This window comes from Oncorhynchus masou, chromosome 22 (genome assembly GCF_036934945.1).
Source record: "Oncorhynchus masou masou isolate Uvic2021 chromosome 22, UVic_Omas_1.1, whole genome shotgun sequence".
In the NCBI taxonomy this organism is placed as follows: domain Eukaryota; kingdom Metazoa; phylum Chordata; class Actinopteri; order Salmoniformes; family Salmonidae; genus Oncorhynchus; species Oncorhynchus masou.
The window spans coordinates 56723347-56867525 of NC_088233.1; the positions used below are offsets into that span (position 1 = coordinate 56723347).

The window sequence follows — 144179 nt, forward strand, 5'->3', positions numbered from 1 at the left end:
GGCAGTCTCTATGGGGGTGCCACAGTGTTCAATTCTCGGGCCGACTCTTTTCTCTGTATATATCAATGATGTTGCTCTTGCTGCGGGCGATTCCCTGATCCACCTCTACGCAGGCGACACCATTCTATATACTTCTGGCCCGTCCTTGGACACTGTGCTATCTAACCTCCAAACGAGCTTCAATGCCATACAACACTCCTTCCGCGGCCTCCAACTGCTCTTAAACGCTAGTAAAACCAAATGCATGCTTTTCAACAGATCGCTGCCTGCACCCGCATGCCCGACTAGCATCCCCACCCTGGATGGTTCCGACCTTGAATATGTGGACATCTATAAGTACCTAGGTGTCTGGCTAGACTGTAAACTCTCCTTCCAGACTCATATCAAATCAAGAGTCGGCTTTCTATTCTGCAACAAAGCCTCCTTCACTCACGCCGCCAAACTTACCCTAGTAAAACTGACTATCCTACCGATCCTCGACTTCGGCGATGTCATCTACAAAATTGCTTCCAACACTCTACTCAGCAAACTGGATGCAGTTTATCACAATGCCATCCGTTTTGTCACTAAAGCACCTTATACCACCCACCGCTGCGACTTGTATGCTCTAGTCGGCTGGCCCTCGCTACATATTCGTCGCCAGACCCACTGGCTCCAGGTCATCTACACGTCCATGCTAGGTAAAGCTCCGCCTTATCTCAGTTCACTGGTCACGATGGCAACACCCATCCGTAGCACACGCTCCAGCAGGTGTATCTCACTGATCATCCCTAAAGCCAACACCTCATTTGGCCGCCTTTCGTTCCAATACTCTGCTTCCTGTGACTGGAACGAATTGCAAAAATCCCTGAAGTTGGAGAATTTTTACTCCCTCACCAACTTCAAACATCTGCTATCTGAGCAGCTAACCGATCGCTGCAGCTGTCCCATTTTCACCTACCTCATCCCCATACTGTTTTTATTTATTTACTTTTCTGCTCTTTTGCACACCAATATCTCTACCTGTATATGACCATCTGATCATTTATCACTCCAGTGTTAATCTGCAAAATTGTAATTATTCGCCTACCTCATGCCTTTTGCACACAATGTATATAGACTCCCCTTTTTTTCTACTGTGTTATTGACTTGTTAATTGTTTACTCCATGTGTAACTCTGTGTTGTCTGTTCACACTGCTATGCTTTCTCTTGGCCAGGTCGCAGTTGCAAATGAGAACTTGTTCTCAACTAGCCTACCTGGTTAAATAAAGGTGAAATTAAAAAATGAAAAAAGAGCTTTGGGTGTCTAGAGATGTAAGTTCAATCAATTATTACCATTACATGTTTTGCCATCGTCCAGACCATGCCTTTGTAGAGACGGAAACTGGTACTAAATTCCAAAAAGGTATCAAATAAAAAAGGAAGTGGTTAAAGTGTTTCCGAAATAATTTGCTGGTGAAACTTGCATCCAGAGAAGCAAGGCGACACAACGTCCGCATTCTTGAAAGTCAGGACAATCCTTGTTCTGCAGACACATTCTTTTTGTAGTTGACATTGTTTATTTAGCAAGCAGTAGGCATTTATCATTCAATTAAGTGGAGTTTTATAGTTATGTGATGACATCAAGGGACCGGCGTACCTTAAATTATTCGCCAATCATTTATTTAAAAAAACATTTTCCATCATCATTTGTCGGATAAACCTGGGTCTATGGAAACCTGCCTAGTGTCTACTAGCTAGGCTGTAGGACTTTCCTTACGACACTTATAACCAGACGTGACTTTCAGCACTGACCATTTTGTGGAGAAACTCAATCAAAAGAGCAAGAATGGGTGTCCAGTCAAAATGTCAATGTTTACTGTAGTGATACAGTATGCAACAGGTATCATTTTTTTTTTTTAGCAAAATCATGTTCTTTCATTCTCATATGACAAAAAGATCTGTGTACATGACAGTAGAGTGCAAAACAAAAGAACAAACCGTGAATCAAAGCATTCAAAGTCAAATTTCTACTTCCTTCATCTCATTTTCCCCATTGGGTGCCTGGACAAGGGCAAGTTTACACCAACTAAAGAGGTTGGTTTTTCAATTTTGACCCTAATGTTTGACTCCAACTTGCCTGACTGTCCGTACGTACGAGTAACATCCCAAGGCTAGATCACAGACCTGGTTCCCCTGGTACACCTGGGTCATGTTCAATAGGGTACAACCCCTTTTTAAAACAGAACAGAAATTACTGTCAAGTCCAGTGTCCCGCCCTGTTTCAGTCCATTTTCCTGTTTGGTGCCTAATGAACAAGGGAGAACAAACTTACTCGCGATTGTCACCACTTGCATCCATCTTCCAAGCGGAGTATGATCCGTAAATCAAGGTGAATCACACAAATACATTCTGAATCTCATTGGTAACACAGTGCTTGTGTGTGTGTGTGTGTGTGTGTGCTCCAGACAAATATATACATATGGGTATATTGACCCCCAGTAATTACATTGAGAACAGTTCTTCCAAACAGTGCCGTCTGAAGTACATTACACACCCGACCCATCAACATCCTCATTATCCTATACATTATCCTATACATTATCCTATACCCTTAACAGTCTTTCGTTGTTTCCTTTCTTCTCTTCCCCTGTTCATTCTCTCTACACCGCCAATCATCTGTCCTCTATGGCTGATTGTCTACACCAGAGCAGTGATTCCCTGATGGCGCTACAGACATACACCGACAGACCCACATCCCCTTTACCTTTCTAACCTGCCTCTCTCTGCCTTCGTTTATATATGTCAATATAAACACACACACACACACACACACAAACCTGTAAACAAGTACTCTTTACCTTTCAGGTTATAAATACTGTTTTGGTAAAATCATCATCATCATCATCATTATTAAAGATGCACTACGCAGAAAACATTTCCCGGTTGCAAAAATTCTAATTTGCCAAATTTCAGTTTATGTGACAAAACAAGCAAGTATAGTGTAGAGTATAATTGTACCATCTAAACCGCTGGCAAATATATTTAGTATTTTCAGCTGTTTGAAGCTAGTGTACAAAACCGAAAGCAAAAAGACACAAAAACAAAACTTAATGGGAAGCATAGAAATACAGCACATAGAACATATCTACGGCTTGCTTTCAATCAGTGACAGATCTATAGCACATATTTCTATGTGAATTTGGTCCGATCGCCCAAAAAGTGACATATTATAGATCTACACAAAAAGACAATTGCTTTATTGGAAGTTTCTTTTTCTTATCTCGAGTTCACTTTGTTTTGTCGATGTCACATTGTTTTCTCTTCTTTTTGGCTTCAGCGTTAAGGCCCAAAGTCTGTAGTGAAGGTGGACTATTAAGGACTCCAAGCCGTAGTCCATCAATGCCCATAGGGCCTACTGTACGTACACACAACACACACACACACACACGCACACAATAGTATTGCAAGGGGAGTATAAAAAGTACACATCCATTAATAAAAGACAGGTGGAACATCCTCTTCTGTAAAACAATAATTCCTTCTCATTCCTATTAAAAAAAGCTAATTCAGTCCTTATTCTCACATTCATCTTTAAAAAAAGACACCCCCAGTCAGTCCACTCTTTCTTTTTTGATCTCTTTCTGTCGTGGTCTTCTCAGTCCAAAGTGCTTGGGTGCCGTGCTGTCTGGCTACACTGGAGTGCGCTCTGCTCCGCTCTGGTTGGCAGGTGAGTGGTGGCTGTGGGTGGCTGTGTTTATTGCTATGGCACCTGTGGCCCTCCCGTATCAGGAGAACAGGACGAAGCTGCCCCTCCATCTAATAGTTAAGGTCAGGGTTAATAGGGAGTGTCGAGCTGATCCTAGATCCGTGCCTGGGGGGGGGAGGGTAACTTCTGTTGTAGGGTAGTTCAGGTGAAAATGTAGTTGAGGAAGAGTTGTGAGAGCAGGAGGACACACAGGATGAAACAGTGGCGTCCAGTTGGTGTCACATTGTCCTCAGTCTCTTGACGACGGCCCAGTTGACGACCCAACGCTATCAGGTTCCTACGGAAGGACAGGCGGGAGAGTTTCAGTCATCTATCGAACTTCTAAAATCTGTCCTTTCCCAGCATTGGTATGAACTACAACAACTTGAAATCCTGCTAAAACTGAAGGTGCCCGAGTTGACCAGGAGGGGGGCAGAGTTGCTCTGTCATCTCCATCTTGCAGCGTCCTGTTTATTTTGTGCACAGTGCATTCAGAAATAATTCAGACCCCATGACTTTTTCCACATTTTGTTAGGTTACAGCCTTTATTCTAATTGATTAAATTGTTTTTTCCCCCTCATCAATCTATACACACAATACCCCCATAACGACAAAGCCAAAACAGGTTTTTAGAAAAATTGAAATATCACATTTACATTAGTATTCAGACCCTATACTCAGTACTTTGTTGAAGCACCTTTGGCAGCGATTACAGCCTTCTTGGGTATGACGCTACAAGCTTGGCATACCTTAATTTGGGGAGTTTCTCCCATGGTCACCTCCCTGACCAAGGCCCTTCTCCTCTTATTGCTCAGTTTGGCCGGGCGGTCAGCTCTAGGAAGAAACTTGGTGGTTCCAAACTTCTTCCATTTAAGAATGATGGAGGCCACTGTGTTCTTAGGGACCTTCAATGCTGCAGGAATGTTTTGGTACCCTTCCCCAGATCTGTGCCTTGACACAATCCTGTCTCGGAGCTCTAAAGACAGTTCCTTTGACCTCATGGCTTGGTTTTGCTCTGACATGCACTGTCAACTTTGGGAACTTATATAGACAGGTGTGTGCCTTTCCAAATCATGTCCAATCAATTGAATTTACCACAGGTGGACTCCAATCAAGTTGTAGAAACATCAAGGATGATCAATGGAAACAGGATACGCCTGAGATCAATTTCGAGTCTCATAGTAAAAGGTCTGAATACTTATGTAGATAAGGTATTACTGTTTTTATTTGCAAACATTTTCTAAAAATCTGTTTTCGTTCGATCATAATGGGGTATTGTGTAGATTGCTGAATATGATTTTTAAATTTAACCTATTTCAGATTAAGGCTGTAATGTCACAAAATGTCAAAAGCCGAGGGGTCTGAATTCTTTCCGAAGGTACGGTACGTCGTTGTGCCCTTGAGCAAGGCACTTTACCCTACTTGCTCCTGTAAGTCCCTCTGGATACGAGTGTCTGCTAAATTATCTTTTATGTTTAAAAAATGTGTGTGCTCTCTTACCTCTGGATGTCTTGCTGTGTCTTCTGTATGGATGCGATGGAGGCCTCTATGAGGGCAATGTCCTTCACTTCCTTGTTGCACCGTGTACACTGGCTCAGGTACCCTAGTAATGTGACAAGGGAGAGAAAATCTATGTTTGGTTTACTGATAGTCTGAGGATATGTATGGGCATCATGGGTTGTGTGTGTATGTACATGCATGCATGTGAGAAAGTGTGTGTTTTTGACTTACCTTCATTGTCAGAGGACTCATGTGTAGGTTCTGACGTGGTGAATGTGTGCGTCTTACCTTCATTATCAGAGGACTCGTGTGTAGGTTCTGGTGTAGTGCTGCTGCTCTCAGTGTTCTGGCTGCAGCTAGACGGCTGGCTGCTGCCTTTCCTGTGTTTCCCATTCACCTGGGCCTGAGACACGGGCACGCACGCATGACCACACCAAACACACACACACACACACACACACACACACACACACACACACACACACACACACACACACACACACACACACACACACACACACACACACACACACACACACACACACACACACACACACACACACACACACACACACACACACACACAGACACGCACACCTGTAATGTCCAATTATCACAAAATTGAAGCCAGACTATTGGTATACCCAATATGGTAACTGGTCCACAAACACCAGAAGACTGCATTGAGTGTCCAGTCTAATTGACATTCTATGGTTAGAACTAGTCAGTTTGGCAAAGAAACCAAGATTGAAAGAGGGAACATCTGTGTGTCTCTCCCGTTTACCTTCTGCTGGCTAGCCCAGGCTGAGGCGCGGCTGTACGCCAGTCCTTTATGTCGCCTCTGTGATTTCTCCTTGGTCTGGATCACCCCGTGCTTCTCAAACTGCACCAGACAGCGCTCAGGGTCCCATGGCCGTGTGCTGGAGAGGAGGGAGGGAGGAAGGGAGGGTTCACATACATACCAGATCTTCAGGTGGGGAAATGTATTCTGGGGTTTGTGTGCCAGTGTGGATGCAATGTCTGTATTAGTCCTGTTATATTTGTAATGCCATTTAGTGTGTGTGTATGCACTCTATCTATCTGTGTGTGTATGACCACTTGGTGGTGTGCTGTGTCCATACTCTATGTGTGTGTATGTCCATTCGTTGGTGACAGAGTCCAAGTTGAAGAGTCTGGGGCGCCAAGGTTGGTCTCCACGGTCTTTGGCCTGATTCCTCTGAGCCTCCTCCAGTACGAACTTCTCCTGGGTTGCCTGGTTCTGGTCACGGTCCACTATAGCACTGGTCACATGCTGCCACAGCCTGCAAGGCACACATACACAGATAAAGGTCTTAGGAGAGCTTCCATCCAATGTATGTAAAAGCCTGCAGACAGAACACTGTGGTGTGTGTGTGTGTCCTTACCTCTCCGACTCAAACTGCCCTTGCTGGTCCAGTTGTACCACCTGCCTCTTCAGTCTGGTGCTGCGGACCTCTGGAGTAGGGTTCCACAGGTGCTCCTGCTGCCCTGACTTCTCCTGTAGGAACACCTCACCATCCTGATCACACACACACACACACACACACACACACACACACACACACACACACACACACACACACACACACACACACACACACACACACACACACACACACACACACACAAGTTTTGTGCTATTTACACATATGCCTTATTTTTGTACATTGCCAATGCTATTGTATGTTGTCCGTCCATCCATCCATCCATCCATCCATCCATCCATCCATCCATCCATCCATCCATCCATCCATCCATCCATATATCAACACGTCACATCAGAACACCTCTTGCTGACCTCCCCTCCTGGAGAAACACCTTTCAATCCTGACAACAACACACAGACACTTTCAATAACAAACAGGGGAGATGGGGATATAGTGTGTGTGTGTGTGAGAGAGAGAGAGAAAGAAAGAGAGGGATATTGTGATAGCACATAAGAGAGAGTGAGAGAGGGTGAGGGAGGGGAGAGAGAGGGAGATGCATGCATGTACTCTTACCCAGTGTCCGTCCACAGTGGCCAGCAGCTCGTCTCCCTGCTGGATCTTTCCCGAGATCACGTTCACACTGCTGGAGCCTCCCAGGAAGGGCTACAATACAGAGAGAGAAGACCGTCCCCTACAGGTGACTAGAGCAAGACAGAACAACCCTGATCCTAGACCTTATGAGCCAACTTGATCTGAATCTACCGCATGTAATGATATAGTGCCATGTGTCACAGTTAGACCGGGATTTCATCTGATTGCCTTTACAAGCACATTGTCTCCATGCATGGATCGAATCCTACCGGGTCATTTTATACATTACACATCCTTTAAAGGAACATTTAAAAATAATAAAACATTTTAAAAAGTACCTTTTGGATGAAACTCAACAAACTCAGTTATAATAACCGACCGTCACCCCAGTTTTTATCTTGCCCCTTTACTGTTTTGTCTTTCTATTTGCTTTCACGCAATGGCTAGTTAATTTAATTCATAAAAAATTACTTTTGGGTTTTCTTGGGTCTGATAGCGATTCCGAATTTTTGGGGACAAAACGTTATCTGCTGATATACTGTTTTACAGCGGGGAAATTAAAAAGTACAATTGTCCACATAAATTGCTATCCAAAAGAGCAATTGTCCAATAAATATGTTTCAAATGGTGATTTCTTACATTGTGACAATAATGACATCATGGCCACAAGTGTTCAGATAACCAGTATTTAAAAAATAAAAGGTTATCGGTGAAATTTTCAGATGATATCGAAATATCATTTAAAAGGACAATATCAGCCTATAAAGTCGGTGAAACGATACAGTTGAAGTCAGAAGTTTACATACACCATAGCCAAATACATTTCAAGTCAGTTTTTCACAATTCCTGACATTTAATCCATGTTAAAATTCCCTGTTTTAGGTCAGTTAGGATCACCACTTTACATAAGAATGTGAAATGTCAGAATAATAGTAGAGAGGATTTATTTCAGCTTTATTTTCTTTCATCACATTCCCAGTGGGTCAGAAGTTTACATACACTCAATTAGTATTTGGTAGCATTGCCTTTAAATTGCCCATTCTTACTGACAGAGCTGGTGTAACTGAGTCAGGTTTGTAGGCCTCCTTGCTGCACATGCTTTTTCAGTTCTGCCTACAAATGTTCTGTAGGATTGAGGTCAGGGCTTTGTGATGGCCACTCCAATACCTTGACTTTGTTGTGCCACTTTGCCACAACTTTGGAAGTATGCATGGGGTCATTGTGCATTTGGAAGACCCATTTGCGACCAAGCTTTAACTTCCTGACTGATGTCTTGAGATGTTGCTTCAATATATCCACACATTTTCTACCTCATGATGCCATGATTTTCTGTCCCTCCTGCCGCAAAGCATCACCACAACATGACGCTGCCAGCCCCGTGCTTCACGGTTGGGATGGTGTTCTTCGCCTTGCAAGCCTCCCCCTTTTTCCTCCAAACATAACGATGGTCATTATGGCCAAACAGTTCTATTTTTGTTTCATCAGACCAGAGGACATTTCTCCAAAAAGTATGATCTTTGTCCCCATGTGCAGTTGCAAACCGTAGTCTGGCTTTTTTATGGCGGTTTTGGCGAATTGGCTTTTTCCTTGCTGAGCGACCTTTCAGGTTATGTCGATATAGGACTCATTTTACTGTGGATATAGTTACTTTTGTACCTTTTCCTCCAGCATCTTCACAAGGTCCTTTGCTGTTGTTCTGGGATTGATTTGCACTTTCCGCACCAAAGTGTGTTAATCTCTGGCAGACAGAACACATCTCCTTCCTGAGTGGTATGACAGCTGCCTGGTCTCATATACTTGCGTACTATTGTTTGTACAGATGAACGTGGTACCTTCGGGCTTTTGGAAATTGCTCCCAAGGAAGAACCAGACTTGTGGAGGTCTACATATTTTTTTTTCTGGGGTCTTGGCAGATTTCTTTTGATTTTCCCACATGATATCAAGCAAAGAGGCACTGAGTTTGAAGGTAGCCCTTGAAATACATCCACAGGTACACCTCCAATTGACTCAAATTATGTCAATTAGCCTATCAGAAGCTTCCCGAAGCCATGTCATCATTTTCTGGAATTTTCCAAGCTGGTTAAAGGCACAGTCAACTTAGCTTATGTCACCTTCTGACCCACTGGAATTGTGATACAGTGAATTATAAGTGAAATAATCTGTCTGTAAACAATTGTTGGAAAAATGACTTGTGTCATGTACAAAGTAGATGTCCTAGCCGACTTGTCTAAACTATAGTTTGTTAACAAGAAATTTGTGAAGTGATTGAAAAACGAGTTTTAATGACTCCAACCTAAGTGTATGCAAACTTCCAACTTCAACTGTATATGGGTCTGCCTCTAGTTCTTTTCCCTCTCATTGCGCTTCATTGTTTCACCAAAGTATGTTTTTATGTATTTTGTATTTATGTTTCTGTACAACATGGAAAAGATGCGAACTTAGGAAGTACACACACAAACACACACATACCTTCAACTTGAACTCCAGTTCTGCCACATATTTGGTTTTCTCACACTCAATAGTGATCTTCCCTCCCAGCTCCAGTGTCATGGTGCCATACAGAATACCTAATATAGAAACAAAAGCAACATTTACACACACACACACACACACACACACACACACACACACACACACACACACACACACACACACACACACACACACACACACACACACACACACACACACACACACACACACACACACACACACACACACACACACACACACACTCTCCTATCATGAACAATATAAAAGGTCAGTGAATGCAACAGAGCCAGAACAACAGTGTAAATACAGGAGCTACAGGCAAGCCACTTCAGACAGAAGTAAGCAGTCAGTAAATGGGCCATGCTCAGTTAACATGCTCAGTTACCATGCTCAGTTACCATGCTCAGTTACCATGCTCAGTTACCATGCTCAGTTACCATGCTCGATTACCCATCTAAATAGTAGGCATTTTGGTTATGCAAAATAAAAATGCTGGTTAATTGGTGCTTTTCATCTATTTTGAATTCGTTGCACATTGAGGAGGAGAATCTTTTCAGACCCAGCTGATAATCAGATAAGGGGACTGGGTGTTTAAGCAATAAGGTTATTGTGCTATAACTCCTGACTAAGGGCTGTTCTTTGGCCCAAGGCAAAGCCGAGGCCCGGGAACAGCCCTTCGGAGGGAGTCATCACACGATAATCCCCGGGTACTCAAGCAATATTGCTTTTAGTAAATGGTTGCCAACATAGTTATATAAATATTAATAAAAAAGTTCTCATTAACATTCTAACGAGTAAAATTGTTTTTGCATTCTGAATGTGCAAGTCAAGCGGGTTGGTAATTTGTTAATTCTATTAATTTGACATTGCTATGCTAAACAAAATCACTGGAATCTAGCTGGCAGAGATTTAATGATGATGAGACAAGAACTTCCATAAATATTGATTTAATAAATATCTAATAGGCCTACATAGGCAACAACTAGTATGGTTGGCGAGTCCAAGCTAACAAAGCTAGTTGGTGATGTTAATATGGTGACGTTTCCGTTGATGGCACACGACGGGAAGAACTGTCCATGGTCTGGTGCTGCCAATAACTTGAGTGAGCTCTCACACTGGCCACTCACTGCCATTATTTCCCCTTGCCTTCAGGCCCGCATCGCACAACTTTTGCATTCTTAAGTTGCTATCCAAGCAGGCTGATCGTTATTTTCTCATATTTTGACCCAGGTGTTAATTCAAATAAATATATTAATTTGACATTGCTTTGCTAAACAAATCACTGGCTTGAAGCTAGCTAGCAAAGCTTCAATGCTGATAAGAGACAAGAACTTCAATAAATAATGATTTAATACACTGAACAAAAATATAAATGCAACATAGTAAAATCTTTGAAATTGTTGTGAGTTACACTTCATAAGGAAATCAGTCAATTGAAAAATTAATTAGGCCCTAACCAATGGATTTCACGACTGGGAATACAGATACGCATCTGTTGGTCACAGATACCTTAAAAACAAGGTATGGGAGTGGATCAGAAAACCAGTCAAGTATCTGGTACCACCATTTGCACCATGCAGCGCAACACATCTCCTTTGCATGGAGTTGATCAGGCTGTTGATTGTGGCCTGTGGAATGTTGTCCCATTCCTCTTCAACGGGTATGCAAAGTGGCTGAACATTGGCAGGAACTGGAACACGCTGTTGAAAACGTCGATTCAGAGCATCCCAAACATGTCTGAGTATGCAGGCCATGGAAGAACTGGGACATTTTCAGTTTCCAGAAATTTTGTACAGATCCTTGTGACGTGGGGCCGTGCATTATCATGCTGAAACATGAGGTGATGGCGCCGGATGAATGGCACGACAATGGCCTCAGGATCTCATCACGATATACAGTGGGGCAAAAAAGTATTTAGTCAGCCACCAATTGTGCAAGTTCTCCCACTTAAAAAGATGAGAGAGGCCTGTAATTTTCATCATAGGTACACTTCAACTATGACAGACAAAATGAAAAAAAAAATTCCAGAAAATCACATTCATCTTTAGGAGACAGAACGCGTCTCCTCCTTGAGCGGTATGACGGCTGCGTGGTCCCATGGTGTTTAAACTTGCGTACTATTGTTTGTACAGATGAACGTGGTACCTTCAGGCGTTTGGAAATTGCTCCCAAGTTTGAACCAGACTTGTGGAGGTCTACAATTTTTTTTGATTTCCCCATGATGTCAAGCAAAGAGGCACTGCGTTTGAAGGTAGGCCTTGAAATACATCCACAGGTACACCTCCAATTGACTCAAATTATGTCAATTAGCCTATCAGAAGCTTCCGAAGCCATGTCATCATTTTCTGGAATTTTCCAAGCCGTTTAAAGGCACAGTCAACTTAGCTTATGTCACCTTCTGACCCACTGGAATTGTGATACAGTGAATTATAAGTGAAATAATCTGTCTAAACAATTATTGGGCAAATTACTTGTGTCATGCACAAAGTAGATGTCCTAACCGACTTGCCAAAACTATAGCTTGTTAACAAGAAATTTGGGAAGTGGTTGAAAAACTAGTTTTAATTACTCCAACCTAAGTATGTAAACTTCCGACTTCAACTGTATTATGAAAGTACGACAAAGACCATTACGCAGGCACTGGAATAAGCAGATCAGAAATGCTAGTTGCTAGCTAGCATTAAACTTATCTTATGAAAAACAATCAATCAATCATAATCATTAGTTAACTACACATGGTTGATGATATTACTAGTTTATCTGGCGTGTCCTGCGCTGCATAGAATCGATGCGGTGCATATTCGCAAAAAAAGGACTGTCCTTGCTCCAATGTGTACCTTTTGCTTTTTCATTATGGGTTATTATGTGTAGATTGATTAAATAAAATATGTGTTTTGATCAATTTTAGAATAGGGCTGTAACGTAACAAAATGTGGAAAAAGTTAAGGGGTCTGAATACTTTCTGAATGCACTGTGTTTTTCAAATGACTGAAACCAAATCGACACTGTGTAGAAATGATAACGGACCTACAGTCTTATAGTTTCTTGAATGTGTCCAGCTCGCTAAATAAATCAAAGAAATGTAAAGCTAGACAGTCAGGGAGTATTGACAATTCCAAAAACGATGAATAGAGGACTATCCTTTGCAAATATTTACGCACAGGAAATGTTGTAGACTGAATTAGCCCCCGGTGCAAAATTTGTTTTGTTTAGATTTACTTGTATTGGGTTCTGATGGGGTATGAATGTTGAACTAAGCTCATGTTCATTTTTTTAATTTTTTATTAATGATATGAATATACATAAGCCCAAAAATGGATGCAGCAATTAAGGATTCAATGTTAGAGTTGCTCAGAAAACCAGAGATATTTAGATTCCAGAAAGACCGTTTATGGATTTTTTAAAAGTAGTACCTTTACAGTGGGCGTAAGGCATGGTGATGACGTACTCCTCATCCCTGCCCAGCAGCATCAATCTGGCCCTGCCATCCAGTATGGCAGACAGAGAGTTACCTGGAATAGGACATTAGAATTTACACCGATCAACCTGGTCTCAGATCTGTTCATGCTATAAAGATCTGTTTCATAGACATAGGCATAGAGTAGACAGAAACACCATGAAGCTCAATTTAATTCCCGACATAACAGATAAGCCAGCGTACCGTAAAACTTGGACTTGGCCAAGATGCTGCCGCTGATATAGAAGCCGTCCTTCTTGTTGCAGACGTAGAAGGCAGAGATCGGTGGGTGGTGGGAGATCTGAGATAGAAAGATAGGGAGTGTGTTATTTAGGGCAGTGATTCTCAACTGGGGAAGTCGTGACCCCCATGGGGGCCGCTGGAGGATTTTAAGGGGTCGCCCAACTTGTATAAAATAATATCTAAAACACGTGCACCGCTTATTGTTGTTCACTTTACACGTGCAGCGAGTCCGCAGTAGTAAAATGGCTAGTTATGTTCGAACTCTGAGGGTTCTTGCGCTGCACACACTCAATGACCAATAAATAACATTCTCACCCCCCCCCCCCCACACACACACACACACTGATCCAATGAACTGACATTTCTCGACATACACACTGATCCAATAAAAATGTAATTCTGCAACATTTTGTTTTAAATGTGACACATCCAATCAGATAATACAGATATTTTTCTGACAGCTACAGTTGCAAGAAAAAGTTTGTGAACCCTTTGGAATTACCTGGATTTCTGCATTGATTACTCATAAAATGTGATCTGATCTTCATCTAAGTCACAATAATAGACAAACACAATCTGACTAAACTAATAACACCCAAAGAGTTTTCACATTTTTATTGAAGACGTTGAGTAATCATTCACAGTGCAGGCTGGTAAAAGTAAGTCAACCCTTGAATTTAGTAACTTCTAGATCCTCCGTTAGCAGCAACAACCTCCACCAAACGTTTCCTGTAGCTGCTTATAAAACTTGCACAACATTTTGAACCATTCCTCCCTACAAATCTGTTTCAGTTCATCAATATTTCTGGTTTGTCTTGATTGCACAGCCCTCTTCAGGACATGCCACAGCATTACAATTGGGTTAACTTCTTGCGTCGAGCAATCCCGGATCCTATTTATAGCCTCAAGCTCATTAGCATAACGCAACGTTAACTATTCATGAAAATCACAAATGAAATGAAATAAATATATTTGCTCTCAAGCTTAGACTTTTGTTAACAACACTGTCATCTCAGATTTTCAAAATATGCTTTTCAACCATAGCTAAACAAGCATTTGTGTAAGAGTATTGATAGCTAGCATAGCTATAAGCCTAGAATTCAGCCAGCAACATTTTCACAAAAACAAGAAAACCATTCAAATAAAATCATTTACCTTTGAAGAACTTCAGATGTTTTCAATGAGGAGACTCTCAGTTACATAGCAAAATGTTCAGTTTTTCCTGAAAGATTCTTTGTGTAGGAGAAATCGCTCCGTTTTGTTCACGTTTGGCTATGAAAAAAACCTGTATCCAGTCATAGCCTCAAGCTCATTAGCACAACGTAATGTTAACTATTTATGAAAATCGCAAATGAAATGAATGTGCTAGCTCTCAAGCTTAGCCTTTTCTTAACAACACTGTCATCTCAGATTTTCAAAATATGCTTTTGAACCATAGCAAAACAAGCATTTGTGTAAGAGTATTGATAGCTAGCATAGCATTTAGCGGGCAACATTTGCACAAAAACCAGAAAAGGATTCAAATAAAATCATTTACCTTTGAAGAACTTCGGATGTTTTCAATGAGGAGACTCTCAGTTACATAGCAAAATGTTCAGTTTTTCCTGAAAGATTCTTTGTGTAGGAGAAATCGCTCCGTTGTGTTCATCACGTTTGGGTACCAAAAGAAACACGAAAATTCAGTCATCAAAACGGCAAACTGTTTTCCAAATTAACTCCATAATATCGACTGAAACACGGCAAACGCTGTTTAGAATCAATCCTCAAGGTGTTTTTCACATATCTCGTCATTGATATATCGTTCGTGGATGTCTACTTTCTCCTCTGAATCGCTTGGAAAAAGACGTGCAGCCGAAGATGACGCACCAATTTCGACGGAGGACACCGGGCGGACACCTGGCAAATGTAGTCTCTTATGGTCAATCTTCCAATGATATGCCTACAAATACGTCACAATGCTGCAGACACCTTGGGGAAACGATAGATCGGGCAGGCTCATTCCTTGCGCATTCACAGCCATATAAGGAGACAATGAAAAACAGAGCCTCAAAAATCCTGCTCATTTCCTGTTTGAAGTTTCATCTTGGTTTCGCCTGTAGCATCAGTTCTGGGGCACTCACAGACAATATCTTTGCAGTTTTGGAAACGTCAGAGTGTTTTCTTTCCAAAGCTGTCAATTATATGCATAGTCGAGCATATTTTTGTGACAAAATATTGAGCTTAAAACGGGCATCCAATAATCCAATAATGAAATTAGCGCCCCCATAGATGTAAGAGGTTAAGGTCAGGACTATGACTTGGCCATTCCAAAACACAAATCTTTCTTTTCAGCCATTCTTTAGTTGATTTACTTGTGTGCTTTGGGTCATTGTCTTGTCGCATCACCCAACCTCTCTTAAGCTTGAGGTCATGAACTGCTGCCCTGATATTCTCCTGTAAAATTTCTTGATACACTTTTGAATTCATTGTTCCCTCAATGATTGCAAGGCGTCCAGGCCCTGAGGCAGCAAAGCAGCCCCAAACCATGATGCTCCCTCCACCATGCTTCACAGTTAGGATGAGGTTTTGGTGTTGTGTGCAGTACCCCTTTTCCTCTACACATAGCGTTGTGCATTTTTCCCAAAAAGTTCCCAAAAACTTTTGTCTCATCTGTCCACAGCACATTTTCCCAGAAGCGTTGTGGAACATCCTGGTGGTCTTGGGCAAACCTGAGACATGCCGCAATGTTTTTTTTAGATGGCAGTGGTTTCCTTCCATGAACACCATAGTTGTTCAGTGTTTTTCTGATAGTGGACACATGAACACAGACTTTCTTTGCCCTTTGTGCTCTTGGAGTGATCTTCGCAGGACACCCACTCCAAGGGAGAGTGGCAACAGTCCTGAATCTTCTCCATTTGTAGACCGTTTGTCTTACCGTGGATGAACACCAAGGTCTTTAGCAATGCTTTTGTAACCTTTTCCAGCTACGTGCATCTCTATAATGTGTCTTCTAAGGTCTTGTGAAAGTTGTTGGGATTGAGGCATGGTTCACACTAACCAATCTTTCTGGAGAAGAACATACAGTATTTGTAACCAGGATTTGTTTCCCTTTATAGGGCAGGGCGCCTGTGCAACCCACACCTCCAATCTCATCTCCTTAATGGAAACACTTGACTCCAAATAGCTTTTGGAGAAGTCGTTAACATAGGATCACTTACTTTTCCCAGCCTGCACTGTGAATGTCTTCAATAAATGTCACTCAATGTCTTCAATAAACGTGTGAAAAGTACAACTGTGTGTTATTAGTTTAGTCAGATTGTGTTTGTCTATTATTGTGACTTCGATGAAGATCAGACCCGGATTTTATGAGTAATCAATGCAGAAATCCAGGTAATTCCAAAGGGTTCACAAACTTTTTCTTGCAACTGTAGCTTGATTGACAGCTAACTATGTTCTGCAGTCATTGCACATGTGGATAGTTAGCTTTCACTTAAGTCATGTAGGCTAGCTGTCAGAGTAAAATCATGGACACGTTTATAAAACGTGCAGCTCCCTCTTCATCTACGGCTGCTTTCAATGTCAACATCAAGGCAGACAACCTGGTCCCTGTCAAGAAGAGAAAATATGACCCCGACTTAATCAAAGATGGTTTTACATATATAGAAAAGGCAGGGTGGGTGTAGACCCTCCAAAATGAAAAGGCACCTGGACATCAAGCATCCAAGAAACAAAGACAGCTGACTTTTTTCTTCTTCAAGAAAATATCAAAATCTGGAGGCCTCACAAGATTCACTGAAGAACGTATGCACGGTACAAGAAAAGGCACTTTGCGCATCACCTTGTGGCCCAGTGCATTGGTAAGTGCAAAAAAGCCCACACCAGCACAGAGGATCTCATTCTCTCTGCTGTGATTGATATGTGCACTGAAATCTTGGGAGAGTAAGCCGCCAACAAACTTAACCCCTATCCAATGACACCATTAGGAGGAGAATCCAGGACATGTCTGAAGACATAACGCACCAGACAGAGCGCATCAGTGCAAATGGCCATTACGTACGGCAGCTTGATGAAACCACAGATGTGGCTAACCACGTCAAGGTCAGACACGTCTGGGAAAATAACATTGAGGAGTTGATTTGCCCACCACCACCACAGAGTATGTCTTTAACACAATGGATATGTACCTGAGCTCCGTGGGGTTGGCCTGAGATGGGTGCGTTGGTGTGACCACTGATGGGGCAGCTGCCATGACGGGAATGCACTACGGTGTAGTAAAGTGGATCCTGGAGAGAGCACCGAGTGCGATGTGGAACCATTTACATTTTAGTCATTTAGCAGTCACTCTTACATAGAGTGACTTACAGTAGTGAGTGAGGGTGGGCAGTATACCGGTATGAACGTGAATACCGCTATGACGGTGTGCCATGATATGGATTTTTGCATTGGTCTTGCTTTAAGATATCCGACCTCGACCATCAAACAGGTACTGTGTAAGTTGTGTCGATGCATTGTGTTAGTCAAATGTGGAAACACCAGCAAACTGTTTCACCACCTGAAAACCCTGCATCTGCGTGAATGTGAAGTATCTACCAGAATGCGTGCAGCAAACCCCTGGAGCAAGACATCTCCAAGCCAGACCCGCACTCAGCTATCATTCAAGGAATCATTCGTTAGTGGTACTGCCTATGACAAGAAGAGCAAGTGGAATGAGATAACGAGTGCAATTATGCATCACATAGCGAAAGACGTAGAACCAATCCAAACTGTGGAGAAAGACGGTTTCACAAAGTTGATGCGAACTCTAGAACCAAGATATGAGATCCCGAGCCGTAAATACTTCAGCAAAACATGTCTGACAGAACTCTACACAGAATGTCGTGACAGAGTTACCAAGGACATCCGTAACGCTGCATTCTTCTCTACCACTGAAGACTTACGGTCAAGACGGACCACAGAGCCTCATGATTCATTACATTGACGGACAACTGGAAGTTGCAAAGCAAATGCCTTTCGACCTCTTATTTCCCAGACGACCACACCGGAAAAATAATTGCAGCTGGGCTGAGAAAGGCACTTTCACTTCTTTTAAAAAGTACAGTATATCGTTATCATCCGGAAAGTGGAAAACATGCTGCAGGGTAACAAATCATGTTAGCCTTCAGCACTACATATTAGTGTGAAAATTGTTTCTCTGCTATGGCCATGCTGAAAACTAAAAGCAGAAACAAACTGGACAGGCAGCGTGACCTCAGAGTTGCCCTGTCAACCATCACCCCAAACTTCAACAAACTTACCAAACTGAAGAAACACCCCCAGCTTTCCCACTGATAGACCGCACTACCATGAATAAACAGGTTCATTAATTATTGTTCAATTGTGATTGTTAAATAATTCTGACATTAATATTACATTATTTAACATTTTATTTTACCTTTATTTAACTAGGCAAGTCAGTTAAGAACAAATTCTTATTTACAATGACGCCTAGGAACAGTGGGTTAACTGCCTTATTCAGGGGCAGAATGACAGATTTAAACCATGTCAACTCAGGGATTTGATCTTGCAACCTTTCAGTTACAAGTCCAACGGACTAACCACAAGTCTACCTGCCGCTTGAACTGATTAAAAACTTACACCTTTATTAAAACTTTAAGGTTGAGAAATTATTCACATGGTAACTGATGTGGTATCTGATGATGAAGAATTCTTAATTATTGTTTTTTCTATTTTAAACAATGGAATGTGTGTGTTCCTGTTCATTAACGTTATTGGACTGGTGTGTGTTGCTGTTCATTAACATCATTGGACTGGTGTGTGTTCCTGTTCATTAACGTTATTGGGCTGGTGTGTGTTACTGTTCATTAACATTATTGGACTGGTGTGTGTTACTGTTCATTAACATTATTAGACTGGTGTGTGTTACTGTTCCTTAACATTATTGGACTGGTGTGTGTTACTGTTAACATTATTGGACTAGAGTGTGTTTTACTGTTCATTTTTTAAATATCATAATAGTGGCCAATTGAGACAGAGTCTATTTGCATGTGAAGCCTGCCCAACAAGGCAGCTGCAATACGACATTACAAAATGTAATCATCAATTGTCATTGTCAAATTTGGGTCCCCAGGCAAAACCAGTTGAGAACCAGCAGAAAACAGTGTGACACGGAGACGTAGGACTACTACTTGGACTTGTCCAATACTGGTATTTCAGATACACAACAGTAATATTAAGCAGTAGGGATGTCAATGCGTTTGGTTAGGAGGCAGCTGAAGTCCGGGAACGCAGCATGTAGATCTGCCACTAACATGGCCTCAGGTCTGAGGCAGTCATTTGCACAATAGCTAGGGTTTAGCTAGCTTCTAGACAAAAGACCTGCAGAGGTATGACAGAGACAGCGGTAGACATTTGCTGTGTGTGTGTAAGAAGTATATGGGTTGTCTCACCTGCTCTGCGATGTAAAAGGTGCAGCTGTCTGTCTGAGGGTGGAGCCAGCAACAGCGAAACGTCTCTCCTAGGATGGGGTTATAGGGCTTCTTCAGTCCCTGTAACACGCACACCCATCCACTACTGTTAAAATCTATCACATGCATGCACACAGCCATACTTCATTTAAATCATCAAATCAAACACAAATAATCATAGCTGCATGGACACAATGATGAATAGACACACCCAAGCACAGACACACATACATACTGTTAATATCTATCACATGAATGCACTCATTCCAAACTGTGTATCATACAAAATAGTAGGGCTGTCCCAGACTAAACAAAAAATATTAGATGACAGAAAGTTGCCTGTTCTTTCGACCAATCGATTGGTCAACATTTTTTAAAGGTGTATTTTTCCATATATAGACATACTGTGTTTTAATAAAATCAACTACATGCACTGAGCTTGTCTGATGCTTTAAGCTTATGACAAATGCCTCAAGAGGGCTTCAGAAAAAAAAAAAAAAACTTAACCTGACCCAACTATTCTCCTCCCGCTCCTGTTGGCTTTAGCAGATTCTGCCATTACTCTCCTGAAGTTGCCGGTAATAGATTACACGAGGAGTCTCATGTTGAATACCAATTTATCATACCATTTCTCCTGATCTGCTGCGTGCCAGTTATGGTTTTCATATGCACATTTTCATGAAACAGTTTCATTTCATTTATAATAACGTCTTCATAGCTCAAAATCATTGTCATGTGGTTAATCAAAATTCTATCCAAATCTAAATGAAAATGATACGAACCTAAAAAGTAACTTCTATTGCCAACTATGTAAAAATCGCCAACAAATAAACTACCTGCAGGTATAAAATATCCTGATAAAAATAAATATTCTATAAATCACATTGGCCTGTTTGCAAAGAACTTGAAACATTGTATCAACTATTAACTTGGGTCTGGCCCGAAGCTAGCGAACTTACTGATCCTCCTATAGACTATTATCTATTATTGTGGCGCTCCTGCACCTAAATATAAACACTGCCAGCACCCAAAATGAGTACCAGAACCTATTTCAGTCCAAGTCCAGCACTGATAAGAAGTAATCAGGTAGGCCTATTTTATGACGTTTCAACTGGATCAGAGCATGACATTTTTCCCTTTCATGCTGTGTGGTTGTCGAAAGGGAGAGACCTGAAAATATATTTTTTAAATACATTGAGGAACTATTGTAATTCTCAATGGATGTAAAAACAGACTTTGTTTGCTTACTGTTTGAAGTGAAGAAAACATTACCTTGAAAAGCTCCACAGGTTATTAGTGGTGGTGCGTTCAGCCAATCAAAAATACTGTCAGATCCCCCAAATGGGCACATTTACTATGTGTGTGTGTGTGTATATATTTTTGTGTGTGTAGAAGGCCAGCATCCCAGAGTCACCTCTTCACTGTTGACATTGGTGTTTTGCAGGTACTATTTAATGAAGCTGCCAGTTGAGGACTTGTGAGGCGTCTGTTTCTCAAACTAAACACTCTAATGTACTTGTCCTCTTGGTAAGTTGTGCACCGGGGCCTCCCACTCCTCCTTCTATTCTGGTTTGAGACAGTTTGTGCTGTTCAGTGAAGGTAATAGTTCACAGCATTGTACGAGATCTTCAGTTTCTTGGCAATTTCTAGCATGGAATAGCCTTCATTTCTCAGAACAAGAATAGACTGAAAAAAAGTTATTTGTTTCTAGCCATTGGGCCTGTAATTGAACCCACAAATGTTGGTGCTCCTGATACTCAACTAGTCTGAAGAAGGCCAGTTTTGTTGCTTTTTTAATCAGAAACAACAGTTTTCAGCTGTTCTAACATAATTGCAAAAGGGTTTTCGAATGATCAATTAGCCCTTTAAAATGATAAACTTGGTTAGCTAACACAACGTGCCATTGGAACACAGGAGTGATGGTTGCTGATAATGGGCCTCTTTACGCCTATGTAGATATTCCATTAAAAATCAGCCGTTTCCAGCTACAATGTCTACACTGTATTTCTGATTAATTTGATGTTATTTCCGATTAAATTAATGTGCTTTTCTTTCAAAAACAAGGACATTTCTATGTGACCCAAAACTTTTGAACGTTAGTGTCTGTATGTATATATGCGTTACTGCTCAACTAAAACAAATCTCGGTCGACCAACAGCCTAACGACCAAACAATCGACCAGTCAACTAATTGGGGTCAGCACTACAAAATAGATTAACAGGCAAATACAAAATGAATGAATAAAAGAGTGACATTAAAATGAAGCGTTGCTCTACCTCTGTCACACCCCATCACGTGTCTGTGTTGCTGTGTGTATCAGGTATACCTGGCTTGGAAACCAGCTGAACCTGTAATTCTGGGAGTCCCTGTGGCAGTTACACCAGAGACACTCTAACCTCGTCCCCAGGCTAGCGTATATAAGATAGAGTATATCAGCCTGAAAGAACAATGACTCAAATCTAGCCTATATGGGAGTGAAGTAGATTTTTTTTATTTGAACATCTATGGTACAAATTCTTTACTAAGACCCAACAGAAATGAAATAACTAACCTAACTCTGCAATCTCCCATTCCACAACCCACAGAGTTAACACTACGGAATTTTTGTTTTTCAAATTTTGGCTTGAATATTGGTTGTATGTTCATACAGTGGTACAATCGTAGAATGGAAGTCAGACCAGTCACTCAGAACTACAATGACTCTTCCAGCCAACCCCAGAAATAGGGGAGTGTCACTTTGTATTATTACCGTTAAAGAACAGACGAGTTTACCTTGGGCTTCTTGTAGAAGCCAGACAGGTACCAGCGCACGACCTGCTTTATTCTGCCATATGGACTCTCCTCCCTCGCAGCCCTGGGACCAGAGAGAGAGCAAGAGCGAGAGAGGACATAGAAGAAAAAAACAGAGAGTGCGAGAGAGAGAGAGGAGGGAAAGGGAGAGATGGACACAGAGCTTGTGTTCAGTTAGAGTGTATCTACTATCTCATACAGTAGATTGGTATAGTGGTAGTGACATAGTAGAGATAAAGTAATGGCGGTAATAGTTGAGCTACAAGTGTACTACTAGTCTAGTATTGTCATACTCCGACAGCAGATTAGCGTGGTAGTAGTAGTCCGATAGTTTGTCCAGGAAAGAGCGTGGCTCCAGGATGAAGGTGGGCAAGACCACTTTAGACAGGTCCATGCCAGGCCGCAGCTGCTTTAGCAGGGTCCAGATCAGACCCTTGTTCTCCTCAGACACCGTCTCCACCTGGGACGCCTCACCAGCCTGGGAGAAAGGGACACACAGAAGCAAGGTTGGAAAATTTAAGTTTTGATTCATTCGAATAGACTCCTTTCAGTAGAGGAAAACGTATTTCCCATTCCCACGATAAATAGTCATCATGTCTCTTTTTGTCTTTACCCTAGTCCTGATAATCACGTAGCTGCCCGGCGGTCAAAGCCGGCCCCACGTCACATTTCATGTGGCCCCTGATGTTCACCAATAAATTTGATAGATTTAGAATAAATGATCACTGGCTAGCTACAGGCTTTGTAACGTGCTGAACCCCTAATAACCTGTCAGTGTATGTTAGCAGTCTGTGAGTGATGTCCTGTCGTGTTTCACCTCGGCCATCTCCTCCTGGCTCTGCTCGACGTAGGATGTGGCCTGCAGCCCCGGAGACAGCTCGTCCGATTGGTCCATGTCGCTCTCCTCCGTCAGCCGACCTCCGTTCTCATTGGCCCCGTTGTCCCAATCCTCCTGGGCATCGTGCTCTGATTTCTCAGAGTAGCCGTCATTCTCCATCTGTTGGTTGGCCAACCTTAATGAGGAGAAACACGCAGATATGGTTTAATTAGCAGGAGCACACATTAATAAAGTTTGTGTCTGTTACAGATATGTGATGGTACAACGCTGTTATTTATTAACGTCATGTCCATCTGCACATTGGTAAACTATTGGGTTTGCATATGTCATTAATAAAACTTGATTTGAATAACTTCCAGTTACCAGTTTCAGGGGCGTACCTCTGCCTCAGCACAAAGTCAAGAAAGATGAATAAAACTGAATTTTGCACCGGTGTTGAAAACAACAGCCTCAGCTCCCGACACTTCAGTTTTAATACCTGTTCAATTAATGGTCACTTGCAGCACACGCAAGCTTAGCTTGAAAGCAGGCCAAGTGACATGATTCTCTGGGAGAATTGGATAAAAAGGCATTGAGCAGGTCATCCTGCTCTGAACTCTAATTCACATATTCTCACTCCTAAAGTGTTTTTCCTTCTCCATATTGTGAGAGAGCTGGATATGATTACACAGAGACCAGCAGACAGAGACTAGATCACAGTCCTCCACCTTAACTGTGGAGGACGGGCTCATACTAATGGCTGGAATGGAATGGCATTGACACATCAAACATGGTTTCCTTGTGTTTGATACCAGTCACTTCATTCCAGTCATCATTATGAGCCACCCTCTCTTCACCTGGGTACGAGATAGAGGGGTAGGGCCTAATGTCAAAGGACAGGACGCATGTCCAACATCTGTCAGCATTTCACTGTAAGGTCTACTCCTGTTGTATTCGGCACATGTGACAAAAAACATTTGATTTCATTTGTACAACATGGCTGCCTAAGCAACCACATCCCCCATCGCACCCCTCACTTTCAGTGGCACGAATGTCACTGTCAATAATGATGTCACTCAGAGGATGACACGCACATGCACAGTAGCACAGACACAGGACACAGAGCCCAAGAACGATAGAGCCCTGGATATAAGAAATACATATCCCACAATATTCACAGCGTGCCCCAGCTATGTGTGGTACTGAATGAGAACCATATCCACGTACATCCTGCCATTCAAAAGAACACATTTTGTGAACAACCACCAGACTTAACCTTAAGACAACCAGTGAGTAGAAAAGCATCAGTCCATAAAAGAGAAAAAGCCGGAGAGAAAAAGGCATCCGGCTAAGGAGGACCTTAATGGCTGTTAGATTGGAGCCATTAACAGCAGACCTTTGTGTGTGGCTCTCCAGTGGACAGATGGACGGAAACACACACAGCCTCCTCACAGGCACACGCCGGTTTTCCACACAGTACACACTGAAACTGTAAGGCCACAAAGGCCACGCATGTCAAAAGTCATATGTTCTACCTCACCAGCCAATTGGAAATATTCCACAAATACATTACAACGTAGGCCATAAACTTGGGACGCATGGCCTTTCTTACCTTGTAACAAACAGCAATTGTCCTCCAGATTCCACTTAAGCACAACAAGCGATTTATATAAAATACATCCACAGGCACAAAAAGCCCTTCCCCTCTCCTCTCTAAGTAAAAAGGCACATGTCTGTTATTTTCACAAATCAGCGACTAAAGCGTAGGGATTTGTTTTCCTGTCTTCTCTGCCACGCCTGCTTCCTGGATATGTGTGAGAATGTATGTGTGTGTGTGTGTGTACAGAAAGGAAGAGGTGAAGCAAGAGGATTCACTCTCACCAAAATCCGTCCACATTAAGCACAATGCATTTTGGACCTAAGCTTGTCGCCTGCCTGCCTTTCCCCTTTGGAACAACGACTCCCATTGTTAGGGCGGAAACATGAGTATCTGGTCATTATATACAGGATCTCTGGTGTGTAACAGTGTGTGTGCGGGGGGGGGTCTGCTTCACTGGTTGGTAAAATATTTATTCCTGAGTATCTGCCTCCTGTCACATGACCCACAGGGTCTGTTGTGATTGGCTGAAAGGAGAGAGGGGCACAAACAGGGAGGGGCTAGAGAGTGCAGTCGAAATGGAGGATTCCAGAAAACGCACACAAACATACACCATGACTCTCAATTACTTAGCGAAATCAATGAACATTTTGCCCTGACATTATTTGGCATGACAACTCCATTGAAACCCAATGAAATTGTGAACACTATTTAGGCACACCTTATTGAATATGTCACTGCTCAGGTGCCCTATTTAATGACCATACTTATCTTTGAATCAGCAGGTGTGCCCTCTCTTTGCTATAACTCCTGACAAAGAAATTCAAGTAGATTTTTTATACTCTGAGTTTTATGCTAAATGGTATTGTGTATTTTACTGCGAGCTGACTAAGGGATAGTATTCCCCCAATCTTAACTTCTTTTTGAGGTCAGCAAACGATTGTCAACTTCCCAAAATAGGCTATACATACTTGAATCCACAGAGATCCTATTAAATGACGAGTTATAACATGTCATTATATACTTCAATCTAATTTAGACAATAATGCGACAAAATCACAGTAGATCTGTTTCAACTTTGAATTTAAGACTTTGGAAGATAGCTTTTTTTTTAGCTCCCAATTATAATGCTTTTGCTTGGGGAGGGTTGAGTCTTTTTTCCTTCAGGTTTACATTCATTCTTTTGCAGCGTTTACTATATCATTTATTCCACGTGCCTCCCCTATGTCAAGGTGGTATTTCCTTTCTGCACCATCTTTTATTATTAACCTGGTGGTTCGAGCCCTGAATGCTGATTGGCTGAAAGCCATGGTATATCAGACCGTATACCAAGGTATTTATTGTCATAATTAGATTTGTAACAAGTTTATAATGGCAATAAGGCACATCGGGGGTTTGTGGTATATGGCCAATATACCACAACTAAGGGCTGTATCAAGGCACTCTGCGTTGCGCCTCAGAACAGCCCTTAGCCGTGGTATATTGGCCATATACCACAACCTCTCGTGCCTTATTGCTTAATCATACCACAGGTCAATATAACTCTGCGTTGCGTCGTGCCTAAGAACAGCCCTAGCCATATGATATAGGCCATATACCACAAACCCCCGATGTGGCTTATTGTTCAACTATACCTCAGGTCAATATAACTCTGCGTTGCGTCGTGCATAAGAACAGCCCTTAGCCATATTATATTAGCCATATACCACACCCCCCCCGTGCCTTATTGCTTAATCATACCACACACAAACGCATTCAAAGCTGCATACACATTTTCTATATGAATCCACAAGAACAAATAGAAATAGCTGATAGGCAGCGGAGAGGCCAGGTGCATCACTGCACATGAAGGAACAGTGAAGACACGCAGCTGAAAAAAGATCCCCTGTTGATATTGTTTAGGGACAATACAAGTATCCTTCCTAGACTAGCCTTGTAGTGGCATATTGTCTCTATTCCATCCAATAAATAGGACCACTGCCCTAGCGAGAGAGGGGCTATTTCAGACACACACTCACCGCAGGCTTTACTGCACATAGAGTTGATGGCAGTGTGGCACTTCGGATTACAAGTTACAAACAAAAGGATGCTTCTTTGTTCAGGCATATAAAACCTAGACTTTCTAATATAAAGATGGGGAAATGAAAATGATCCTTATAATTCCTCTAATTCTAATAACTTATAAATGCAATAAATGAAGACTATTGTCTGCAGTAAATTCAAAGATATCATGCGAGTAAGTGCGAGCAACACCACCATGCAATGAATAATTGCATTATTGTTTTCAAATGCTACTCCTGGCTGCAGTGAAAATGTAATATGAATAATGGCACAAAAGCCCTGTGAGTTCAATGTTTCATTCCAATTGGATCAGTTGTGGGTCTGTCAACTCTTTACAGTTTATAAGGTCTAGAAAGGCACAGTAGCAGGCCAGTCTGGCTGTATTTTTACTTCTGATAGTGAGATACGCTGTCTGTTGCGGATCATGATTCTCCCAAGTCATCCTGTACCTAACAAAAATATAAAACGCAACATGCAACAGTTTCAGCCCTAATCTATGGATTTCATGTGAATGGGCAGGGGCACAGCCATGGGTGAGCCTGGGAGGGTATAGGCCCACCTACTTGGGAGCCAGGACCACCCACTGGGGAGCCAAGCCTAGCCAATCAGAGTTAGTTTTTCCCCCCAAAAGGCTTTAATACAGACAGAAATAATCCTCAGTTTCATCAGCTGGCGGGGTTGCTGGTCTCAGATGATCCCGCAGGTGAAGAAGCCGGATGTGGAGGTCCTGGGCTGGCGTGGTTACGCGTGGTCTGCGGTCATGAGGCTGGTTGAACATACAGCCAAATTCTCTAAAACGACATTGGCGGAGCTTATGGTAAAGAAATTAACATTCAATTCTCTGGCAACATCTGTGGCATTGTGCTGTGTGACAAAGCTGCAGATTTTAGTGGCATTTTATGTGTAATGATCATGCTGTTTAATCAGATTCTTGATAATCCATCCACCTTAAAGATGTGGTCTATCTTGGCAAAGGAGAAATGCTCACTAACAGGGATGTAAACAAATCTGAGCACAACATTTGAGAGAAATAAGCTTTCTATTCATATGAAACATTTCTGGGATCTTTTATTTCAGCTCATGAAACATGGGACCAACACTTTACATGTTGCGTTTATATTTTTGTTCAGTATATAATAATGTGGCCACATATGTTTCTGGTAGGCCTAGCTATTCAGGAAAACTTAACAGGCCCTCTGCCTCTTCTCCAGTCCGACCAGCTATTCTTCACAGAGATGCTCTGCTTTTTTGACACCACACTCCAAAAAGCAAGTTCTGCAAGCTCTAGTTTTATCTCATCTTGATTATTGTCCAGTCATGTGGTCCAGTGATGCAAGGAAAGACCTAGTTAAGCCCAGGACAGAGTGACATGTTTTGCTCTTAATTGTAATCAGAGGGCTAATATTAATGCTATGCATGCCAGTCTCTCTTGGCTAAGAGACGAAGAGAGACTGACTGCATCACTTCTTTTTATAAGAAACAGTCATGTGTTGAAAATCCCAAATTGTTTGCATAGTCAACTTACACAGAGCTCTGGCACACACGCATCCCACCAAACATGCCACCAGGGGTCTTTTCACAGTACCTAAATCCAGAACCAATTCAAGAAAGCTTACAGTATTATATAGAGCCCTTATCGCGTTGAACTTCCTTTCATCTCATATTGCTCAAAAAAACAGCAAACCTGGTTTCAAAAAACAGAAAAAGCAACACCTTGCGGCACAACGCCTCTCCCCTATTTGAACTAGATAGTTTGTGTGTATGCATTGATATGTAGGCTACGTGTACCTTTAAAAAAAATGTATTGTCTATTGATGTTTTGCATTATGTAATTCTGTATTATGTTTCATGTTTTGTGTGGACCCCAGGAAGAGTAGCTGCTGCTTTTGCAACAGCTAATGGGGATCCTAATAAAATATCAGAAAGTATTCAGATCACCTTGACTTTTGATACATTTTCTTACATTAGTCTTATTTTAAAATTGATAAATACATGTTTTACTCATCAATCGACACACAATACCACATAATGACAAAGCGAAAACTTATTTTTTATGCTTAATTTTTGCAAATATTATTTACACAAGTATTCAGACCCAACTTGATTGGAATCCACCTGTGGTAAATTCAATTTAATGGACATGACTTGGAAAAGCACCTGTCTATATAAGGTCCCACAGTTGACAGTGCATGTCAGAGCAAAAACAAAGCCATGAGGTCGAAGGAACTGTCTGTAGAGCTCCAAGGCAGGATTGTGTCGAGGCACATATCTGGGGAAGGGTACAAAAACATTTCTGCAGCATTGAAGGTCCCCAAGAACACAGTGACCTCCATTAATCTAAAATGGAAGAAGATTGGAACCACCAAAACTCTTCCTAGAGCTGGCCTCCCAGCCAAACTGAGCAATCTGGGGAGAAGGGCCTTGGTCATGGAGGTGACCAAGAACTTGATGGTAACTCTGACAGAGCTCCAGAGTTCCTCTGTGGAGATGGAAGAACCTTCCAGAAGTAACAACCATCTCTGCAGCACTCCACCAATCAGGCCTTTATGGTAGTACTGCCAGACGGAAGCCACTCCTCAGTAAAAGGCACAGGACAGACCGCTTGGACTTTGCCACAAGGCACCAAAAGAAGATTCTCTGGTCTGATGAAACCAAGATTGAACTTTGGCCTGAATGCCAAGCGTCACGTTTGGAGAAAACCTGGCAACATCCCTACGGTGTAGCATGGTGGCAGCATCATGTTGGTTGATGTTTTCAGTGGCAGGGACTGGGAGACTAGTCAGGATTGAGGGAAAGATGAATGGAGCAAAGTACAGAGAGATCCTTGATGAAAACCTGCTCCAGGACAATTGCCCAGGACAAAACCTTCTAACAGGACAATGGCCCTAAGCGCACAGCCAAGACAACGCAGGAGTGGTTTCGGGACAAGACCTAAAAAAAAGCTGTGCAGCGATGCTCCCCATCCAACCTGACAGAGCTTGAGAAGATCTGCAGAGATTTTTTGAGAAACTCCAAATACGGGTGTGCCCAGCTTTTAGCAAGATGACTCGAGGATGTAAAATCACTACCAAAGGTGCTTCAACTAAGTACTGAGTAAAGGGTCTGAAAACATATGTAAATGTGTTTTTTTTTTGTGTGTGCAAAATTTCATACAATTGTTTTTGCTTTATCATTATGGGGTATTGTGTGTCAATTGATGAGGGAAAAACTACTATTTAATACATTTTAGAATAAGACTGTAACGTAACTAAATGTGGAAAAAGTAAAGGGGTCTAAATACTTTACGAATATACTGTATAATACTTGACTAAAGCATCATTTCAAACCTTGATTACATTTGTATGCGATCAAACGTCTCTCGATTATAAGTGGGAATACTTGGGAACAGATTAAAATAAATTGGAGCGGATTTCTTGGTGTTTTTAGTCATGTTCAACAAGCAAAATAAATGTTTTTCTTTTTGTAAAAAATATTTACATTTGCTCAGAAAACATAGTGGGCCAAATAAAAGCACCTGCGCACCAAATTCTGCCAGTTGGGGAACCCTGTCCTGAAGACCCTGGCAACTGTGATAGTCCAGCGTCACTTTGATTTTGCCTGCACATCATGGTTCACCAAACATCTAAAGAATAAGCTACAGACCAGCCAAAACAAGCTTGTAAGAACTGCACTTAAACTTCCCCCTCATACTCATCTGGAGGTTGAGCATTTTAAGCAGCTAGGCTGGCTATCTGTGGAAAAATGTATTCAACTTGGTCTGGTCCACAGAATTATCACTGACTCAGCCTCAAGGTACCAATCAAGCATAATACCAGAGCCAGAGACTCTAATATTCACTTTTAAATATAAGAGTCTATCTGCTAAGGACACATTGTTATATACCAGCACTGTTGAGTGAAACAAACTACCACAGCAATTCAAAGCATACCAATCATAACCACTTTTTAAAATAGTGTCAAAAGCTGGCTAATGTGTGAATAGTATAACCTCTTTTTGCCTCTATGTAAATATTGACAGAGTGCACCGTTTTGAGAGTGTCAAGAACTGCAACGCTGCTGGGGTTTTCACGCTCAACAGTTCCCTGTGTGTATCAAGAATGTTCCATCAACCAAAGGACATACAGCCAACGGCAAGCCAGTGGTCAAAAACAGGTAATTGATGAAAGAAAACAAAGGAGGATGACTAATTGTGCAGAGCAACAGACAGGCTACAGTTAGTCAACTGACAGTCCTGTACAACATTGATACCTAAAATCAAATGAAAGAATGCACAACTCATCGTACCTTGACACGAATGGGGTATGGCAGTAAATGACCTTACAGAGTTCCACTTTCAGCAAAAAACAAACTACGGTTGCAGTGGGCTAATGTACAAAAACACTGGACACCGGAGATTTGGAAAAACATTGCCTGATCTGATGAATCCCGGTTCCTGCTGTTTGGCACACATGGCACATATTGGGCCCCTTGATAAAAGTGGAGCAACGTTTGAATGCCACAAGGTATCTTAAGATCATTGCCAATGAGGTGTATCCCTTCATAGCAGCAGTATATCCATCTGCAAATAGACCATGCAACAAGGCTAGGATTGTCCAGGAATGGTTCCACGAAAACAACAGTGAATTCAGCTTACTGCAGTGGCCTGCCCAGTCACCAGATCGTAATTCAATTGAGCATCTGTGGGATGAGACGGAACGAGCTATTCAGAGTAGAGATCCACCACAAGCCATCTTGACACACCTGTGGGAAGCATTGGCGTCAGAATGGGCCAGCATCCCTGTGGAATGCTTTCAAAACCGTGTAGAGTCCATGGCCGAGAAATTGAGGCTACTCTGAGGATAAAAGTAGGTGCAACTCAATATTAGGAAGGTGTTCCTAATGTTTTGTACACTCAGTGTATGTTTTTCTGTATAAAATAGGGACCACAATGGAAATAAGTCCCCGACTTTATTGTGCAATCCCTGTCACTTTAAAAAATATTTGTACTTTGTGTATATGTATATATTTTTGGACACGTTTGTGGACCCTGAACCCTCTAGCCCTGCGTGGCATCCGACTGTGCCTAAAAAAGCATGCTGATGTGGAAAAGTCGATATCCATGTTTATAAACACAGGGCAGCTACAGTTGTTATTTGTGGTCGCAAACATTATTTAGAGTACATTTTTTGAGGTGGGAGGGTGTGCATTTTTTTTTTGCAGTACAATAAATTTTTACAGTACATTGAGTTGGACCAGTGTTTTTAGCCTGCTAGCTACGTTAGCTGCTAACCTTAGCTAGCGTGTTCAGTGTCCAAGCTAACACAGCTACTTAGTTATCAATACAATAACTGTATTCAGACTGTTTTGTGCTCAAAGGAATCTAAATTATAGCACAATGTAGCTAGCTACATTGCATAAACCCCACAACATGCCCAATGCCTTCATTTAAACTAGCGAACGTTAGCTGGCTAAAGCTAGATATGCAGATTGTTGACATGATAGTGCTTTGTTTGTAGATGACAATGCTAGCGAGCTAGGTGGTCGAAAGCATTTTCAGCCCAGTTCCACAAAAAAAATGCATTTAGCTATACACAATAGTAATATCACAAACATATATTTCTCAGGGAGATACTGGTGGATACTGATTTCGAGGTTACCCGAGGCTGTACAAGATGTGGTTGTGCAAACCCCAACAGTGAAAAATAGGTAAGAAATGCTGTATGCATTTTATGCTATGCTGGGATTAATATATTTTTTTTATGGTGATGCCTGTTCAGCACACTGCCTGTATACAGCATTGATTCCTACCCACCAGAACGACTGAATGAATACCCAGCATAATCAGTCGTAAGTTGCTCTGGATAAGAGCGTCTGCTAAATGACTTAAATGTAAATGTAAGAACACAACCCATGACATATAGGTAGATTATGGTCATAGGATGATTTCATTAGCATGGCACATGTTACACGGGTTATAACACCATATCCTACAGTGCCTTCAGAATATATTCACATGCCTGGACTTTTTCCACATGTTGATGTGTTAGTCTGAACTAAAAATACCTTAAATCGACATTTTTGGTCACAGACCTACACACAATACTCCATATCTTCAAAGTGGAATAATGTTTTTTAATTATTTTTAATTATTATTATTATTATTTTTAACAAATGAATCAAATGAAAAGATTAAATGTCGAGTCAAATAGTATTCAACCCCTTTGTTATGGCAAGCCTAAATAAGACCAAGAGTAAAAAAATATGCTTAATAAGTAACAATCAGTTCCATGGACTCACTGTGTGCAATAGGTGTTTCACGTGATTTTTGAATGAGTACCTCATCTCTGTACCCCACACATACAATTATCTGTAAGGTTCCTCGGTCAAGCAGTGAATTTCAAACAAAGACCAGGGAGGTTTTCCAATGCCCCAAAAAGGGCTCCTACTGATTGAAGAGTAAAAAAAAAACTAAAGACATTGAATAGCTCTTTGAGCATGTTGAAGTTATTAATTACACTTTTGATGGTATCAGTACACCCAGTCACTACAAAGACACAGGCGTCCTTCCTAACTCAGTTGCCAGAGAGGGAGGATACCATTCAGATATTTCACAATGATGCCAATGGTGACTTTAAAACAGTTGCAGAGTTTAATGGCTGTGATAGGAGAACACTGAGGATGGATTAACATTGTAGTTACACCTTTCAAATAACCTAAAGCACAAGGCCAAATCCACACTGGAGTTGCTTACCAAGAAGACAGTGAATGTTCTTGTGTGGCCAAGTTACGGCTTCGACTTGTATCTGCTTGAAACTCTATGCAAGACTTGAAAACGTGTGCCTAGCAATGATCAACAACCAATATGATAGAGCTTGAAAATAATAAAAATTGGCAAATATTGTACAACCAAGGAGTGCAAAGCTCTTAGAAACTTACCCAGAAAGACCCAAATCTGTCAATAGCTGCCAATAGTGATTCTTACATGTATTGACTCAGGGGAGTGAATACTTAGGAAAATTAGATATTTCTAAATGTACTTTTCAATACATAAGCAAAAATGTCTAAAACCTGTTTTCAGTTGTCATTATGGGGTATTGTATATAGATGTACTAGCATTCCATCAATGTGATGTTATCAAATCAAAATAAGCAGCGTCCATGTGACGTTCTACCTGTTCAACCAACTAAACCAACTCTATTTCTCATTATTTCAATTCACCAGACAGAATGAACGCGAGTGTCAGCCAGAGAGAACTGAACCTCTGTAGCAGGGTCGTAAGGCTGCCTTGCCGTCATACTGGCTCTGATGACCTCTAGCAGGGGGTGAAAGGTGTAAACCAGGAGCAGCACAACAGTTTGTGGCCTGGAGGTGTGGGACCTCGTCATTTCAAGCTGCTGTGTTCGGTGAGTACTGGCCTCCCATAATTCACTGCGACATCATGTAGGCTTTTATTCTGGTATCTAGGTGTAAACAGTACCAGCCAAAAGTTTGGACATACCTACTCATTCGTTTTTTTCCTTTATTTTTACTATTTTCTACATTGTGCAGCAATACGCCATCCCATCTGGTTTTAGCTTGGTGGGACACCTATTGAGATGGTTTGGGATGAGTTGGACTGCAGAGTGAAGGAAAAGCAGCCAACAAGTGCTCAGCATATATGGGAACTCCTTCAAGACTGTTGGAAAAGCATTCCAGGTGAAGCTGGCTGAGAGAATGCTAAGACTGCCTTGATGACTGCTTTGCACAAAGGGGGGCTACTTTTGAAAAATCTAAAATATAGCATATGTTTTAATTTGTTTAACACTTTTTGGGTAACTACATAATTCCATGTGTTATTTCATAGTTTTGATGTCTCACTATTACTCTACAAGGTAGGGGGGGGGGAGTATGAGTCCAAACTTGACTGGTACTCTATGTCCTGCCTTTAATGTTTGTTTTATTTAAGTTCTACAAGTTTTCAGTTGTCATTGTCAATTCATTATTTCTCAAACAGTCACTTTTACCTTGTACTTTTTATTGTGAAGTATGTGGATTTTGTTTGTTAATTATGTTGGCAGTTTTTATCTTGCAGCAAGTAGTGAAAGTCATCCATGGTCCTATTACTCAGTCAGTGTTGATGCTGATGGGAGAAAAACATTTTCACTGAAATCACTTATTAGGACAATTGTCAACGGCCTTTCCTATGGCGTCAATTCCGTCTCATATATCATATTTACATAAGTATTCAGACCCTTTACTCAGTACTTTGTTGGAGCACCTTTGGCAGCGATTACAGCCTCAAGTCTTCTTGGGTATGACGCTACAAGCTTGGCACACCTGGGCTCCCGAGTGGCGCAGTGTTCTAAGGGACTTCATCTCAGTGCAAAAGGCATCACCACAGTCCCTGGTTCGAATCCAGGCCATATCACATACGGCCGTGATTGGGAGTCCCATAGGGTGGCGCACAATTGGCCCAGCGTCATCCGGGGTAGGCCTTCATTGTACTTTTTTTATTTTTATTGAACCTTTATTTAACAAGTCATTGTTAAAAAAAAAGGTTAAATATATTTTAAAGTTTCTCCCATTCTTCTCTGCAGATCCTCTCAAGCTCCATCAGGTTGGATGGGGAGCGTCGCTGCACAGGTATTTTCAGGTCTCTCCAGAGATGTTCGATCGGCTTCAAGTCCGGGCTCTGGCTGGGCTATTCAAGGACATTCAGAGACTTGTCCCGAAGCCACTCATACGTTGTCTTGGCTGTGTGCTTAGGATCATTGTCCTGTTAGAAGGTGAACCTTTGCCCCAGTCTGAGATTCAGAGCACTCTGGAGTAGGTTTTCATCAAGGATCTCTCTGTATTTCACGCCGTTCATCTTTCCCCCAATCCTGACTAGTCTCTCAGTCCCTGCCGCTGAAAAACATCCCCACAGCATGACGTTGCCACCAGCATGCTTCACCATAGGGATGGTGCCAGGTTTTCTCCAGATGTGACGCTTGGCATTCAGGCCAAAGTGTTCAATCTTGGTTTCATCAGACCAGAGAATAAGACTAACTGTGTATAAAGTTTAGGGGTCTGAATACTTTCCGAATGCACTGTAGCTAATGTCGCCTAAATAACTACTAATGTCACACATTGATTAAAGTATATTGAAAGCAGTAGCTTCTACACAGGTGTGGTTTCGGAGTTAATTAAGCAATTAACATACCATCATGCTTAGAGTCATGTATAAAAATGCTGGGCAGGACATTATTTTGCCTACAATGGCAATGCCCCCATAGGATGACAATGCCCCCATCCACAGGGCACAAGTGCCTGAATTGTTTGATGAGCATGAAAACGATGTAAACTCTATGCCATGGGCATCTCAGTCACCAGATTAAAAAAATGGCCCAAATTAAGTGTTTGGTGTTTAAACAATAAATTATTTATTACAGAATTCATGCAAAATTGTTACTTCGGGAGCTCGGTCTATAATACAAATGTGGGTGATTTCTGTCTCAGGTACAGTGGGGCAAAAAAGTATTTAGTCAGCCACCAAGTACACTTCAACTATGACAGAAAAAAATTAGATTTTTTTAATGGTGGAAAATAAGTATTTGGTCACCTACAAAAAAGCAAGATTTCTGGCTCTCACAGACCTGTAACTTCTTCTATAAGTGGCTTCTCTGTCCTCCACTCGTTACCTGTATTAATGGCACCTGTTTGAACTTGTTATCAGTATAAAAGACACCTGTACACAACCTCAAACAGTCACACTCCAAACTCCACTATGGCCAAGACCAATAGGTAAGCAGCTTGGTTTGAAGAAATCAACTGTGGGAGCAATTATTAGGAAATGGAAGACATACAAGACCACTGATAATCTCCCTCGATCTGGGGTTCCACGCAAAATCTCACCCCGTGGGGTCAAAATAATCACGAGAACGGTGAGCAAAAATCCCAGAACCACATGGGGGGACCTAGTGAATGACCTGCAGAGAGCTGGGACCAAAGTAACAAAGCCTACAATCAGTAACACACTACGCCGCCAGGGACTCAAATCCTGCAGTGCCAGACGTGTCCCCCTGCTTAAGCCAGTACAAGTCCAGGCCTGTCTGAAGTTTGCTAGAGAGCATTTGGATGATCCAGAAGAATATTGGGAGAATGTCATATGGTCAGATGAAACCAAAATATAACTTTTTGGTAAAAACTCAACTCGTCGTGTTTGGAGGACAAAGAATGCTGAGTTGCATCCAAAGAACACCATACCTACTGAGAAGCATGGGGGTGGAAACATCATGCTTTGGGGCTGTTTTTCTGCAAAGGGACCAGGACAACTGATCCGTGTAAAGGAAAGAATGAATGGGGCCATGTATCGTGAGATTTTGAGTTAAAACCTCCTTCCATCAGCAAGGGCATTGAAGATGAAACGTGGCTGGGTCTTTCAGCATGACAATGATCCCAAACACACTGCCCGGGCAACGAAGGAGTGGCTTCGTAAGAAGCATTTCAAGATCCTGGGGTGGCCTAGCCGGTCTCCAGATCTCAACCCCATAGAAAATCTTTGGAGGGAGTTGAAAGTCTGTGTTGCCCAGCAACAGCCCCAAAACATCATTGATCTAGAGGAGATCTGCATGGAGGAATGGGCCAAAATACCAGCAACAGTGTGTGAAAACCTTGTGAAGACTTAGAGAAAACGTTTGACCTCTGTCATTGCCAACAAAGGGTATATAACAAAGTATTGAGATAGACTTTTGTTATTGCTCTGAAACCACGCTGATCCTATCTCAACACAACAGCGTGCTGCTTCTGGCTTTCACCTTAAATAAAGAACAGGTGCAAGAAACTCCCAGGTCCAAATCAGTGACGCGTCAATTCATTATTCCCGTGATCAACAAGGGGAAGAGTTAACAGGGGCAAAAGAGGTGCACACCTTATATTTGTCTGGGTGAAACCCATACCAGGTCAATTAAGTTCTGGGAATATAATGCAATGTATGAAGGCAGCTTCTAATAGATACAGTCACCTCCATGACATATCTTCCTTTCATCACCAAAGCAGTGTTAGCATTTACTGCACATGTTGATGAACAATCCAACCCTTTTGTAAGTGCCGATGATATACAGATAAATGGGCAATTCACACACAATATTAAGTTCACAAGCATTGACTGCTGTGCAACAACAGCTTTCTTCCTGGTCTGTCAGCATGCTCCTTTCTAGTGATCGTACCTAAAATGCAACAGCAAAAACATGAATAACAATGTGTCTACTCAGTCAGTAACTTAGCTTACTAATGAAACACTAACGTGTACATGTACAAGCATATTCTTTATCAGCAAACAGCCTCTGCTACGTCTTCAGTTACTAATTAATAAACAAACAGTCAGGGGAACTCGCTCACTTGTTTGGCAAACATGGTTCAATAGTCAGTAGAGCAAGTCTTTAAAATATAGCTAGCAAATATACTAAACTCTACCTTGATAAACTCAGCTGATTGTGGGAGTTAGGTTGAAACTGCTGGGGAAGAGCTATCTAGCTAGCTCATCCAACAGGTCTAAGCTGCAATGAAACAGAAAAGAGAGCCTGACCCTGATCCTATTACATTTAACCTGTAGTGACACCCCATCCTGTGAACGGGATCGTTGTCATTATCTGACACTAATTAGCATAACGCAACGGACATAAATCTTCCTAGAAAATCTTCCTATTCATGAAAATCACAAGTGAAACATATTGGAACACAGTTTAGCCTTTTGCTAATCACCCTGTCATCTCAGATTTTCAAAAAAATTGCGGTCACCACAACGGAAAAAATATTCCAAATTAGCTCCATAATATCAACAGAAAACATGGCAAACATTGTTTAGAATCCATCCTCAAGGTGTTTTTCTAATATCTATTCGATAATATATCCGTCGGGACAATTCGTTTTTCACTAGGACCGATTGGAGTAATGGCTACCTCTGTATTTTACGCGAGAATCTCTCTCGGAGCCACCATGTGACCACTTACGCAATGTGGCCGCCTATGGCTATTCTGCAACAGAAATGCGTAAAACTACGTCACAATGCTGTAGACACCTTGGGGAATACGTAGAAAGCGTAAGCTCGTTGATGGTACATTCATAGCTGAATAGGGAGTCATTGGAACGCAGCGCTTTCCCACCCGGGGCACTTCCGGATTGGATTTTTCTCAGTCTTTCGCCTGCAACATCAGCTCTGTTATACTCACAGACAATATCTTTACAGTTTTGGAAACATTAGAGTGTTTTCTATCCAAAGCTGTTAATTATATGCATATTCTAGCATCTTTTCCTGACAAAATATCCCGTTTAAAACGGGAACGTTTTTTTTTCTTCCAAAAATGAAAATACTGCCCCCTAACACCAAGAGGTTATTAAGCTACCTAGCTAGATGGCCTTTTCATAATCTTTAAAAGATAATATATTTGTTTCCCCCTCACATCTAGCCGTGTTAGCTCGCTTAAACATTGACCACTGAGGTTAGCTACTAATGTAGCTAGCAGGCTAAAAACGCAACCAACACTTACCAGTCCATGAGAACAGTGGCCATTACTGTGTCCCTCTTCCACCTTTCAAAATTAATTCCAATGTTTATCCGGTTTCTGGATTGGTCACGAGCAGTCTTTCTTGCTTCTTTTTCTCTTTTGCGGTCAGGTTGATTCAGATCCAAGAACATATAATTATGCTTGATGGCTTCGTCTGCTCTGTTTTTGTTTCTGACTTTCACTTCCTCTCAGCTTAGCACAAAGATGCACCTAGCCCAGAATACCAGCCCAAGGTGTCTCAGAGCTCAACGCCCTTGTTTTCATTCAAATTGAAAACACTACACAAGACTACACAAGGGGTGGCATAGGGTCGCCCACGACCTAAGGATTCCTGATTTCATGTTTTCCTACCATGATGAATATTTTTGGCAATTCAGAAGTTGAATTGTATTTCAAATGAATACAGCATACAAATGGTGTACGTTATGGTATGTTTCTCTAAATTGCATTGTGAAAGCCTAACACTAATTTCATATTTTTTAATCAGTCATGTTGGCAATAGAACAAGCTTTCAAATGATGCACATTTGACTCAGATTGCGATCTATAATAGACTGTTTTTGGATTGCGTAAACAAAAAATGTGTGACAGCGGGGATACAGGGTTGTGTTTTAAACAAAACAACTACAGGTTGCTTGCTCTAGTTCCCCAACAGCATAGCAAGGAGAGCAAAAAAAACAACAACTTATAGTTCAAGACTTGTTTGTATCACAGAAGTGCATTGAAATTACTTTGCGCCACATTTTCCAGGAATAATCTTATCGTGTCACTGAATGTATTTTCAGATTTTGTAATCAACAAATGCAGCAAAGCGTACAGTACATGTAAAATGCACATAAAATCAACAGTGTAATGTTTGGATTAAACAACTTGTGTTGCCTTTCAAACTGTTGCCTTTCAATTGAATTTAACCCTATCCATATAGGCCAAAAGGAAAATGGAAGGAGGTGTATACAACAAGGGGCAGCAGGGTAGCCTAGAGGTTAGAGCGTTGGAGGTTCAAATCTGTCGTTCTGCCCCTGAACAGGCAGTTAACCCACTGTTCGTTCCTAGGCCGTCATTGAAAATAAGAATTTGTTCTTAACTGACTTGCCTAGTTAAATAAAGGTTAACATTTTTTTTATGTTTTAAAGTTCACAATAATCACTAGATGAAAGTGGACAGCCAGTTTCCAAAGATGGTGTCACTGACTGAATGCAAATGTGACAAGACGGTCCTTGAAAATATTCACAGCAATAGAGATTTAAGCATATAAATCTATTAGGCATATGACTTTCCAGTTACAACTGAGAACAGTGTCAAAATTCCTGGAGACAACGGCAGAGACTTACAATCAGTGGTCAAACTATAAAAGCAATAAACTATCATAAGACCATCTCAGGTCTAATTAGGAGATGGAGTGATCCAAGCAAAGGCTAGGGCACAGAGCCAGTTCCTTTCATTGATGGCAATGTCCTTATAGAGCTGTTGCCTGACAATATATACAGTATGCAGCGCCACTATCAGAAGCTTGAAACTAACCTAAAGATCTTTATGTTCACGAAAGCTATGGTTTGAATGATCATTTAAGCAGCAATGGAACAAATTATTTTAAAAAGAAATGCTCAAAGACGCTTTGGCATGTAATCAAAGGGAATCATAATGAAGTGTCAGATTATGTTAAAGGGGAGTGCAATTAAAATAAAATAAAATCCACACTAGGAGGTCAAAATAACTCTGAAAATGCAGAAGTGGGACTGTAACCCGGAAGGTTACAAGAAATAACGCTATGCCCTGCAATGAACCATCAAACAGGCAAAGCGTCAATACAGGACTAAGATTGAATCCTACAACACCGGCTCTGACGCTCGTCCGATGTGGCGGACAAAACTATTACAGACTACAAAGGGAAGCACAGCCACGAGTTGCCCAGTGACACAAGCCTACCAGAAGAGCTTAATTACTGAGGCAAGTAACACTGAAACATGCATGAGAACACCAGCTGTTCCGGAAGACGTACCACACTCTCCGCAGCCGATGTGTGGAAGACCTTTAAACAGGTCAACATTCACAAGGCCGCAGGGCCAGATGGATTACCAAGACGTGTACTCCGAGCATGCACTGACCAACTGGCAAGTGTCTTCACTGACATTCTCAACCTGTCCCTGACGGAGTCTGTAACACCAACATGTTGTTTCAAGCAGACCACTATGGTCCCTGTGCCAAAGAACACTAAGGTAACCTGCCTAAATGACTACCGACCCGTAACACTCACGTCTGTAGCCATGAAGTGCTTTGAAATGCTGGACATGGCTCACATCAACACCATTATCCCAGAAACCCTAGACCAAGTCCAATTTGCATACCGCCCCAACAGATCAACAGATGATGCAATCTCTACTGCACTCAACACTACCTTTTCCATCTTGGACAAAAGGAACACCTATTTGACAATGCTATTTATTGACTACAGCTCAGTTTTCAACACCATAGTAACCTCAAAGCTCATCACTAAGCTATGGATCCTGGGACTAAACACCTTCTGCAACTGGATCCTGGACTTCCTGAAAGGCCGCCTCCAGGTGGTAAGGGTAGGCAACAACACATCTGCCACGCTGATCCTCAACACAGGGGCCCAACAGGGGTGCTTGCTCAGTCCCCTCCTGTACTCCGTGTTCACTCATGACTGCATGGCCAGGCACGACTTCAACACCATCAAGTTTGCAGATGACACAACAGTGGTAGGCTTGATCACCAACAACGAGACAGCCTATAGGGAGAACGTCTGAGACCTGGCAGTGTGGTGCCAGGACAACAACCTCTCCCTCAATGTGATCCAGACAAAGGAGATGACTGTGGACGACAGGAAAAGGAGGACCGAGCACGCCCCCATTATCATTGACGGGGCTGTGGTGGAACAGGTTGAGAGCTTCAAGTTACTTGGTGTCCACATCCCCAACAAACTATCATGATCCAAACACACCAACACAGTCGTGAAGAGGGCACGACAAAACCTATTCCCCCTAAGGGGACTGAAAAGATTTGGCATGGGTCCTCAGATCCTCAAAAGGTTCTACAGCTGCACCATTGAGGGCACTGGTTGCATAACTGCTCCACCTCCGACCACAAGGTGCTAGAGAGGGTAGTGAAAACGGCCCAGTACATCACTGGGGCCAAGCTTCCTGCCATCCAGGACCTCTATTCCAGGCGGTGTCAGAGGAAGGCCCTACAAATTGTCAAAGACTCCAGCCACCCTAGTCATAGACTGTTTTCTCTGCTACCACACGGCAAGTGGTACCGGAGCACCAAGTCTAGGTCCAAAAGGATTCTTAACAGCTTCTACCCCCAAGCCATAAGACTCCTGAACAGCTAATCAAAGGGCTACCCAGACCCCTCTATTACACTGCTGCTACTCTCTATGCATAGTCACTTTAAATCTACCTTCATGTACATATTACCTTAAATAACCTGTGCCCTGCACATTGACTCTGTACCGGTACCCCCTGTATATCGCCTCGTTATTGCTATTTTACTGCTGCTGTTTAATTACTTGTTACTTTTATTTTTCTATTTTGTACTTAACTTCTGAAAACATTGTTGGTTAAAGGCTTGTAAGTAAGCGTTTCACTGTAAGCTGGACGTTCCGAAACACATTTAAAATTTGATGTTGATTTGAAGTTGTGAAAACAATTATGCCATTTTTGTGTAAGAGCAGTTTGAAAAAAATGCCTGGACTTTCAGCCTGTTCAGTTGGGATGGGACCTTTGGCCCACATCATGACCTGATTAAAATAGACCAAATGACTGTTGTTCTGGGTAAGGAGGTGGACTATAGACCATCCTATCAGCCAATCAGGGCTGTGTATGTAAATATCTTCAAATGTGTTTCGTAACGTCCACACAATCAGGCTAAGTTTTTTAATGGGCAAACAGAGGCTCATAGAAATAAATGATACAAAATATATTTTGGATTGGTTTTCAATAAATAAGCAGTGATTTATTACACATATAGTGATTACCCTTAATAAATGACCAAGATAGCAGGGGGCACTAAGAATCCTTACGATGCTATTGCAACAACAGCAGGTCATTCCCTCAAATGGTACATCTCTATTGATAAACTGTAAATCAAGATGTAGCCTAAGTCTATTCACAATACAGGTGAATGCATGCATTAAGTTATTGAGTTTGTTTTAGCTGATTTCATGGGGATACAGATGAGAAACAATCTCTTCCATTTAGGACTTATTTTAATGGCAACTGCTCAGAGAACATATTACACTGAACAAAAATATCAATACAACATGCAAAGTTTTGATCCCATGTTTCATGAGCTGAAATAAAATATCCCAGAAATGTTTCCATACACACAAAAAGCTTCTCTCTCAAATGTTGTGCATCAATTTGTTTACATCCCTGTTAGTGAGCATTTCTCCTTTGCCAAGATATCAAGAAGTTAATCAAACAGCATGATCATTACACAGGTGCACCTTGTGCTGGGGAAAATAAAAGGCCTCTTGTGAAGTTTAGTCACACAACACAATGCCAGAGATGTCTCAAGTTGTGGGAGCGTGCAAATGGCATTCTGACTGCAGGAATGTCCACCAGAGCTGTTGCCAGTGGATTGAACGTTAATGTCTCTACCATAAGCTGCTTCAAACATAATTTTAGAGAATTTGGCAGTACGTCCAACCAGCCTCACAATTCCAGGACCTCCACACTTCACCTATGGGATCTCCTGAGACCAGCCACCCAGACAACTGATCAAACTTTGGGTTTGCACAACTGAAGAATTTCTGCACAAACGGTCAAAAATTGTCTCAGGGAAGCTCATCTGCATGATCGTCCTCCTCACCAGGGTCTGACTGCAGTTGGAGTTGAAACCAACTTCGATGGCGACTGGCACGCTGGAGAAATATGCTTATCACAGATGAATCCCGGTTTCAACTGTACCAGGCAGGTGGCAGGCAGCGTGTATGGCTTTGTGTGGGTGAGCGGTTTGCTTATGTCAACATTGTAAACAAAGTCAAACCATGGCGGTGGAATTATGGTATGGGCAGGCATAAGCTATGGACAATGAACACAATTGCATTTTATCGATGGCGATTTGAATGTACCATAATGAGATCCTGAGACCTATTGACGTGCCAATCATCTGTCACAACATTCCACAGGCCACAATCAACAGCTTAATCAACTCTATGCGAAGGAGATGTGTCGTGCTGCATGAGGCAAAATGGTGGTCACACCAGATACTGACTGGTTTTCTGATCCTCACTCCTACCTTTTGTTTAAGGTATCTAAGACCAACACAGATGCATATCTGTTTACGCGGTCATGTGAACTCCATAGATTAGGGTCTGATGAAATTATTTACATTGACTGATTTCTTTACATGAACTGTAACTCAGTAAAATCTTCAACATTGTAGAATGTTGAGTTTGTTGTTTATTGTACTGATCAACAACATTTGCATCGAAGAAGCCATCTCTTATTTTATAAAAGAGTGTGCCGTCTCTTTAAGAAAGTAATACTGCCATTAGCAAGGAAGAATATGGCCGTGGAAACCAGACGGGAGGAAGGGAGACGAAAAAAATTGAGTTTTTGATGGCGAGGGAGAATAAGTAAATTAACGTTTTTGGTGACAATCAGCATATTTTGCGTTATGCTTTGCATATTATGGCAAACAAAGTACTACGGTAATGAACTCAGCTGTAAGCCCGCAAAGAACTTTAGCCTACAATTAAAGCTGGAAGCTACCGGTATTGTCTTGAATTGTAAGTGTTCTAGCCTGTATAGACATTGTTTTGCGAGCAGTAATGAAAAGTTTTGACATTTCCACATGCCGTGTTGCATTATTCAAGTGTGTTGACTCTTCTGTGCAGCATGACTAGGGAGCTAACAATGCAGACCAGACAGCACTAGCAACGGATGAGTAAGTGGAGCAGGCACTGCTCTTTGTGCTATAAAGGGGCTGTGCTGATAGACTTGATCCTCCCAATCACGTGAAACACATCTAACAGAAGAACCGGAACCTAACAAAACTTGTAGTACCGAACCATTTGTTTTTAAGTATCGAAAAAATGTCAGTATAACGTGCAACACTAGCCACCAGTGCCTACGTCTGTGCATGCGTGTGTGCTTCTCATTGTAGTAGTTCAATGTCACTATAAAGGTTTTCATTGACAGATATAGGATACATTTTCTCAAGATCAACAACATTGTAATCCATTCGACAGGGGTAGATTGTTCTTTCGGTGAACTTTCTTTAGTGCGACAAATGATGATGTAAACTGTGTTCTTCAAATAAATGATGCTCGCCGAATACTTTTAAAGGTCCGCGGGGCATGATATTATGTAATTATAAGCTCCACTCCACATTTAATTCCAAGTGCCTACTGCTTGCATAATTCTTTTCAACTAGAATTTTTTTCGCTTCTTTGCAGGAGAAGAATTGTCCTGACTTTCAAGAATGCCTGTATTGCGTCCCCTTGCTATTCTGGTAGGCTGGCAAGTTTCTCTATCCAATTATTACAGATCTACAGGAGTGCAAGTTTCACCATGTGACAGTTAAGGCTGCTTCGCGTGATGTATTGTTGTCTCTACCTTCTTGCCTTATGTGCTGTTGTCTGTGCCCAATAATGCTTGTACCATGTTTTGTGCTGCTACCATGTTGCTGTCATGTTGTATTGCTAACATGCTGTGTTGTCATGTTTTGTGCTGCTATGTTGTCATCTTGGGTCTCTCTTTATGTAGTGTTGTGGGGTCTCTCTTGTCGTGATGAGTTTTGTCCAATATTTTTATTTTATTTTTAATCCCCGTCACCGCAGGAGGCCTTTTGCCTTCCGGTAGGCCATCATTGTAAATAAGAATTTGTTCTTAACTGACTTGCCTAGTTAAATAAAAGGTTAAATAAAATGTTTTTAAAAATGTAAAAACATGGCACGGACCTTGGCGATACGTTGGCACATGAGAACTATTCGAATATGGGAAATATTAGTCAATTATTGCATTCTGTTCATTCTGGCTTTCACGGGCTACCTGACACATGAAACAGGTGGGAGGGAAAACAGGCTGTCACCAATGTGTTCATGTGCAATTTGCCTAAATGGGTAATAGAAACACTACATTTTTATTCCACACTAGGTTTTTTGTTTATGTGACGTCATTACGTCCAGCTATTTTCATAGACACAAGATAGATAAATGGATACGCACCCTAGCAGGCAAATGTTGCATCTATTTTCTATGCAAACATAAAATGTCAACAACAACAAAAAAATCACTGGACAAGTTAATGGAAACATAGCTACTGAGAGCAGTTGACTATAGTATGTTCTACTTACTGTAGTAGCTCAGCATCAGTGAGGGCAGTAGACTGCAGTAGCTGTAGTATATGGGAGGACTCCGAGGAGGTGCTGAGGTCTCCATCTCTCCCTGCTTTAGCTGTCAGCTTGTAGAGGCTGGAGCAGCTCAGAGCCAGCTCCAGAGCATCCATCCAACACCGACCTGGGGTGGAGAGAGGGGGTCAGGGGTCAAAGGGTGTCAGACACCAAGAGGTGCTTGCACGTATACACCGATTGTACAGCCACTCAGACAGACACACAGCTCCAATACCACTAGGGTCGTTGTGTCTCATTATAGCGTGAAGGCGAACACGCACACACACTCAAGCAAGCAAAAAAACTTCTCACCGTCAGACTCTGACGCAGCTCTGAAGATCAGGTAGTTGCTGGGTAGAGGCTGAGTGATGGAGCCAACATTTTCCCCTTTAGGACCCTTAGGACAGCAAAGACAGAGGGGTTAACATTACACTTCCTCATGCTTAATAGTATCACTACATTGACAATCTTTATACTGCTGTGAATAACGTACAGTGAACAAAAATATGAACGCAATATGTAAAGTGCTGGTACCATGTTTCATGAGCTGAAATAAAACATTCCAGAAATGTTCCATATGCACAAAAAGCTTAGTAAAATGATGTGCCCAAATTGGTTAACATCCCTTTTAGTGAGCATTTCTCCTTTGCCAAGATCATCCATCCACCTGACAGGTGTGGCATATCAATAAGCTAATTAAACAGCACGGTCATTACATATGTGCACCTTGTGCTGGGGACAATAAAAGGCCACTCTAAACAGTGCAGTATTGTCACACAACACAATGCCACAGATGTCTCAAGTTTTGAGGGAGTGTGCAATTGGCCTGCTGACTGCAGGAATGTCCACCAGAGCTGTTGCCAGAGTATTTTATGTACATTTCTCTACCATAAGTTGCATCTAACGTCATTTTTAGAGAATTGGCAGTACGTCCAATCGGCCTCACAACCGCAGGCCAGGTGTAACCACGCCAGCCCAGGGTGTATTTCTGTCTGCAATAAATCCCTTCTGTAGGGAAAAACTCATTCTGACTGGCTTGGCCCAGGCCCACCCATGGCTGCAACCCTGCCAAGTCATGTGAAATCCATAGATGAGGGCCTAATTAATTGATTTATTTAAATGTCCTTATACGAACTGTATCTTTTAAATTGTTGCATGTTCCTTTCATATTTTTGTTCAGTATAATTATTCAACAATTGTAACAAGATGAGACAACACAACCCACGAGTTCTGAAGCCAGAATATGGCATTACAAACGCTACATAAGCCACCTGTAAAGTACAGCAGAGCACACAAAACACAAAAGCAGAAATCATGTACATCCAACCAGGCCCTCTCCATGCACTCATGTCATGAGACAGAAACTAACAGAAAAAAGAACATGTGGAATATTATGAAGCTGACAATAATAACAAAGTAATCCAGATCTAGAGCAACAGTGAACTCTGTCATTGATGAGCGCTCCGTGTCTGACCTTAACAGCCCAGATGGACTTGTCCAGCGGGTGGTAGAGCTTGAAGCAGAAGCCATCCTTCTTGGAGGGCCTCTCAATCAGCTTGCACGCGTTGAGCAGGAGGGTGCCTACCCAGTGGTCCGATTTAGGGGTCTTATAGATCAGCAGGACCCCCGGCTTCAGGGCACACCACAGCTTTGTCCAGCTCTTTAGCGAACCACGGATCTACCAGGAGTGAGAGTGGAGGAGGCCTCAATACTATTACATTATGAGTGTGTATGACACATTATAATGTGTCATGGTAATATAGGGAAAAAAACATCCCTGGAAAGCAAGTGGGTGAGTAGATATTCCCAAATTACCTTTAGCCAGTTAGCCGTGATGACAACACTGGGGTCCTTCAGAGCGCTTGACAGTTCTTTGGCTGCCCGCTTCTTCTCCTGTCTGTAATTCTTCTTCTGGACCTGCAGCGCACACAGACGGAGTCTTTTAGGATGAGTCATTGTTTTGTGACTTGCAAATGAACAAGACAAAACAAGTAGTCAGATACGCACTAGGGGGAGGTACAGTCAAACACAAGTCATACATACACACAGGCAGACATGTATTTATTATGTGCCTCTAGTTAGGGCAGCAGTGTACGTTAACTAATGATAATAGAAAAAGTGGACGATATCCCATTCTGTGAATTACACAAAGGACGAGAGCTCGTGCTTCTAAACCTTTGCTCGACGCAACCTCGATTCCTTTTCATTAGTAGTTGTATGTTAGGCAGATACATGTCTCCCGATCCATTCCTTGTGGACACTTAGGACAGCACATTCACATTCCAGCCCTGTACAAAGTAGGCTTATTCAACTAACCACACCGCTCTCCTTTGTTGAATCAGGTGCGCTAATGCATGGCTGAAACCAAAATGTGCTGACCTAGGGGTCCCAGAGGAACCAATTGGGAGACGATGATCTAAATATATGCAAATCTAAATATTTTCCCCCAACCATGTTAAATGCCCATCAATATTTTTCCTGCAAGACATCCCCTCTCTACGACCCCTTCCCGGCCAGGGAGTGATGAGTTACCTTGAGAGACTCCTTCCGGGCCAGCTTCTCTGTGGGGGAGGAGCAGTCCTCCAGACCGTTATTGAACATCCTGGACTCAGACTGAAGGAGGGAGAGATGGACAGATGAGAGAGTCAATGAGACACACTCCTCTTCTTGTGAGCTCACCTATACACAGCCTCATATCACTCTGGTCTATCCCATTCATAGATAACATTTAAATAACACATACATTTCTTCAGTGTCTGACCTGAACAGAGTACAGCCATGATACAGTGCCCACTAATATTGGCACCCTTGGTAAAAATGAGCAAAACAAGCTGTAAAAAAATTATAAATATTCACAAAAATCTAACTTTTAATTCAAGTAAAATAATTGAAAGAAAAAATACATTAAACATAAAACAAATATTTCTCAAATATGCATGTGCACCAATCATTAGCACCCCCTCATTCAACACTTATGCAACCTCCCTTTCCTGAGATAACAGCTCTTGAGTCTTCTCCTAAAATGCATAATGAGGTTGGAGAACACACGGCAAGGTATTGGAGACCACTCCTCCATACAGAATCTCTCCAGATTCCAAGGTCCACGCTTGTGGACTCTCCTCTTCAGCTCATGCCACAGGTTTTCTATGGGGTTTATCCCATGGGACGTCAATGGCAAAACCTTGATTCTGTGGTCAGTGTACCATTTTTGTGTTGATTTTGAGGTGTGCTTTGGATCATTGTCCTGCTGGAAGATCCAACCACGGCTCAGTTTAAGCTTCCTAGCAGAGGCAGTCAGGTTTTGATGTAATATCTGCGGGTACTTGATGGAGTCCATGATACTATATACACAATTGAAGTTGGAAGTTTACATACACCTACAATTCCTGCCATTTAATCCTAGTAAAAATTCCCTGTTTTAGGTCTGTTAGGATCACCACTTTATTTTAAGAATGTGAAATGTCAGAATAATAGTAGAGAGAATTATTTATTTCAGTTTTTATTTCTTTCCATCACATTTCCAGTGGGTCAGAAGTTTACATACACTCAATTAGTATTTGGTAGCATTGCCTTTAAATTGTTTAACTTGGGTCAAAAGTTTCAGGTAGCCTTCCACAAGCTTCCCACAATAAGTTGTGTGAATTTTGTCCCATTCCTCCTGACAGAGCTGGTGTAACTGAATCAGGTTTGCAGGCCTCCTTGCTCACACACGCTTTTTCAGTTCTGCCCACAAATCTTCTATAGGGATTGAGGTCAGGGCTTTGTGATGGCCTCTCCAATACCTTGAGTTTGTTGTCCTTAGGCCATTTTGCCACAACTTTGGAAATATGCTTGGGGTCACTGTCCATTTGGAAGACCCATTTGCGAACAAGCTTTAACTCACTGACTGATGTCTTGATGTTGCTTCAATATATCCACATAATTATCTTTCCTGATGATGCCATTAATTTTGTGAAGTGTACCAGTCCCTCCTGCAGCAAAGCACCCCCACAACATGATGCTGAAACCCCTGTGCTTCACGTTTGGGATGGTGTTCTTCAGCTTGCAAGCCTCCCCTTTTTCCTCCAAAAATAACGATGGTCATTATGGCCAAACAGTTATATTTTTGTTTCATCAGACCAGATGACATTGCACCAAAAATTTTTGATCTTTATCCCCAGTTGCAAACTGTAGTCTGGCTTTTTTATGCCGTTTTTGGGGCATTGGCTTCTTCCTGGCTGAGCGGCCTTTCAGGTTATGTCGATATAGGACTCATTTTACTGTGGATACAGATACTTTTGTATCTGTTTCCTCCAGCATCTTCACAAGGTCCTTTGCTGTTGTTCTGTGAATGATTTTCACTTTTCTCACCAAAGTACATTCAACTCTAGGAGAGAGAACACATCTCCTTCCTGAGCAGTATGACGGCTGCATGGTCCCATGGTGTTTATACTTGTGTACTATTGTTTGTACAGATGTCCTTGGTACCTTCAGGCGTTTGGAAATTGCTCCCAATGATGAACCAGACTTGTGGAGGTCTACATTACTTTTTCCTGAAGTCTTGGCTGATTTCTTTTGATTTTCCCATGATCTCAAGCAAAGAGGCACTGAGTTTGAAGGTAGCCCTTGAAATACATCCACAGGTACACCTCCAATTGACTCAAATTGTGTCAATTAACCCATCAGAAGCTTCTAAAGCCATGACATAATTTTCTGGAATTTTCCAAGCTGTTTAAAGGCACAGTAAACTTCTGACCTACTGGAATTGTGATACAGTGAATTATAAGTGAAATAATCTGTAAACAATTGTTGGAAAAATTACTTGTGTCATGCACAAAAGTAGCCGACTTGCCAAAACTATAGTTTTGAAATGTGTGGAGTGGTTGAAAAACGAGTTTCAATGACTCCAACCTAAGTGTATGTAAACTTCTGACTTCAACTGTATCCTAACAAGTTGTCCAGGGCCTTTGGAAGAAAAACAGGCCAACATCAAAAATCTACCACCATACTTCACAGTGGGGATGAGGTACCTTTCTGCATGGATATCTGCCTGTCTACGCCAAACCCACCTCTGGTGTTTGTTTCCAAAAAGCTTAATTTTGGTCTCATCTGACCATAGAACCCGGTCCTATTGAAAGTTCCAAGTAACGTTTGTTGTTTGATGACAGCAAAGGCTTTTTATGACAACCCTCCCAAACAACTTGTGGTTACGTAGATGGCATCTGATCATAGTTTGAGACTTTCTGACTCCAAGACCCAACTAACGTCTGCAATTCTCCAGCTGTGATCCTATTATGTGAATTGTTAAGCAAATGTTTGCTCCTGAACTTATTTAGGCTTGCCACAACAAAGGTGTTGAATACTTATTGACTCAAGACATTTCAACATTATATTTTTTATTAATTTGTAAATATTTCAAAAAACATAACCCCACTTGACAGTATGGGGTAGTGTGAAGGCCAGTGACATAAAAACATCTCAATTTAATTAATTTAAAAGGCTGTAACAACAAAATGTGGGAAAAGTCAAGCTGGTGTGAATACTTTGAAGGCACTGTATATGCCAGCTACTTTTGGAATAAGTTCAGCGGAAATTCAGTGCACAGGTTTCCGTTCCCCTCAGCAGGGTTTCACACATATAGAGTGAGGTCAAAAATTATTGGCAACCTTGATAAAGATGAGCAAAAAAATACTTTAAAACAAATACTGAGCTACATTGTATGCGCTAAAAAATGTCAAAATGATATTTTAGAAACTAATACAATTCCTCAAATAAAGAGATTTTCAAATAATTATTGGCACCCCTGTTTAAATACATAACTTCGCAAGAATAACGGCGTTGAGCCTTTTTCAAAAATGTTTTATGAGATTGGAAAACACATGATCTTAGACCATTCTGCCATACATTTCCCAGATCCTTGATATCCTTTGTCTGTGCTTATGGACTGGGATTCAAGTCTGGAGAATGAGATGATCATTGCACAATGTTGATTTTGTGATCAATTAACCATTTCTTTGTAGATTTTGATGTGTCCATGGAGTTATTGTCTTGCTGGAAGATCTAGGGTTTTTGGCTTGAAGTAACTGTGTTGAAATACAGTGCATTCAGAAGTCTTTAGACCCCTTGACTTTTTCCACATTTTGTTACTTTACAGACTTACTCGAAAATGTATATATTTTTTTAAATGTTCCGCATTAACCTACACACAATACCCCATGACAAGGCGAAAACAGGTTATTGGAAATGTTTGCAATTTATTAAAATTAAGAACAGAAATACCTGATTTACATAAGTGTTCAGACCCTTTCCTATGAGACTCGAAATTGAGCTCAGGTTCATCCTGTTTCCATTGATCAACCATGAGATGTTTCTACAACTTGATTGGAGTTCACCTGTGGTAAATTACATTGATTGGACATGATTTGGAAAGGCACACACCTGTTTATACAAGGTCCCACAGTTGAGTGTAAATGTCAGAGCAAAAACCAAGCCATGAGGTAGAAGGAATTGTTCACAGAGCTCAAAGACAGGATTGTGTCAGTACAGTTCTGGATGATGGGTACCAAAAACATGTCTGCAGCATTGAAGGTCCACTAGAACACAGTGGCCTACATCATTCTAAAATTGAAGATTGGAACCACCAAGACTTTTTCTAGAAATGGCTGCCTGGCCAAACTGAGCAATCGGGGGAGAAATGCCTTGGTCAGGGAGGTGATGGTCACTCCAGAAGGACAACCATCCCTGCAGCAATCCGCCAAATCATACCATTATGGTAGAGTGGCCAGACAGAAGCACATCCTTAGTAAAAGGCACATGGCAGCCTGCTTGGAGTTTTCCAAAAGGCACCGAAAGGACTCTCAGACGATGAAACAAGATTCTCTGGTCTGTTGAAACCAAGATTGAACTGTTTGGCCTGAATGCCAAGAGTCACGTCTGGAGGAAACATGGCATTGGTAGAATTGTAGAAGGCTAGTGAAGACTTCAAAACTATGAAATAACACATATGGGATCATGTCGTAACCAAAAAAAGTGTTCAACAAATCAACATATATTGTATTTTTGAGATTCTTCAACGTAGCTTCCCTTTGCCTTGACAGCTTTGCACACTCTTGGCATTCTTTCAACCAGCTTTACTTGGAATGCATTTCTAACGGTCTTGAAGAAGTTCCCACATATGCTGAGTACTTGTTAGCTGCTTTTCTTTCACTATGCGGTCCAACTCACTACCGCTCAAAAGTTTAGGGTCACTTAGAAATGCCCTTGCTTTTTGCTCAGTTGTGCACCAGGGCCTCCCACTCCTCTTTCTATTCTGGTTAGTGCCAGTTTGCGCTGTTCTGTGAAGGGAGTAGTACACAGCGTTGTATGAGATCTTCAGTTTCTTGAACATTTCTCACATGGAACAGCCTTCATTTCTCAGAATAAGAATAGATTGACGAGTTTCAGAAGAAAGTCCTTTGTTTCTGACCATTTTGAGCCTGTAATCGAACCCACAAATGCTGATGCTCCAGATACTCAACTGGTCTAAAGAAGGCCAGTTTTATTGCTTCTTGAATCAGGACAACAGTTTTCAGCTGTGCTAACATAATTGCAAAAGGGTTTTCTAATGATCATTTAGCCTTTTAAAATGCTAAATTTGGATTAGCTAACACAACGTACCATTGGAACACAGGAGTGATGGTTGCTGATAATATACGCCTATGTCGATCAGCCGTTTCCAGCTACAATAGTCATTTATAACATTAACAATGTCTACACTGTATTTCTGATCAATTTGATGTTATTTTAATGGACAAAAAAATGTGAATTTCTTTCAAAAACAAGGACATTTCTATGTGACCCCAAACTTTTGAACGTTAGTGTATGAGGGAACTGTTGGAAAAGCATTCCTCATGAAGCTGGTTGAGAGAATGCCAAGACTGTGTAAAGCTGTCGTCAAGAAAAGGGTGGCTACTTATAAGAATCTCACTTTTTTCGTTGCTACATGATTCCATATGTGTTATTTCATAGTTTTGATGTCTTCACTATTATTCTACAAACGTAGAAAATAGTCAAACAAAGAAAAACTCTTGATTGAGTAGGTGTGTCCAAACGTTTGACTGGTACTGTATATACATTTGCAAGAACTTCTGAAAAACAGTTTATTCGTCATTATGGGATATTGTGTGTAGATTGAGGGGGAAAAGAATGTAATAATTTCTAGAGTAAGGCTGTAACGTAACAAAATGTGGAAAAAGTAAAGGGGTCTGAATAGTTTAATGCACTGTATACCGGTCATTAAAAGTAGACCGAGTAGACCGCTGATTGGCCAGCTCGCCAGTGAGCCAACATGACGTCCTGTTCTATGAGGAAATGGTAAAGCTACTTAAAACATACTTAATTACCGTTACCATTTTTTGGAAGTGAAACTATTTCATTCATTTTAATTCATCATAGGTCATATTTCATCAAATCTGGAAACACTGGACAGTTACCTCAAGACAAAAACCTGGTTGCCTCTGCCACGCAAGTGCATCTTCCAGCACCACAATAACCCTAAGCACACATCAAAATCCACAAAGAAATGGTTAATTGACCACAAAATCAACATTTTGCAATGCCTATATCAATCTCCGGACTTGAACCCCATTGAAAACCTGTGGTTTGAATGGAAGAGGGCAGTCCATATGACCAGACGATGGATATCAAGGATCTGGAAAGATTCTGTATGGAAAAATGGCCTAAAATCCCACCCAATATGTTCTCCAATCTCATGAAACATTCTAGAAAAAAGATCAGTGTTATCGCAAGGTTTTGAAAAAATTAGTGGCAATCATTTTAACCCCTATTGGACCTGACTATGCCTGGTGTTTATGCATGAATCACATCCACGCTGCATTTCTGAAGGGAGCCTTCACACACTGGCACTCAGGAGTGTTTTAGAGTGTTAGGTAGAGAGCTGTGTGTGACTGTGTTGTGTTGAGTCCACTATTGTCTCTGGAGTTACAAGGGGTGTTGGGTGGGAGATCAGTCAAAGCCGCATAGATATTCAATGTACTTCAGAATCGCTCCATGCACACATCTGTGTGTGTATGTATGTGTGTCGGGGGCAATGGGGAGGACACGACCTTAACCTGGCCACCGTGCTGCTGGAAACGCTTAATGATCGACGGGAACTGCTATCATTGATGAGTCATGACAGAAAAGAAATGCTGGCAATAAGTGCTGTGTTTTGCCACCTACATTAGTTAGACTAAACGATGAATAGCCCTTAATAAAATGAGTCACTTTCTGAAATAAGCATGGCGTGTGAATTATAAAATTGGGAATTCTAATAACATAATATTTATTTTAAAACATTGTACGTAGGCCTATTTCTAAATTGTCTAAACAAACTTGTGTGTTGAGGTTCAGGAAAAGCTTTGCACCTACTGTACACTGAACAAAAATTCAAACACAAAATATAAAGTGTTGGTCCCATGTTTGAAAAGCTGAAATAAAAGATCCCAGAAACGTTCCATAAGCACAAACAGCTTGATTCTCTAAAATGTTGCGCACAAATTTGTTTACATCCCTGTAAATGAGCATTTCTCCTTTGCCAAGATAATCCATACACCGGACAGTTGTGGCATAACAAGAAGTTGATTAAACAGAATGATCATTACACAGGTGCACCTTGTGCTGGGGGACAATAGAATGCTGCCCTAAAATGTGCAGTTTTGTGACAACAGAATGCCACAGAGGGAGAATGCAATTAGCATGCTGACTGCAGGAATATCCACCAGAGCTTTTGCCAGATAATTTAATGTTAATTTCTCTACCATAAGCCACCCCCAACGTCATTTTACAGAATTTGGCAGTACCACATGTATGGCGTTGTGTGGGCGAGGGATTTGTTGATGTCAATGTTGTGAGCCGAGTGCCCTTGGTGGCAGTGGGGTTATGGTATGAGCAGGCATAAGCTACGGACAACAAACAATTGTATTTTATTGATGGCAATCTGAATCCACAGAGATACCGTGCAGTTCCATTCATCTGGCGCCATCACCTCATGTATTAGCATGATAATGCACGGTCCCATGTCGCAAGGATCTGTCCTCAGAAATGTCACCCATTGCACTAATTTGGGATGCTCTGGATCAATGTGTACGACCCCGCAACTTCAAATAGCCATTGAAGAGCAGTGGGACAACATTCCACAGGTCAAAATAAACAGCCTGATCAACTCTATACAAAAGGAGTTGTGTCTCCCTGCATGAGGTGAATGGTCACACGAGATACTGACCGGTTTTCCGATAAACAACCCTACCTTTTTCTAAGGCATCTGTGAACAACAAATGCATATTTGTATTCCCAGAGAAATGAGAAAGTTAAGATATCAGACGGGGAAGTGATATCAATAATACTCTGAGTAAAAGAGAATGTGTTTGGATTTTGCTATGTCCTCATTGTGATTTTACAGACGTGTTTCATACGTCTTATTTATACACTTTTGTAATATTTATGAAATGCATATTGATCTATTTGGCAGCATTTATTTGTTTTCCCATTGCCTTCAACCCCATTCGATGTGTGGAACGGATGTGGGTGGGGCTAGGTCTACATAAGGGTGCAAAAAAAATGAAATTCACAAAAGCTCTGACGAAGGCCGTGAGGCCGATACTTATTAAATATCAGTGATACTATCAAGAGCGGTGTGCGGTTTCCTTTTTCCTTCATCTTGTTCAATTGTTGCCACGCACCTGCAAATTAGATTGCTCAGATGTGCGCGTGCCTTTTGAATTTTGTTTTACCAGTCATGTGAAATCCATAGATTAGGGCTTAATGAATTCATATAAATTGACTGGTTTCCTTATATGAACTGTAACTTAGTAAAATCTTGGAAATTGTTGCATGTTGCGTTTATATTTTTGTTCGGTACACATTAAAAGCGAGCGCCTCAATTTTTCCAGAACTGCTCCAGTGTCTCCATTGTATAGTCATATTAAGATTGGAATTTGGAGGCCTCCTGAGTGGCGCAGCGATCTAAGGCACTGCATCGCTGTGCTTGAGGCGTCACCACAGACCCGGGTTTGATCCCAGGCTGTGTCACAGCCGGCCGTGACTAGGAGACCAATTAGGCGGTGCACAATTGGCCGAGCGTCGTCCGTGTTAGGGGAGGGTTTGGTCGGGGGGCTTTACTTGTCCCATCGCACTCTATCGACTCCTTGTGGTGGGCCCGGGCGCCTGCAAGCTGAGCCTGTCGACAGCTGGACGGTGTTTCCTCCGTCACATTGTTGCGGCTGGCTTCCGGGTTAAGAAGCTTGGACGCACGGTTCTCGACCCTCGCCTCTCCCGAGTCCGTAGGGGAGTTGCAGCAATGGGACAAGACTGCAACTACCAATATCACGAAGCAGGGGAGAAAAAAATAAATACAAAAAAAAAAAAAAAAAAAAAGATTGACATTTGGGTAGAGGAGGCTGATCCCAGAACAGCAGGCATGTGATGTGATTAACAAGGTGGTTTGGGAAAACTGATCACTCATCCTAAAGATCCATCAATATCGGGAAACCCACCTGATATTGTTACACAGAGGTCCAATCAGAAGCGGTCTTCTTACCTTGCTGCTCGGCGACTGGGCGGGGCTGAGCTCGTCACTCATCATGGACAGACCATTCCTTTCTGCCTCCATACCTGCAAACAGGACACATACACAAATCAGACAGAGCAGATTAGAGAGAGCAGACAGACAGATCATATGTGGTAAACAGGCAGGCATTTGGACAAACAGACAACTGCAATTTGTGCATGCTCTGAATGTCATTCCCCTAAAAACTGGGCAAGTAACTAAAATGTTTCTGACTTGCCAGACAGGCAAAAGCCTGGAAGAGCTTAATGTCAATCCCTGGATAGACTGGTTTACAGTCATTTCTAGTGGTAATCTGCTGGGACTGAAAGGTGACCCTTAGGGTTTATACTTCATCAAACATTCTTCTTAACAATACGTCCCTGGCGCTAGTGTAAAGGTATAACCAATGCATGTATTAAAATCTCTGTGCGGTGCGTGGTGAAGTCACAAGGTGGTTACGGAAATGACTGATGGAGTATATATCAAGGGGTGTATTCATTATTGTACAAACGTAGCAAACAAGGATAGGTAGTTCCACCCCATTTTGGTGAGTTTGCATCTGTTTGATTACTAGTGAAAATACACCAGCCTTACCTGGGCTGAGCGGGAAGAGCTCGCTTTCTCCTCCATAAGACATGTTGCGGGTCAGAGAGCGGTGGTCGATCTTAGGAGGGGAGGGAGATGTGGCATTGGGAGACAGAGACATCCTCCGATGAAACAAGTTCTCCTCCTTCATCCTGTCTGCTGCCTACTCTTCCTCTGGGGGGAGTGGAGAGAGGAGAGAGACTTGTTACTCACTCTGCCCAATCCAGATTACAACAACAGCCTAGTATGTTGTAAATACTAAAATGGTGAAAAATAGTAAAACACCGCATGATGAGTAATCCAGACCATTGGATTTCGATCAAATACTCGACTAAAAGGTTTGTCATTTTCTAAACCACTACACGAGTACAACAAACAAACTGATACCCAAAACATCACCTTCAGCCCTGTTTCATATTTAAAAAGTCAGCTTTTACGTGTAGTGCCCTTCCCGTCTTTTAGTCTCTTTTATATCTATTTCTACAGTTTCTCTCTCTCCCTCATGATGCTTCCTCCCACCTCACTGTTCTGGACTTTCAGAGAACCGTGCTCGACTCAGCTATGCTACATCAGCCTGTCCACACAATGTGGCCGTGTCACAATGCCAGTCTATGCGACCGACCATCTATACAATTGCCAGTCTGTGACAGACTGGCTCTCCGTCACCGATTTGCTGACATCATCGCCACTCCACACAGAGCATGACAGTCACCAGGCTCACCATGTTTAGAGAGGAAAGGCAGACCTCAGCCTGCACAAGACACAGTTAACTGGGCCAGGGTCTGACCCTTAATGCCCAAATAGGGTTGGTCCATAAATATGACCCACTCCTTTGTTTGGCTTTAACTGTGACGTAGGGGCGGCAGGTAGCCTAGCGGTTAAGAGCAAAAGGTCGCTGGTTCGAGCCGACTTGGTGAAAAAAAAATCTGGTCGATGGCACTTAACCCTAATTGCTTCTGAAATTCGCTCTGGATAAGAGCGCCTGCTAAATGACTCAAATGTAAAAATGTGATGTTATGTAGGAGCAGCAGTTGCATCCCTAGGGGATAGCGAGGTCTGCACATGTATCGATAATGAATGAAACAACGTACTACTCCCTCTATCACTCCACTCCCTACCGCTTCCCATTGGCCCTAAACATTCAATGTTTTCAGATCTGAAAGGTTCGGATCGGCCGGCTAGGCCTGGGCAGTGTGGTGGTATTGCTTCCTCCTTAGCCTAGATTTGCTGTGAACATAGAAAGGGAAGTATAGAGAGCACAATGGGACAGACACGAGCTCACTCTCTCCAGCCCCTCCCTGCTGCTCTTCTTTCTTCCTCCATGTGGCGTTCCACGATGGGTCGAAGAGCACTGATCTATGAGAATTCAGTGAGATCATTATATATAGGCCGAGGCTCGCTGGAGACGTACAACTCAAGCCGGTTATGGCTCGCTCTTTCTCCTCTTCCTCAAAGAAAAGGTGTCCTCTACTACCACTTAATCTCTCAATCCACTCACACGCCCATCCCCTATCTGCACTTCCTCTCTGCCCCTTCACATCCCGCACTTTCTCGGTCTCTCTCGCTCATGTCGCTCTCTGAATGAGGGCACAGTTGTTGAGAAAAGACACCTCGAAAGGCCACAGCTACAACGCATTCAAAGTAGAAATGTGATCTATAATGTAGATATATATGGCACAACTGCCTGACGACACAGCTTTTGAGCTAGACCATCACACAACTGCTTTTTTTGCTGTTCAAACCTCAGCACATAAATGAATATGTTTTAGTTTGTGTGAGGCAGAGGGGAGAGAGAGAAAGACGTGAGGAAGAGGAGGGACATCGAGAGAGGGAGAGCAAATGAAAGGGTGGGAGAATTTAGCCTTCCCCCAAATTTCCCCTAGCTGGGTTGGTCTATAAATAGTCTCCCGCTGCTGCTGCAGTGTGTGTATGTGACAGAGGAGAGAGCGAGAGAGAGTAAGAGAGAGAGAGAGAGTGTGTAGGGTGGGTTGCAGAGCAGCAGCAGAGCGCCTGTTATTTCCATTGTTACACAACAGCCCACAGACACGGCGGCAGGCCAGCGTCAGACAGAGAGGACAGACCCACTTCCCATACCAGCCCAGACGCCGAGACCTTTTGGCAGACCCAATCTCGACAGGCAAAAACAGTTGGAGGGCAGGGTTATTATTGTTTGTGTGTGTTTCGTGGCTGTGTCCGTCTGCTTTTCCTCGCTAAGGGGGATTATACAAACTCATGGTACAGTGGGGGGAAAAAAATGCTATACCGACCAATCCCAGCTCTCTCTAACACATACACACACCCCCCTCCGGGGGCAGAAAACAGTAAATGAGCACACATCTCCCAATCCCAGACACACAATTACAGTGAATCAACGGTTCAGTTAAGGCCTGGGTCCTGCAAAACCTTTTACACACACACACACACACACACGACTGGAGATGTTTGAATAACATCACAGGAGCTTCTTCAGCACAGTAAGACGACCCTCTACCCTCAAGAGTAGCGTTAGATGAACAGGAAAGAGAGGAGGCAGTGAGTACTGACGATGACATGCACTCTTACACACTTGCATAGTCACGTAGCCTATGATGCGTTATACGTGCGCTGAGTTATAGGTTCTGTATTAGCTTCTATATATGTATTGAGTGTGAGGGGACAGCGTCTGGCATTTTGCTGCAGTAACTCTAGTCTGCCTGGGTGTGTAATGGAGACGACTGCGACTGCAGCGAAGGAAAGACACAGCTGGACCTCTGCCACAGGAAGGAACAGACAATTAAACGTCCAAGTACTTTGGGACAGACACAGTTAGGCACCGTGTTCCAACCGTACCATTAATACTCGCACTGCTCACAATCGGAGTGACAGAGAAAGGAGGACACGTGGGAGACGGGATCGTCAACTATCAATAGTGCCAAAGAGACTTCCTATCAATAGTGTCAAATAGGAGGGGAGAGGAGAGACTGAACTATTCTTAGAATGCATAGCTACAGTTTGACGTTTCGAGTCATATGATCCATTGTTTCTACACGGTAACAATCAGCCAATCACATCAAATCAAAGTTTACTGGTCACGTACACAGTTTAGCAGGTGTTATAGTGGACGCAGAAAAATGCTTATGTTACTTGTTCCAGACAACGCAGTAAAATGTCAAACACGTACATTAATAATAAAAATACAAAATAAATGGAATAACGAATCCAATCATAACAACCCAAATGTCATTGTAACAGTAATCAAAATGCAGTCTATACATACAGAGCCTTCAGAAAGTATTCACACCTCTGGACTTTTCCCACATGTTGTTGTGTTACAGCCTGACTTTAAATACCCCATAATGTCAAAGCGGAATTGTTTTGAGACATTTTTCAAAATTAATTAGAAATGAAAAGCTAAAATGTCTTGAGCCAATAAGTGTTCAACCCCTTTGTTGTGGCAAGCCTAAATCAGTTCAGGAGTACAATTTTGCTAAACAAGTCACATAATAAGTTGGACTCACTCTGTGTGCAATAACAGTGTTTAACATTTTTTTCAACGTTTTATGAAATCGCAAAATCATCTCTGGTCCACACGGAAACAATTATCTCAAAGGTCCCGCAGTCAAGCAGTGAATTTCATGTTTCAAGTTTAAATTAACCAATATAAATAGAATATACACCCCTTGTAGATGGCAATAATAAAACATTTTTCCCCCTGGGCTGCTAATGAGTAAAAAAAAGATTAAGCACGTGTGCTAGCAAGCCACGCCCCCTCAAGTACATGACGCAGCCTACGATTCTGCCTGGGACACTCGTTCAGGTGAAGACTGAGGAGCTGACTGGGGATGACATCTGGTGAAGACACCGGTACTACACACGATAGCTATTACTCTTAGGCTTGTAGTCCTAGAATAAAACTATAATTATCTGCTTGAAGGTAATAGTCTCTTTTATAAGTATACATGACTTTTGTTGGTAAAAAAAAAATCAAGAACTTGGAATTGCTAGCTGGCTTCTGACTTATTCATGATACAGCTTGACAGATGCTATTAATGTATCAGGCAGCTTTACATGTGAGGAGAAATCAAAAAGCTATATTTGCTAAGCTATCCATCGGATTGATGGTTGATGGAAAAAATGACATTAGCTAGCTAGCTTGAAACTGCGGGAGGTAAGTTAGCCAACTATCACCATCAGCCATGAGGTCACTACCTTAGCTATGTGGGCTGTAGGTAGGCTTCTAGAAAATAACAATTACAATGTATTTGGAAAGTATTCAGACCTTGTTACAGCCTTAATCTAAAATGGAATGTTCAATAACACTCAATAATGACGAAGTGAAAATAGGGTTGTAGACATTTTTGCAAATTTATTACAAAAAAAAACACAGAAATGTCTTATTTACATAAGTATTCAGGCCCTTTGCTATGAGACTCAAGATTGAGCTCAGGTTCATCCTGTTTCCATTGATCAACCATGAGATGGACTCCAAGTTGTTGAAACACCTGAGGTAAATTCAATTGATTGGACATGATTTGGAAAGGCACACACCTGTCTTTAAAGTGGGGCAAAAAAGTATTTAGTCAGCCACCAATTGTGCAAGTTCTCCCACTTAAAAAGATGAGAGAGGCCTGTAATTTTCATCATAGGTACACTTCAACTAAGACAGATAAAATGAGAAAAAAAATCCAGAAAATCACATTGTAGGAGTTTTTATGAATTTATTTGCAAATTATGGTGGAAAATAAGTATTTGGTCACCTACAAACAAGCTAGATTTCTGGCTCTCACAGACCTGTAACTTCTTCTTTAAGAGGCTCCTCTGTCCTCCACTCGTTACCTGTATTAATGGCACCTGTTTGAACTTGTTATCAGTATAAAAGACACCTGTCCACAACAGTCACACTCCAAACTCCACTATGGCCAAGACCAAAGAGCTGTCAGAGGACACCAGAAACAAAATTGTAGACCTGCACCAGGCTGGGAAGACTGAATCTGCAATAGGTAAGCAGCTTGATTTGAGGAAATCAACTGTGGGAGCAATTATTAGGAAATGGACGACATACAAGACCACTGATAATCTCCCTCGATCTGGGGCTCCACGCAAGATCACCGCATGGGGTCAAAATGATCACAAGCACGGTGAGCAAAAATCCCAGAACCATACGGGGGGACCTAGTGAATGACCTGCAAAGAGCTGGGACCAAAGTAACAAAGCCTACCATCAGTAACACACTACGCCGCCAGGGACTCAAATCCTGCAGTGCCAGACGTGTCCCCCTGCTTAAGCCAGTACATGTCCAGGCCCGTCTGAAGTTTGCTAGAGAGCATTTGGATGATCCAGAAGAAGATTGGGAGAATGTCATATGGTCAGATGAAACCAAAATATAACTTTTTGTTAAAAAACTCAACTCGTCGTGTTTGGAGGACAAAGAATGCTGATTTGCATCCAAAGAACACCATACCTACTCTTGAAGCATGGGGGTGGAAACATCATGCTTTGGGGCTGTTTTTCTGCAAAGGGTCCAGGACGACTGATCCGTGTAAAGGAAAGAATGAATGGGGCCATGTATCGTGAGATTTTGAGTGAAAACCTCCTTCCATCAGCAAGGGCATTGAAGATGAAACGTGGCTGGGTCTTTCAGCATGACAATGATCCCAAACACACTGCCCGGGCAACGAAGGAGTGGCTTCGTAAGAAGCATTTCAAGGTCCTGGAGTGGCCTAGCCAGTCTCCAGATCTCAAGCCCATAGAAAATCTTTGGAGGGAGTTGAAAGTCTGTGTTGCCCAGCAACAGCCCCAAATCATCACTGCTCTAGAGGAGATCTGCATTGAGGAATGGGCCAAAATACCAGCAGTGTGTGAAAACCTTGTTAAGACTTACAGAAAACGTTTGACCTCTGTCATTGCCAACAAAGGTTATATAACAAAGTATTGAGAAACTTTTGTTATTGACCAAACACTTATGTTCCACCATAATTTGCAAATAAATTCATTAAAAATCCTACAATGTGATTTTCTGGATTTTTTTTTCTCATTTTGTCTGTCATAGTTGAAGTGTACCTATGATGAAAATTACAGGCCTTTCATCTTTTTAAGTTGGAGAACTTGCACAATTGGTGGCTGACTAAATACTTTTTCCCCCCACTGTATAAAGGGCCCACAGTTGACAGTGCATGTCAGAGCAAAAACCAAGCCATGAGGTTGAAGGAATTGTCTGTAGAGCTCCGAGACAGGATTGTGTCGAGGCAGCGCTGGGGAAGGACACCAGAAAATGTCTGCACCATTGAAGGTCCCCAAGAACACAGTGGCCTCCAATTTACATTGTTAAAAAACACTGAAGTAAAACAAGCGTATATTTGGGGCTCTGATGGGTTACGACAGTTGAGCTAAACTCATGAGGCATGTATAAGTGATATTCCTCAATAATTAATGGGTACATTTATTTATTTATTTTATTTCACCTTTATTTAACCAGGTAGGCAAGTTGAGAACAAGTTCTCATTTACAATTGCGACCTGGCCAAGATAAAGCAAAGCAGTTCGACACATACAACGACACAGAGTTACACATGGAGTAAAACAAACATACAGTCAATAATACAGTATAAACAAGTCTATATACGATGTGAGCAAATGAGGTGAGATAAGGGAGGTAAAGGCAAAAAAAGGCCATGGTGGCAAAGTAAATACAATATAGCAAGTAAAACATGGAATGGTAGATTTGCAATGGAAGAATGTGCAAAGTAGAAATAAAAAAATAGGGTGCAAAGGAGCAAAATAAATAAATTAATTAAATACAGTAGGGAAAGAGGTAGTTGTTTGGGCTAAATGATAGGTGGGCTATGTACAGGTGCAGTAATATGTGAGCTGCTCTGACAGTTGGTGCCTAAAGCTAGTGAGGGAGATAAGTGTTTCCAGTTTCAGAGATTTTTGTAGTTCGTTCCAGTCATTGGCAGCAGAGAACTGGAAGGAGAGGCGGCCAAAGAAAGAATTGATTTTGGGGGTGACTAGAGAGATATATCTACATATCGTTAATGTATCAGTCAAAAATGTATGTAGCAACTGCAGATTGCCCCTTTCCTTCTCTACAAAATTACTAATCACAAATAGTAGTAGGTCAAGGTGAAAAATCTTTCGATGTTTCCTTGAGGAAGGCACTTAACTATAATTTGCTCCAGGGGCACTGTACTACTATGACTGACCCTGTAAAACAACACATTTCATTGCACCTATCCGGTGTGTGACAATGAAATATATGATTAATTATGATAGGCTAAGCAAGCAACCACTACTGGTGTGGGCTATCAGCTGATCATAGTGAATGTAGCCTAGATGAATCAGCTAGTTAGCTGTCCAAACAATCTAACTAGTCTTTACTTGACTTGAATCTGATCTGCTGCTGACAAACAGTAATTCTCCCTTCCCTGTCCACAATATATAGGCCTACTTTGTCATGATAACAAAGCCTAAATGGCTGAATGTTAGAATGACATTGCAGCTGGGGCTCCAGGCATTTAGTTTAAAAATGTGCATCCATGTCAGATCCAATCTTCGATCCCCACGCCCTCCAAAAAAGAATACATTAGTAGTCTAGGTACAGGCTATTCAATGGCTAACAAACGGCTCCCAAACGGCACACACCACTAGCAGGACTATGATGGCAATGGATTTGTCCCTAATGGCACCCTACTTCCTACTACTACTTTTGACCTATAGGGCACTATATAGGGAATTTCGCAACAAATGTAAATTATGAACACGAAATAGGCTCCATTGTCCACACAATTTTGAGTGGTCTGGTAGGATAAACGCCAAAATATAAAAACAGTTGAGAGTGGTGAGTCGGTAGAGCGTGAGACTCTTATTCCCAGGGTCGTGGGTTCGTGCCCCATGTTGGGTTACTTCCTGTAACTCCTGAGTGGCGCAGCATCTCAGTGCTAGAGGCCTCACTACAGACCCTGGTTTGATCCCAGGCTGTATCACAACCGGCCGTGAGCAGGAGTCCTACAGGGCGGCGCACAATTGGTCCAGCGCCGTCCGGGTGGTGGGAGGTTTCATCATTGTAAAATAAGAGTTTGTTCTTTACTGACCTGCCTAGTTAAATAAAAGGTTAAATAAACATTTAAAAAGCAGCTGATCCCCTGACCTATTGTCCCTGCTGTCTCTCAGTCCTATGACCATCACAACACCACACAGCTGTTAGGAAAAGTACAGTCTGGCACACCCTGACAACAGATGACTAGCAGCTCTGCAATATGTGTGGGTGTTCGAGTTTTGAGAGGGAGATGATAAGATTGACTGGTGAGCCAGCTGTTTCTACATGATGGCACAGATTAAGCTCCTCTTGATCTCCTCTCTCCCTCTCCATCCATCCTCCCCCTCTCTCACTATCCATCCCTCTCACCTCCCCCTCATTCCTACGACATCAGGATTTCTGGCTGGCCAGATGACCTACATACTGCATTGGCTGGGCTGCAGTCACATCCTCACAAATACAAACCAGACTGGGTTCAAATACTATTTGAAATGATTTCAAATACTTTAGCTGGACTTGATTGAGCTTGCCTGGTGCAAAATCTGTCCATCTACCATCCAGGCAGGCTAAAGCCCAGGTTTGACAGATACTTTATTTTAGTGGCTTTCTGCATCATGTATCTTGGTTACATTTCATAGCCTGGCTACCCAAACTCCTTGCTCTGCCACGCCCACGGACGTTAGTTTTTTCTCTGCAATCAGTCTGGATCCGAGTATCTACCCGACGATTTCTAGGACGCAAACACATTCTAACTGTTCTGAGAGTCCAATTTTGAGGTCACCACAAACGACTTCCAACGAAGGCAGTCTAAGACTGAAGTAACAGTATTCAACGAACGTAGAAAAGCAGAAGAATTCAGCCTCCGTCATCATGCAAGTTGCCTTACCCAACCGTCTTCGGATGAATGAACGTTCTGTAAATGGCTCGATAAGTGTCTGCTAAAGAACTACAATGTAATTGAGATGCATGTATGTGCATCCCCACACAACAAATAGCCCATCTCAAAAGACGCACACATCACGATATGGAGAGCTAAGAGAAACAAATGCATATTACATTTGCAGAATGTGGACCTATTCAGGAGAGGGGTGAGGAGATGCTGGCTCTTCCTATTACCAGAAGGTAGTAGAAGCAGAGGAGAGATGGGCCGACATCAGGGGTGTCAAACTCATTTTGGCCCCGGGGCCGCATTCTGTCTTTAACGGAGGTCCGGAAGGCCGCACTGAAAATTTTTCATATTTCCCTCGCCGTCAAAATTCGCAAAAATTGGGTCCTCTATCCATCGTTTTGGGAATATTCGATGCTCCCTGACTGCCTAGCTTTCATTTCAATGATTATTAGCGTGCTGGACACAGTCAAGAAACGGTATGAATGTAGGTTCATGATCATTTCTACTAAGACTGGGAAATGCCAGGGACCTCACGATAGTTAGGTGCCGATACGATATGTAATGCGATTCTCAACATTCTATATGTTATGCGATTCGATACTGCGATTTAATTTCAATTTGACGTTGCAAAGATATTGCTCACAACATGTCTGCTGCAGAGAGACAAGAGAGCATGATTCATTAATTTACTGAACTAGTTGTAAGTGCTGAAAACATGTTGGCTCACTATTAAAAAAGAAGATGGAGAACAAGCTATAGGATAAAAAATACCAGAGTTTTAGAGCAGGTACAGCTGACTAGCGCTAGCCAAAGGTATCTAGGAAAAGAATGTGGTACTTGGAATAAAAGTATTCATGTAACATTGCGATATGTAACTGTTCGATTTCTCCCCATCACTAATTTCACATTTTTTTGTCAAAACCGCAGGCCATATATTTGACACCCCTGTCCAACATAAACCTCTCCCAAAGATGTATACAGCTGTATAGCATTTCAGAGGGCTATAAAAGGAGATGGGATCAATTACTGACTACATCCCAAAGTGCACCGTATTCCCTACATAGTCTGTTTTTACCAGGGCCTATGAACTATGGTCAAAAGCAGTGTACTTTATAGGGGATAGGGTGGATTAGCTAACTCGTCACAATAGGGTGGATTAGCTAACTCGTCACAATAGGGTGGATTAGCTAACTCGTCACAATGGGGTGGTTTAGCTAACTCGTCACAATGGGGTGGATTAGCTAACTCGTCACAATGGGGTGGTTTAGCTAACTCGTCACAATGGGGTGGATTAGCTAACTCGTCACAATGGGGTGGATTAGCTAACTCGTCACAATGGGGTGGATTAGCTAACTCGTCACAATGGGGTGGATTAGCTAACTCGTCACAATAGGGTGGTTTAGCCAGGTCTATTTTAAGAAAGAGAGAACATCATATGTGTACGTGTGCTTCCGGCTGTAGAATGACAGCTCTATGTTATACTGAGTGCTCAGCAGGAGCTAGAGCATGAACTGCGTATTTCTATTTGAAACGCTGGCCGGTTGGGGAAGGTGTGGTGGGGTGCATGGGCTATTCTTGATGCCGGTTGGGAAAGGGGTGGTGGGGTGCATGGGCTATTTTAGATGCCGGTTGGAAATGGGGTGGTGGGGTGCATGGGCTATTCTAGATGCCGGTTGGGCAAGGTGTGGTGGGGTGCATGGGCTATTCTAGATGCCGGTTGGGAATGGGGTGGTGGGGTGCATGGGCTATTCCAGATGCCGGTTGGGGAAGGTGTGGTGGGGTGCATGGGCTATTCTAGATGCCGGTTGGGAAAGGGGTGGTGGGGTGCATGGGTTATTCTAGATGCCGGTTGGGAAAGGGGTGGTGGGGTGCATGGGTTATTCTAGATGCCGGTTGGGAAAGGGGTGGTGGGGTGCATGGGTTATTCTAGATGCCGGTTGGGAATGGGGAGGTGGGGTGCATGGGTTATTCTAGAGGCCGGTTGGGGAAGGTGTGGTGGGGTGCATGGGTTATTCTAGATGCCGGTTGGGAAAGGGGTGGTGGGGTGCATGGGTTATTCTAGATGCCGGTTGGGGAAGGTGTGGTGGGGTGCATGGGCTATTCTAGATGCCGGTTGGGAATGGGGTGGTGGGGTGCATGGGTTATTCTAGATGCCGGTTGGGAATGGGGTGCATGGGTTATTCTAGATGCCGGTTGGGAATGGGGTGGTGGGGTGCATGGGTTATTCTAGATGCCGGTTGGGAATGGGGTGGTGGGGTGCATGGGCTATTCTAGATGCCGGTTGGGAAAGGGGTGGTGGGGTGCATGGGTTATTCTAGATGCCGGTTGGGAAAGGGGTGGTGGGGTGCATGGGTTATTCTAGATGCCGGTTGGGGAAGGTGTGGTGGGGTGCATGGGCTATTCTAGATGCCGGTTGGGAAAGGGGTGGTGGGGTGCATGGGCTATTCTAGATGCCGGTTGGGAAAGGGGTGGTGGGGTGCATGGGCTATTCTAGATGCCGGTTGGGAATGGGGTGGTGGGGTGCATGGGCTATTCTAGATGCCGGTTGGGGAAGGTGTGGTGGGGTGCATGGGTTATTCTAGATGCCGGTTGGGGAAGGTGTGGTGGGGTGCATGGGTTATTCTAGATGCCGGTTGGGAAAGGGGTGGTGGAGTGCATGGGCTATTCTAGATGCTGGTTGGTGTGTGTGTGTGTGTGTGTGTGTGTGTGTGTGTGTGTGTGTGTGTGTGTGTGTGTGTGTGTGTGTGTGTGTGACTGATCAGGGGTATTTTGGGGAGCTCTCATGGGGAACAGTAAGAGGCCACTGGAGCAGAGCCCTCTGTCAGTGCCTGAGTGGGTAGGCTAGCTGAGGACAACAATCACAATCACTAGAGAGGCTGCTATATTTTAAGCTCCACTCATTCCTGATGAAGACAAGGCCGTACAGGGACACAGCTCCACTCAGTCCTGATGAAGACAAGGCCGTACAGGGACACAGCTCCACTCAGTCCTGATGAAGACAAGGCCGTACAGGGACACAGCTCCCAGGACTGGACTAGACTACTTGGGCAGAATGGGAATGTCTGTCCCAATCTATCCATCTTTCTTGAATTAGTTTTTCTTACAAAAAATTGTTTGTCACATATTGGTGCGTGTCCATTATATTAGTTATGCATCTCATTTACAGCATATAGGTACAGGGCCTTTGAGCGTAAAAACCTGCCAGACAGCACGAGAGCTGATGCTACAGCATCTCAAACAGCAAATGCATATGCCACGTTCACGTGCTTGTCAGAACAACGAAACGCTGAAATGTTCAACTTGCCAACTGATTGAATGTGGCACATGTATAACTAAAACCAGTTAGCAAATCGAAAGAATTCAGAGATTCCTAGTTCTGACTAGGAAATGAACGCAGCAATAGGCAACGGAAGACAGGCTCCATCAGTGCTTCACAAAACACTTTGCAATGAGCTAGAAAAAGTATACATTTTGAAAACATACTCACAGTGCAATCGGAAAGTATTCAGACCCCTTGACTTTTTCCACAGTTATGTTACAGCCTTATTCTAAAATGAATTTTTAAAAATCTCAATCCACACACAATACCCCACAATGAAAAAGTGAAAAGGTTTTTAGAAATGTTAGCAAATGCATAAAAATAGAAAAAACAGATACCTTATTTATATAAGTATTCAGAACCTGCGCTATGAGACTTGAAATTGAGCTCAGGTGAATCATGTTTCCATTGATCATCCTGTGGTAAATTCAATTGACTGGACATGATTTGGAAAGGCACACACCTGTCTATATAAGGTCCCACAGTTGACAGTGCATGTCAGAGCAAAAACCAAGCCATGAGGTCAAAGGAATTATCCGTAGAGCTCCGAGACAGGATTGTGTCGAGGCACAGATCTGGGGAAGGGTACCAAAACATGTCTGCAGCATTGAAGGTCCCCAAGAACAGTGGCCTCCACCTTTCTTAAATGTAAAATGTTTGGAACCACCAATACACTTCCTACAGCAGCCCAACCCAGCCAAACTGAGCAATCGGGGAGAAGGGGCTTGGTCAGGGAGGTGACCAAGAACCCGATGATCACTCTGACAGAGCCTTCCAGAAGGACAACCATCTCAGCAGCACTCCACCAATCAGGCTTTTATGGTAGAGTGTAGAGGTCGACCGATTATGATTTTTTAACGCCGATTCCGATTGTTGGAAGACCAAAAAAAGCCGGTACCGATTAAAATCGGCCATTTTTTTTATATTTATCTGTAATAATGACATTTACAACAATACTGAATGAACAATTATTTTAACTTAATATAATACATCAATCAAATAAATAAATTAAGCCTCAAATAAATAATGAAACATGCTCAATTTGGTTTAAATAATGCAAAAACACAGTGTTAGAGAAGAAAGTAAAAGTGCAATATTGCTGTTACATTGAACAACCTTCAATGTTGTCATAATTACATACATTTCTGGCAAATTAGTTTGCAATGAGAAAGGCGGCCCAAACTGTTGCATATACACTGACTCTGCGTGCAATGAACGCAGGGGAAGCTAGATAAACTAGTAATATCATCAACCATGCGTATTTAACTAGTGATTATGATGTATTGTTTTTTATAAGATAAGTTTAATGCTAGCTAGCTTCTTACCTTGGCTTCTTACTGCATTCGCGTAACTCCTATTGGAGTGCAATGAGGAGCAGGTGGTTAGAGCGTTGGACTAGTTAACCGTAAGGTTGCAAGATTGAATCCCTGAGCTGACAAGGTAAAAATATGTTGTTTTGCCCCTGAATAAGGCAGTTACCCCACCGTCCCTCGGCCGTCATTGAAAATAAGAATGTGTTCTTAACTGACTTGCCTAGTTAAATAAAGTTGTTTTTTTTTTTGTTTTTTTTATCTGCAAAATTGGCGTCCAAAAATACCGGCCATTCCGATTAATAGGTCGACCTCTAGTAGAGTGGCCAGACGAAAGCCACTCAGTCAAAAGGCACATGACAGCCCGCTTGGAGTTTGCCAAAAAGGCACCAAAAGGACTCTGACCATGAGAAACAAGATTCTCTGGTCTGATGAAACCAAGATTGAACTCTTTGGCCTGAGTGCCAAGCATGACGTCTGGAGGAAAACTGGCAACAACCCTACGGTGAAGCATTGTGGCAGCATCATGTAGTGGGGATGCTTTTCAGAGGCAGAGACTGGGAGACTAGTCAGGATCGAGGGAAAGATGAATGGAGCAAAGTACAGAGAGATTCTTGATGAGATCTTGCTCCAGAGCACTCAGGACCTCAGACTGGGGCAAAGGTTCACCTTCCAACAGGACAACGACCCTAAGCACACAGCCAAAACAATGCATGAGTGGCTTTGGGACGAGTCTCTGAATGTCCTTGAGTGGCCCAGCCTCTCTGGAGAGGTCTGAAAATAGCTGTGCAGTGACGCTCCCCATCCAACCTGACAGAGCTTGAGAGGATATGCAGAGAAGAACAAGAAACTCCTCAAATACAAGTGTGCCAAGCTTGTAGCATCATACTTATGTAAATGTGATATCATTTATTTTTATAAATTAGGAACAATTTCTAAACACCTGTTTTTGCTTTGTCATTATGGGGTCTTGTCTATAGATTGATGAGGGGGGAAAAATAATGATCAATTTTAGAATAAGGCTTTAACATAACAAAATGTGGAAAAATTGAAGGGGTCTGAATATTTCCCGAATGCACTGTATATACTTTTTTTCTGTCTACCTGTGGTTAAACTGAAATATTACTGACTGCCTTTGGTAAACATGGCATGAAATATGAAACCTGAAAGGACCTACAGACAAAAAGAAATGCCATGTAGACTTTTCATTTTGACCCGCGTGACTGAAATGCTCCAACTTCGACTGAGTAAAATCCTATCATCAATACTGTCATTTAGTGGTGCAACTGTGCTGAGGCCAAAGTCAGGACATACCATCCAGTCCCGTACATGGCTTGAGATGGTCGTGAATGTGAACAAAATCCGTGTATAGCTCAAGAAAGAGGAATGCAGTTGATTTGGCTACTACACTTATCCTTAGTGTACTTACCAATAGTCAACTGAACAGTAGGACATGACCAGCATAACTGCAATAGCCTACTCCGACTTCAGCAGTGAAATGCCATCAAATGCACGCATCGTTATGTAGAGCTGCAGACTGCAGTAATGCATGATAGAGCTGCAGTAATGCATAGCAGATCTAGGGTGTCTAGATCTATCTGCAGGTAGGCTCTAGGCCTGGGACAGGCTCAGAAATGAGTGACTGAGGCTGGGCCTGTGGTGCTGGGCCCTGCCAAGCATGTTCCATGCTGAACCACAGCCAGGGACTTTACAGAGAGAGTCAATCAGTTGGCCAGCTAACTTTGATAAACACTTGGATATCATTTTTGAAGTCTGGTTTATAATAACCAGAAAATGTAGAATATGAGCTACTGATAGAGAGAGTGTTTTACAATGCAAAGGACGGAACCAGGACTGGTGAAAGGCTGTGGGACATTGGACGTTCAAAGGAAAACGGAGGCCTTTTTTCTGAGGCCGCTCCAGCAAAGCTGTGAGTGAAAAAAACAGCACAGTGGGTCTTTTAGAATGACTTCAGTCCAGGAGTCTATTACAGTCGCTGTCAGAACAGCTGTGCCCATTCGCTAAATGTGAGTCACGCCATTATTCCACGTTGAGCCTGCAGCCATGACTTTGAAGTGTATGGTGTCACTTCTGCTGCTCATTTAACTGGCAAGCTTTACTTCTCTCACACTTTCTTTTCCATCTGTCTTTAGCTCCCGGCCATCCCCCTCTGAGAATCAAGGACAGTCACAAACTACCGTACTTTAGTTTCGTTCAGAATTACACTAGTGTGGTTGACACGTCAAACCTGACACCTTGGTGAACCTACAGCACACACATGCAAACAGGCCCCTCCTCAGGAGACGTCATTCAGAGTGTCTGGCAAACACAGGAACAACAGTGACCCTGGGTTAGAAAGGCCTAACCTATAATGCAGTCTGTTCCTTCATTCTGCACTGCTAAGTGAGCCGTGTCTCCTGGACGCCCTTCACAGGAGGCCAGTCACCGTGCAGGGTAGACACACACGTAGTTAGTTTCTTGACTGACCTTATTAAAAAGGCACATGCAGCAAAGGCATAAGCAAACAAGATCGCATGATATGTTTTTTCCACTTTGCTTAACTTCCTTTCATGACTGAGAGGCGAAGTACCCACTCCCTTTTCTTACGTAGCACTATCAGTGTTTTTTCCTGCCCTTACCAACAAAACTGGGCCTGTGCACTATTCCTTGTGAAAGATGTCTGCTGCTTGTGCGCTCTAAATTCAAGCCGGTAAGAAACAACCCTGTAAGAAACAACCCTGTAGGTTAGTCAGTGGCTGAGGGGTGTCTCCCGAAGACTGACACATAAATAAACACAGGGATAATAAACACAGGGATTACTAATGCTGGGAAGAAAGGGACTGATGTATGGGTGGGGGATGGGAGGATGGAGTGTACAGGGAGACGAGATGAAGGGCACATGGCCACAGACAGAGAGTCGGCTCAAGTGTTGCAAGGGGCATGATGGATAAAGAGATTCACCAAAATACTGTTTGGGACTGTTGTGTCAAAGATGGTTTCTAGGTGACTTAGGCTTCATTTAAAGTATTGAAGGAGAAAGGAAGCACACAGTAGAGGTCATAAGAACCTCCTTCACAGACAATAGTGGTGGAGGGAAAATGGCCCAGCCCTGCGAATGAGTGACAGTTCCTATAGCTGCCTCCATTGTCTCAGTGTTAATGAGAGGGCGAACACGTCCTTCTAGAGCCAGCGATTATAATCGTCATCATCCCAATAAACGCGGAGTGGCTACATATCCAGGCCTGGACTAACGTTTTGTGCATTCAAACAGACACCATGCTTTGGATATCATCTTCAAAGTGGCTGGGGATACATGCCCAACCGTATGGCATTCTCCCACAACAACAGAAATGGGGAGCTCAATGAGGAAAAAGAAGCAGATGAATTTAAAAAACTAGTACTCACATGGTAGAAGAATGAACCCCAGTCAGTCCACACATAACAGATAGCCCGTAGAATTGTCCATTTACCCTACTCTGAATGTAGCCTAGCTGTAAATGCCATTCCCCTCCATTAGGCTATACCCCTTGCACTCCTGGGAGAAAAGTTACAACTATATAAAAAATGTTTGAAATGAAAAGAGTCAGCTAATTTTAGCTGTTTCATGGCAGTTTGAATTATGCATTACGGCTGAGTAGATGAGAATCTCTCCCACCCTCTCACTCTGCAGCAATTCCAATACAGCTACCGTTATATCATGACAACCAATTTTTCTGACCTAAAAACCTCCAAGCTAAAAATAAGGGAATAATGAGTGGTGGAGGAGCAGCCACTGGCAAGCTGCAGGAGGAGTTTTGAGCTTGTGGCTGATTAGACTTGTGTGTGAGGGGAGAACATGGCAGGTTATAGCCTAGCTCTTCAGAGAGCTGACCTCTCTGTCTGACACACATGCCTTCTCTGACAAGAGCCATATAGACCTACCTACACAGAAAGAGAGTTTGAGCAGGGAGGGAAAAGACAACCATTGATTTGATTTCTACGGCTGGTCATGTCCTACTGTTCTACGGCGTCCACATAATGTAGCTGCAATGGAATTGCATGACTCTAAGAGCATCGTAATAATGCTACTGTCATAGAAAAACAGCAAGGGTAGTAGCTTAACGATTTGAAATGGCAACTTTAGTGCTGCATTCTGTTTCAAGGAGTAAAACCAGTGTGTCATTTCACAGAGCCCAGGACTGTTGACTTTCAAGACCTGTCCTGTGTTTATAGGCAACTGCAAAAAAAAAAAAAAGAAAAAAAAGAGACCGGAAGAAGATTTATTTATTTTGAGACTATGGAAAGCACACACACACACACACACACACACACACACACACACACACACACACACACACACACACACACACACACACACACACACACACACACACACACACACACACACACACACACACACACACAGAACATCGTCTGCAGTTTGAGCTGAGGGAGGACAGCAAGCCTACATAGAGAAAAACACACTGACCTGTGACCACGAGAACCTCCATGAAACACTAGCTCCCACACTAAACCTCACTTAGGAAGGCAGATAGTGAGGATCTACTTACAGGTCCAGATAAATACGGCTGTTCAACAAAAACAAGATACACTCATGAATGTTTTAAACTGCTGCTAGGGGAAAGTGAGTGAGTAGCCTAATTGGGTCAGGGTGATGAAGAGTGCATGTTCAGCCCTTTGTGTGGGTGGTCATCTGATAGCGACGAGCTGTAGAGGATGTCGGTCACAACCTGAACACAGCCACCTCAGTGACTGTCATGGGACACACCGGGATGGGACAGTTATGTCTAAGAAAAAGGAAGTTGGGTTGTTTATGAACTACAATGTGTCTAAAGCCAAATTTATCCCCTATGCAAGTACGCAACAAAAAAATGCCGTTTTGCGTACTTGCGTAGCAAAAATATATGTGCGCAGCCCCACAATTTGTAACTTGACACAACTACGCAAGATGGCCCTTTTGCATAGCCAATTGCATTCTTCAGGGTATTCTTAAGGCATTATCCATTATTAAATGGCTTCAGACCCATCATGTCTGCTTGTAAAAGCTGGTTTCAGATTATTCAGAACTCTCCACTTCCACATTTAACCCGAACTGGTCTGCACAGTGCATAATGACAAATCTGGCCTGGGATCAGTTGTCTGGGGTTGCCCACCACGACACACACACGTCATCATGACAAAGGCCAACAGTAAGCCCATAAAGGTTTGATTTTAAAGGCAATATAGAATTTAGCTCTGCAGTTTCCTGGATTCTACAATTATCTTGGCAGTATATCAACATAAGGGATATTCTAGCCAATTATGCGCTTACTCAAGCAGGACTCCACACTTCAAAATGGGCCGGTGAGGGCTAAGCACAGTAGTAGGTCTACATTAGTACTAGACAAAAATGTACAGCTGAAAGATAGAATAAATGTCTGGATACTACTTTATAAACTAATAGGTCTGGATACTATTTTAGATCAACACACATTTCTAGCACGAGAGCTACTTAAAAAAACGTTACGTATAACAATCCCAAAAAATATCACAGCTTTCAAATGGGCACGTTCTTATTTTCTCCCCTGAATGATGGTTAATAAGCAACTCTGAAGGGAGCCATAGAAACTTTTTTTTTTTTATCCCAAATTAGATTTTATATGGTGTTCAAATGGTGTTCTCAGTTGTATTACAATTGCTCAACAACAACAAAAAAATTGATGTTCTGAGTCAATGTCAATGCTTAAATCATATCACCAATGTCTTGTCTGGAAGTGTAATTTCCCTTGTATTTACAGATCTAGCAAGTGAGGAATGTGCAGTCCAATGTGACCGGGGTGTAGCGATGGTTCTGTAGTGCTGCTGCTAATTTCAAACAACAAATAATATATAGATACTAATTATATACAGAACCAGTCAAAAGTTTGGACACACCTACTCATTCAAGGGTTTTTCTTTATTTTTTACTATTTTCTACATTGTTGAAGAATAGTGAATATATCAAAACTATGAAATAATGCACATGTACATGTATTAAACAAAACAAAATCAAAATATGGTTTAGATTTGAGATTATTTGATTCTTCAAAGTAGCCATGACAGCTTTGCACACTCTTGGCATTCTCTCAACCAACTTCATGAGGTAGTCACCTGGAATGCATTTCAATTAACAGGTGTGCCTTGTTAAAAGGTAATTTGTGGAATTTCTTTCCTTTTCATTGTGTTTGAGCCAATCAGGTATGATTGGCCTCCACAATCACCCAACCTCAACCCAGTTGAGATGGTTTGGAATGAGTTGGACCGCAGAGAAGAAAAAGCAGCCAACAAGTGCTCAGCATGTGGGAACTCCTTCAAGACTGTTGGAAAAGCATTCCAGGTGAAGCTGGTTGAGAATGCCAAGAGTGTGCATCAAGATGTCATCAAGGCAAAGGATGGCTACTTTGAAGAATCTAAAATATATTTTGATTTGTTGAACACTTTTTTAGTTACTACATAATTCCATATGTGTTATTTCATAGTTCCGATGTCATCACTATGATTCTACAATGCAGAAAATAGTAAAAAATAAAGAAAAACCCTTGAATGAGTAGGTGTGTCCAAACCTTTTAATGGTAGTGGACACCTTCAAAATAGTGGATTTGGCTATTTCAACCACACCTGTCGCTGACCAGTGTATAAAATCGAGTACACAGCCATGCAATCTCCATAGGCCACACAAACTCAAAGAACGGGAAGCACATTAAAAATGTTTTTGCCTGTTCTAGGTTGCAAAACTCACTACTGAGTTCCAAACTGCCTCTGGAAGTAATGTCAGCACAAGAACTGTTCATACAGAAATGGTTTGTCGAGATTGGTGTAGAAGAACTTGACTGGCCTGCCTGACCTCAACCCCATTGAACACCTTTGCGATGAATTGAAACGCAAACTGCGAGCCAGGCCTGATCGCGCATCATCAGTGCACGACCTCACTAATACTCTTGTGGCTGAATGGAAGTCTCTGTAGCGATGTTCCAACATCTAGTGGAAAGCCTTCCCAGAAGAGTGGAGGCTGTTATAGCAGCAAAGGGGGAACAACTCCATATAAATGCCCATGGTTTTAGAATGAGATGTTCGATGAGCAGGTGTCCACATACTTTTGATAATGTAGTTAACCCCAGCCTAACCTTCCACAACATCAAGGAATCATCAACACATAGGTCGATTAAGGTAGACCCCAGCACCTCGCTGATTCAGAGGGGCTGGATTAAATGCACAAGACACATTTCAGTTGAAGGCATTCTGTTGTACAACTGACTTGGAATCCCCCTTTCCTTTCCTTGATTGGCACAAAGACCTGACCAAATGCTGATGTTAGGCTGGTAAGAACATTTCTTATTTTGTGTAGTGCGTCATTTAGGTTGGCAGTAGCATTGTTGATGAAATGCAGGCATCGCATTAGAACTAGGATGTGGTCTTGGGAAAAGAGGGTGGCAAAGAAGGAAGCTGCAAACATAGGATCTGTGCTCCAGTATTCTCTTAGGGAGTTCTTCTTTACTATTCCCATGAGTAGGACTGTCACCTGGAAGGTCTCCATTTCACTAATTGTGGTTGTCACCCATTTAGAGACCACTGAGGGAATTGGAATGACTGGTTTTCATGTAGCTGTTCGAGAGATATCAGATCAAACACACACATGGACAAATACACAAAAAGCCCCTCTCTCAAACCAAACTATAAATGCGCCTTTGACTGAATTAACATTTTAGCATTCCACTCATTAAAAGAGAGCTTTCAAAAGAGAGCTTTCAGTTTTTGCTCTGTAAATGGGCCTCTTCAACTCCCCACACGTTAGACATTTAACATTAAGTAGAACCAAGCATTGACCGACTGGATTGCAAAGCCTAAAACTGACTCGACGTCAAGGTTATAGGTCAAATGCAGTACCTAAGATGTGAATTGGCCTCGCAGGAATGACTGAATAACCCCATGGAAGTGAGAGAGAGAGAGAGAGAGAGAAAGAAAGAGAAACAGTGCTTACACAGTCTTTCTTCGCTAACTTTTCATGATTTTCTATGGCGTCCTGTCTCTATTGTCAGGCTACGGTCACTGAATCATTTTATTTAACATTTATTTATATCAGGGGACTCCAACCAGGGTCTAATTCTCAATAGTGCTCAATAGTGCTAGGAGAACAAACAATCAACATAATTCAATAAAACAGCTAAACAAAGAAAATACAAGACACAGATACACTGCATTTCAACCCAAATAAAACCTGAGTGAATTCATTCCCCATCAGTGTTCTAAACTGCCCTTTTGGCTCCAGGGATTCAAGATGTAATGACGATTGCAAATGATTCTGAACATGGGGGGGCGTTAAAACTAATGGATGATCTACCTAGGTTGGTAGAGACACTAGGGACATCAAGAGATAAGAAACCCTGTGAGCGGGTTTCGTGCCTCATATTTTTACAATTCAACAGGGAAGTGAGGTACGTTGGAAGCTTGTGCAGCACAGCTGTGTAAACAACAAGCAATATACGGGAATGTAGAGGTGTCCGACCTGCTGATAAAAGATACAGCGATGAGTATTAAACCGGTCACCTGTGATAAAGCGAAGCGCGCTATGCTACACTGTATCCAAGGGTTTTAGAGTAGTGGCTGCTGCATTCTGATAAATGGTGTCACCATAATCAAGAGCTGGCAGGAAGGTTGCCAGTACAACCCACTTCCTGCCGTTTAGGGAGGCATGATCTAGTTCTAGAAAAGAAGCCTACTTTAAAATCTTAACTAGCTCATCTATGTTTTCAAATGTCAAATTATTTAGGCCTTCCGAGTGGCGCAGCGGTCTAAGGCACTGCATCACAGTGCTTCGGGCGTCACTACAGACCCAGGTTTGATCCCGGGCTCTGTCGCAGCCAGCCGCAATTCGGAGACCCATGAGCCAGTGCACAATTGTGCCAGCGTCGACCAGTTACGGGAAGGTTTGGCAGGGTATTGTTTTGGAGGACGCATGGCTCTCTACTTTTGCCTCTCCCGAGTCCGTACAGGAGTTGCAACGATGGGACAAGACTAACGACCAATTGGATATCACGAAATTGGGGAGATTATTTTAAAATAAAAATTGTAAAAATAATAATGTAGCCGGGAACCTGCTCGATGTGTAAACCCCGGCCGCAACAGGGGACTCAATTGGCCCAGCTTTATCCGGGTTAGGGGCGGGTTTGGACGGCTGGGATGTCCATGTCCCATCACGCTATAGTAACTCCTTGTGGTGGCCGGGTGCACGTCAGCTGTACGGCATTTCCTCTGACACATTGGTGCGGCTGGCTTCCGGGTTCGTGTTTTGGAGGACGCATGGCCCTCGATCTTTGCCTCTCATGAGTCCGTACGGGAGTTGCAGGGATGGGCAAGACTAACTACCATTTGGATATCACAAAATTGGGGAGAAAAAGGGGTAAAAAGAACAACAAAATATATATAATAATGTGTAAACTGAAATAATTCTACGAGAATTTGAAAAAAAAACATACGCTTACATGACCAAAAGTATGTGAACACCCACTAGTCGAAAATCATTAAATATGGAATTTGTCCCTTTGCTATAACAACCTCCAATCTTCTGGAAGGGCTTTCCTCTAGATGTTGGAACATTGCTGCGAGGACTTGCTGCCATTCAGCCACAAGAGCATTAATGAGGTTGGCAACTGATGTTGGGCGATTAGGCCTGGCTCTCAGTAGGCATTCCAATTCATCCCAAAGGTGTTTGATGGAGTTGAGGTCAGGGCTCTGTACATGCCAGTCAAGTTCTTCCACACCGATCTTGACAAACAATTTCTGTAAGGACCTAACTTTGTGCACGGGGGTATTGTCTAGAGGTCGACCGATTAATCGGAATGGCCTATTAATTAGGGCCGATTTGAAGATTTCATAACAATCGGAAAATATATTATTTCTTTATACCTTTATTTAACTTGGCAAGTCAGTCAAAAACACATTCTTATTTTCAATGACGGCCTAGGAACTGTGGGCTAACTGCATCGTTCAGGGGCAGAACGACAGATTTTCACCTTGTCAGCTCGGGGGATCCAATCTTGCAACCTTACAGTTAACTAGTCCAACGCTCGAACCACCTGATTACATTGCACTCCACAAGGAGACTGCCTGTTAAGCGAATGCAGTAGAAGCCAAGGTAAGTTGCTAGCTAGCATTAAACTAATCTTATAAAAAACAATCAATAAATCATAATCACTAGTTATAACAACATGTGGTTGATGATATTACTAGTTTATCTAGCGTGTCCTGCATTGCATATAATCGACGCAGCGCTGGGGGATGATTTAACCAAAGAGCATTTGTGGAAAAAGCACAATTGTTGGACGACTGTACCTAACCATAAACACCAATGCCTTTTTTTAAATCAATACACGCAAGTATATATTTTTAAACCTGCCTATTTAGCTCAAATAAATCCAGGTTAGCAGGCAATATTAACCAGGTGAAATTGTGTCAATTCTCTTGCGTTCATTGCACGCAGAGTCAGGGTATATGAAACAGTTTGGGCAGCCTGGCTAATTGCAAACTAATTTGCCAGAAATTTACATATTTATGACATAACATTGAAGGTTGTGCAACGTAACAGCAATATTTAGACTTAGGGATGCCACCCGTTAGATAAAACACCGAACGGTTCTGTATTTCACTGAAATAATAAACTTTTTGTTTTCGAAATGATAGTTTCCGGATTCTACCATATTAATGACCAAAGGCTTGTATTTCTGTGTGTTATGTTATAATTAAGTCTATGATTTGATAGAGCAGTCTGACTGAGCGATGGAAGGCAGCAGCAGGCTCGTAAGCATTCATTCAAACAGCACTTTCGTGTGTTTTGCCAGCAGCTCTTCGCAAGCACAGCGCTGTTTATGACTTCAAGCCTATCAGCCTAATGGCTGGTATAACCGATGTGAAATGGCTAACTAGTTAGCGGGGTGCGCGCTAATAGCGTTTCAAACGTCACTCGCTCCGAGACTTGTAGTAGTTATTCCCCTTGCTCTGCAAGGGCCGCGGCTTTTGTGGAGTGATGGGTAACGCTGCTTCGAGTGTGGCTGTTGTCGATGTGTTCCTGGTTCGAGCCCAGGAAGGGGCGAGGAGAGGGATGGAAGCTATACTGTTACACTGGCAATACTATAGTGCCTATAAGAACACTATAGAACATAGTCCTATAAATACTATATTAACTACAACCTAAAACCTCTTACCTTGGAATATTGAAGTCTCATGTTAAAAGGAACCACCAACTTTCATATGTTCTCATGTTCTGAGCAAGGAACTCAAACGGTAGCTTTTTTACATGGCACATATTGCACTTTTACTTCTCCAACACTTTGTTTTTGCATTATTTAAACCAAATTTAACATGTTTCATTATTTATTTGAGGCTAAATTGATTTTTATTGATGTATTATATTAAGTTAAAATAAGTGTTCATTCAAATAAATAAAACATTTTTTTTTTTTAAATTGGCCGATTAATATCGGATTTTTTTGGTCCTCCAATAATCGGTATCTGCGTTGAAAAATCATAATCGGTCGGCCTCTAGTATTGTCATGCTGAAACAGGAATGGGCCTTCCCCAAACTGTTGCAACAAAGTTAGAAGCAGAGAAAAAGAGCTTTACACCACTCGAGCCGATGCTTGGCATTGCACATGGTGATCTTAAGCTTGTGTGTGGCTGCTCGGCCATGGAAACCAATCTCATGAAGCTCCCAACAAACAATTATAGTGCGGACGTTGCATCTAGAGGCTGTTTGGAACTCAGTAGTGAGTGTTGCAACCAAGGATAGACTATTTTTTTACGCACTACGCGCTTCAGCACTCGGCAGTGCTGTTCTGTGCGTTTGTGGCCTACCACTTTGCTCCTAGATGTTTCCACTTCACAATAACTGCACTTACAGTTGACTGGGGCAGCTCTAGCAGGGAATAAATTGGACAAACTGACTTGTTGGAAAGGTGGCATCCTATGATGGTGCCACATTGAAAGTCATCGAGCTCTTCAGTAAGGTCATTTTTCTAAAGCCAATGTTTGTCTATGGATATTGCATGGCTGTGTGCTCAACTTTATACACCTTTCAGCAACGTGTGTAGCTGAAATAGTCGAAAAGCACTACATTTGAAGGGGTGTCCACATACTTTTGTATATACAGTATACATAATGTTTTTCCCCCGCATGACGTACCAATTAAACAAGGGCTTTCTGCAAGGAAACAAAATCAGATAGCAGCTATGTTAACATAGCCTGGTCAGCAGTAGGGCCAATAGCGTACATAATGCTGTCATCTGCATACAGATTAAGGTTACAGGTTTTTGCAAATAGACCAAAAAATAGTGAAGAGGAAAGGTCCCAAAATCAACCTGAGGGACACCTTTAGTAATATATAACAGTGCCCTGTCTGACAGATAGTTCCCAAACCACTTGCAAGACACCTGGTCGAGACCCATTTCAGACAACCTTTGAATGAGTAGGGGATGGTTGACAGAATCAAAGGCCTTGGAGAGGTCTATAAATATGGCAGCACAGTGATTCCTATGATCGAAGCAGTTTAACACATAATTAAAGACAAGTGTAGCTGCTGAAATGGTGCTGTGTCCAGGTCTAAAACAGACTGGTGCACATTCACAATATACTGTCATTTGAAGTTTAAAAAAGTTCTTAGCTGAGAGTCTGCCAGTGATTCCAATATGTTTAGTTTTGAAATTTGGTGATACTTATCTAGGTCAAAAAGAAAGTGCACGTGATCTTGATGCGCCTTTCCAATAAAATAAAAAACTATGGTCTTATTCTGATGACATGAGGATCGATGCTTGAAAAACAAACACTCTCGCACTTAACCATAATAATCTCATCATGAACAGTACCAGTCAAAGGATTGACACACCTACTCATTCAAGGGGTTTGATTGATCTACATAGTAGAATAATAGTGAAGACATCAAAGCTGTTAAAGCATTAGAAATCATGTAGAAAAAAAAAAAAAAGTGTTAAACAAATCAAAATATATTTTATATTTTCAGAATCTTAAAATAATCACCCTTTGCCTTGATGACAGCTTTGCACACTCTTGGCATTCTCTAAACCAGCTTCATCTGGAATGCTTTTCCAACCATCTTGAAAGGGGTTCCCACATATGCTGAGCACTTGTTGGCTGCTTTTCCTTCATTCTGCGGTCCGACTCATCCCAAACCATCTCAATTGGGTTGAGGTCGGGTGACTGTTGAGGCCAGTTCATCTGATGCAGCACTCAATCACTCTCCTTCTTGGTCAAATAACCCTTACACAGTCTGGAGGTGTGTTCTGATCATAGGACTAAGCTCAAACCAGATGGGATGGCGTATCGCTGCAGAATGCTGTGGTAACCATGCTGGTTAAGTGTGCCTTGAATTCTAAATAAATCACAGTGTCTCCAGTCTTTGTGAGACACGGAGGTTGGAAACAAAAATCTCAACATTTGGACTACAGAACTAAAAGGGCAGATTTCCACCGCTCTAATGTTCATTGATCGTGTTTCTTGGCCCAAGCAAGTCTCTTCTTATTATTGGTGTCCTTTAATAGTGGTTTCTTTGCAGCAATTCGACCATGAAGGCCTGATTCACGCGGTCTCCTCTGAACAGTTGATGTTTAGATGTGTCTGTTACTTGAACTCTGTGAAGCAGGTAAATCTAATGAACTTAACCTCTGCAGCAGCAGTAACTCTGGGTATTCCTTTCCTGTGGCGGTCCTCATGAGAGCCAGTTTCATCATAGACCTTGATGGTTTTTGCAACTGCACTTGAAGAAACTTTATAAGTTCTTGACATTTTCCGGATTTACTGACCTTCATGTCTTAAAAGTAATGATGGACTGTCGTTTCTTTTGCTTATTTGTGCTGCTCTTTCCATATTATGGACTTGGTTTTTGTATACCACCCCTACCTTGTCACAACAACTGATTGGAATTTCTTTCTTTAATCTGTTTGAGCCACAAATGAACTTAACAAGGCACACCTGTTAATTGAAATGCATTCTAAGGGACTACCTCATGAAGCGGTTTTAGAGAATGCCAAGTGTGTTCAAAGCTGTCATCAAGGCAAAGGGTGGCTACTTTGAAGAATCTCAACTATAAATGGTTACTACATGATTCCATGTGTGTTATTTCATAGTTTATGTCTTCACTATTATTCTACAATGTAGAAAATAGTAAAAAAATAAAGAAAAACCCTTGAATGAGTAGGTGTGTCCAAACCTTTGACCGGTACTGTATCTGGGAGCTGATGGCTAGAGAGCATGTTCCAAGACCAGAACTCTGGTAGGCACATTTGCTATTTAACGTAACAGTTTGTGACAAAACTATCTGAAAAGCTGAATGCGTTGGAAACACATTCAACTTTAGATTTTTTTATTCAGTACATGAAAACTTAAGCAAAAAAAAGTACATATTGTGCACTGTGTCATCCCGCACTGATTTTTATCCGCAACAAGTCAGTTTTGTGGAAACACACCACTGGTGGGAAAAACATTTTTTTTTTAGTGATGCATATTTTTGAATATTAGCAAGAAAATCTGTCACCAACTGGATGGAAACCTAGATAATGACAATAAATGGTTCAAATGAATAAAAAAAAATGTTTTTAAAAGTGTGCCTGGAAGTGAATCATTCTCTGCGGTTTAGATGTGAAAAAAAGGACTCCCTCTAAACCAATTTGAGAGTTAGGAATAGTAGAATAAACAAATGGCAATTTCTAAATTTGGTTGTGCATCAGCAGTTTATTTCTTATTATGTCAGTCACTAACAGACACTCAATTAGCCGTATCAGCTAACATTTTTTAGATTTGTAAATTAGTCTAGCAGCCAGCTATCTAAAAATGTGTAGTAATCTTGGTCGAATTACCCACCAAGGGAGCCACCATCAATTTTTCCCCTCTCACTCAGAGATCATGTTAAAAACTGCAAATATTTCTCTACACACTACGGCAAAATGTATATACTGAACAAAAATAAACAAAGTGTAAAGTGTTGGTCACATGTTTCATGAGCCTAAATAAAAAAGGTCCCACAAATGTTCCTAACGAACAAAAAGCTTATTTCTCTCATTTTTTGCGCACAAATTTGTTAACATCCCTGTTAGTGAGCATTTTTCCTTTGTCAAGATAATCCCAACACCTGACAGGCGTGGCATATCAAGAAGCTGATTAAACAGCACGAACGTTACATTACAAAGGCTGGGGGAAAAAGGCCACTAAAATGTGCAGTTATGTCACAACACAATGCCACAGATATCTCAAGTTGAGGGAGCATGCAATTGGTATGCTGTCTGCAGGAATGTCCACTAAAGCGTTTGTCTGAGAATTTAATCTTAATTTCTTTACCATAAGCTGCCTCCAACATCGTTTTAGAGAACTTGACAGTACATCCAACTGGCCTCACACCTGCCCAGGACCTCCACATCCGGCTTCTATCCCAGCGGGATCGTCAGACCTGCCACTCGAACAGCTGATGAAACTGACGAGTATTTCTGACTGTAATAAAGCCCTTTTGTGGGGAAAAACTCATTCTGATTGGCTTCCATGCCAGGCCCACCCATGTGAAATCCATACATTAGAGCATTATGAATTCATTTCAATTGACTGATTTCCTTATATGAACTGTAACTCTGTATAATTGTTGAAGTGCTAATTCTCCCAAATTCTGCCATACAGGCTAGGATTGGTGCATTTCTGTGCACACCCCATAAATTCCAGGTGTAAAATTTCAGTGGGGCTTTTATCCCATGATTGTAAAAGGGACACAAACTTTGCTGCCATATAGAAGGATTGCAAATAATTTGCAAATAAATTCATTCAATATCCTACAATGTGATTTTCTGGATTTTTCTCTCTCATTTTGTCTGTCATAATTGAAGTGTACCTATGATGAAAATTACAGGCCTCTCTCATCTTTTTAAGTGGGAGAACTTGCACAATTGGTGGCTGACTAAATACTTTTTTGCCCCACTGTATATATATATATATATCTCAGAGCAGCAGGGACACCCCGCCAGAGAGCATTTCAGCAGGAAGCCAGAGTCACTAAGGAGGTCACCCACAGAAAATGAAAGTTAACATAACATTCTAGAGTGCCCTGCATGACTGGAGTCGTGTTTTCAATAAGCGCCAGCAGTCGGCTAAATAGCAGAAAACAAACTCATTGTCAGGAGACTACTTCTTTAATTTAAAATATTAACTAGGCTTCTTTTCATTTAAAAAATTTAATTCAGAAGTCAGAAAGGTCTGCATAGCCTTCCCCACTGTAAGTAACAATATGCATCTTGTGATTTATTGATAGGACAGGCACCTGTCAGTCACAAAGCGAACATTGACTAACAATGGCGCCGGAGAAGAAGGCTGACATTCTACGTGTCCCCAACCGATTGTTTTTTTGTTCATTTATTTGAGTTGTTTGTAAATTATTTTGACTTATTTTGAACATAATGTTGCCGCTACCGTCTCTTATGACCAGAAAGAACTTCTGGACATCAGGACTGCGATTCCTCACCATGGACTGGCAGAATCCTTTTTCTCCTTTAACGAGTCTGACGAGCCCAGTGCGAATGATATACTGATGTGTTTCTGAATGGACATAAATGTTTATAGGCCCAGATCCCTGTGATTTGCGTGAAGAGGAGGCAGAGAAAAAGGGGCCAGAGGAAGGGCTGCCTTCAGAGAATTCGTAAGGTGATCGAAAAAAACCTCCACTTCCTTCCATTCTGCTAGCAAACGTGCAATCTTTGGAGAATAAAATAGATAACCTATGAGGAAGATTAAATTACCAACGGGACATTCAAAACTGTAATATCTTATGAATCATGAGGTCGTGGCTGAACGACGACACTATCAACATACAGCTGGCTGGTTATACACTATGCCGACAGGATAGAACAGCGGCATCTGGTAAGACAAGGGGTGGCAGACTATGTATTTTTGTAAATAGCAGCTGGTGCACAATATCTTAGGAAGTCTCGAGCCATTACTCACCTGAGGTAGAGTATCTCATGATAAGCTGTAGACCACACCATCTACCTAGAGAGTTTATCTGTATTTCTCATAGCTGTTTACATACCACCAGTCAGAGGCTGGCACTAAGACAGCATTGAATGAGCTGTATTCCGCCATAAGCAAACAAGTAAACTCACCCAAAGGCGGCACTCCTAGTAGTGAGGGATTTTAACGCAGGGAAACTTAAATCCGTTATACCAAATTTCCATCAACATGTTAAATGTGCAGCCAGAGTGAATACAATAAAATAAACTCCAGACCACATTTACTCTCACAAACACAGCTCTCCCTCACCCTCCATTTGGCAAATATGACAGTTCTATCCTCCTGATTCCTGCTTACAAGCTAAAATTAAACAGGAAGCACCAGTGACTAGATACATTTTAAAAAGTGGTTAGACGAAGCAGATACTAAGCTACAGGACAGTTTTGCTAGCACAGACTGGAATATGTTCCAGGATTCCTTCGATGGAGGAGAACACACCTCATCAGTCAATTGGATTCATCAATAAGTGCATCGATGACATCACCCCCAAATTGACAGTACGTACATACCCCAATCAGAAGCCATGGATTACAGGCAACATCTGCACTGAGCTAAAGGCTTGAGCTGCAGCTTACAAGGAGCGGGACTCTAACCAAGAAGCTTATAAGAAAGTGTCAATACAGGACTAAGATCGAATCGTACTACACTGGCTGACGCTCCTCGGATGTGGTAGGGCTTGCAAACTATTAGACTACAAAAGGGAAGCACACCCGAGAGCTGCCCAGTGACACGAGCCTACCAGACAAGCTAAACTACATATGCTCGCTTCGAGGCAAATAACACTGAAACATGCATGAGAGCACCAGCTGTTCCGGAAGACTGTGATCACGCTCTCCGCAGCCTATGTGAGGAAAACCTTCAAATAGGTCAACATTCACAAGGCCGCTAGGCCAGACGGATTACCAGGACGTGTACCGAGAGCATGCACTGACCAACTGGCAAGTGTCTTCACTGACATTTTCAACATCTCCCTGTCCAAATCTGTAATACCAACATGTTTTAAGCAGACCACCATAGTGCCTGTGCCAAAGAACACTAAGGTAACCTGCCTAAATGACTACTAACCTGTAGCACTCACATCTGTAGCCATGAAGTGCTTTGAAAGGCTGGTCATGGCTCACATCAACACCATTATCCCAGAAACCCTAGACCAACACCAATTAGCATACCCCCCTAACAGATACACAGATTATGCAATCTCTACTGCAATCCACACTTCCCTTTCCCACCTGGACAATAGGAACAACTATGTGTGAATACTATTCATTGACTACAGCTCAGCGTTCAACACCATAGTGCTCATCACTAAGCTAAGGACCCTGGGACTAAACAAATCCCACTGCAACTGGATTCAGGACTCCCTGACGGGCCGCCCCCAGGGTGCAAGTGTAGGTAACAACACATCCGCAACGCTGATCCTCAACACAGGGGCCCCTCATGGGGGCGTGCTCATTCCCCTCCTGTACTCCCTGTTCACTCATGACTGCACGGCCATGAGTGACAAAGACAAAGGAGATGATTGTGGATCACAAGACAGGGCTGCAGTGGAGCAGGTTGAAAGCTTCAAGTTCCTTGGTGTCCACATCACCAACAAACTGTCATGTTTCAAGCACACCAAGACAGTCGTGAAGAGGGCACGACAAAACCTATTCCCCCTCAGGAGACTGAAAAGATTTGGTATGGGTCCTCAGATCCTCAAAAACTATACAGCTGCACCATCGAGAGCATCCTGACTGGTTGCATCAATGCCTGGTATGACAACTGACCGGGATTCAACCACAAGGTACTACAGAGGGTGGTGCAAACGACCAGTACATCACTCGGGCCAAGCTTCCTGCCACCCAGGACCGCTATACCAGGCGGTGTCAGAGGAAGGCCCTAAAAATTGTCAAAGACTCCAGCCACGATAGTCAGACTGTTATCTCTGCTACCGCATGGAAAGCGGTACCAGAGCGCCAAGTCTATGTCCAAGAGGCTTCTAAAACAGCTTCTACCCCCAAGCCTAAAGACTCCTGAACATATAATCAAAGGGTTGCCTAGACTATTTGCAACCCCCTCTTTTACACTGCTGCTAGTCTCTGTTGTTACCATCTATGCACAGTCACTTTAATAACTACCTACATTTACAGTTGAAGTCAGACCTTAGCCAAACACATTTAAAAACTCAGTTTTTCACAATTCCTGACATCTAATCCTTGTAATAATTCCCTGTCTTCGGTCAGTAAGGATCACCACTTTATTTTAAGTATGTGAAATGTCAGAATAATAGTAGAGAAATTATTTATTTCAGATATTCTTTCATCACATTCCCAGTGGGTCAGAAGTTTACACACACACTCAATTAGTATTTGGTAGCATTGTCTTTAAATTGTTTAGCTTGGGTCAAACATTTTGGGTAGCCTTCCACAAGCTTCCACAATAAGTTGGGTGTATTTTGACCCATTCGTCCAGACAGAGCTGGTGTAACTGCGTCAGGTTTGTAGGCCTCCTTGCTCGCACACGCTTTCTCAGTTCTGCCCACAAATTTTCCATGTGATTGAGGTCAGGGCTTTGTGATGGCCAATAAGAATACCTTGACTTGGTTGTCCTTAAGCCATTTTGCGACAACTATGGAAGTATGCTTGGGGTCGTTGTCCATTTGGAAAACCCATTTGCGACCAAGCTTTAACGTCCTGAATGATGTCTTGAGATGTTGCTTCAATATATCCACATAATTCCCCTTCCTCATGATGCCATCAATTTTGTGAAGTGCACCAGTCCCTCCTGCAGCAAAGCACCCCCACAACACGATGCTGCCAGCCCCATGCTTCACGGTTGGGATTATTGTAGGACCAAAAAAAAGCTGATACCGATTAAAATCGGCTGATTTTTTATTTTTTTATAGTATTGCCAGTGTAACAGTATAGCTTCCGTCCCTCTCCTCGCTCCTCCCTGGGCCTGAACCAGGAACACAACAACAACAGCCACCCTCGAAGAAGCATTACCCATGCAGAGCAAGGGGAACAACCACTCCAAGTCTCAGAGCGAGTTACGTTTGAAACGCTATTAGCGTGCACCCCGCTAACGAGCTAGCCGTTTCACATTGGTTACACCAGCCTAATCTCAGGAGTTGACTTGAAGTCATAAACAGTGCAATGCTTGACGCACAACGAAGAGCTGCTGGCAAAACGCACAAAAGTGCTGTTTGAATGAATGCTTACGAGCCTGCTGCTGCCTACCACCGCTCAGTCAGACTGCTCTATCAAATCATACTTAGTTATAACATGATAACAGACAGAAATACGAGCATTCGGTCATTAATATGGCCGAATCCGGAAACTATCATCTCGAAAACAAGACGTTTATTCTTTCAGTGAAATACGGATCCGGTGGCATCCATTAGTCTAAATATTCCTGTTACATTGCACAACCTTCAATGTCATAATTACGTAAAATTCTGGCAAATTAGGCGGCCCAAACTGTTGCATATACACTGTCTATGCGTGCAATGAACGCAAGAGAAGTGACACAATTTCACCTGGTTGATATTGAACGGTAACCTGGATTTATTTTAGCTAAATATGCAGGTTTAAAAAGATATACACTTCTGTGTATTGATTTTCAGAAAGGCCTTTCTGTTCATGGTTAGGTACACATTGGAGCAACGATACGCACCGCATTGATTATATGCAACGCAGGACACGCTAGATAAACTAGTAATATCATCAACCATGTGTAGTTAACTAGTGATTATGATTGATTGATTGTTTTTTATAAGATAAGTTTAATGCTAGCTAGCAACTTAATTTGGCTTACTGCATTCGCGTAACAGGCAGTCTCCTCGTGGAGTGTAATGAGTGGCAGATGGTTAGAGCGTTGGACTAGTTAACTGTACGGTTGCAAGATTGAATCCCCCGAACTGACAAGGTGAAAATCTGTCATTCTGCCCCTGAACGAGGCAGGTAACCCACCGTTCCTAGGACATTGAAAATAGGAATATGTTCTTAACTGACTTGCCTAGTTAAATAAAGATTAAAACTTCTTCAGGATTATGTACCTGTACAGGAACCAAATCAGCAGAAATTCCAGAGCGCCAACTAATTGTACTCGTTAAAACTCAAACTTTCATTAAAAATCACATGCAGGGTATTCAATTCAAGCCACAATCGTTGTGAATATAGCCAACATGTCAGATTTGTAAAATGCTTTTCGGCGAAAGCACAAGAAGCTATTATCTGATAGCATGCTGCCCCCAGAAACGGGGGGACGTAAACAAAGAAATTAGCGTAGCCGGCGCTACCCAAAACGCAGAAATAAAATATAAAACATTCATTACCTTTGACGAGATTCTTTGTTGGCACTCCTATATGTCCCATAAACATCACAATTGGGTCTTTTTTTCGATTAAATCGGTCCATATATAGCCAAAATGTCCATTTATGAACACCGTGAAATCCATGGAAAAAGGCACGTTTCCCAACGCAACGTAATTTTTTAAAATTCATAAAGTTGCCTATAAACTTTGACAAAACACTTCAACCTACATCTGTAATCCAAGTTTAGGTATTAGTAAACGTTAATAAACGATCAAATTGATCACGGAGCGATCTGTATTCAATAACTCAAAGTTTTCAAAACGAAGTCCAATTTCTAGTCGACATCTTTTTTGGGTGCACATCTGAAGACCGGATGTGGTATTCAGTGATCTGACCAAGAATAAATGGGCCTGGAAATCACAACACTGGCGACATCGTGTGGAAGCTGTAGGAATTGCACGCTCAGTCCCATCATTTATGGAAAGCCATAGACAATACAGAGACTGGCGGATGGATTTTTTCTTCTTCGATTTTGTGATGAGGTTTTCTTGGGATTTTCACCACGGAACTCGTTCTGTTATAGTCACAGACACCATTGAACCAGTTCTAGAAACTTCAGAGTGTTTTCTATGCACACATACTAATCATATGCATATACTATATTCCTGGCATGAGTAGCAGGACGTTGAAATGTTGCGAGATTTTTAACAGAATGTTGAAGGTTGAAGGTTTTAATAAATATATATATATATATATATATATATATATATATATATATATATATATATATATATATATATATTGAAACCAAGCCTTAAATCGGCCAGATCGGTGTCCAAAAATACCGATTTAAGATTGTTATGAAAATTTGAAATCGGCCCTAATTAAAATCGGCCATTCCGATTAATCGGTTGACCTCTAATTCAGACCCCTGGACTTTTTCCACAATTTCTTACGTTGCAGCCTTACTCTAAAATGTTTTTTTTTTTTTTATTATTAATAAAAACTTAAAACATTCCTCAATATACATGTAGAGAATTATTCAGACCCTTGACTCAGTACTTTGTTGAAGTACCTTTGGCAGCAATTACAGCCTCAAGTCTTCTTGGGTATGTCCCTAAATGCTTGGCACACCTGTATTTTGGTAGTTTATCGCATTCTTTTCTGCAGATCCTCTCAAAATCTATCAGGTTGGATGGGCAGCGTCACTGCACAGTTATTTTCAAGTCTCTCCAGAGATGATCAACTGGGTTCCAGTCAGAGCTCTAGCTGGACCATACAAGGACATTGAGACTTGTCTCGAAGCCACGGCTGCGTTGTCTTGGCTGTGTGCTTAGGGTCATTATCCTGTTGGAAGGTGAACCTTTGCCCCAGTCTGAGGTCCTGAGCGCTCTGGACCAGGGTTTTCATCAAGGCTCTTTGCGCCGTTCATCTTTCCCTCGATCCTGACTAGACTCCCAGTCCCTGCCGCTGAAAAATATCCCCACAGAATCATGCTGCCACCACCATGCTTCACCGTAGGGATGGTGCCAGGTTTCCTCCAGATGTGATGCTTGGCATTCAGGCTTGGTTTCAATAGACAAGAGAATCTTGGTCAGAGTCCTTTAGGTGCCTTTCGGCAAACTCCAAGCGGCTGTCGTGCCTTTTACTGAGGAGTGGCTTCCGTCTGGCCGCTCTACCATAAAGGCCTGATTGGTGGAGTGCTGCAGAGATGGATCTCCTTCTGGAGGGTTCTCCCATCTCCATAGAGGAGCTCTGTCAGTGACCATCGTGTTCTTGGTTACCTCCCTGACCAAGACCCTTCTCCCCTGACTGCTCAGTTTGATTGGGCGGCAAGCTCTAGGAAGAGTCTTGGTGGTTCCAAAACCGCAGACATTTTTTGGTACCCTTCCCCAGATGTCCTTCAACACCATCCCGTCTCAAAGCTCCACGGACATGGCTTGGTTTTTGCTCTGACAACTGTGGGACCTTACAGGTGTGTGCCTTTCCAAATCATGTCCAATCCATTGAATATACCACAGGTGGACTCCAATCAAGTTGTAGAAACATCTCAAGGATGATCAACAGAAATGGGATGCACCTGGGCTCAAATTTTTAGTCTCATAGCAAAGGGTCTGAAATTATTTTTTTATATACATTTGCAAAAAGTTCTAAAAATCTATTCTCGCTTTGTCATTATTTCCAATCCAGTTTAGAATAAGGCTGTGATGTAACAACATGTATGAATTGTAACAAAATGTCTGAATGCATTGTATATGGATGATTTACAAAGCCAGGCACATTTAACATTTAGGCTGTTGATTATTATTAGGTTGTGGTTTCCTCTCTCCTCACTTTTATTAGACATTAACTTCGATATAGGGGGTGCTCTTTTACTTTTTTGGATGAAAAACATTCCCATTTTAAACAAGATAATATGTCACGAAAAGATGCTCGACTATGTATATAATTGACAGCTTTGGAAAGAAAACACTGACGTTTCCAAAACTGCAAAGATATTGTCTGTGAGTGCAACAGAACTGATGTTACAGGCAAAACCCAGATAAAAATCCAATCAGGAAGTGCCCCAGATTTTGAAACCGCCTCATTCCAATGACTCCTTTTATGGCTGTGAAGGAGCTAGGAGTCAGCTGACGTTTTCCACGTTTTTCCCAAGGTGTCTACAGCATTGTGACGTATTTGTAGGCATATCATTGGAAGATTGACCATAAGAGACTACATCTACCAGGTGGTCGCTTGGTGTCCTCCATTGCAATTATTGCGTAATCTCCAGCTGCAGTATTTTTCCGTTTGCTTCTGATGACAAGCCAACTGCCACCACTGATAGATTATCGAATAGATATGTAAAAAACACATTGAGAATTGATTCTAAACAACGTTTGCCATGTTACTGTCGATATTATGGAGCTAATTTGGAAAAAAGTTTTGCGTTGTAAGTGACTGCATTTTCCGGTATTTTTCTTAGCCAAACGTGATGAATAAAACAGAGCTATTTTGTCTACACAAATAATCTTTTTGGAAAAAATGAACATTTGCTATCTAACTAAGAGTCTCGTCATTGAAAACATTCGAAGTTCTTCAATGGTAAATTATTTTTATTTGAATGCTTTTCTTGTTTTTGTGAAAATGTTGCCTGCTGAATGCTAGGCTTAATGCTATGCTAGGCTATCAATACTCTTACACAAATGTTTGTGTAGCTTTGGTTGAAAAGCATATTTTGAAAATCTGAGATGACAGTGTTGTTAACAAAAGGCTAAGCTTGTGTTTCAATATATTTATTTCATTTCATTTGCGATTTTCATGAATAGGAAACGTTGCGTTATGGTAATGAGCTTGAGGCTATGATTACGCTCCCGGATACGGGATTGCTCGACGCTAGAGGTTAAAGGCAAGGGCGGTTTTCTCATCTCCTAACGCCACTACTGCCTCCGTCACATTGTTCTCAACACCAATATGCTGGGTAACTGCTATTATGCAAATAGCAATATGGTCTAGGAAAAGGCGACAATTCAATAGCGCACTGATGTTTCAGAACCGCAGACAGTGATGGCTATCCAATGCGGGAGAAAGAGCAGGGATGTTGCAACTTGCACCATTGTTCTGATTTAATAGAACAATATACAATTTCAGTAGCACGTCTTAGAATAATGTACTGTGCCATCCCCACAGCCTCCACAATAATCTTTGGCATGATATTTTTAGCTAGCTAAGAAGATCACATTTAATGGCTAGTTAGCATCGCAAGCTAGCAAATGTTAGCTAGCTGGCAGCTAACGTCGACATGACAGAATTTCCATGCAATTTGGTTTAGCCAGCTTTTTTGGATTAGCACTCTAGCTAGCTAGCGAGCTAACCTTTGAACCCAGGTACTGTCTATCTAGAAAGCTGGTAAGTTAGCTAACATCCTTTGTCAGCACAACAGTTGTTCCAATTTTAAGACTAGCTAGTTAGCATATTAGCAAACATGTTGATAGCTAGTTATGTGTTAGCAAGTAATGTTAAACACTAGCTACCTATTATTATGAGCTAGCAGTAGATAAATAGCTAAGCCTAAATGCTATAAATCATGACAATGATAATGATAGTAGAGGTATCTAGTGTATTTGCAAACAATTCATATATCCTCCCCCAGATTCCTCTAAAGGTCTCAGTCTCCAGGATGGGAAAATGGATGTGTTTCCATGGCCGAGCACCCGAACACAAGCTGAAGATCACCATGCGCAATGCCAAGCGTTGGCTGGAGTGGTGTAAAACTCGCTGATATTGAACTTTGGAGAGTGGAAACGCGTTCTCTGGAGTGATGAATCACGATTCACCATCTAGCAGTCCGACGGACAAAGCTGTGTTTGGCAGGTCCCAGGAGAATGCTACCTGCTCAAATGCAGTGTCAACTGTAAAGTTTGCTGGAGGATGAATAATGGTCTGGGGCTTTTTTTTTTCATGCTTTCGGGCTAGGCCCCTGGGTTCCAGTGAAGGGAAATCTTAACTCTTCAGCATACAATGACATTGTAGAAAATTCTGTGCTTTCAACTTTGTGGCAACAGTTTGGGGAAGGCCGTTTGGTGTTTCAGCATGACAATGCCCAAGTGCACAAAGCGAGGGCTATATAGAAATGGTTTGTCGAGATCGGTGTGGAAGAACTTGACTGGCCGGAACAGAGCCCTGACCTCAACCCCATCAAAACAACTTTGGGAGGAATTGTAGTGCAGACTGAGAGCCAGGCCTAATCACCAAACCTCAGTGCTCGACCACACTAATGCGCTTTGTGGCTGAATGGAAGCAAGTCCCCGTAGCAATGTTCCAACATCTAGTGGAAAGCCTTCCCAGAAGAGTGGAAGCTGTTATAGCAGCAAAGGGGGACCAACTCCATATTAATGCCCATGATTTTGGAATGAGATGTTCGATGAGCAGGTGTTCACATAACCTACTTTTGGTCACGTAGTGTTTCAGGAGTTATAAATGTTGGTAACGCATTTATTAATAATTAATTGACACTTTAAAATAAGGTATCTTTTAGCAGTTATACATTTGGGTAAATCATTAAGAGATTTGAGAGTTCACTCAGACCTTAAACATACTTATAGGGAGTATTGGGTACTCATCACTACATACAGAAGAGACAAATCAACACGGTTAAACAATGCAACAAGAAATAATAAAATAATACGAATATAAAGTAAATGGCTCGGTAAAATAAACCTTTTCGCAAAAGTATAGTACAGGAATACAGGCACAATTTATAGTCCAATAGTTACACATGTTTTGGGAAAGGGGGACAGGGGTGCAAGTGTTAAGATTTGCAGAATTTAGCAATCATAATAAGAGTCTGATAGCAGCAGTTGTGACGTATGTGTAGCATGAGTGTGTGCGCGCATGAGCTAAGGGGCAGAGAATCAGGGCTAGTGATCAGTCCAGTTCAAGTGTTCAGCAGTCTGATTGCTTGCTGATTTAAAAAATGGTCTGGGAGCCTGTTGGTATCAGAAATCATGCGTCGATACAAACTGCCCAACGGTAAGGAAGTGAACACCTAGTGACTGGGGTGTGTGGGGTCCTTAATGATGCTGTAGGTCATCCTCAGACACAGCTTTGAGTATATGTCCTGGATGGATGGTAGCACGGTCCCACTGATGTACTGGGCCGTCTTCACCACCTGCTGGAGGGCCTTATGGTGGTGGTTGGCGATATTCCCGTACCAGGCCGTGATGCAACGGGTCAGGACGCTCTCGATGGTGCGGCGGTAGTTTTTGGACAGGACACAGCTGTCTCAGAATAATCTCAGCTGTGCATAAGTGTTCTAAGCGTAAACTAGGCCTAGTTGACGTGTAATTTACAGTTAAATCTCATAACCATTGGCAGGACTTTCACTCGCCAAGACAAACATGGGAGAGGCAGAATGTAAACATGCTTCCTGCCTGATAAGAGAGAGCAAATTGCTTGCTACATGACCACTTACCTACCATTTCAGCCTGTCCGACATTCTGTCTTTGTGTGTTAGATCTTGCCATCACTGCTTAATTAGTCTCTTGTATATCTATTTATGGAATAGGTAGTGTTATTTCTATGCATTATTTATAAGTGCCGCACATTGTCTTGTGAATATAATTCGGAGCTGGAGATTTTAATCTGTTAACATCAAGTATTTCAGAGAGTGTTTGCTGTAGTTTGCGACTTGCTAAATAAAATGTTTAACTTAAAAACAGAACAAATACGCATCTCAATCCCAATAATGGCTGAATATTTCCACAGCGGTTTGTTCACATGCTCAACGTGGATCACGATGATACAACTAGGAAACGACCAGGAAAGCCCACAACCTAAACATCCACTGTGCTAATGAGAGAATACAAATAAGTCTAAATCACCTTTTCATTATAGGGTTTTTCTTATGTATAAAATGTAAACGTTCCCTGCAGGCAAACTGTGTTGCTGTGCTTTCTATAGCAGCCCGGGGTATCATTATAACCATCTGTCCCAGAACAACCTCCCAAACATCTACTCCCTTCAACCAACCCAAAAGTCTCACACCCTCGCCTGAGGCTCCTAGTTCATTCAGTCTTCAGCGGTTCCCTGCTTTATTTCAGAGGACACAACTGACCTGTAGTCAGTTCACTCATGTGGCAATGTCCTCCTCAGGAGAGAATAACTAAGCCAAATCAATAGGTTAGGTGAAGGTTTACTGATTTAGGTTTAATGATTTACATTTTGGTACAATTGACAATAGGTAAAACACTTTAGGCCTATGTGAAATGCGGCAAAAGACCATTAAAAACTTGCAACATATAAAGATAATAAAATGCACTATGCACCTTTTGGGACATGCCCCATTTCCAATGTCTGCCTGCGCTCAAACACGACGACTCACCCTCATAAAACATACGTGCCATACTGAAACAAGAGTTTTGCTGCCATCAGCTTGGCCCAGAAACTAGCTCTGTTAAGCAACACCACACTCCCACTAGTTTATACCAGGTAAACAGGTGTGTATGTGTGTGGCACAAAAACTACATTCTCACTACTGCTCGCTAACACACAGACTGATTGTAGCAGTGAGCTCAGCTTACCTTTCACCTGAGCAGCACAGGATACCACATCCGGAAGCCTACGTAAGAACAGTCTGCCTTACCTTGGGAGAGAGAGAAGTTTAATTCTGAATCACATGCTCCTTATGAATCACAGTCAGAGGCTGCACATCCCTCCCACAAACACACACCCTCCATATCACAAAACCAACTCCTGAGCCCCACCCAGTTGTCCTGAAGGAGCAGAGACAGGAAGCATTTATGCCTCCCTGGGTAGATCAAGCTGCCCGTTTACACTGTTAGTGATAAAAACCACAGTACAGATTCAGCACGTCTGATTTAACTTGGTCCAAATGCCTCAGCAGCCTTGTATTCTGAATGAAGAAACCTTCATTCAGTCCACTGAAATAGGCTAGTCCAAGTTTTGGCAGGAATACTTGGCAGGAATACTTAGGAGGTTACCCAGTCAATAATTGTAAAGTGTTGGTCCTATGTTTCATGAGCTGAAATAAAACAATTCCAGAAATGTTGCATACTGATCAATATTTCTGTCTATAATAAAGCATTGGGTATTGAGTAGAATGATACCCCATTTCATTGATTCCCAATCCTTAGGTAAATCTGTAGAATGCAATGTGAATGTCAGTACACACAATAGGCTGACTGGGGAGGTGAATTCACAGTCACAGTCCTGCGATAAGAGCTACAACGCTAATATTTGGGTAAACTCTTCACAGTTGTGTTCTGTGGGTGTCACCGAGTAGACTGGTAACCCATTTCATTGCTTCACATTCCGGCCTTGTTTAACATTATCTAAATATGGCATGATTCCACCAATTTTAACCTTCTGCATAACTTTCAATGAGGTACGTTTATTTTGAAGGAAAACTGCAAATTCACAAAACATAACCCTGTCCAGTCGAGTCTCACTAGCCAGATGAAGCTAGCTGGCTGCTTATAACATTAGCTTTGGGCAACAGGGTTAAGTAGCTGGCTAGCTATTTATTTTCATAAGCTGAAGTTCCATTTCAATAGGCAAACAACAAGTGGCTACCGAGCTAATACTTACTCACAAGGATTCCCAAACCATTGCTAAGAATATTGAAAATGACTGCAGTTTCTACTGGTCATTGTTTTCAGGCTGGTTATATTGGTGCTAGCTAGGTACCAAGCTAAAGCAAGCTAGCTACCCCAGAAGTTGCGGTTGAACAAATAATGCTTTATTACCAATGCAGTATTGTAAACACATTGTTTGTGGTCAGTGTTTGCAGACTTTTTTCTCCAGCTTTGACAGTGCTACTGATAGTAATGATGGAGCTTGGCTTGCACGTGCAAATTCAGAACACACAACATTCTATAATAGAACTGTGTTATTTGACGTGTCAAATTAAAAGCTTATTTAACACACCAAATAGCGTTATTTGATGCATATCTTCTTTAGCACGCAAAGCGCCAAACGGCGTTCCATAGTATGTCATGAAGCTAATAGCAGTGACGCTATTACTGTGTAACTCCGATAGGGCAACATGTGTACTGTTGACGAAAGCCAACGCCAAGGGTAATGAATTTCATTATCTTGGCGTTAATGGATTTCACCTTTGAGTTGTCTCGACGAAATTTTCTTCCTCTTTCAAATGACTGCTCGACTTGTCTGCTGTGTGGATCGAGCAGTCAACAATGTAGGCTAGGTTAGGAATGCTGTGTTGCACGTGTAGCGCAAAATTATACGTAGCGTCATTACGTCATGCACCTAAGTTATATAGGTATGTACGTAAGCTTTGACATCAGTGTTAAAATAACTAAAATAACATTTTTAGCTAATTTCGGCAGATTCCGATATGTTCACCGATATATTGTGCATCACTAAAAATCATACTAAAATATCCTTCACTATACAAATGATGTTCATCTTCATGCTTTACAATTGTTTATGCAATATTTATCAAGCGTTGGTGGTTAAAATGCATTCGGAAAGTATTCAGACCCCTTACATTTTTCCATTGATCTTTTTTTGAATAAGGCTGTAATCTGTCTTTCATCAATCTACACACACAATACCCCATAATGACGAAGCAAAAACATTTTTGGGGGGGAAATTTAAGCTGATTTAAAAAAATATCACATTTACATAAGTTTTCAGACCCGTTACTCAGTACTTTGTTGAAGCACCATTGGTAGCGATTACAGCCTAGAGTATTCTTTGGTTTGACGCTACAGGTTTGGCACACCTGTATTTGGGGAGTTTCTCCCATTCTTCTCTGCAGATCCTCTCAAGCTCCATAAGGTTGGATGGGAACCGTAACTGTGGCTGGGCCACTCAAGTACATTCAGAGACTTGACCCGAAGTCATTACTGCGTTGTCTTGGCTGTGTACTTAGTGTCATTGCCCTGTTGGAAAGTGAATGGACCCCAGTCTGAGATCCTCAGTGCTCTGGAGCAGGTTTTCATCAAGGATCTCTTGATCCTGACAAGTCTCCCAGTCCCTGCCCTGAAAAACATCCACACAGCATGATGCTGCCACCACCATGCTTCACCTTAGCGATAGTGCCATATTTCCTCCAGATGTGACACTTGGCATTCAGGGCAAAGAGTTCAGTCTTGGTTTAATCAGACCAGAGATGGTCTGAGAGTCCTTTAGATGCCTTTTGGCAAACCCAAAAGGGATGTCATGTGCCTTTTACTGAGGAGTGGCTTCCGTCTGGCCACTCCACCATAAAGGCCTAATTGGTGGAGTGCTGCAGAGACAGTTGTCCTTATGGAAGGTTCTCCCATCTCCACAGAGGAACTCTGGCGCTCTGTCAGAGTGACCATCGGGTTTTTGGTCACCTCCCTTACCAAGGCCCTTCTCCACCGATTGCTCAGTTCAGCCAAGCGGCCAGCTCGAGGGGGTTCCAAACTTAATCCATTTAAGAATGATGGAGGCCACTGTGTTCTTGTGGACCTTAAATGTTGCAGACATGTTTTTGGTACCCTTCCCCAGATCTGCACCTCAACACAGAGCTCTGTGTCTCGGAGCTCTACGGATAATTCCTTTGACCTCATGGCTCGTTTTTTTGCTCTGACATGCACTGTCAACTGTGGGACCTTATATAGACAGGTGCATGCCTTTCCAAATCATGTCCAATCAATTGAATTTACCACAGGTGGACTCCAAGTTGTAGAAACATTTCAAGGATGATCAATGGAAACAGGATTCACCTGAGCTCAATTTCGAGTCGCATAGCAGAGTCCCTGAATATTTATGTAAATAAGGTATTCATTTCATTTTTAAAAATTTAAACCTATTTTTCTTTGTCATTATGGGACATTGTCTGTAGTTTGCAGTGTTCATTTTATTTTTGTATTCTCTGCTGTGATTGGATAGAGCATAGAGCTGATAGAGCACAATCAGCCCAGCTGCTTCTCAAGTGTTAGCACTGGGCAAGTGGGCATGACTGTAATCCATACCCAACCTACCAGTAAGTCATGACAAACTCTTGTACAAAACTGAGTTTTGTACAATAGTGACTTTATGAACAAAGTTATCAGATTCACACTGTAGTCAGTGACACTAGATTATATTTTTCGGTCTCTTATTGATGCCACATAGGTCATTTTTAAAAACCAGTGAAGTTGGTTCTAAAAAGGGAGTTGACCTTTAATCAGTAGTTTTGAAAAGGCCTATAATTTTGAAAAGGATTATAAACAAACACTGACCTTGTGGTATTTCACTGATGAAGGACAAGTTATTTTAATTAAACTAATTTTGAGAGGGCCTGAAGCACTTCCCCAATCAGGCCTTTATGGTAGAGTGGCCAGAGGGAAGCCACTCCTCAGTAAAAGGCACATGACAGTCAGCTTGGTGTTTGCCAAAAGGCACCTAAAGACTCTCAGACCATGAAAAACAAGGTTCTCTGGTCTGATGAAACCAAGATTGAACTCTTTGGCCTGAACGCCAAATGTCACGTCTGGAGGAAACATAGCACCAACCCTACGGTGAAGCATGATGGTGGCAGCATCATGCTGTGGGGATGTTTTTGCGGCAGGGACTGGGAGACCAGTCAGGATCGAGGGAAAGATGAGCAGCACAAAGTACAGAGATCCTTGATAGGATCAGAGAGAAAAGTAGAGAAAAACATGGATTACAGGTATCATCCACACTGAGCTGAAGGCTAGAGCTGCCCCTTTCAAGGTGTGGGACACTAACCCAGACGCTTGTAAGGAATCCCACTGTGGACTCCCTAGTGGCGCAGTGGTCTAAGGCACTGCATCGCAGTGCTTGCTGTGCCACTAAAGATTATGGGTTTGAGTCCGGGCTCGGTCGCAGCCAGCCGCGACCGGGAGACCCATGGGGCGGCGTACAATTGGCCCAGCGTCATCTGGGTTAGGGGAGGGTTTGGCCGGCAGGGATGTTCTTGCCCCATCGAACTAGCGACTCCTGTGGCGGACCGGGCGCAGTGCACGCTGACACTGTTGCCAGGTGTACGGTGTTTCCTCCGACACGTTGGTGCGGCTGGCTTCCGGGTTAGGCGGGCGTCGTGTCAAGAAGCAGTGTGGCTTGGTTGGGTTTTGGGGGATAAAAAAAAAATGTTTTACCTTTATTTAACTAGGCAAGTCAGTTAAGAACAAATTCTTAATTTCAATGACGGCCTAGGAACAGTGGGTTAACTGCCTGTTCAGGGGCAGAACGACAGATTTGTACCTTGTCTACTCGGGAATCGAACTTGCAACCTTTCGGTTACTAGTCCAACGCTCTAACCACTAGGCTACCCTGCCACCCCGATGCATGCCCCTCGACCTTCGCCACTCCTGAGTCCGTACGGGAGTTGCAGCGATGAGACAAAACTAACTACCAATTGGATACCATGAAATTGGGGAGAGAAAGGGCTAAAAAAATAAAAAATATACACACACAAATAGCAATCCCACTGTGACCTCCGATGAGCCATCAAACAGGCAAAGTGTCAATACACTGGATGCTCATCAAATGTGGCAGGGCTTGTAAACTATTTAAGTGCAGAGATTACATGTATTTTTCCCCCCAGCCCGTTTCTAGACAGGTGCATGATAAATGGTCCATTCTAAATCAAAACAAATTTCACACATATTATTTAGTATATGTGAAGACAATATTAACTCAAGAATAGTCTGATGGGTGAAAATACTAGCCGCATCACTTGTAAATGATACATTATCACTTGTGAATGATGCCCAGCATAAGGCAAGAAACAATGCCTTTTTCAAATCAGTCGCACACCTCACTAAAGTGGCCAAATAACTTCTTAAAATTAAGCACATTAATCTGCTTTACAAGGGGTGTAAAGCCTAACTGGCATGCATACGCAGCGCATGAGTTTCAAGTTTGGGAAAGATCCTTTACCATAAAAATGCACCTTTATAATAAAAGCATGACATGTATGATCACATTTGCAATCACTTTTGATAAGTGTTTTCCCGCTAATGGAAAGTTTGCACTTATAGCCTACTGCCATGTGTGTATATAATGTGAAGATGGCCAAATACTTTGTACACATTTGAAGCTAAACGTTCTGATCTGTTGCGTCAGCCTTATCGCGTAGAAGAGTTGTAAATTGTTGTTTTAAAAGTCCTAGACTATGCTCGGAATATTTAATTTTTGCACAGAGTAGGTCAACTTTTGTACTATGAGGGATAGTAGATTGACATAGGCTAGTGCTTTTGCTGTTCGTTAGGCTTACTCATCTTGTTGGCTGACAAAGTACATGTGGACAGTTCTTCCAATATCTTCAATATGCACCTCGGAATTGGATAATTTTTCTCACATGTTGCCAAAACTCAACAGCACGGGCCACTAGTCAAAATATGTGCTTTGATTTAAACTAAAACAATCTGCTCAAATTCGCTTTCTGTACATAATTCAAAATCATCTAAATGCATATTCCCATGAAACTGATTGAGATCAAATGGCTGGACGTTTCACAATTGACAGCAAGTAATTTGAAGGGAGGGTGACCAAACATTTGTACGTTAGAGATATACACATGCACACAAAGTGATTTGGATATTCAGCTCTGAGGAAAAGGGATGGGTTACCTCTGGATCCGCAGCCTCTGCCCTTTATTTAAGTAAGGAAAGGGAACATATGTGAGCGAGCAAACACACTCTTTGACTGAGTTCCTAATATACCTCCTCTCACCTCACATGCAGATGTTATGAAGAGATCGCTGCTAGGTAACCACACAGACTGCTCCAGTGAGCGCTTAAGGCAGGTCCTGAACATGCGCTCATTGGCTTTGTGGCCACCAGTCTATGACTATCTTAGCTCTCTATATGAGAGATGAATGAAGAGAGCACATGACAGGCACTAATACCCAGACCCTCTTCGAACCCATACATTAGCGGTTGCGGCTCGCTCATCTCCTATACTTCAGCCCTCAACTTTATTGAGAGTTCCAATGTGGTTCCTGAGTCGTTTTGGCAAGGCCTCCTTCGCATTTGTCTTTGACCGCCCTTAACATAAACCCAATCACAGTTTGCTACATAACGTCACAGCCAGGTTTGCAAAATCCTTTGAAAACATAGAGGGAGGCTTCCCAATCAGGCCGGCTTACTTGTGCTATAGGCATACAAGGGATACAGATTTCCCTTAGGTCATAAAATCAAGGATTCCTGATTCATCAGGAAAAAGCACAGCTTAAGTGTGGAGAAAACAGAGTAGAGAAAAAGATGGAGCAAGGAGCTCTAACTCAACTAAAAGCGTACAAGTTTTAATGCAATACCAAACACTGCTTTAACTGAAGCCCAAGTACGCAGCTGTGATGCAGTGCAGCTCTATTCTGCCCAGGAAAAAAGTAGGCCACAGCATCTACCAGCGCTGAGCTGGAGTTGAGACACAAATACACATCAAGAATAGGAAATGGGCTTCAAATTCAATGACACCTTGTTGTAGCCTACGCAAAGGAGAAGTATCTGAAAAAGGCATTTGAAATGTTTACTAAACTACTGAGCAATTAAAACCAAGAGAAAAAAACTTTCCCCACAATAGCCACAGACTGGGTTAAAAGTGAATCACACTAATAACTGATTAGCCAAGTGCAACGAACAAGCTGAACATAGTTTAATAAGAAAGACCCCACTTTATTAAGACCAGCTGTAATAAATGTATAGATAAATTGGAATACATTTGTAACAGTAGGCCTACACGTTTTACATTCACAAAATGTAGGTAAATTGACAGAGTAGAAGTATTGTGGTAAGCTAGTAAATAAGACTATTTTATTTTAGTTGTATGGAATGCATTGTTTCCAATAGGATTTTTTCGGTAGAACTACTGAGGTTACTTTTGGTGAATACATTTTTTTTAAGGACATCCTACTCCAAAATACACCATCAGTAAAAAGATTTAGAATAAATACTCATTCAAGGGTTTCTTTATTTTTACTATTTTCTACATTGTAGAATAATAGTGAAGACATCAAAACTATGAAATAACACATGGAATCATGTAGTAACCAAAACGGTGTTACACAAATCAAAATAGATTTTAGATTGTTCAAAGTAGCCACCCTTTGCCTTGATGACAGCATTGCACACTAGGCACTCTCTCAACCACCTTCACCTGGAATACTTTTCCAACAGTCTTGAAGGAGTTCACACATATGCTGAGCACTTTTGGGGGGCTTTTCTTCCACTCTGTGGTCCACTCATCCCAAACCATCTCAAATGGGTTGAAGTCGGGTGATTGTGGAGGCCAGGTCATCTGATGCAGCACTCCATCACTCTCGACCTTGGTCAAATAGCCCTTAACTTCTTCGATATAGGGGGCGGTCTTTTAATTTTTGAATAAAAAAACGTTCCCGTTTTAAACAAGATATTTTGTCACTAAAAGATGCGACTATGCATATAATTGACAGCTTTGGAAAGAAAACACTTTGACGTTTCCAAAACTGCAAAGATATTGTCTGTGAGTGCACCAGAACTAATGCTACAGGCGAAACCAAGATGAAATTTCATACAGGAAATGCCCCAGACTTTGAATGCGCTGTGTTCCAATGTCTCCTTATATGGCTGTGAATGCGCCAGGAATGAGCCTACACTTTCTGTCATTTCCCCAAGGTGTCTGCAGCATTGTGACGTATTTGTAGGCATATCATTGGAAGATTGACCATAAGAGACTACATTTACCAGGTGTCCGCTTGGTGTCCTCCGTCGAAATTATTGCGTAATCTCCAGCTGCGTGCACTTTTCCCATTTGGTTGAGGAGAAAGGCAACTGCCACGAATGATTTATCATCGAATAGATGATATGTGAAAAACACCTTGAGGATTGATTCTAAACAACGTTTGCCATGTTTCTGTCGATATTATGGAGTTAATTTGGAAAAAAGTTTGGCGTTGTAATGACTGAATTTTCTGGTTTTTTTCTTAGCCAAACGTAATGAACAAAACGGAGCGATTTCTCCTACACAAATAATCTTTTTGGAAAAACTGAACATTTGCTATCTAACTGAGAGTCTCCTCATTGAAAACATCCGAAGTTCTTCAAAGGTAAATTATTTTATTTGAATGCTTTTCTTGTTTTTGTGAAAATGTTGCCTGCTGAATGCTAGGCTTAATGCTATGCTAGCTATCAATACTCTTACACAAATGCTTGTGTAGCTATGGTTGAAAAGCATATTTTGAAAATCTGAGATGACAGTGTTGTTAACAAAAGGCTAAGCTTGTGAGCCAATATATTTATTTCATTTCATTTGCGATTTTCATGAATAGTTAACGTTGCGTTATGCTAATGAGCTTGAGGCTATGATTACGCTCCCGGATACGGGATTGCTCGACGCTAGAGGTTAAACAGCTTGGAGGTCAATGTCCTGTTGAAAAACAAATGATAGAATTCTGTGGTAGCCTTGCTGGTTAAGTGTGCCTTGAATTCTAAATTAAACACAGACACTGTCACCAGCAAAGCACCCCCACACCATCAAACCTCCTCCTCCATGCTTCACAGTGGGAAATACACATGCGGAGATCATCCGTTCACCCACACCGCGTCTCACAAAGACATCTCCAATTTGGACTCCAGACCAAAGGACAGATTTCCACAGATCTAACAGCCATTGCTCGTGTTTCTTGGCCCAAGCAAGTCTCTAAATCTTATTGGTGTCCTTTAGTAGTTGTTTCTTTGCAGCAATTTGACAATGAAGGCCTGATTCATGCAGTCTCCTCTGAACAGTTGATGTTGTGTCTGTTACTTGAACTCTGTGAAACATTTATTTGGGCTGCAATTTCTGAGGCTGGTAAATCTAATGAACTTACCCTCTGCAACAGAGGTAACTCTGGGTCTTCCTTTCCTGTGACTGTCCTCATGAGAGCAAGTTTCATCCTAGTGCTTGATGGTTTTTGCGGCTGCACTTGAAGAAACTTTCAAAGTTCTTGAAATGTTCCGGACCTTCAAGTAGTGATAGACTGTCATTTCTCTTTACTTATTTGAGGTGTTCTTGGCAATAATATGGACTTGGTATTTTACCAAATAGGGCTATTTTCTGTATACCACCCCTACCCTTGTCACAACACAACTGATTAGCTCAAATGAATTAAGAAGGAAAGAATTGAAATGCAATCTTAAATGTACAATATATTTTGATTGAACACTATTTAAGATTCTTCAAAGTAGCTACCTTTTGCCTTGACAGCTTTGCACACTCTTGGCATTCTCTCAACCAGCTTCACCTGCTTTTCCAACAGTCTTGAAGGACTTCCCGCATATGCTGAGCACTTGCTGGCTGCTTAACCAACTTTTGACTGGTACTGTCATTTAGCAGATGCTCTTATCCAGAGTGACTTACAGGAGCAATACGGGTTAAGTGCCTTGCTCAAGGATACAGACAGATTTTTCACCTAGTCTGCTCGGGGATTCGAACCAGCAACCTCTTGGTTACTGGCCCAATGCGCTTAACCACTAGGCTACCTGTATAGCTTCAAATAAAAAAAAATGATTACATTCACAGGTTCTGTATTTCAGGGATTCATTTTGGAAGTACCCCAAATTCACTGTTTAATGATTGAACCATTTAATTTTGCCATAGGCTGCCATGCATTTGAAATGAGAGCTTGTCTTGGCGGCAGACTCAAGCTTGGTTAGCAACAGTTGCCATCCTCCAGAAAACTGTAGTTGGTTAGTCAGCAAGTCAATCAAATGCCCACAATTCTAGGGAGGGACATGACAAGTGACATCAACTGTGCGTGTGATCCTTTGCCCAAACTGATGATTTGAGCCTGCATTTATGGTTTAAGAGATCACCTTGTGGTATTACAGCGGACATGGGTTCAACTGGTCCATCATGGTGAACTGTGTCTTCAGTTCAGATCAATAATAATATAATATATAAGATCGATGACATAACATGTAAGTATGTTCACATCCTCCACCTGTACATAATGGCTGTAGTCAGGTGATTGAGGCCTTCCCAGTGGACCAGTCACATGCTGAAACCAGAGGTCTCCCTAATACGTTCCAAAGTGCAAGCAGGTGTCACAAGTTCCCCTTTAGGTAACCTGACCCACCACTGACTGGCACTTTCCGCTGTTCCTGTTCTGTGTGATACCTCTGATATCCACACACCCTCTCTACATAAGGTTGCACGTTAGACTGAAACGTCGGTACTTTTTCGATACTACAAAATGAAACATGTTTCAGTACTAGAATTGTTACTTTTAGTTTGTCTATCAAATGTGTCTCACGTCTGAAAATGAACTAAATGCATTGAACTTAAACTTGGACAAATTAATAGTCCATCATATGACATGAACAGAATGCATCAGTGATTCCCTGCAACTTTCTGAAGGCATGGGAATAACCCTGTCTGTGTGTAGTGTGTGTATGTCCACCCTTTAACGCTGCTAATTATAACCGTATTCGGATGAACGGAAAGGCTTTCCCAAAAACTCTCAATTAAAAAGTTAGGCTACTTTGTAGTTATGCCTAGCGCACCTGCAGAATCATGAGCGTTTGCATCAATCCAGTGGCCACTGGCTTAAAAAAAAAAAGTCCATCACATCTACAGTTGAAGTCAGAAGTTTACATACACCTTAGTCAAATATATTTAAACTCAGTTTCACAATTCCCTTCCCACAATAAATTGAGTGAATTTTGGCCCATTCATTCTGACAGAGCTGGTGTAACTGAGTCAGGTTTGTAGGCCTCCTTGCTCGCACATGCTTTTTCAGTTCTAACCACAAATTTTCTATGGGATTGAGGTCAGGGCTTTAAGCCATTTTTCCACAACTTTGGAAGTATGCATGGGGTCATTGTGCATTTGGAAGACCCATTTGCGACCAAGCTATAACTTGAGATGTTGCTTCAATATATCCACCTAATTTTCCTTCCTCATGATGCCATCTATTTTGTGAAGTGCACCAGTCCCTCCTGCAGCAAAGCACCCCCACAACATGATGCTGCCAGCCCCATGCTTCACGGTTGGGATGGTGTTCTTCGGCTTGCAAGCATCCCCCTTTTTCCTCCAAACATAACGATGGTCATTATGGCCAAACAGTTATATTTTTGTTTCATCAGACCAGTAGATATTTCTCCAAAAAGTATGATCTTTGTCCCCATGTGCAGTTGCAAACCGTAGTCTGGCTTTTTTATGGCGGTTTTGGAGCAGTGGCTTCTTCCTTGCTGAGCGGCCTTTCAGGTTATGTCAATATAGGACTCATTTTACTGTGGATATAGTTACTTTTGTACCCGTTTCCTCCAGCATCTTCACAAGGTCCTTTGCTGTTGATCTGGGTTTGATTTGTACTTTTCGCACCAGAGTATGTTAATCTCTAGCAGAGAGAACACGTCTCCTTCCTGAGCGGTATGGCAGCTGCATGGTCCCATATACTTGCGTGCTATTGTTTGTACAGATGAACGTGGTACCTTCAGGCGTATGAAAATTGCTCCCAAGGATGAACCAAACTTGTGGAGGTCTACAATGTTTTTTCTGGAGTCTTGGCTGATTTCTTTTGATTTTCCCATGATGTCAAGCAAAGATGCACTGGGTTTGAAGGTAGCCCTTGAAATACATCCACCGGTACATCTCCAATTGACTCAAATTGTGTCAGTTAGCCTATCGGAATCTTCTAAAGCCATGGCATAATTTTCTGGAATTTTCCAAGCTGTTTAAAGGCAGTCAACATTGTATGTAAACTTCTGACCCACTGGAATTGTGATACAGTGAATTAAGTTAAATAATCTGTCTGTAAACAATTGTTGGAAAAATGACTTGTAGATGTCCTAACAGACTTGCCAAGACTATAGTTTGTTAAACACAAAATTTGTAGTAGTTGAAAAATTAGTTTTGATAACTCCAACCTGAGTGTATGTAAACCTCCGACTTCAACTGTACGCTACAGAAGCACGGCTAACCAAAACAGTGCGTGTGCATGCACTTGAATTAAAACAGCCACACTCAAATCTAAATGTCTTTGATTTTATCTCAGACCTCCCAAAGTGGTTCCCTAATGTGGTTTAAGCATTGCTGTGGATATAGTATGTTTTCTATTTTGTAAAAATTGCAATAATTGATTAAAAACAACATCCCAGTCTGTTTCGTTGCTTTCTTTTTCTGCCCTGTTATTGTTTTGGTATCAAGTGTCGCTACACTAAACCTGGTATCGATGTCCAAATGCTGGTATTGTGAGACAACACTACTCCCTACTACTCAGAAAAGTATACAAATAGGCTACCTTCAGATTGCTCAATGTGGAAAAACAGTGGACAAGCCATGACCTCGACTCATTCATAATCACTTTCATAATATTCCCTGACACTTCTCACCCATGCTCAAAATCTGTAAATGGTGAAAGTGTGTCAAATGATGACAACGACCCATTTCTCTCCACATATATCCGCTCAAACACAAACTGGCTAAACAGCGAAACCAAGAGATTAGTACAGCATACAACATGGTGCCAAGAGAGAGAAGAGGGAACGGCATGGTCTGGAGAAATGACATGGTCACTAAAAGGGACAAGTCTACATGCACTGGATGAGGTGCTCAAATAGAGACAAATATTGCAGTGAACCAGGTACTGGCATTTCAGCTAAACATTCTCACATGATTTAAATTAATGAATATTTATTTCACCTATTGTAAAAAATAAAACCTGTCTATCTTTGTAAAGTTGAAAGCCATTGAGGGTTAAATCCAGCTGAAATGCCAAGCTTGAGGGTTGAGTGAAAAGATCGGGAGATATCGATTTCAGAAACACCACCGTGAGAAAGCTATTCTCTTCCACTCCTTTCCTCTCCTCGTATAAAAGCACCACAATACAAATCATAATACCCATAAAACCTAGCAGTCAAAACAGGGAAATGGTTCCAATCATTTTTCACCTTAGGGGATTTTAGAAACAACTGTTTCGTGTACACTCACCCATGCGTGCCATTTTGATAACTGTGTAACTCTGTCTAGGACAAGGTCAATTATCAATATATTCGCCTGTATTTACCCATAAAATACTGATGAATTGAGGCAAAGGTAAGCATCTCTGGATTAACTAATGTTAGCAAAATGTAGTAATTAACAAATTGGCTACATTTATTTAAATGGACAATTCTGTGAACCGTCTTGGGCAAGTTTTACATTTGACACTATACCTGTTAGCAATGGTGCCAGCTGGAGATGACGTGCAGGTGCTTGCAGGGATTTGTAGTTTTGCATGATGTCTACTTTGATGCCAAGTAGCATTTTCAAATCAGAGTAAATAGAGCCAAATATATTGCTAAAAGTCACCTTGTCCAAGGGAGTTCCAGTGCATCCGGAAAGTATTCAGACCCATTCACATTTCCCACATTGTTACGTTACAGCCTTATTCTAAAATTGACTAAAACCATTTTTTTCCTCCATTGATAACCCTTGTTGTTTCTACAACTTGATTGGAGTCCACATGGGGTAAATTCAATTGATCGGACATGATTTGGAAAGGCACACACCTGTCTATATAAGGCCCCACAGTTGAGAGTGCATGTCAGAGCAAAAACCAAGCCATTAGGTCAAAGGAATTATCCATAGAGACCCGAGACAGGATGGTGTCGAGGTACAGATTTGGGGAAGGTTACCAAAAAAAATGTCTACAGCATTGAAGGTCTTCAAGAACACAGTGGCTTCCATCATTATTCAATGGAAGAAGTTTGGAACCACCAAGACTCTTCTTAGAGCTGGCCGCCCAACCAAACTGAGCAATCGGGGAACAAGGGCCTTGGTCAGGGAGGTAACCAAGAACACGACAGTCACTCTGACAGAGCTCCAGAGTTCCTCTATGGAGATGGGAAAACCTTCCAGAAGGACAACCATTTCTGCAGCACTCCACCAATCAGGCCTTTATGGTAGAGTGGCCAGACGGAAGCCACTCCTCAGTAAAAAGGCACATGAAAACCCACTTGGAGTTTGCCAAAAGGTACCTAAAGCATCCATCTCAGAACGTGAGAAACAAGATTCCCTGATCTGATGATACCGAGATTGAACTCATCGGCCTGAATGCAATGCTTCACATCTGGAATAAACCTGGCACCATCCCTAAGGTGAAGCATGGTGGTGGCAGCATCATGCTGTGGGGATGTTTTTCAGCAGCAGGGACTACTGCCAAATCTTTTCAGTCTCCTGAGGGGGAATAGGCTTTGTTGTGCCCTATTCACGACTGTCTCGGTGTGTTTGGACCATGATAGTTTGTTGGTGATGTGGACACCAAAGAACTTGAAGCTCTCAACCTGCTCCACTGTAGGCCAATCGATGAGAATGTGGGCGTGCTCTGTCCTTTTCCTGTAGTCCACAATCAACTCCTTTGTCTTCATCACATTGAGGGAGAGGTTGTTGTCCTGGCACCACACGACCTCTCTGACCTCCTCCCTATAGGCCGTCTCATCGTCGGTGTTCAGTTCTACTACAGTTGTGTCATCGGCAAACTAGATGGTGTTGGAGTCGTGCCTGGCCATGCAGTCAAGATGAACATGGAGTACAGGAGGGGACTGAGAACACACCCCTGAAGGGCCCCCATGTTAAGGATCAGTGTGGAGAATGTGTTGTTACCTACACTTACCAACTGGGGGCACTATGGTGTTGAACACTGAGGTGTAGTCAATGAATAGCATTCCCACATAGGTGTTCTTTTTGTCCAGGTGGGAAAGGGCAGTGTGGCGTACAATAGAGGTTGCATCATCCGTGGATCTGTTGGGGCGGTACGCAAATTGGAATGGGTCTAGGGTTTCTGGGATAATAGTGTTGATGTGAGCCATGACCAGCCAGGTTGAAGATACTTGCCAGAACATGCTCCAAGTATGTGGTAATCTTGGTATCTTGGTAATCAGTCTTGTGAATATTGACTTATTTAAAAAAAGGTCTTACACATACAGGCTACGGAGAGAGGGATCATATAGTCGTCTGGAACAGCAGGTGTCCGCACACATGGTTCTGTGTTGCTTGGCTTAAGGCAAGCAAAGAAGGCATTGACCTCGTCTGGTAGGCATGCGCCTCTGGGCAGATCTCAGATGGGTTTACCTTTGTAATCCTGAAAGTTTGCAAGCCCTGCTACATCCGATCAGCATCAGAGCCGTTGTAGTAGGACTCGATCTTAGTTCTGTATTGACGCTTTGCCCGTTTGATGGTTCATCGGAGGTCATAAGCTTCCAGGTTAGAGTCCCGCTCCTTGAATGTGTCAGCTCTAGCCTTTAGCTCAGTGAGGATGGTGCCTGTAATTCATGGCTTCTGGTTGGGATATGTACGTACGGTCACTGCATCATCGATGCACTTATTAATGATGCCGGTGACTGATGTGGTAAATTCCTCAATGTCATAGGATGAATACCAGAACATATTCCATTCTGTGATAGAAAAACAGTCATGCAGCTTAGCATCTGCTTCATAGGACCATTTCTGTTTTGAGCATGTCACTGGTACTTCCTGTTTGAGATTTTACTTGTAAGCAAATCAGGAGGATATAGTTATGGTAAGATTTGCGAGAGAGAGCTTTGTACGCTTTCCACAGGAGAACCAACGAGAGCATACGGTCGGGCTGCATCACAGCATGGTACGGCAACTACACCCCCACGGACCGCAAGGCTCTTCAATGGGAGATGCATGCAGCCAAACACCGCATTGGGTGAACACTGCCTGCCTTACAGGACATCTACAGCACCAAGTGTCGCAGGAAGGACAAGAAGATCATCAGGGACCCCATGCCACCCAAGCCCTGTTCTCCCTGCTTCAATCACTCACACTCGGGCAGTACAGGAGCATCATGGCAAAAACTGAAACCGGCCAGCAGCTTCTACCCACAGACCATCAGGCTGCTGAATAGCCAACACTAATCAACTCAAAGTGTATTTGTCACAATACAACAGGTGAAGACCTTACAGTGAAACGCTAACAAACAAGCCCTTAACACATTTTTCTGAACTACATTGTTGGTTAAGAATGAATTTACTAAAATGAACTGCAGTAAAAATAACTAATTAGAAAGGGCAACAATAAAATAACAGTAGCGAGACTATATACATGGGGTACCGGTATAGAGTCAATATGCGGAGGCACCGGTTAGTCAAGATAATATGTAGATGTAGGTAGAGGTAAAGTGACTATGCATAGATAATAAACAGAGGCAGGAAGCTTGGCCCCAGTGATGTACTGGGAAGTATACCCCAATCTGAGGTCCTGATCCCTCTGGAGCAGGTTTTCATCAAGGATCTCTCTACTTTGCTCTACTCATCTTTCCTTCGATCTTGACTAGTCTCCCAGTCCCCAACTCTAAAAAACATCCCCACAGCATGACACTGCCACCACGTTTCACAATAGGGATGGTGCCAGGTTTCCTCCAGATGTGATGCTTGGCATTCAGGCCAAAGTGTTCAAACCTAGTTTCATCAGAACAGAGAATCTTGTTTCTCATAGTCGGACAGGCTTTAAGGTGCCTTTTGGCAAACTCCAAGCAGGCAGTCATGTACCTTTTACTGAGGAGTGACTTTTACTTCCATCGGGCAACTCTACCATAAAGGTCTAATTGGCGGAGTGCTGCAGAGATGGTTGTCCTTCTGGAAGGTTCTCTCATCTCCACAAAGGAACTCTATAGCTCTGTCAGAGTAACCATCGGGTTCTTGGTCACCTCCCTGACTAAGGCCCGGGGGACATCGCTAGGAAGAGACTTGGTGGTTCCAAACTTCTTTAATTGAAGAACAATGGAGGCCACTGTGTTCTTGGGAGACCTTCAATGCTGGAGGACTGTTTTGGTACACTTCCCAAGAGCTGTGCCTCGACACAATCCTGTCGAGGAGCTCTATGGACAATTCCTTTGACCTCATGGCTTGTTTTGTTTTTTTTGCTCTGACATGCACTGTCAACTGTGGGACCTTATAGACAGGTGTGTGCCTTTACACATTATGTCTAATCAATTGAATTTACCACAGTTGTAGCGACATCTCAAGGATGATCAATGGAGACAGGATGCACCTGAGCTCAATTTCAAGTCCCATAGCAAAGGGTCTGAATACTTATATAAATAAGGTATGTTTTTAATTTGTAATAAATGTGCAAAAATGTCCACTAATCTGTTTTCACTTTGTCATTATTGGGTGTTGTGTGTAAATGGATGAGGAATGTATTTTTTATATCCGTTTTAGAACAAGGGTAACAAAATGTGATAAAAAGTCAAGGGATCTGAATAGTTCCATAGGGTTGAATTCTACAGTACTTAAATAAGGTTTCAAGGACAAAATTACATGTATTTGTTGTAGTGGGGACAGTAACATTAGTTCTCTCAAAATAAATTAGACAACCCCTGTAGCCAGCTAGCATTTATTTTGACTTGAATCCCCATGTAGCTAATTTAGTTATTTAGCTGCAAACATAACGGAAACGCCTGAGGAAATAAGGGGGGACAAAGTATATTGAAAGCAGGTGCTTCCACACAGGTGTGGATCCTACGTTTATTAAGCAATTAACCATTCCATCATGCTTGGGGTCATGTATAAAAATGCTGGGCATGCCATATTTTGGCTACCATAGTTCTGCCCCCGTCCACAGGTCACTGACTGGTTCGATGAGCATGAACGACGTAAACCATGTGCCATGGTCGTCTCGGTCACCTGATCTCAACCCAACTGAACACGTGAAGATTCTGGAACAAGAGCTGAGACCGCGTTTTCTAACACCATCACAACAACAAATCACCAATTAAGGAATGTATCGGATCCCTCCAATGGAGATTCAGACACTTGTACAATCTTGTCCAAGGTGCCTTGAAGCTGTGGTGGCCCAATACCCTATTAAGACACTTCATGTTGGTGTTTCCTTTATTTTGGCAGCTACCTGTAAATCTGGCGTTACCCATGTTATCTAGCTACGTTAAGCGTAGCTAAAATGTTAGCCAGTTTAACGTTAACTAGCTAACGTTACATGTTGAAACTATTTCAGCACCCTTTGAAGTGCCGTGGACCTTAAAGATATATAGCTACTCCCTTATAAATGTGGCGTAACCTTAGCTTGATAAGCTAGCAAATGTAACCGCTAGCTACTGGGAGAAGAACGACATGTGCTACAAATGTTGATTTTTCTGAAATGAACAGCTACAAACATTGTAAACAAACGAGCCATACCTGTTACGCCACCGATCACGCAATTCGATTTCTCACACTTGGCATTCAAAGTCGGATACCGGTACACCAGCACGACTTCTCATCGCATTTTCCCGTATGTTGATATGACTGCAATGGCAGAGAGAGGTGGTTCATGGGTTAGTTCAGTTCACTTCAACGTTTGCTTCGTTACGTGACGGTTTGTACTAAACGACAAGTTTCCCAAAAAGGTGCGCACCGTTCTTCAACAATCTTTGAGGTAACGTTACTTAGCTCCGGTTTGGTGGCTGTTGCCCGATCATCATTATGGGTGTGACCGGTTCAGTTCGATTTAATTTTTGCTACGTTGTGGAACGATGTGCCGAACTACACGTTTCGCCAAAACGTTCTTATTGTATGTTCTTGAACATACTGTTATTTGTATTATTTACTTAACGAAGCCAGTCAGTTAAGAACAGTACCGTTTCCGTTGAGTTAAAAGTTGCACTGTTTTGTCGTCCTGAACGCAACCCTGTTCAGTTCAACGTTTGCTACGTTGCGTGACGACTTGTATTGAATGATACGCCCCCTTTATGGATGGCTAAACCTGACATTATTTTAAATAAATACACACATAAATTGGTGAATTAATAAATACATCAATGCATAATTAAATAAATGAGCATGGAAATACAAAAATACTGACTAAAATTGATAAATGTTGTCTACATATCTGTATGTATTTCGTTATCCACAGTACCAGTCAAAAGTTTGGACACACCTACTCATTCAAGGGTTTTTCTTTATTTTTACAATTTTCTACATTGTAGAATAATAGTGAATGCATCAAAATGATGAAATAACACATGGAATCGTGTAGTAACCAAAAATGTGTTACACAAATCCAAATATATTTTTGATTCTTCAAAGTAGCCACCCTTCGACTTGATTATATCTTTGCACACTCTTGGCATTCTCTCAGCCAGCTTCATGAGGTAGTCACCTGGGATGCATTTCAATTAACGGGTGTGCCGCCTTAAAAGTTGAGTTGTGGAATTTCTTTCCTTCTTCATTAAGGATCCGCCCCTTTTTTCAATTTTTGCCGAAAATGACATACCTAAATCTAACTGCCTGTAGCTCAGGACCTGAAGCAAATAATTACATATTCTTCATACCATTTGAAAGGAACAACTTTGAAGTTTGTGGAAATGTGAAATTAATTTGAAGAATACAACACATTAGATATGGTAAAAGATAACGTACCATCATCTTTGAAATGCAAGAGAAAGGCCACAATGTATTATTCCAGCCCAGGTGCAATTTAGATTTGCCCCTAGATGGAGGCAGTGTATGTGCAAAGTTTTAGACTGATCCAATGAACTATTGTATTTCTGTTAAATTTTGTATCAAGACTGCCCAAATTGGTTGCCAAATTGGTTTATTAATACATTTTCAAGTTCTTAACTGTGCACGCACCTCAAACAATAGCATGGTCTTCTTACACTGTAATAGCTAATGTAAATTGGACAGTGCAGTTAAGTTAACAATAATTGAAGATTTCTGCCAATATCAGATATGTCTATGTCCTGGGAAATGTTATTGTACTTACAACCTCATGCTAATCACATTTGCCTATGTTAGCTCAACCGTCCTGTGGGGGACCGACAGATCCTGAAGAGGTTTGTTTGAGCCAATCAGTTGTATTGTGACAAGTAGGGATGGTATGCAGAAGATAGCCCTATTTGGTGAAAGACCAAGCCAATATTATGGCAAGAACAGCTCAAATAAGCAAAGAAAAATGACAGTCCATCATTGCTTTAAGATATGAAGGTCAGTCAATGCGAAACCTTTCAAGAACTTTGAACGTTTCTTCAAGTGCAGTGTTCAAAAACATCAAGGGCTATGATGAAACTGGCTCTCATGAAGTGAGGACCGCCACAGGAAAGGACAACCCAGAGTTACTTCTGCTGCAGAGGTTAAGTTCATTAGAGTTACCAGCCTTAGAAATTGCAGCCCAAATAAATGCTTCACGGAAATCAAGGAACAGACACATCAACGTCAACTGTTCAGAGGAGACTGCAGGACTCAGGCTTTCATTGTCGAATTGCTGCAAAGAAACCACTACAGAAGGACACCAATAAGATAAGCCTTGCTTGGGCCAAGAAACACGGTCAATGGACATTAGACCGGTGGAAATATGTCCTTTGGTCTGATTTGAAAGATTTTTGGTTCCAGCTGCTGTGTCTTTGTGAGACGCAGAGTAAGTGAACAGATTATTTCCGCATGTGTGGTTTCCACCGTGTAGCATGGAGGAGGAGGTGTGATGGTGTGTGGGTACTTTGCTGGTGTCACTGATTTATTTAGAATTCAAGACACATTTAACCAGCATAACTACGACAGCAGTCTGCAGCGATACGCCATCCCATCTGTATTGAGCTTAGTGAACCTATCATTTGTTTTTCAACAGGACAATGATCCAACACACCTCCAGGCTGTGTAAGGGCTATTTGACGAAGAAGGAGAGTGATGGGGTGCTGCATCAGACAAGAAGGCCTCCACAATCACCCGACCTCAACCCAATTGAGATGGTTTGGGATGAGTTGGACCGCAGAGTGAAGGAAAAGCAGCCAACAAGTGCTCAGTATATGTAGGAACTCCGTCAAGACTGTTGGAAAAGCATTCCAGGTGAAGCTGGTTGAGAGAATGCCAAGTGTGTGCAAAGCTGTCATCAAGGCAAAGGGTGGCTACTTTGAAGAATCTAATATCTAAAATATATTTTGATTTGTTCAACACTTTTTTGGTTACTACATGATTCCATGTGTTATTTCATTGTTTTAATGTCTTCTACTGTTCTACAATTTAGAAAATAGTAAAAAATAAAGAAAAACCCTTGAATGAGTAGGTGTGTCCAAACTTTTGACTGGTATTGTATGTATTATCTATTTATTCCAACTTTAATTAATTTATATATTTCTTAATTTCTTTCTTTCTGTATTTCTTTCTCCAATATTGAAATGAGTGGGTGTCAATCTAATGCCTGTGGGTGGTATCTAACACACTGTTGGCTGACCAATGTTACAGTGCATTGTTAGATAGAGTACCACAGTATGAGTCATAATACCCATGAAATCATCAAATCTAGCGATTAAACACGGAAATGGTTCACCTTGTCCTAGAGAGATGTACAGTTGAAGTCAGAAGTTTACATACACTTAGGTTGGAGTCATTAAAACTCATTTTTCAAACACTACAAATTTCTTAACAACAAACTATAGTTTTGGAAATTCTGTTATGACATCTACTTTGTGCGTGACAAGTAATTTTTCCAACCATTTTTTACAGACAGATTATTTCACTGTATCACAATTCCAGTGGGTCAGAAGTTTACATACACTAAGTTGACTGTGCTTTCAACAGCTTGGAAAATTCCAGAAAATTATGTCATGGCTTTAGAAGCTTCTGATAGGCTAATTGACATATTTTGAGTCAATTGGAGGTGTACCTGTGGATGTATTTCATGGCCTACTTTAAAACTCAGCGCTTCTTTGCTTGACATCATGGGAAAATCTAAAGAATCAGTCAAGACCTCAGAAAAAAATTGTAGACATCCATAAGTCTGGTTCATCCTTGGGAGCAATTTCCAAACACCTGTAGGTACCAGTTCATCTGTACAAACAATAGTACGCAAGTATAAACACCATGGGACCACGCAGCCGTCATACCGCTCAGGAAGCAGACTAGTTCTGTCTCCTAGAGATGAACGTACTTTGGTGTGAAAAGTGCAGATCAATCCCAGAACGACAGCAAAGGACCTTGTGAAGATGCTGGAGGATACAGGTGCAAAAGTATCTATGTCCACAGTAAAACGAGTCCTATATCGACATGACCTGAAATGCCCCTCAGCAAGGAAAAAGCCAATGTTCAAAAGCCGCCATAAAATAGCCAGACTACGGTTTGCAACTGCACATGGGGACAAAGATTGTACTTTTTGGAGAAATGTCCTCTGGTCTGATGAAACAAAAAAAGAAATGATTGGCCATAATGACCATCGTTATGTTGGGAGGAAAAAGGGGGAGGCTTGCAATACGAAGAACACCATCCCAGCCGTGAAGCATGGGGCTGGCAGCATCATGTTGTGGGGGTGCTTTGCTGCAGGAGGGACTGGTCCACTTCACAAAATAGATGGCGTCATGAGGAAAGACAATTATGTGGATATATTGAAGCAACATCTCAAAACATCAGTCAGGAAGTTAAATCTTGGTCGCAAATGGGTCTTCCAAATGGACAATGTCCCTAAGCATACTTCCAAAGTTGTGGCCAACAAAGTTAAGGTATTGGAGTGGCCATCACAAAGCCCTGACCTCAATCCGATAGAAAATCTGTGAGCAGAACTGAAAAAGCGTGTGCGAGCAAGGAGGCCTACAAACCTGACTCAGTTACACCAGCTCTGTCAGGAGGAATGGGCCAAAATTCACCCAACTTATTGTGGGAAGTTTGTGGAAGGCTACCCGAAACGTTTGACCCAAGTTAAACAATTTAAAGGCAATGCTACCAAATTGAGTGTATGTCAACTTTTGACCCACTGGGAATGTGATGAAAGAATTACAATCTGAAATACATCCTTCTCTACTTTTATTCTGACATTTCACATTCTTAAAATATAGTGTTGATCCTAACTGAACTAAAACAGGGAGTTTTTACTAGGATTAAATGTCAGGAATTGTCAAGAACTGAGTTGAAATGTATTTGGCTAAGGTGTATGTAAACTTTTGACTTCAACTGTATGTAAATAACATGTCTATTTTTTGTAAAAAAAAATATTTGTCATTTTATTGGGTATTGTGTGTAGATTGCTGTGGATTTTTCTATGTTTCATCCAATGTAGAATAAGGCTGTAAATAACAAAACCTAGAACAGGTCAAGGAGTCTGAATACTGTCCAAAGGCACTGTATGTACATAAATATGTATTTAAAAAAAAGATTTCCACCCTACACATTAATTTATATCTCTGTTAAAGTTTTAGTAACAGAAAAGTATATGTACTATACAGTGTTCGTTTCTTATTTTTCAGAGTAAATAACTCACTCAGTCAAAAGGCCTTCTGATGGGGGCGGGGGCCTGGGATTAAAATAAATACAATATAAATATGTAACGGCGTTCGTCTGTTGAAGGAGAAGCGGACCAAAATGCAGCGTGGTGGTTACTCATGTTCTTTAATGAAAAAATGAACTATACATGAAAAAACTTAAATATACAAAACAACAAACAAACGTGAAAACCTATACAGCCTATCTGGTGAATACAAACACAGAGACAGGAACAATCACCCACGAAATACTCAAAGAATATGGCTGCCTAAATATGGTTCCCAATCAGAGACAACAATAATCACCTGACTCTGTTTGAGAACCGCCTCAGGCTATAGACTATGCTATACACCCCCAAGACAAAACACACCACAAAAACCCATGTCACACCCTGGCCTGACCAAATAACTGAAGACAAACATAATATATTTCGACCAGGGCGTGACAAAATAGGACAAAACACACATCACAACAAGAGAGACAACACTACATAAAGAGAGACCTAAGACAACAACATAGCAAGGCATCAACACATAACAAAAACATGGTAGCAACACAACATGGTAGCAGCAAAAGTCATGGTACAAACATTATTGGGCACAGACAACAGCACAAAGGTCAAGAGGGTAAAGACAACAATATATCACGCAAAGCATCCACAACTGTCAGTAAGAGTGTCCATGATGGAGTTTTGAATAAAGAGATAAAACTGTCCAGTCTGAGTGTTTGTTGCAGCTCATTCCAGTCGCTGGCTGCAACGTACTGAAAGAGGAGCGACCCAGGGATGTGTGTGCTTTGGGGACCTTTAACAGAATGTGACTGGCAAAACAAGTGTTGTATGTGGAAGATGAGGGCTGCAGTAGATATCTCAGATAGGGGGGGTGAGGCCTAAGAGGGCTTTATAAACAAGCATCAACCAGTGGGTCTTGTGACGGGTATACAGAGATGACCAGTTTACAGAGAAGTATAGAATGCTGTCCTATAAGGAGCATTGGTGGCAAATCTGATGGCCGAATGGTAAAGAACATCTCGTCACTCGAGTGCACCCTTACCTGTCGATCTATAAATTATGTCTCTGTAATCTTGCATAGGTAGGATGGTCATCTGAATCAGTTAGTTTGGCAGCTAGGGAGAAAGAGGAGTGATTTCGACAGGCGAAACCAAGTCTAGATTTAACTTTAGCCTGCAGCTTTGATATGTGCTGAGAGAAGGATAGTGCACCGTCTAGCCAATCTCCCAAGTACTTGTATGAGGTGACTACCTCAAGCGCTAAACCCTCAGAGGTAGTAATAACACCTGTGGGAAGAGGGGCATTCTTCTTACAAAACCACATGACCTTTGTTTTGTAGGTGTTCAGAACAAGGTTAAGGTTAGAGAAAGCGTGTTGGACATTTGTGGGATTGGTAATAATCTGAGAAAGATTTAGGGAGTCCCATTGCTTTTGGACTTGGTCAGGTGGTTTAAGCATGTCCCAGTTTAGGTCACCTAGCAGGACAAATTCAGACTTAGTGTAAGGGGCCAGGTGAGAGCTTAAGGCAGGTAAGGAACAGGCCTGTGCTGATAGAGGACGATACCACCCAGCAACAGTTAACAAAGAGCTATTTGAATGTTTAATGCATAAAACCAGCAAATCAAATTGTTTGGGGACAGACTTGGTGGAGACAATCGAGCACTGAAGGTGATCCTTGGTAAAGATTGCCACTCCCCCACCTTTGGAAGACCTGTATTGCCGAAAAAGGTTATAACCAGAAAGGTTAACATCAGTATTCAAAACACTCTTTCTTTACCACATCTCAGTAATGACCAACACATCTGGATTGGAGCTGTGAACCCACACTTTGAATTGATCCTGTCAGGATTTGGCCAGGGTTGTTCCGGTTTTTGGTCACTAGATGCCCCCATTGTGCTTTTTGACCTTTTGCTTTCCCTTGATCCCCATTATTATTTGCACCTGTGCCTTGTTTCCCCTGATTGTATTTAAACCCTTAGTTTCCCTCAGTTCTTTGCTCTGTGTTTGTATGTTAGCACCCAGCCCTAGTATTCTGTGTACTCTTGTTGATCCCGGTGGACGCTCTTGTGGAATTCTGTTTTTTGTTCTTGTTTATTTATTTTTGAGTATCTTTTGAGGCTTTTTATGCTTTACCTACCACCTTGTGGATTTACCTTTTTGTCTTGGAGGATTACCTTGTGGATTACCTTGTTCTTGTGGAATTCCTTTTGAGGTTGTGGAGTTACATGTTTTCCTGAAGGACTTCACTTTTTACTTTATTAAATACACCGTCTCAAGTACTGCTGTGTCTGCCTCATCTTCTGGGTTCTGCTGACTATTCGTGGCTCAGTTGGTTAAGTGACTGCTTCTCACTCCGGAGACCCGGGTTCGTAACCGGGTCCTGACAGAAACACAGCGCCAAAAATGAACCCAGAGGCAGCCAGTTCCCAGGACCTTGTTGCCATGCTGTCCCACCACCAGGAGACTGTCCAACGCCACGAAGCCGCCCTGGTTCAGCAAGAGGCCTTAATGGCTAGACATTCTCATCTTCTGTCGGAGATGCTGACTTCCATAAAGCAGATATCTGATCGACTTACCCCGGCAACAGTTCCCGTCCCAGTACCTCAGATTCACGTACCCATGGCAGGTAACCCCCTGGCTGAACCTCGTCTTCCACCTCCCCAACGGTTCTCAGGTGATCCAAGTGCTTGTAAAGGTTTTCTCACCCAATGTTCTCTCTCCTTCGAGCTGCAACCCTCGTCTTTTCCCACCGACCGGTCTAAGATCGCATATATCATCACCCTGCTGTCAGAAAAAGCCCTGGCCTGGGCTACTGCTGTGTGGGATGCCCATAGTTCCTGCTGTGCCAGCTACTCTGCCTTTGCTGAGGAATTCAAACGAGTGTTTCAAGGTCCAAGCAGTGGTCCTGACTCAGCCAAACAGCTCCTGACTCTCCACCAAGGTCGGCGCAGCGTGACGGACTATGCCATCCAGTTCCGCACGGTGGCAGCAGCGAGTGGCTGGAACAACGAGGCGCTCACGGTGTGCTTTCTGAAAGGCCTTTCTGACACTATCCAAGATGAACTGGCCACTCGGGAACCACCGGACAATCTCGAGTCCCTGATCAAGTTGGCCTCACGCATTGACCAGCGTCTGAGAGAGAGAGAACTCAACCGTAGACCTCTAGCCCCTATCAGTCCCAGCTCCGAGTCCCCACCTTTATCCTCGCTGGCTCCACCGGAACCCATGCAGATTGGACGCATCTCCCAGGCTGAGAGAGACCGCCGGATGAGGGAGCGACGCTGTCTATATTGCGGCAAACCGGGCCATTTCCGTTCCACGTGTCCCGGGCTCCAGGGAAACGCTCTGTCCCGTACAGACCGGGAGGAACTGTAACGGGAAACATAACCTCCTCCCATCCGTCCAACTCCCGTCTGCTCATTCCAGTCACCCTTTGCTGGGACAACCACAAGCTTCACCTTCAAGCCTTGGTAGACTCTGGAGCCGCAGGTAACTTCATGGATGGTGTCTGGGCGAAGGAGAATGGCGTTCCCTCTGAACCTCTAAGTGACCCCATGAGGGTTACTACATTGGATGGAAGCCCTTTGGGATCTGGACTTGTCACTCATGTCACTACCTCCTTGCGACTTTCAGTTTCACAACACCAGGAATTGATGAACTTTCATTTGATCTCCTGTTCCGAGTTCCCTCTCGTCCTTGGATACCCCTGGCTTCACAGCCATAACCCTCACATTGACTGGTCTGTGGGCACTATCAAGCAGTGGGGTCCTACGTGCCAAGCTACTTGTATTTTCCCGAATTCCCGAGTTCTACTCCCGAGTCTTTAGAATCCATCGACCTGACCCGAGTTCCCGAGTGTTACCATGACCTCAAACTGGTGTTTAGCAAACAGAGGGCCACCATGCTACCACCCCATAGACCTTATGATTGCCCCATCGACCTGTTTCCGGGCACTTGCCCCCCAGGGGTCGGATCTTTTCCCTATCTCCACCCGAACGAGCTGCTATGGATACCTACATCAAGGACGCTCTGGAAGCAGGCCTCATGCGTCCATCCACCTCCCCGGCGGGAGCAGGGTTTTTCTTTGTGGCCAAGAAAGACGGTGGATTACGTCCCTGCATCGACTACCGGGGACTCAATGCCATAACCGTTCGTAACCGTTACCCGCTACCCCTTATGGCCACAGCCTTCGAGCTGCTCCAGGAAGCAGTTGTTTTCACTAAGCTTGACCTGCGGAACGCATACCATCTTGTGCGGATCAGACCTGGTGACGAGTGGAAGACCGCTTTCAACACGCCTACTGGTCACTATGAATACTTGGTGATGCCCTTCGGCCTGACCAACGCCCCAGCGGTGTTCCAAGCGCTCATAAACGATGTGCTTAGTGATATGCTTAACATATTTGTTTTCGTTTACTTGGATGACATCCTCATCTTTTCGAGCTCCCTTCAAGAACACACAAAGCGTGTCAGACAAGTACTCAAACGCCTCCTGGACAGCCATCTGTACGTTAAGCCGGAAAAATGTGAATTTCATTCATCCCGAGTACATTTCCTGGGATTTGTAGTGGAACCCGGTCGAGTCCAAATGGACCCCAGGAAGGTAGGGGCGGTAGCGGATTGGCCCACTCCCAAATCCGTTAAGGAAGTTCAGCGTTTCCTGGGCTTCACAAACCTTTACCGCAAGTTCATCAAGAACTTCAGCTTGGTGGCAGCCCCTCTCTCAGCTTTAACCAAGGGTGGCAATGCAAGGTTTTTGTGGAGAAGAGAAGCTGAGACGGCTTTCCAAGGACTCAAGCAGCGCGTCCTCTCTGCTCCCATCCTGATACTACCGACTACGGATGAACCGTTTGTGGTGGAGGTAGACGCATCAGAGGTTGGTGTTGGAGCTGTCCTGTCTCAGAGGGGTGAAGACAAGAAGCTTCATCCGTGCGCTTTCTTCTCACACCGGCTTACCCCGGCTGAGAGGAACTACGATGTGGGGCATCGTGAACTCCTAGCGGTTAAGATGGCATTGAAGGAATGGAGACACTGGCTCGAGGGGGCATCTCACCCGTTTCAAGTGCTTACGGACCACAAAAATCTGGAGTATATCCAGCAGGCGAAGCGGTTGAACTCTAGACAAGCTAGATGGTCTCTCTTCTTCAGTCGATTCCAGTTTATCCTCACCTATCGGGTCGAAGAATCTCAAACCGGATGCCCTGTCCCGAGTCTACGCTCCTGCCATTCGAGATGACACGGACATGCCTGTCCTTCCTGCTGCTAAGATCGTCGCTCCGATCTCGTGGCAAGTTGAGGATACCGTGAGACGAGCTCAAGCTATCGAACCGGACCCGAAAGGAGGTCCTGCCAATCGGTTGTTTGTCCCCAAGGCAGTGAGGACTCAGGTCCTTCTGTGGGGGCACTCCTCTCGCCTCACCTGTCACCCGGGCGTAGGTTGCACCTTGGAGTTCATCCAGCGTAAGTTCTGGTGGCCTACCATAAGAGAAGACGTTGCCACTTTCGTCAATGCGTGCCCCGTGTGCTGCCAGGGCAAATCTTCTCACCTCCGCCCTCAAGGACTCCTTCACCCTTTACCTGTTCCCCACAGACCCTGGTCCCATATCTCATTGGACTTTATTACTGGCCTTCCTCCATCCCATGGCAATACTACTATCCTAGTCATAATCGACAGGTTTTCAAAGGCGGCCAGGTTCGTCCCTCTGACTAAGTTACCTTCTGCCAAGGAAACGGCTGAGTTGGTAATTAATCATGTGTTTCGAGTCTTCGGCATTCCTCAAGATATGTTTTCTGACAGAGGTCCCCAGTTCGCCTCAAGGTTTTGGAAGGCCTTCTGCCAACTCATGGGAGCTTCTGCCAGTCTATCTTCAGGGTACCATCCGGAGTCCAACGGCCAAACAGAGAGGATGAATCAAGAGCTGGAAACCACCCTCCGATGTATGACTCGTAACAACCCGTCCACATGGTCGTCCTTTATTGTTTGGGCCGAATACGCGCACAACACCTTGCGCTCCTCCTCCACTGGTATGTCCCCGCACGAGTGTCAGTTTGGCTATGCCCCTCCATTGTTCCCGGACCAGGAGGCAGAAGTCAGAGTGTCTTCAGCCTTGAAGTTCGTCAGACGCTGTCGGCTTATGTGGAGGAAGACCCGTCTTAATCTTATGCGTTCCTCACAGAGGTACCAACAACAAGCCAACAGACGTCGCCGTCCCGGGCCTACCCTGCGCCCCGGCCAGAGAGTCTGGCTCTCCACAAGAGACTTACCACTACGGGTGGAGTCTCGCAAGCTGTCCCAAAGATACATCGGTCCCTTTAAGGTTGCCAGGAGATTAACCCAGTTTCTTATCGCATACACTTACCCAGATCCCTTAAGATTAATCCCACGTTTCACATTTCCTTATTAAAACCTGTTGTTTTTTCTCCCCTTGTCCCGGCAGACAGACCTCCCCCTCCGCCTCGTGTCATTGGAGGCCAGCCGGCTTATACCGTCCATCGGATACTGGATTCCCGCCGGGTGCAGCGGTCCTGGCAGTATCTGGTGGACTGGGAAGGCTACGGTCCCGAGGAGCGCTCCTGGGTTCCTGCCAAAGACATACTGGACCCTGACCTCATTCGTCAGTTCAGGGCCCTCCACCCCGAGAGAGCTGGTAGGAACGTCAGGAGCCGTTCCTAGGGGGGGATTCTGTCAGGATTTGGCCAGGGTTGTTCCGGTTTTTGGTCACTAGATGCCCCCATTGTGCTTTTTGACCTTTTGCTTTCCCTTGATCCCCATTATTATTTGCACCTGTGCCTCGTTTCCCCTGATTGTATTTAAACCCTTAGTTTCCCTCAGTTCTTTGCTCTGTGTTTGTATGTTAGCACCCAGCCCTAGTATTATGTGTACTCTTGTTGATCCCGGTGGACGCTCTTGTGGAATTCTGTTTTTTGTTCTTGTTTATTTATTTTTGAGTATCTTTTGAGGCTTTTTATGCTTTATCTACCACCTTGTGGATTTACCTTTTTGTCTTGGAGGATTACCTTGTGGATTACCTTGTTCTTGTGGAATTCCTTTTGAGGTTGTGGAGTTACATGTTTTCCTGAAGGACTTCACTTTTTACTTTATTAAATACACCGTCTCAAGTACTGCTGTGTCTGCCTCATCTTCTGGGTTCTGCTGACTATTCGTGGCTCAGTTGGTTAAGTGACTGTTTCTCACTCCGGAGACCCGGGTTCGTAACCGGGTCCTGACAGATCCATTTTAGTTAATTAGCTTCAAGTGTTAACGTGCAGAAAACCTAGGCTTTTACGAGAGCAGAAATCAGTGAAGCAGATATCAGAGCACAAGTCAGAATTGGGGCTAGCAACAGTAGATGGGCCAGGACGTACATGCACATTTCCAGATATCATCAAAAGTAAAACAGTCAAGGCACAGCAGAGGACAGGGAGAGCTCTGCAGTGCTGATTTATGACATCTGAATGTCCATCAGATGGTAATATCATATTGCACAGCAATTTCATCAGATAACATGAATACAAAGCCGACAAAAGTTGTTAGAATAGGATGGGAGGCCAAAAATCTGTGTAACCAATAGAGAGTCAGAGTCTCGAGTGTGGGAGCAAACATAGTCTGTCCCACGGATGGGTAAAGAAAGTTTGTAGTCAACAAAGTATGTCGGAGTCATGAGGCAAATAGCAAAATGCACAAGAAAACAATAACATATATAATGACTTGAGGCTTGCCATTGAAAGTTTAGTCCCAACAGTTCATGAGTTCTGGCGGCGAGCGAAAGCTCGGGAGAGTGGGGGGAGTGTGGTGGAGGTACCTGTACCACACAGGGGGAGACAGGCCAGGGCAGACAGTGAAGAGATCGCCAGGTGGAAGCCAAGCAGCAGTGCAGCAGGCAATGGGAGTAGGTGTCACACCCACTTGGGAGACACATTTATTTCTGAAGGCAAAGTTCTTGTAGAAAATACCAGTGAATGGTCTTTGAACAGCAGGAGGAGGCTTCAGAGGACGCTTCAAAGATGAGAGGGCTCAGTATCCGAGTGAGCATTAGCACGCAGCAGGCCAGGTAAATGACTGTAATTAATACATGCATTATTAACAGATATTGATGTAATCAAATGACGGGGGATTGCAAGCACATTTACTAGGCCTACTGGTGACATATATAATGAGGAATTGATCAAAAATAAACTATCAAAGGGCAAGCAATTCATAGAATGAAACAGCTGAGTGCATTCTGGAACACTGAGGGCATGCAGTCTGGAGAGAAACACGCCATATCTTCCTCTGTGGAAAGTCATGCTCTCTGGTGAAGTATTTTGAATGTTTTATTTAGACAGGAGTAATTATATAATTTGGGCAAAACATCAATTTACTTTAGAGGAAGCCAGCATCCTAACAGTGCACTGTACGTAAAAGAAGTATGAAAGTGCATGCACTCACTACTGCAAGTCGCTCTGTATAAGAGTGTCTGATAAATGACTAAAATGTAAATGCAATGTAAATCAGCGCCAACTTTCCTTTCCAATTCGCAAGAGGCTGAAACCAGATGAGATGAGCATGTCTCCATCCTAACAATAGGCGTCATTCCAAAGGCGGGAAGGCAAGCGACAAGGTTAGGTCTGCATATATGCAAATAGAAACGAATTGGACTTATAATGGACAGATTTTGGCGAGAGTGAGCCCTCTCGCTTTGCCCCTTCCTCTCAGCTGAAACTCTCTCACCTGAGATAGCATCTGAGTGAGCGAAACGATATGTAGCCAATGTATCTGATGCTGTCTGGCCAGAAATACAGTAGTATGACATGCCATACTCTTTTGGTCCAGACAGCATCAGATACATGGTCTACACATACTGAGACTCGGATGCTTTATCTGAGATTGGAGCATCTTTCTGTGGGCGAGAGTCTTGGTCAAATAAATTATCAATATTTCTATATTTTATTTGGACGGGCAAAAAGGTACGGTGAGGTGGGCCCCCTAATGGCCCCACATAATCGCCAACCCTGCAACGAACCATGTCGGAGCTAGTGCCTACAAAAAGACTTAATTACTTAATCTCCACCCGGCACGGCCAGAAGAGGACTGGCCACCCCTCATAGCCTGGTTCCTCTCTAGGTTTCTTCCTAGGTTTTGGCCTTTCTAGGGAGTTTTTCCTAGCCACCGTGCTTCTACACCTGCATTTCTTGCTGTTTGGGGTTTTAGGCTGGGTTTCTGTACAGCACTTTGAGATATCAGCTGATCTAAGAAGGGTTATATAAATAAAATGTGATTGATTACTACTCTCTCTATATCCATGATGAGTCCCATCTATCTCTTTGACAGCAGGCACAACGCTAAAATGTCACGTGCTTCCACTTTTATCAGTATGTTCTTAACAATCTAACCATTAGGAAACTACTATTCGATCAAATAAGTCTCAAGTAGGATTTTTGTGGACAGGTTGTGGGCGGAGTAAAACATTGCGCTTCGCCTTTTCCTCTCTGACCACAGGCTTCTACAAGGTTTCCACTAGAGAGCACAACCACAAAGTTAATATTGGCTATATTGTAAAAATTAATTAAATCAAAAATTAGCTTTAATTCAAGGTTAAGAATAAGGTAAGCAATGTGTGGTTAAGGTTAGGTTTAAGGTTAAGCACATGCGCATTGGCAGCTGTATCCCGGAAGTGTTCCACACGTGTGCTCGATGAAGGAGGGTCTGTACTATTCTGAATCCTTGGGACTTCCCTGCTCCATTGAAGTTGAAATGTAAAAAATGGGTTATGTTAGGGTTAGGTTTAGACGTCCTACTCCATTGAAGTTGAAATGTAAAAATGGGTTTTGTAAAGGTTAAGTTAATGTTAGGAACTGTCCCAAAGAGTCTGTCTTGCACTGACGGGAGCAAAAGCACGTGTCGATTAGCGTCATGGCAGAAACAATTGCGTCATGGTAGCAGCATTAAGACTTTCGGTTTTCCGAGTTTGCCTTCAAAATAAAAGTCTGCGGTAAAACGCTGTGTATGAAAATAAATAAAACATTTTTGCAGCTTAGCATAGTGCATAATGTAAAAATTACATAACTAAAGAAAATTACTACTTTAGTGGTAGATCAGTAGAGTCTGTAGAATATGGTATGTTTTTTAACATTAATTTACTTGAGCTCCAACCATTTCTCAATGTGCTCCACCATATATTACAGAGTCTATATGTGGTGTTATTTCATGGGGTACTGTGGTCTAAATACCCAGAAGCACTTTGCAGTCCACCAACTCCATTGACTGCAATGCAATGCAATACTGGCCTATAAATTACATATTGGTTTATGGAGAAAACAATTTTCCATGTGTCGAAGTAAAAGTGGAGTTGGGAATAGCAGTGATGGAAAAAGTACCCAATTGTCATACTTGAGTAAAAGTATAGACACTTTAATAGAAAGTTATTCAAGTAAAAGTGAAAGTCACCCAGTAAAATACTACTTGAGTAAAAGTATTTGGTTTAAAATATACAGTACTTAAGTGTCAGAGTAAATGTAATTGCTAAAATATACTTAAGAATCAAGAGTAAAAGTATAAATCATTTTAAATTCCTTATATTAAGCAAACCAGATGGCCCCGTTTTATTTTTTTATTCGTGGATAGCCAGGGGCACACTCCAACACTCATAATTTACAAACGAAGCATTAGTGTTTTGTGAGTCCGCCATATCAGGGGCAGTAGGGATGACCAGGGATGTTCTCTTGATGAGTGCATGAATTGGAATACTTTCCTGTCCTGCTAAGCATTCTAAAGGTAATGAGTACTTTTGGGTGTCAGGGAAAATGTATGGAGGAAACAGTGCATGATATTTCTTTAGAAATGTAGTGAAGTAAAAGTTGTAAAAAAATATCAATTGTAATGTAAAGTACAGATACCCCAAAAACTACTTAAGTACTTTAAAGTATTTTAACTGAAGTATTTTACACCACTGGGAATTACTCATTCGGGTCTGTAGACCTGGTTTAGTGGTAAACCTGAACCCTCCAAAATTTGCCTCAACCTTACAAAACACACTTCCGTGTATCCTCGCTTATTTCGATGTCAACCTCTCCAGTTGCATGCTGCGGGTTCAGTTTTCATAGAGCTTACCATTTCCTCATCTGATAAACGTCTACCACAACTATCTGTCTCTAAGTGGTAGTATTCATTCCCAATATCATTGGTGTCTCCGGCTTGATGGGACTGCACCACTGACACTGCATCATGTCAACTATTGGCTACATCAGGATGAAGAAAAGAAGCAGGTTCTTTATCCCCAAAAGTGTGTATATTTTGCATATTAAGTTGGCAGTCTGAGGGACTTCGAGCAGTTGACGTTCCCTCCTTTAAACTCTCCACAGGCAATAGGTTTTGTGCTCATTTACATATTTCTTCTACCATTTTGTTAAATTTCACCATGTTGTCACTAGCAATAGAATGTATCACAGTCCCTTTAAGACTAAATACATTATGCAATGGCTGTGCTTGAACTCGACATGATTCTGAGTTGCATAGAAACGTAGCAGATTCTACATCCTTTTGACTATCTGGAGATAGGCCAACACAATCAAACTGACACCTATTTGCACAGATATCACATGCTAGCATTGCTCATTTACTATTATTTGATGATTTACAGAAACAAGTTTTGGGTTTCTTGTGCTGTGTGACCCATTCTTCACCATACTTAAGTTTCACTGCATTTCTCCTCACCACTCTGTTTGATTGATTTATTAATTTGTTTATTGTTTTTGACTTTGTTGCACTGACTTAAGTTTATGATGTCCTGTACTGGACCGCCAAGTCTAGGACCAAAAGGCTCCTCAACAGCTTCTACCCCCCAAGCCATTAGACTGCTGAAAAATTCATAAAAATTGCCACTGGACAATTTACATTTCACGGTAAAGTCTACACTTGTTGTATTTGGTGCATGTGACTAATAAAGTTTGATTTGATTTGCTCATCATCTCCTATCTTATTACATATGGTTGACGGGCTTAAAGGGTTGGTCAACTCAACCTGATCCTCAATCTAATTAAGACCTTGAATGTTTCCTTGTCCCATATATTCCTAAGATTTTTTGATACTACGTTTAGTAACAATGGGTTTTCCAATTGGCCATTGCAAAGTTTTTTTTTTGACTCTTAACTTTTAGTTCTTTCTATAAGCCAATATGTAATTCATGGGCCTATAGTGCATTGCCTACATACTTAACTGGAGGACCGCGGACCTGAACTGGACCCAGAACAGGGTCAATACGGACCGCAGTCAGGTTTCGACTCCTGGTATCATATAAACACATAATACATTGAAGAATGCATATAATTGCAGGAAATTAGCTTTAAAACAGCCAAACAAATCTCTGCTCCATGCAAAATGTGTAAAGTTGCAGGAAATGAATTTAAAACTGCACAATTTCTCTCTGCCAACCAGAGAGCAGTTTGAGGTCGCATGGGATGCGATGCGGGGGTTTATTACTACGTCAATAAATGACATTCTCCATCCGGACATTTGCCACCTAGGACATTTGTGTGACCAGACCTTCTCAAATAGTACTGGAGTACCCCTGATGTATTGCATGTGGACCAAAGAAATGGATGGAGTAGAAAGTGTTGCTGGGTATATAGACCTCAGTCCACCATGAAATAACACCATACATATTCTACAACCCCCCCCACTTTTACTTCGGCACCTAGAATAGTTCTCTCTATAAGACAATATGTAATCTTGGGTTGCCATACCTCTAAAATTACATCGCTGTCAACACCTCCCTTGGAGGTTTGGAGAATTTTGTATTGCAAAAACAGTTTGAATGGTTTGCTGGGTCCCAGCGCCAAGATTTTGATTGGATGTTACATTTCAACAACCCTCCCTCCACATGTCCGTTGGTGCTACGTGTTACGTTTGTCACTGTTTTCGACTGGGTAGGACACATTTTGCAGAGAGTTGTTCCTTATGCTAGTTTGCAACATTGCAGAAAATGGAAGAAAACCTGTAAGATAAACTGAATTCAGTTGCCAGAAGTGTGCCGTGTACACAAAATCGACATATATCAACATATTTTGATGGGGTTTTAATCTGAGATTGTCAGGCCATCCTCACACACTGTTGCACCCATAACACTAATCAACGTTGACGAGGACATACACCGCCTCTACCCTCCATTCTATTGGAGAACGTATAATCCCTGGATAATAAACTGGATGAACTCCGTTCGAGACTATCCTGTCAACGGGACATGAAACTGTCCATCAGAGGTCTGAGTATCCAAGATGGCGTAGCAGTAAGACGTGTCGTGTCCCTTGTATATATCGTCTTTTTTCGTTTTTACATATTTTTTCTTCGCATATCTTTTAAAACATTTTGCTAAACCTCAGCTTCCAAATACTCTCCCGCAACCCGCCTCACCCAATGTAGCTATTTTTTTCCTAAAGTATATATATTTACTTCGGAACCGGTACCCCCCAACTGAAGCTAGCCAGCTAACTACCAGCTATGCTAGCGGTCTTCAGCTAACCGGTCATCAGCTAACCTTTAGCTCGGAAAGCTCTCGCCAGTTCGAACAACGTGACTCTAACCAGAGCATAACGGACCTATTCATTTTTTATCCCCGGATTCCCACCACAAACGGAACATCTTTCAGCCGCAACCCCGGACGACTACTGCTGGCTAGTGTTTCCACCCACTTAGCTTGAAGCTATCCCGGCCAGAGCCCCAGTGCTACCACCGTAGCATACTCCTGGGCTACAATACCTACCACCGTAGCATACTCCTGGGCTACAATTACCCGGACCCACGACCGGTCTATCGATGTCACCGCATGAAGAGGAATAAACAGACTCACCCCATCGCGACGTCCCCCAAAGGCTAACTCTCTAGCCCTTGCTATCTCCTTGCTTGCTATTTCGGCCTGTTAACTGCCAGCTTGTTTAGCCCCAGTCCGCTAACTGCTACCTTGTTTAGCCCCGGCCTACTAACTGTTAGCTTGTTAGCACAGGCCTGCTAACCGTCTGAATTGCCGTGTCCCAAACACTCACTGGACCCATATTTACTCTCTTATCTCTTTTCGATTTTTAATTTGTTTATACCTTCTGGTAACCTGCCTCACCCAATGTGATACGGAATCGCTATTATTTTTAATTTTTAGAACACACTCAAGAACCTCCAGAAGCTAACCAGCTAACTAGCTACAAGCTATTTAGTCATTGTTAGTTTTTTTTAACCTGGATAACACTCACTAATCCAGCTTCCCTGCCCCCTGGACACTGATCACTTGGCTACATAGCTGATGCACGCTGGACTGTCCGTTAATCACTGTACTCCATTCTGCTTGTTTATGTTCTATCTGTTGGCCCCGTTGCCTAGTCAACGCCATTTTACCTGCTGTTGTTGTGCTAGCTGATTAGCTTTTGTTGTCTCACCTACTGTTTTAGCTAGCTTTCCCAATTCAACACCTGTGATTACTGTATGCCTCGCTGTATGTCTCTCTCAAATGTCAATATGCCTTGTATACTGTTGTTCAGGTTAGTTATCATTGTTTTAGTTCACAATGGAGCCCCTAGTTCCACTCTTCATACCCCTGATACCTCCTTTGTCCCACCTCCCACACATGCGGTGACCTCACCCATTACAACCAGCATGTCCAGAGATACAACCTCTCTCATCATCACCCAGTGCCTGGGCTTACCTCCGCTGTACCCGCACCCTACCATACCCCTGTCTGCGCATTATGCCCTGAATATATTCTACCATGCCCAGAAACCTGCTCCTCTTATTCTCTGTCCCCAATGCTCTAGGCGACCAGTTTTGATAGCCTTTAGCCACACCCTCATACTACTCATTCTCTGTTCCGCGGGTGATGTGGAGGTAAACCCAGGCCCTGCATATCCCCAGGCACCCTCATTTGTTGACTTCTGTGATCGAAAAAGCCTTGATTTCATGCATGTCAACATCAGAAGCCTCCTCCCTAAGTTTGTTTTACTCACTGCTTTAGCACACTCTGCTAACCCTGATGTCCTTGCCGTGTCTGAGTCCTGGCTCAGGAAGGCCACCAAAAATTCTGAGATTTCCATACCCAACTATAACATCTTCCGTCAAGATAGAACTGCCAAAGGGGGAGGAGTTGCAGTCTACTGCAGAGATAGCCTGCAAAGTAATGTCGTACTTTCCAGGTCCATACCCAAAAAGTTCGAACTACTAATTTTGAAAATTACTCTCTCCAGAAATAAGTGTCTCACTGTTGCCGCCTGCTACAGACCCCCCTCAGCTCCCAGCTGTGCCCTGGACACCATTTGTGAATTGATCGCCCCCCATCTAGTTTCAGAGTTTGTTCTTTTAGGTGACCTAAACTGGGAAATGCTTAACACCCCGGCAGTCCTACAATCTAAGATGGTAGATAGATGCCCTCAATCTCACACAGACCATCAAGGAACCCACTAGGTACAACCCTAACTCTGTAAACAAGGGCACCCTCATAGACGTCATCCTGACCAACTGGCCCTCCAAATACACCTCCGCTGTCTTCAACCAGGATCTCAGCGATCACTGCCTCATTGCCTGTATCCGCTACGGAGCCACAGTCAAACGACCACCCCTCATCACTGTCAAACGCTCCCTAAAACACTTCTGTGAGCAGGCCTTTCTATTCGACCTGTATCCTGGAAGGACATTGACCTCATCCCGTCAGTTGAGGATGCCTGGTCATTCTTTAAAAGTAACTTCCTCACCATTTTAGATAAGCATGCTCCGTTCAAAAAATGCAGAACTAAGAACAGATACAGCCCTTGGTTCACTCCAGACCTGACTGCCCTCGACCAGCACAAAAACATCCTGTGGCGGACTGCAATAGCATCGAATAGTCCCCGCGATATGCAACTGTTCAGGGAAGTCAGGAAACAATACACACAGTCAGTCAGGAAAGCTAAGGCCAGCTTCTTCAGGCAGACGTTTGCATCTTGTAGCTCCAACTCCAAAAAGTTCTGGGATACTGTGAAGTCCATGGAGAACAAGAGCACCTCCTCCCAGCTGCCCACTGCACTGAGGCTAGGTAACACGGTCACCACCGATAAATCCATGATTATCGAAAACTTCAACAAGCATTTCTCAACGGCTGGCCATGCCTTCCGCCTGGCTACTCCAACCTCTGCCAACAGCTCCGCCCCCCCCGCAGCTCCTCGCCCAAGCCCTTCCAGGTTCTCCTTTACCCAAATCCAGATAGCAGATGTTCTGAAAGAGCTGCAAAACCTGGACCCGTACAAATCAGCTGGGCTTGACAATCTGGACCCTCTATTTCTGAAACTATCCGCCGCCATTGTCGCAACCCCTATTACCAGCCTGTTCAACCTCTCTTTCATATCGTCTGAGATCCCCAAGGATTGAAAGCTGCCGCAGTCATCCCCCTCTTCAAAGGGGAGACACCCTGGACCCAAACTGTTACAGACCTATATCCATCCTGCCTTGCCTATCTAAGGTCTTCGAAAGCCAAGTCAACAAACAGGTCACTGACCATCTCGAATCCCACCGTACCTTCTCCGCTGTGCAATCTGGTTTCCGAGCCGGTCACGGGTGCACCTCAGCCACACTCAAGGTACTAAACGATATCATAACCACCATCGATAAAAGACAGTACTGTGCAGCCGTCTTCATCGACCTTGCCAAGGCTTTCGACTCTGTCAATCACCATATTGTTATCGGCAGACTCAGTAGCCTCGCTTTTTCGGATGACTGCCTTGCCTGGTTCACCAATTACTTTGCAGACAGAGTTCAGTGTGTCAAATCGGAGGGCATGCTGTCCGGTCCTCTGGCAGTCTCTATGGGGGTGCCACAGGGTTCAATTCTCGGGCCGACTCTTTTCTCTGTATATATCAATGATGTTGCTCATGCTGCGGGCGATTCCCTGATCCACCTGTGCTATCTAACCTCCAAATGAGCTTCAATGCCATACAACACTCCTTCCGTGGCCTCCAACTGCTCTTAAACGCTAGTAAAACCAAATGCATGCTTTTCAACCGATCGCTGCCTGCACCCGCATGCCCGACGCGCATCACCACCCTGGATGGTTCCGACCTTGAATATGTGGACATCTATAAGTACCTAGGTGTCTGGCTAGACTGTAAACTCTCCTTCCAGACTCATATCAAACATCTCCAATCGAAAATCAAATCAAGAGTCGGCTTTCTATTCCGCAACGAAGCCTCCTTTACTCACGCCGCCAAACTTACCCTAGTAAAACTGACTATCCTACCGATCCTCGACTTTGGCGATGTCATCTACAAAATTGCTTCCAACACTCTACTCAGCAACCTGGATGCAGTTTATCACAGTGCCATCCGTTTTGTCACTAAAGCACCTTATACCACCCACCACTGCGACTTGTATGCTCTAGTCGGCTGGCCCTCACTACATATTCGTCGCCAGACCCACTGGCTCCAGGTCATCTACAAGTCCATGCTAGGTAAAGCTCCGCCTTATCTCAGTTCACTGGTCACGATGGCAACACCCATCCGTAGCACGCGCTCCAGCAGGTGTATCTCACTGATCATCCCTAAATCCAACACCTCATTTAGCCGCCTTTCATTCCAGTACTCTGCTGCCTGTGACTGGAACGAATTGCAAAAATCCCTGAAGTTGGAGACTTTTATCTCCCTCACCAACTTCAAACATGTGCTATCTGAGCAGCTAACCGATCGCTGCAGCTGTACATAGTCTATTGGTAAATAGCCCACCCTTTTTCACCTACATCATCCCCATACTGTTTTTATTTATTTACTTTTCTGCTCTTTTGCACACCAGTATCTCTACCTGTACATGACCATCTGATCATTTATCACTCCAGTGTTAATCTGCAAAATTGTAATTATTCGCCTACCTCCTCATGCCTTTTGCACACAATGTATATAGACTCCCCTTTTTTTTCTACTGTGTTATTGACTTGTTAATTGTTTACTCCATGTGTAACTCTGTGTTGTCTGTTCACACTGCTATGCTTTATCTTAGCCAGGTCGCAGTTGCAAATGAGAACTTGTTCTCAACTAGCCTACCTGGTTAAATAAAGGTGAAATAAAATAAAATTTAAAATAAAACTGTAATATCCTATGTTTCACGGAGGACATGGATAATATACATCTACCTGGCTTTTCTCTGCATCGGCAGGACAGAACAGCTGGTGCGCAACCTCTAATATTACGGAAGTCTTGAGGTTCTGCTCACCTGAGTTAGAATACTTAATGATAAGCTGTAGACCATACTATTTACCAAGACTTTATCTATATTTTTCATAGCTGTCTATTTACCCTCACAAACTCTGCAACTGGATCCTGGAATTCTTGATCTGTCACCCCTAGTTGGTGAGGGTAGACAACAACACATCCGCCACTCTGACCCTCAACACGGTGGCCCCTCAGGGTTGCCTTCTTAGTCCCCTCCTGTACTCCCTGTTCACTCACAACTGTGTGGCCGCACACGACTCCAACACCATCATTAAGTTGTCAGACAACATGACGTGGTAGGCATGATCATCGACGACGATGAGACAGCCTATGAGGAGGAGGTCAGAGACCTGGCAGTGGGGGCCAGAACAACAACCTCTCCCTCAACAAGACAAATGAGCTGATTGTGGACTACAGGAAACAGAGGGCAGAGCACGTCCGCATTCACTTCGACAGGGCTGTAGTGGAGCGGGTCGAGAGATCATGTTCCTCAGTGTCCACATCATTAAGGATCTATCATCTACAGTGGGGCAAAAAAGTATTTAGTAAGCCACCAATTGTGCAAGTTCTCCCACTTAAAAAGATGAGGGAGGCCTGTAATTTCCATCATAGGTACACTTAAGCCATGACAGACAAAATGAGAAAAAAATCCAGAAAATCACATTGTAGGATTTTTTATGAATTTATTTGCAAATTATGGCGGAAAATAAGTATGTGGTCAATAACAAAAGTTTATCTCAATACTTTGTTATATACCCTTTGTTGGCAATGACAGAGGTCAAATGTTTTCTGAAAGTCATCACAAGGTTTTCACACACTGTTGCTGGGATTTTGGCCCATTCCTCCATGCAGACCTCCTCTAAGGCAGTGATGTTTTGGGGCTGTTGCTGGGCAACACCGACTTTCAACACCCTCCAAAGATTTTATATGGGGTTCAGATCTGGAGACTGGCAAGGCCACTCCAGGACCTTGAAATGCTTCTTACGAAGCCACTCCATCATTGCCCGGGCGGTGTGTTTGGGATCATTGTCATGCTGAAAGACCTAGCCACGTTTCATCTTTAATGCCCTTGCTGATGGTTTTCACTCAAAATCTCACGATACATGGCCCCATTCATTCTTTCCTTTACACAGATCAGTCGTCCTGGTCCTTTTGCAGATAAACAGACCCAAAGCATGATGTTTCCACTCCCATGCTTCATAGTAGATATGGTGTTCTTTGGACGCAACTCAGCATTCTTTGTCCTCCAAACACGACGGGTTGAGTTTTTACCAAAAAGTTATATTTTGGTTTCAT

General features: G+C 42.5%; 1 protein-coding gene across 2 annotated transcripts; it reads right to left on the bottom strand.

The window, feature by feature from the left end:
• Positions 1-1597: 1597 nt before the first annotated feature.
• On the bottom strand, positions 1598-120009 carry osbpl5 (oxysterol binding protein-like 5). 2 transcript variants are annotated; one of them, XM_064930625.1, is made up of 24 exons: positions 119860-120009; positions 119643-119750; positions 101106-101167; positions 59162-59326; positions 58559-58632; positions 49537-49617; positions 48820-48921; positions 48479-48682; positions 47317-47401; positions 46969-47131; positions 23487-23682; positions 22963-23147; positions 22652-22733; positions 19862-19960; positions 13398-13494; positions 13150-13248; positions 9713-9810; positions 7226-7315; positions 6611-6744; positions 6329-6508; positions 5992-6127; positions 5496-5610; positions 5208-5310; positions 1598-4005 (listed from the first exon to the last, which is right to left on the bottom strand). In XM_064930625.1, the coding sequence occupies exons 4-24, from the start codon at positions 59301-59303 to the stop codon at positions 3870-3872; spliced, it is 2601 nt and encodes an 866-aa protein (XP_064786697.1). In that variant the 5' UTR covers positions 59304-59326; positions 101106-101167; positions 119643-119750; positions 119860-120009; the 3' UTR covers positions 1598-3869. The 2 variants fall into 2 exon arrangements, with proteins under 2 accessions (XP_064786697.1, XP_064786698.1); XM_064930626.1 differs by lacking the exon at positions 101106-101167 and having other exon boundaries at positions 119643-120009.
• Between the last annotated feature and the right edge of the window lie 24170 nt (positions 120010-144179).

Excerpts from the sequence above, each read along its gene's own strand:
- osbpl5 (XM_064930625.1), bottom strand. The coding sequence starts at position 59,303 with ATGAAGGAGGAGAACTTGTTTCATCGGAGGATGTCTCTGTCTCCCAAT. Across the intron at positions 13,495-19,861 it reads CCTTTTACATCGCAGAGCAG|ATCTCCCACCACCCACCGAT; the intron begins GTGAGACAACCC and ends TTTCTATCTCAG. Across the intron at positions 5,611-5,991 it reads CCTGGGCTAGCCAGCAGAAG|GCCCAGGTGAATGGGAAACA; the intron begins GTAAACGGGAGA and ends CCCGTGTCTCAG.